Below are 104,966 nucleotides of genomic sequence, written 5' to 3'. Positions count from 1 at the left end.
TTGAGAGGGGAGGTGGTGTGTGGGGGGGGGGGGGGGGGGGGATAATTTTGTGGGAATACCTGGATCAGTGACGTGGCATTCCCGTCGTGCCGAGGGACCTCAAATCCCGGGATCGGTTTTGGGCCCTTCATGACAAGAAGGACATTGAGGGGCTGGAGCGTGTCCAGGGATGGGAATGGATTTGGGGAAAGGTCTGGAACACCAGGAGCAGCTGTGGGGGGAAAAAAGGAGTTTTTTTAGGGATAAACAGGCTGAGCTTAAGTGTTGTCCCTCCTTGTGTCAAATCCCACTGCAAAGCCGGGAATTTAGATTCCATTCTTCGTTCCCTTTCCCTCCAATGGAACATGGAAAGCTCCTAAATTTGGAAAACTGAGAGCCTGGATATTTCAGTGCCGTGAAAATTTTCCCTGTGGTTGGTTTCGTGCCGGAGAACCTGGAAAAGGGAATTTCAGGGGGTACAAACCTGCCCGCGGCAGCGATTAAAGGTTGTCGGTGACTCACGGATCTCCCTCCACCCACATTCCCTGATCCAAGTGCCTCGTTGCTCTTTTCCTGATTCGTGTCAGGTTTTCCTGGGTGCCAGAAATCATTTCACCTTCAGGAATGCTCTGAGGGGATCTTGGAGCTTCTTCCAGCGCCTAAAGGGGCTCCAGGAGAGCTGGAGAGGCATTTGGGACAAAGGACGAAGGGACGGGACACAGGGAATGGCTTCCTACTGGTTGGATGGGATATTGGGAAGGAATTCTTCTCTTTGAGGGGCTGGGATGGAATTCCTGGAGAAGCTGTGGATCCCTGGAAGTGTTCAAGGCCAGGTTGGATGGGGCTTGGAGCAACCTGGGATAGTGGAAGGGGGCTGGAACGGAAGGGGCTCTGATCCAATGCCTTCCAACCCAACCCATTCCATGATTTCCAGAACTTAAATGGAAGAACTTAAAGCTCCATGGAATTTTGGCTCAAGCAGGATTTAGAGCGGGAATGGAAAGGCACAAATGTCCAAGGGGACTGCAAAAACCTGGAAAACTCTGTCAAAAAACAGGGATTGGGAAGGGAAAAATGAGAGGGGAATGAGGAATCAATTACTTGGGACCGATGTAGGTAAAACATAGAATTATGGAATTGTTTCGGCTGGAAAAGAGCTTTAAGGTTGAGCCCCAGCTCTCCCAAGACCACCACTGACCCTGTCCCCAAGTGGAATTTGGATCCCTCCTGGACAGCCCTTTCCAGGAGGAATTCTCCCAAAAATATCCCACTAAACCTCTCCTGATCCCACCTGAGGTCGCTTCCACTTGTCCTATCCCTCATTCCCTTGGGAGAAAATCCCGACCTTCACCCGGCTCCAACCTCGGAGCAGAAACCTGGGGGGGGAAAAAATCCCAATAAGTGTGGAATTAATCCAAAGGGACATAAACTCGGGAGAAGAAAACTGGATGTGAAGGAGGCCGAAGATGCTCCGGGCTACGCGTGGAAGTTGCGTGCGCGGAGAGGGACGTGGAGGCTCTTTGATTGTGATTGGGGATGAAGTGCGGGCTCGGGAAAAAAACAGGGAAGTTTGGAATGGTTCTGAGGAAAAAACAGGCAGCGCTTCAGTTCTTAAATCTCTGTTTATGGAGAATGCGAAAATATTCCAGCAAAACTTAAATCCCGAGGAATGAAGGGAGATTTGGTGTCGCCTCCGTGGGTTTTTTAGGAATTGCTGTTCCTGGAAAGTTGTGGAATTAAGGAGGCCTTTGAGGAATTTGGGGTAGGAAGGGCAGGAAAAGTGAGTTATGGATTTGCCTGAAATTGTGGGAATTAGGACCAGACAGGCTTTTAAAGGAAGAGTCTTGTTTGGAGCTTCTGGAATAGTGGGTAATATTTTCTGTAGTCAGATAAATGCGTAAAAATCCCTTTTTTTTTAATCAGGAAAGTTTACAGCAGGAATTGCTGGAGCAGGAACAGGAGAGACCTTGGAGCAAGGGTCAAATCACCAAAAAACCACTTCTGTGTTTTGACAAAATCAGGTTCGGCTCCTTCACAGAACTGAGAATTCCAAGGGAAAGCTCCAGGGGATTGGGAGAGGTTCTATCGTTCATCCCAAACATCTGAGGGACAAGGGAGCAGGCAGGATGTGATCTCACAGAGATGGGCTGAGGATGCCCCAGCCCAGGTTTTTTTTGGGATTCTTCTCCATGAATGAACCTTTGTATTTTCGACAAAATTTGCATGGAAATGATTTTTTATCCCATCATTTCCATGCGAGATACCGAAGGAATGGCAGAGGAAGCAATGGGAACGGGAGGGCAGGAGAATTGGGAAAAAAAAGGACAAAAAGTGTGACCGTAGCAGGAGCTCCACATTTGGAAAAATTCCAAGTAGAACTTGGGCACGAGGAGAACATTTGGGAAGATGCTGATGGAACATTTGAGCTGGCTAGGGATTGGGATCTCCTCCCAGGGGAAAAGGGACCAGGGGAAACTCCAGCCATGCCAGGGGAGGTTTCGGCTGGAAAATTTTGGGAAAATTCCCCCCGTAAAGGGCCTGGCACAGAGAAACTCAGGAATATTTTTGGCTGGGAATGATAATGAGATTCCCTAAAATGGATAAATGGATTCCCTAACGCAGAATCCATTTGAGGTAGGAGCCATTTGATGCAGGAGATCAGAAGAAGTCCAGTTAAAAATCCCGGGATGGCGAAATAGGAATGACAAAGGGTGTGGGATCTCACCTTGTCTTCTTCTAAATCAGAGGGAGAAGCTCCAGTTGAGCTTCCAACCCTTTAATCCGCCAAAACATATTTCCAAGGAATGCTTTTTTTCCTCTATTCCTCGACTTAAATGGAAACTCTTCCAACCTGCTCCGTGTGTTGCGCTTATTCCTTTCCCAGTTTTAGGTTTGCTTCCCCTTGACAAATTTCCTTTTATCCTGAAAAAGGCCTTGAACTGCTCCAAAGGCCGAAAATACTCGGAGCAGATTTGGGTTTCTTCCCACATCTGACTCAGGAACTCTTCTGTCAGCTGGAGGAGGGGGAAGAATTATTTAAAATATTCAACCCTTCACGAGCAACGCTCCAAGAGCATTTTTGATGCAGCCGGAATAAGATTTGGGTTTTGGAGCTCTCTCGGTATTGATTTGTTGCTTCAATTTGTTCGTTGTGCAGGGAGGGAGGACAACGTTTTATAAAAAGATTTCTGAGCACACCCAGCGATGGCTGGACCATCACGGAGTTGCTTTGGCTGTTCATGGTTAATTTGATTTCTATTTAAAGCCAGCAGGGATTTATTTTGTCGCGTTTCAAAGGAGAGAAAAAAGGGAGGTGTGGGCGGATCTCATCGGGACCCTGATTTAGGAGACGTCTCCTCCTTCCCCACCTCAAACCGGAGCTTTTTTATCCTAAATTTCTGTCTCACCCTCGCCTGGGTGCAAGTGGCATTTGTCAGCCTGAGGAGAGTAAATCACAAACATCCTTAAAAAACCCCAAAACAAACCCCAAACCTTAATGTTTAAGGAATTTTCCTGCCTGCCTCGTCATCTTCCCTCATTTTTAGCTGCACTTTTCAACCGTATCTCCCAAGAGCACGGGTCATTGACTTTGAGAGTGGCAGATGAGATTCCCGCTGGCTCCGACGTCGCTCCGAGGAATCCGTGTCCGGACAGGCGGAATTGAGCCGGGTGGGCAGCGCTGGGTGAAGAACCCAACGAAGGCATGCCTGGGGGTTGGAAACGCCCTCGGAGCACGGCAGTGTCTGGCAATTCCTACTTTTCCCTGGAAATTTGTTGCCCAGGCAGTTGGAAGAGGTATTTTTCTCTGTGTTGGAGTTGAGGTTGGACTCCCGGGATCTTGGAATGCCGCGGCATCCTGGAATCTTTGCGTCAGTTTCTGGGCAGGGATGTTGGGTGGTTCTTGATGAGTTTCTGCTCAAATGTTTGGGTTTAAAGGGTCTCAGTTGGGAAGGCCTTGAGGGCTGGGGTAGATTTGCCTTTCCCTAAAAAAATTGGAACAGGCTGGGAGAGCTGGGAATGTCCAGCCTGGAGAAGGGAAGGATCCAGGGAGACCTCAGAACCTTTCCAGTGCCTGAGAGGGCTCCAGGAGAGCTGGAGAGGAACTTGGGACAAGGGATGGAGTGACAGGACACTGGGAATGGCTTCCTACTGCCACAGGGCAGGGATAGATGGGATATTGGGAAGAAATTCTTTCTTGTGAAGGTGGGGAGGCTTGGAATGGAATTCCCAGAGAATCTGTGGCTGTCCCATTGCTGGAAGTGTCCAAGGCCAGGCTGGACAGGGCTTGGAGCAACCTGGGATAGTGGAAATTGTCCAAGGCAAGGAGTTGGAACTGGACAGTCTTGAAGGTCCTTTCCAACCCAACCCATTCCAGAATTTTGTCCTGCTGGTGCCACTTTGGAAGGAGGATCCTGCCGGATAACGAGACCTCGGAGCTGTGGCCGTTGTGCGGCCGAGTTCCAACTGGCTGCGGACCTTCTCCATGGACGCTCAGCATGCTTGGAGAACATCCCAAACATCCCAAGTGGCTCGAAGTTGCAGATAAACAGCTTTTTGGGCAGTTTGTGGTGGGAAACGTTCCCGGCGAGCTCACTCGGGTGAGTCGCCCGCGTCGCCCGAAACCCGTCCCCGCGCCAGACAGGCCGAGCGAGTCCCGGAGGCTCCAACAACGCCCCATCCATGCCCAAACCACCACTGCCATCCCCCAAATGTTGGGACGAGATCGTTTATCCCGGGAGGCAGCCGGTGTGGTTCCTTCCAGTGTCTGGGGGATGATTTCCCTAATTTTCCTGCTGCTCCAAGGGTTTAATCAGCCAGCAAATTGCAGGCCTGGCTGATTCCCGCCTTATCTCCCGGCCTTGCTGCTCGGGTTCAAGGGCCCTGCTTGGCTTTGTCGTTTCGGGATGAGCTCCCAAACTTCTTTGAGGGAGGAATTAGTGGGATTAAAGGCTTTGGGCACACAGGACCTGCTGGTTTGAGCAGCTTCTCCAGGAGAGCAAACTTTGTTTAACCACAGGAAGCATTTCAGGTTCTTTGAATCTTTCCAGGTGAGGAGGAGCCTTTCCATGAAAAGCCCCCCCCCCAGTGACTCAGCCACATCCAGCTCGAACCCTCGGGAATCGCGTTAAATCCGCCAAATTCCCCTGTCATCCGTAAAAATTCCATGACGTAGCATCCCTTTAACCTGGTTACCTGCTTTTCCTGTGGTCTTTCAAAGGGATCCCTGCGTTTCCTCTGCCCTATTTTCCCTCAGCAGCTCCGGAGCGAGGGTGACACGGATAAGAAGGGAAATTTTCTGCTCTCCCACGGGGCCGGGAGCCTGATTTGCTCATGGAAGGCATCGCTGGGATAATCAAACCTTCCAGCTGCTTTGTTCCAGGCACCTATTATTGGAAAAGGAGGCTGCTGTGAACTCTCACAAAGTGTTTGGAAGGCTGGAATTCAAAGGGAAGCAGGTTCAGGAGGAGGATTTGGTCACCCCACCCTTTTGGAGAGGGTGTGGGCGTTGGGATTTGGGTCATTTGTTCTTCCTGCGTAACAAAACCAGATCCTAATTGCTACAAGTTCTTGTTATTATGCCAAAATTACCGTGACAGGTAAACCATTCCTAGTGTTGTCATTCCAAAAATGAGAACACAAAATGTGAATTGTTTTCCTGATGATAATTCCCTGTTTTTCCAGTCCTCAGCTCCAGAGCTTCCAGGATGTGGGTGATGGGTGGGCTGGATGAAACTCTTCCCGTTCTGTGGTGGTTTCTCTCCTGTTCTGTTCTCCAGAGTGGTGGAGTTGGGCCTCCTGGTCCAAGAAATCTTTGGAAATGGCTCTCTAGGATATGGTGGAATTTTGGGGGTGGTCTAGGGCAGGACTCTACAATCCTTGCGGAATAGCTGGGGTTATTCCATGATTTTGATTCTGTGTCTTTGAGAATCTTTCTGTGATTCTCACCCTTTGTTTTGGGGTGCCAGGGGTTGGAAAAACTTGGGAATACGGGGAAGGAATAATTTTACTCTTAAAATCAAATTACTGGCCTTAAAGCAGGGAATAATTCCATTTTGGATGGAGTGTGGGTGATGGAAATGGGCTCTTTGCTGCAGAGTAGCCCCAGCACCATCAGAATTCCTAAAAATGCTTTATTTTAAGGATCCTCTTCACGAGCACCCAAGACCACCCTGACATCCATTCCAAAATATTCTTCCTTGGGAAGACTGAGTTCCTGGCACTTCAACCTCCCCAAACTGGTTTAAAACTCTGCTTTGAGCCCTGAAGACTGGGAAAATCCTTATTTAAATATTCCTTATGCAGAGTGCAGCGCCTGACTCGACTGGTGCCGCAGGTATTCCCTTGTTTTACAGCCTGATTATCCCACAGCAGTTTCTCCTACGTTTTCAGCTCCCGTCTGCAGCTCCAACCACAAATCCCAAAGTTTTGAGTCAGCTCCTCATCCCAGCTGCCTCCGGAGCGCTTCTCTCCCACACGCACCCGGCTCCTCTTCCCTTGGCTTCCCCACTTGCCAGCCCAGCAATCATTCCCTGCTCTGGTGGTGGAAAAATAGGGATTAATCATCCTGACGGCTCCGTGATGACTTCCAGGGCACCTGATTTAAACGGGATGAGACAAAATCTTATTTATCATGTCTGCCCTCGCCAGTCACCTGCCCTTCCTCCTTTCCTTTGCTGTTTGTGTAAGGCAGGCTTGGATCTGTCGGAGCAAATCCAGGAGATGCTCCAAGGGCTGGAGAGAGGCTGGGAGGGCTGGGAATGTCCAGCCTGGAGAAGGCTCCAAGGAGACCATAGAGCCCCTTCCAGTGCCTAAAGGGACTCCAGGAGAGCCTTTGGAGAAGGGATGGAGGGACAGGACACTGGGAATGGCTTCCCACTGACAGAAGGCAGGGATGGATGGGATACTGGGAAAGAATTTCTGGCTCTGAGGGTGGTGAGGCCTGGAATGGAATTCCAAGACAATCCTGAAATTCCAGGAATTCCATCCCTGGAAGTGTCCAAGGCCAAGCTGGAGCAACCTGGGATAGAGGAAAGTCCACCATCCCATGGGATAAGATTCTGGGAATCTGGGGAAGACTTCCATGCCCACGGGGGTGGGACTGGATGATCCTGAAGGTCCCTTCCCACCCAAACCATCCCATAATATTTGTTTTCTGGAGGTATCTGGCTCAGCTGTGCTAGAGCAAGATGTTAAAAATCCCAACCAATTATTCAGTTTTCTTCAACTCCTCACCATTCCTGGGTTCCATCTTCCTGAAAACCTTGTTCATCCTTATTTTTTTATTATTTTGGAAGGACTTTTTCCTTTTCCTCATCTTTCCCCTTCCAAGGCCTTCAACCACAGCATTCTACTCATGCCTTGGATCTTCTCCTACCTGTGGAATACGCGGCCGCTAAACCAGGATTTTCCCGGCTATCCCAAACTTTTTACAGGCTTGGAAGGTCTGAGAAATTTATTGAGAAGCCTTGTGGGATTCGCTGGAAAATTTGCCCCCTCCTGCCTTCCTATCTCACGTTTTCCTTCTGCTCCATTTCTCCTCGCTTGCTTTTTTCACACCTTCCGCATCCTCCTTCACGGCTCCGGCAGAAACTCCTTCATCCCCGCGAGGAGAGACTCGGAATTCTGTCGGAAAGCTGCAGAAGCACGAAATTATCCCTTCTGGCTGCTTTTCACAGAGCTCCTGGAGCCCGGTGGAGCCGCAGGGATGTGCGAATTCCATCCACAGGAGTTTCACGGAGTTGCTCCTCATTTTCTCTCAATTTTTTGGGATCAACCTTTGAGTTTCCTCCTCCTCCCACCAGTTTTTGGTCATTCCCTGTTGGAATTGTCTCGTATCAGGTGTTTGATACGGTCTCTTAGAATGATGGAATTGTTGGGAGTTGAGATTTCCATGCTGAAGGAGTCCAACCATTCCTTCAGCACTCCCAAGGCCACCACTGGCCATGTCCCCAAGCGCCACATCCACAGAGATGTTAAATCCCTCCACAGATGGGGATTCCACCTCTGTGCCCGGATTGGACAGCCTGAATATTCCCAACATCCAGCCTAAACCTCCCCTGGCACAGATTGAGGCCATTTCCTCTCCTCCTTCTTCCCTGGGAGCAGATCCCAACCCCCACCTGGCTCCAACATCCCGTCAGCATCTTCCCAACTGTTTTCCTCGTGCTCAAGCTCTGCCTTTCCCTTGGAATTTCTCCAACTGTCGAGCTCCTGCTACAGTCACACTTTTTTGTCTTTCTTTTTTTTTTTTTTTTTCCCCCATTCTCCTGTCCTCCCACTCCCATCACTCCTGCTGCCATTCCTTCAGTATCTTGCAGGGAAAAGATGTTTTCATACTCCGGGATCTCGTGGAGTCTTTGATGCTCGGATATGCAAATTTATTTGCATTTCCTTTGTGCTGCTGGTACCTTGCTGTGTCTTTCAGGTGCTGGATTGTTGATCCAGCTCCACTGTATCCCGGTGGGAATTAACCCTCATGCTGGGAGACTACTGGTAGCTGTTAATCCATGGGAAAAAAAAAAAAAAAACCAAAGCAAAAACTGCATTAATTCCTGGCAATTTTAGCACAGAGTTTTTTGGCTGCTGTGAGTCGTGAACAAGAGGCTGGAGGGAAAATTTGGGGTGTGGAATTTGGAAGAAATGCAGGGAAAAGAGAAGATGTGGCAAGGATGTACCGTGATCTTCCTTCTGCTGGAGCAAAACGGGTCCCGCTTGTGTCAAATCGGGAGGAAATGATAAAATTTTCCGTTGGTTTCAGCGGCATTCCTTGGGAAGAATTTGGGAGTTTTGTGGGTGGTTTGAGGCGCTGTCCCTGCTGGATGAGGATCCCTTAAAGTAAGGATTGGAGGGCTCTATCTCAGCTGCAATTCATGGAATCATGGAATGGTTTGGGTTTAAAGATCCCATTACAAATCTATGCTGAGTACATCCCATTACAAAAAAAAAAAAAAATCTTTGCTGAGCAGCCATTTCCCCAGCTACCGGGAAAGTGACTCCTATCCACGGATATCTATCCCGTTTTCCTCGAGGAAAAATACAACACAACCCCTCCGTGGAGGAACTTAAAATTTGAGGGTGTTTTGGAGGAAGGAGAAGTCTGGAGCAGCCAGGTCGTTCAGCTCCTTGTATCCAAGTTTTATTATGGATACGGCACGTTTCCTTCCAATGGCGATCCATGCCGTGCAGCCAATGGGCTGGCTGGGAAGCCAAAATAAACAGCGTGGAGTAGGAGGAGGAATTTTGACGTGTCAGGGAACAAAATCAGGGGTAGGTTGGTGTGGAGTTGATTCGAGCCTCAAATGGGAGGAATTTAACCCGGAATTCTTGCACGGAATCTGACGATGAATTCCTTTTTTGTTTCTGGAGTGTCGCTGGGCAGCGTTGTCCTGCCCTGCCATGGATTGCTCCATTTTTGGAGTCTGTGGGAAAGGGTTGGGTGGGAAGGTGGGAGGGTCGGTCCAGTGTGGAAGGTTGGGAATGATCATTCTGGAAGGTGAGGAATGATCGGATGTGGAAAGTGAGGAACAATCTGTTGGGGAAGGTTGGGAATAGTCATTGTGGAAGGCAGGGAATGGTCCAGTGTGGAAGGTGAGGAACAATCCAGTGAGGAAGGTGAGGAGGGATCCAGTGAGGAAGGTGAGGGATGATCCAGTGAGGAAGGAGAGGAATGATCCCGGGAGGAAGGGGAGGAATGATCCAGCGAGGAAGATGAGGAGTGTCCAGTGAGGAAGATGAGGAGTGTCCGGTGAGGAAGGTGAGGAGTGATCCAGTGAGGAAGGTGAGGAATGATCCAGTGAGGAAGGTGAGGAAGGGTCCTGTGTAGAAGGTGAGGAAGGGTCTGGTGTGGAAGATGAGGAGCAATCCCAGGAGGAAGGTGGGAACTGATCCTGCATGGAAGGTGAGGAAGAGTCTGGTGTGGAAGATGAGGAAAGCTCCAATGCGGAAGGTGAGGAGCAATCCTCTGTGAAAAGTGAGGAACAATCCCATGTGGAAGGTGGTGACCGATCCTGCATGGAGGGTGATGAAGGCTCCTGTGGGGATTGATCTGGTGTGGAAGGTGAGGAAGAGTCTGGTTTGAAAGAGGAAGAAGAGTGAGGTGTGTGAGGTGAGGAGGGGTTCAGTGGGGAACGCGAGGAAAGGCTCAGTGAGGAAGACGAGGAACAATGCCATGTGGAAGGTGAGGAAGGCTCCAGTGTGGAGGGTGAGGAGCAATCCCATACGGAAGGTGGGGATGGATTTTATGTGGAAGATGAGGAACAAGCCCATGTGGAAGGTGAGGAAAAGTCTAGTTTGAAAGGGGGAAAATGTTTAATGTGTGACGTGAGGAGGAGCCCAGTGTGGAAGGTGAGGAAGGGTTCAGTGAGGAAGATGAGGAACAATCCCTTGTTTGTGGCATTGGTGAGGAATGGTCCTCTGTGGAAGCTGAGGAACAATCCTGTACGGAAGGTGAGGAAGAGGCTGGTGTGGAAGATGAGGAAAGCTCCGATATGGAAGGTGAAGAGCAATCCCGTATGGAAAGTGGGGATGGATTTTATGTGGAAGGTGAGGAATAATCCCATTGGAAGGTGGGGATGGATTTTATGTGAAAAGTGAGGAATAATCCCATGTGGAAGGTGCGGAATAATCCCATGTTGAAGATGGGGACAGATTTTATGTGAAAGGTGAGGAATAATCCTTTGTGGAAAGTGTGGAATGGTCCAGTGTGGAAGATGGGGACAGATTTTATGTGAAAGGTGAGGAATAATCCCATTGGAAGGTGGGGATGGATTTTATGTGAAAAGTGAGGAATAATCCCATTGGAAGGTGAGGAATAATCACATTGGAAGGAAAAATGTTTGGTGTGTGACGTGAGGAGGAGCCCAGTGTGGAAGGTGAGGAAGGGTGGGGAAGATGAGGAACAATCCCTTGTTTGTGGCATTGGTGAGGAATGGTCCTCTGTGGAAGCTGAGGAACAATCCTGTACGGAAGGTGAGGAAGAGGCTGGTGTGGAAGATGAGGAAAGCTCCGATACGGGAGGTGAAGAGCAATCCCATATGGAAAGTGGGGACGGATTTTATGTGGAAGGTGAGGAATAATCCCATTGGAAGGTGGGGATGGATTTTATGTGAAAGGTGAGGAATAATCCCATTGGAAGGTGAGGAACAATCCCATGTGGAAGATGGGGACAGATTTTATGTGAAAGGTGAGGAATAATCCCCTTGGAAGGTGCGGAATGATCCAGTGAGTGTGGAAGATGGGGACAGATTTTATGTGAAAGGGACAGATTTTATGTGAAAGGTGAGGAATAATCCCATTGGAAGGTGGGGATGGATTTTATGTGAAAAGTGAGGAATAATCCCATGTGGAAGGTGAGGAATAATCCCATGTTGAAGATGGGGAGAGATTTTATGTGAAAGGTGAGGAATAATCCCATTGGAAGGCGGGGATGGATTTTATGTGGAAAGTGAGGAATAATCCCATGTGGAAGGTGCGGAATAATCCCATGTTGAAGATGGGGACAGATTTTATGTGAAAGGTGAGGAATAATCCTTTGTGGAAAGTGTGGAATGGTCCCATGTGGAAGATGGGGACAGATTTTATGTGAAAGGTGAGGAATAATCCCATTGGAAGGTGGGGATGGATTTTATGTGAAAAGTGAGGAATAATCCCATGTGGAAGGTGAGGAATAATCCCATGTTGAAGATGGGGAGAGATTTTATGTGAAAGGTGAGGAATAATCCTTTGTGAAGGTGAGGAATAACCCCATGTGGAAGATGGGGACAGATTTTATTTGAAAGGTGAGGAATAATCCCATGTGGAAGATGAGGAATAATCCCATGTGGAAAGTGAGGAATAACCCCATGTGGAAGATGGGGACAGATTTTATTTGAAAGGTGAGGAATAATCCCATTGGAAGATGGGGACGGATTTTATGTGAAAGATGAGGAATAATCCCATGTGGCAGGTGAGGAACAATCCCATGTGGCAGGTGAGGAACAGTCCAGTTTGGAAGGTGAGGAATAGCCTGCTCTGGAAGACAACCCAAAGAACCATTTTGGGTGGGCAGGAAGGGCCCCGAGCCCGTGATCCCACAATCTCCTGGTGTTCCCTGGCCCCCACAAGCCGCGTGCGCTGCTCGCTCTGTGCCAACCCTGAGCCAGACCTCCCCGGTGCCGCTACAGCAGGACTGGAACTCACAACCAAAACCTGGTTTTATCCTCCCGGTCCTCAGGTCCGTCCCAAATCCCACGGCGGATGCTGAGGAGCGCTCTGGCTCCCGGCAATTAAACCCCGCTAACGATGGAATCGCTCGTTCCGTCCCTCGTGATTGCAGAGGGACGCTCCTGGCGCAGCCTCTTAACGAGCGCCTTCCAACACGGCTCTGCAGCACTGAAAGGAAAAAAAAAATAATAAAGTAAAATATGCATATTTTAAGGAGACAGATTGCTGCCTTCATCTGGCTCCCTGATTAGATGCCAGGGCGGCACCGTGCGACAGGGATTCCATTCTTTCCCTTCCCTCCCGTCTTTCTTTTCCCTCTTTTATTGAAATATTGTTGCACTGGGTGGTTTTTGATTCTCTGGAAGGATTCACTGCTGGGGGCAGGTCCCACTTTGCTGCCTGAACTTGTGAAAACCTTGAAGCCTCCAGGCCCAAAGGTGACCTGCAGAGCTCTGCAGGATTTTTTTGGGAAGCAGGAACACGGCGGTGACAGCGCCGTTGGCTCCGGGTAAATGCAGATTTAAAGCACAACTTGGGCTTGTTTTGCCCGTGCTGCTCTTCATCGAAATCTGAATTTTAGTTTTCAAAGGTTTCCAAGCAACCGTGTGTGGTTGGCTTTGGCACGATCCCAGCATCCTCTCTCTTCCTTTGGGATGGCGCCAGCCAGGAAGCTTCCTGCTGGCTTGGGCTGGTGGGAGACGGCCACCAGTGTCCTCTGCTCTGGGAACCCGCTGGCTGCCGCTGCCAGGCCATGGAGCTGGGGCAGTCATTCCCTGGAATTGCAGATTCCGAGGGTCTGAGGCCTTCCTCTTGGGCAGAATCCCCCTGATCTTGAGGATTATAGGAAATTGGATCCCACCATTCTCCACTCACGGATAGCTGGTGTTAACTTCTGGGGTGTCCAGCACTGGAGGGTTGTGAAGTTGCTGGAGCAGGTCCAGAGGAGGCCCCGGACCTGATCCAAGTGCTGGAGCCAGGCTGGGAGAGCTGGGAATGTCCAGCCTGGAGAAGGGAAGGATCCAGGGAAACCTTGGAGCTCCTTCCAGTGCCTGAAGGTGCTATAGGAAAGCTGGAGAGGGACTTGGGACAAGGGGTGGGCTGACAGAACACAGGGAATGGCTTTAGACTGGCAGAGGGAATTTGGGATATTGAGAAGGAATTCTTCCCCGTGAGGGTGGTGAGGGGCTGGAATGGAATTCCCACAGAAGCTGTGGCTGCCCCATCCCTGGAATTGTCGAAGGCCAGGCTGGACGGGGCTTGGAGCAACCTGAGATGCTGAAAAGTGTCCCTGCCTATGACAGGGGGGAGGAATGAGAGGAGCTGTAAGATCCATTTCAACCCAAACCATTCCACAATTCCATAACGAAATAGGATTTGGCCGGTGTCCACCGTGGCGTTTAATGCTGTAAAAATCATTTGCTCTGCCGCGACCTTTTCTGTGATGCTCTGATGGGTTTTTTTTTTCCCGTTTGCTGCACATGCTGGGAATAAAATCCAATCCCATTTATTCCACTGCGTCTCCACAGCCCAAATCTTGGAGTGCTGATGTTTTAATCCCATATTTTAACACGTTGCTCCCTTTCCATTCCCCCTGGCCTGTTGCAAATCCAACCTTAAGGAATGAAGCTGCAGAACAAGACTCCTCCATTTTTTTGGGATTTTTTTTTCCCTCATGTGGGTGGTGAGGGGTTGGGATGGAATTCCCAGAGAAGCTGTGGCTGTCCCTGGATCCCTGGAAGTGTCCATGGCCAGGTTGGATGGGGCTTGGAGCATCCTGGGATGGTGGAGCGAGGTTGGAATGAGATGATCTTGAAGGTCTTTTCCAACCCAAAGCATTCCATGATTCCATTTCAAATTGTAACAGCAGCATTTCTCTGAGGGCTCCTATTGAAATTGGTACCTTTTTGAAGGAATTTAATTAAATTCTAATTTATAAGAATTTTAATTAGTAGAAGGGAGGAGAATCCAAGTGACATTTCCTGTTGAGGAATAATGCCAAACTTCCTCTTAACCAAAATATTGCTGCTGTTCTTGCTGAGCGTGGAATTATTTTGGTTGGAAAAGACCTCCAAGGTCATAAATTCCAACTATTAACAACAGAGAGCCATCCTTTCAGCTGGAAAGTCAGCACAGGTTTTTAGGTGATATTTAAGGTGAGCAAACAAACCAGAGAGATTTGGTTGGAAACCCAAGGCAAGAATCCTTTTCCTGAACCTCCGGGATTCCAGGCGGCCCCGAAAGGATGGATCTGTCCTAATGTGGTGCTTTAACGGATTACTCGGAGATCATTAAAATCACTCTGCAGCGGCTTTGATCAGCCCTAACGTTTTTTGGGATGGCAGCTGTGTCCTAAAAGTCTGGCGGAGCAAGGGATCCCGGCTGACTCCCGATGGATTGGGAATTTCTCTCCATGCCCGGTGAATTTTTGCACACACAGACCTTGATGAGTCGTGATGGCTTCCTTAGCTCCGGAGCAGCTAACGAGCAACCAGTATGGCAGGCTTGGAGCAAGTCATGGAATGGTGGAATGATGGAATCATGGGATGGTTTGGGTTAGGAAGGATCTTAAGGATCATCCAGTCCCACCCCTCTACAATTTACAGGGACACCTTCCACTATCCCAAGTTGCTCCAAGCCCTGTCCAACTTGGCCTTGGACACTTCCAGGGATGGGGCAGCCACAGCTTTTCTTGGAATTCCATTCCAGTGCCTCACCACCCTCACAGGGTGGAATTCCTTCCCAATATTCCATATAAACCCACTCTCTGTCCTTTTAAAGCCCGCCCTTGTCCTGGCATTCCCAACCCTTATGTCCAGAAGCTGCATCTGCATTTTCCAGGGATGGAAACAACTTCCCCCTACCTCCTTTTGAAGAGGTCCAGGACCAAACTGGACCTTTAATTTTATTAAACGGAATTAGCGGAGTAAAGCCCTAATTAAGAAGGGTTTAACAATAATCTCTCGGAATGAGCAAAGTCGTGGTATCCTGCCTGTGGACTGGGCCATGCTCCACTCCCTGGGTTTTTTTGGGAATGTTTTGTAATATAGCTTTTGTAACAGAGTTTTGTGGCTCTTTCTGACTAAGAATTTATTTACAAAACTGTCCTTCCCAAGGGATGACCGGGAAAAGAGGTCATGGAGCGTGGTGGAGTCACCACCTATGGCCTTTTAGTTTAATGCGTCCTAAATATTTCATTTTGACTCTTCCAAGTCGTTTTGTTTTGTTTTGTTTTGTTTGGGTTTTTTTGTTTTTTTTTCTGGTGCAGGTGAAGCAAATCATGTTTTGCTTAACTGAAATTCCCACCTTTGCCCAGAAAAACTCCGGGAAGCGGTCAGAGGATTTCAAAAGGCAGTGTGACAAGATATTATTGTTGTAGAGGGAATGGGGTCCCAGCAGGAAATCCATGAATGTCAACTTTAGCATTTTGACTGCTCTTCCTACGCTTTCCCGGAATCCGCCAGGCGAGTGGGTTTTCCTGCCCCGCCAACCTTTAGGGATGAATATTCCTTTTATTACTCCTCCTTTCTCTCCCTGTGATGTACCAGCCATGGGATGATGTCACGGGAGCCGAAGTATGGCCGGGGAACAAGTAAATGTTGTGAGGACTGGGACAGAGGTGGGTGTTTTCCCGGGAAGGCTCAAAGCACTGGAAAAGTGCCAGCAGCCTCCCTTCCTGGGATTGAGGCTGCTCTTGTAGGGTTGGAAATTCCAGGAGAGCTCAACCTCTTGTGGTATTGGGAATTCAGCAGGAGCTCAACCTCTTGTGGGGTTGGGAATTCCAGAGGAGCTCAACCTCTTGTGGGATTCAGAATTCATCAGGAGCTCAACCTCTTGTGGGCTTGGGAATTCCGGAAAGAGCTCGATTTTTTGTGGGGTTGGAAATTCAGGGGGAGCTCAACCTCTTGTGGGGTTGGGAATTCCAGAGGAGCTCAAGCCCTTTCCAGGAGGAATATTCCCTAAAATCCAACCTAAACCTTCCCTGGAGCAGCTTGAGGCCGTTTCCTCTCATCCTCTCCCTTGTTTCCTGGGACCAGATCCTGACCGCCACCTGGATCCACCCTGGGATCCTTTTGATCCAGTTTTTCTCCAGGATGGGCCTCTCAAGCTCCCTCATCCTTTCCTGGTTCTCCAGACCCTTCCCAGCTCCATTCCCTTCTCTAGGCACACTCCATCCCTCCAGGTTGCTCTTCCAACATGATTGACATATTCCCAATTAGCATCCAATTCTTTTTTTAGGCCCAGTTCTCCCCCCAGAATTCCAGTCCAACATTTTGGATGGAGCTTCTGATGAGCAGGAAGGGTTAATCCATGAGATCTCCATGGACATGTTGTCCTAGGCGTGCAGGAAAGAGACAAAAAAATTCCCTTTTCTAGAAGGACAAACATGAATCACTTTGTGTTCCTTTGTGAGTAATCCTGCAAATCCGCGGCGCCCGGCAGGAATTCTGCCACATCCCACCCCATCCGTGCTTCCATGGAGTAGCATCTCCCAGCTGGGTGAACCGGAGTTGAAGATAAAATTTAGAACAAGTGATAAAAGTCCCTCTTGGGCTTTCTAAAAATACAGCGCCCCTCTTGTCATCGGCATCGCAGTTTTCCCGAGGAGCCAACAGGAACATTTTTCCCTGAGGGAAACAGGATTTGTCATCCGCAAGCTGTCGCGGATCCCGTGACCTGCTGGCTCGGGAAGAACCCTTGGGAATGTGGTCCCAAACGTGAGGAGGAGTGGGTGGCTTTTGAGGTGTTTGGAGCTGGGACATCTTCGAGGTCTTTTCCAACCGGAATTATTCTGCGGATGATGGGACAGGACACGGGGAATGGTTTCAGACCTTTAGAGATGAGCTGGGAAGGAATTCCACCCTGTGAGGCCCTGGGATGGAATTCCCAGAGAAGCTGTGGATGCCCCATCCCTGGAATTGTCCAGGGCCAGGTTGGATGGGGCTTGGAGCAACCTGGGATAGTGGAAGGTGTCCCTGCCCATGGCAGGGGTGGTGGAATTCCATGATCTTGAAGGTCCCTTCCAACCCAATTCCATGATTTTATTGTGATTCCATGCTTTCAGTGTCTCCGGTTGTAAAAGCAAAACTCTCCGTATTTGTGGAAACATTTTTTTCCTCCCTGGTGGCTCCTGGTGACAATATTTGGAATTCTGTGGAATCACTCTGGATAAAACTTGGTTCCCCACGTCCCCTTCTCTCAGCCCTTTTCCATCCAAGTTCAACCTTGGAAAATAATTCCTTAAAGACAAAACCTGCCTGAGGGAAGAGATTTTTCCAGGCTTTCTTTGTCCTGAGGTCAATCCCTCAATTTGCCAAGTTGGAAGGAGGGAGAAATCCTCCAGAAAAACCTCTCCACCTCTTGGATGGCTCAGGTCTCATCCCTGGCTTTGCTAAACCCTTCTGTAGCACAGACTGGGTTTAGTCCATTGGTTTTAAGGACTAAACCCCATTTTTGGGAATTTACTGGGTGTTATTTCTGTGGCACTTGATGGTGGTAGTGGAAAGGGATGGGATGGGAATGGGATGGAACAGATTCCCTAACTTAATGATGCAGATATCCCAGATTCTGGGTGAAATTTACTGTCAGGAGCAGACCTCGTGGGACCTCGAAATCTGGTCTCGGATTTTCCTAACTCCGTGAATTTCCTAAATTTGCTCCAGGTTTTGTCGTTCTACACCTGTTACAGGTGTCCCATGGTACACAACAATTCCCATGGTACACCACAATTCCTAGGGTCTGGATCTGGTTGATCTCATAGGGCCCTTCCAGCTCAGGATATTCCATGATTCCACGATTCCCTACCATATCCCATTATCCTTGTTGCCGGTGAAATTCCTGGAAATCCTGGAATCAGGGAATTCCTGGAAATTCCTGGAATCATGGAATCATGGTTGGAAAAGCCCGCTAAGGCCACGGAGCCCAACCATTAACCCAGCACTGCCAATCCCACACTAAACCAAATCCCTACATCTCAAATGTCATGGAGCATCTCTTGGATCAGGGGTTGATTTTTGGCCGGTGTCACCTTCCAACCTTCGTTCCTGGCCTAAAATGATGGAAAAGCTGGTCAGGGATCAAAGGATGTGGAGGTTTTGCTGGACGAGCAGGTTTTGGGTCTTGTTCCATTATTTTGGTGAGACTTTTGGGTAAATATTGCATTGGTTGGATTTTTGAGCCACTTAAAAGATGACATTTGTTCCAAATTCTTGTTTTGTCCCAAATATGAGTTTTGGACATGGATTCGGTTGCAAGACCACACAAAATTCCTTTGAATCCCTTTTTTTTTTTTTTAACCAGCGTCACAATGATGTCACCTCAGGGTGCTCAGGCTCAGCTGGGAAGCTGCAAGAAGGAAAACACAAGGAATTTGGAGGCACCAGCCTGGTTCTGGTGGAGCTGGGTGTAATTCCCCCTCCCTGGGGGAATTCCCCCTCCTCTGTGTTTAAACAAAGGTCTGAATTTGTTGCTCTCAGAATAAAGAGGCGGTGCCGAGCAACAGCTGTAACTTTATCCCTGATGTTCCCAAGATCCCGCTGTCCCTTTCTCCAACTTCCCAGTTGACGGACAAATGAGCCCATCCCGTTTAAATCATAGACGTGGTGATGATTAACAGGGATCAGCAACAGGAGGGACGAGACAAAAGGCCCTCCTGAATATTTGATTCCTCATCCTCTCAACATTTCAGTTGTTCCAGGTGAAAGGTTAAGTGGGGATGGGGAAAAAAAAAGGGAATTTGGGCTGAGGGTCTGCAGAAAAGTTAAAATTTAGGGCTCCGCTCTCGCTTGAGGAATCAAAATTTATCCCAGGTCTGGGTTGGAGAAATGGAAGTTTAAAGTTGTGAACCTCTCCGAGATTGCCTCACCCCCTTGGAATGGCTCATCCCGGGATGTGGCGGGCGGAACAAGGCGGGCATTGAGGGAGTGGGTGCTCGGCCAGATGTTTTCAGGGAGTTTCACAATAGTCCTTTCATTTCCTGGGCCCGAGTTCCGACCGGAATCCGGCATGAGGAGGGAGGATCGTGGTGGTTGATGGAGCTGCCGGGTGGGAGGCTCCTGATGGGAGTGAAAATCCCAGGACAGGATAAAAGAGGGGTCTTTGAACTGTTGGGAATTCTGTAGAAGAGGGAATTAATATCGTCAATCTGTTGGATTCCCTAAAAAACGGGATATCTAGTCCTGACTTCTTTTATCTTTGGGTGACTGGGGGAAGTGTTCTGTGGGTTGGATTTCTGAAGCCCTTCAAAAGGTGATATTTGCCCTAGGTGTTCTTTTTGTCCCCAATCTGGTCTCGCATTTTCCTAACTCCATGAATTTCCTGAATTTCCTAAATTTTCAGGGAGTTTCACAATAGTCCTTTCATTTCCTGGGCTCAAGTACCAATCGGAATCCGGGGCAAGGAGGGAGGATTGTGGTGGTTGATGGAGCTAAATGGGAGGCTCCTGATGGGAGTGAAAATCCCAGGACAGGATAAAAGAGGGGTCTTTGAACTGTTGGGAATTCTGTGGAAGAGAAAATTAACATCCTCAGTCTGTTGGATTCCCTAAAAAATTGGATATCTAGTCCTGACTTCTTTTATCTTTGGGTGACTGGGGGAAGTGTTCTGTGGGTTGGATTTCTGAAGCCCTTCGAAAGGTGACATTTGCCCAAGGTGTTCGTTTTGTCCTCAGTCTGGTCTCGCATTTTCCTAACTCCATGAATTTCCTGAATTTCCTAAATTTTCTGGAAGTTTCACAATAGTCCTTTCACTTCTTGGGCCTGAGTTCTGACTGGAATCCGGGGCAAGAAGGGAGGATTGTGGTGGTTGATGGAGCTGGATGGGAGGCTCCTGATGGGAGTGAAAATTGCAGGACTGGATAAAAGAGGGGTCTTTGAACTGTTGGGAATTCTGTGGAAGAGAAAATTAACATCCTCAGTCTGTTGGATTCCCTAAAAAATTGGATATCTAGTCCTGACTTCTTTTATCTTTGGGTGACTGGGGGAAGTGTTCTGTGGGTTGGATTTCTGAAGCCCTTCGAAAGGTGACATTTGCCCAAGGTGTTCGTTTTGTCCCAAATCTGGTCTCGCATTTTCCTAACTCCATGAATTTCCTGAATTTCCTAAATTTTCAGGGAGTTTCACAATAGTCCTTTCACTTCTTGGGCCTGAGTTCTGACTGGAATCCAGGGCAAGGAGGGAGGAACGTGGTGGTTGATGGAGCTAAATGGGAGGCTCCTGATGGGAGTGAAAATCCCAGGACAGGATAAAAGAGGGGTCTTTGAACTGTTGGGAATTCTGTGGAAGAGAAAATTAACATCCTCAGTCTGTTGGATTCTCAAAAAAAAGGGAATCTAGTCCTGACTTCCTTTATCTTTGGGGGACTTGGGGGGGAAATGTTCCGTGGCCTTTCAAAAGGTGACATTTGCCCAAGGTGTTAGTTTTGTCCCAAATCTGGTCTCGCATTTTCTTAACTCCATGAATTTCCTAGTTTTGCTCCAGGTTTTTGTCATTCTGCAGTTGTTACAGGTGTCCTGTGTGACGCAACAATACCCACGGACCACCACAATTCCTGGGGGTTGGATCTGGTTGATCTTTAAGGTCTATTCCAAACCCAACCATTCCATGGTTCCTTCCAATATTCCTCCCAAATTCCTTTCTTGAAGGTCCCTCTAGAAGTTGTTCCAGATGCTTTGGAGCTCAAGGTGTGAATCCTTTTCTGTTATTCATCCACGGAGAAAGTGTTGGAAGGTCCACGAATAATTTGGAGAGCTAATGGCATCTCCATCCTTGGAGATTCCGGAATCCAACCGGACAAAATCCTGATCCATCCGCTCTGGATGGGCCTTCCATGAGCAGAGAGGTTGGATTAGGTGATCTCCAGAGGTGCCTGCAAGCCTCAGGTGTTCTCTCATTCCATGCAAAAAAACTCTTTTAGGATGCAGGACTCCATTTTTGGGGGGTGTGGGAGCTTTTCCAACTCATCCTTCCCAGGCAGGAGCTTTCCCGCTGTGTTTTTTAGGGAATTTCCGGGTGGATCCACTGAGAGGAATCCTCTGGAGCTGATTTTTGTGCAGAGGATTGGGGTTGAATTGTGGTTTTGAGCTGAAGTGGAGATAAATCAGATTCCAGAGAAATATGTTTGTATTGGATGTTCGCACCGTAAACGACCTGGACAAGGATTAATTGCCTTTTTCTGAGGGAATTTTTAGGGATTTGTCTGGATAGAGGATGGTAACAACCGTGGGAAGGCTGGATCTGCTCCAATTATGGAAAAGTTGGGTGATTAAGGAGCAGGATGTTTGTGGATTCAGCAGGATGATGCTCCAGTGAATCCAGAGGGACTCAAAACTTCCCAGGCTGGGAGTCGGGAATGTCACAAGAATGAGCAGGAGATGAGTTTGGAACAACAGAGAACCCTGGCACAGTTTTCCCAGAAAATCCTTGATTGCTCCATGCCTGGAAGTGTTCAAAGCCGGGTTGGACGGGGCTTGGAGCAACCTGGGATAGTGGAAAGTGCCCCTGCCCATGGAATTGGAATATTTGAAGGGCCCATCCAACCCGAAACATTCCATAATCCTATGAAACAGCTCTGCTGCTGCCACAGCCGGGAAAGTACGGATCTGTTCCGGCCCGGCGAGGGTGTCTCCCATCTTCACCAATAAACGACTGAATCGCATGATTTGGACGTGTCAGAACTCTTCAGCTGTGCTGCTGGAATTGCTGCCTTGCAATTCCTTGATTTTATTTCTTGTTTCCATTTCTGTGGAGAACGGTTGGAGAGGCCCACGTGGATCCTCGAGTTAATGGTTTCCAGAATTAATCGGGACAGAGGTGACCCTGAGGATCCGCGTGAGCCGCAGAGAGCTGGAAAAATATTTGGTTTATCTTGGATATTGGGGAGGGATTTTTCCATGTATGGTGAGGGGCTGGAATGGAATTCCCAGAGAATCTGTGGCTGTCCCATCCCTGGAATTGTCCAAGGCCAGGTTGGACAGGGCTTGGAGCAACCTGGGATAGTGGAAAGTGTGGAAAAATGTCAGGAGGTGGAACTGGATGATGCCACGGATCCAAACCATCCTGGGATTCTGGGTTTTTTTCCCCCACCATTCCTTACAGGAATGTCCTTTATAGGGAAAGCAGTTCTGATTATCTGCAGGAGCGGAAGTGTGGGTGCACAATTCCCCTTTTAAAATTGGATATAAATTGGAAATGGAGTTTTATTGCACTCTCCAAGAACTACTTTGTAACTTCCTAGTGTGAGATGAAGAGCTCTCCCGGCTAATATCCAATAATATCCAATAAAATGGGAAGCTGTCAAGGTTAAAGGAAATAATTGTAATTAAAGGCTGCCCTTAAAAATGAAGTTGGCTTTAAAATAAGAAAATTTATGCTGCTCTCAGATATCGAACAGCCAGAACAGAGTTCAAGGCTCTGCTCATTGGTTTCTTCCACATTTTTCATTATAACTTCAGGAAGAGAATTTTCACCATTGCTTAATCATTTTATCCCTAATTATTCCATAAATAAATTAAAAGCTGCCAAAAAAAAAAAAAAAAAAAAAAGAAGTCCAAACCGCCTAATTGACAAAAATCTAAATTTGAGTCTCACAGTGCTTTGACAGTCTCACATCAACTTTTTTTTCCCCCATTCTGACACCTTTTAATTTTCTTTTCTGAGAGATTTTTAATCCTTGCGCAGCGGCAGGGAATGGATTGTCCTAAATTTCCACACATCCCAGAGGCAGGTGAGGAAGAGGAAGCTTTTATTCCACACAGAGGATGAAAGACAGCCCTCATTTTCCCCTCTGGAGCTGCAGCTCCGAAATTTCCAGCACTTTAGGAATGTCTGGGGTAATTTGAAGTTCACAATAAAATCGTGCTTGATTATTTGAGTTTTCCTCTCGGATCCCAACCCCATTTCCTGTTAATTCCACGCAGCTCCCTCACCAGTCACGGCGAGGGGTAAAGCAGGGGAATTGTTTATGAATTCATAACTTAACAGGGAAATAAACAGCGATTTATCCACCAGAGCCACGCTCCGGAGAATTATGGATACAGATAACAAAGCACGGGGGGAAGCTTGGGATAGTGACATGAGGGGCTTGAAAAATAACAGATATGATTTAGACCCAAGTACGGTTTTTTCTGTGGAATTTCAAGCTCACAAAACACACCCCAAACAGGATTTGAAGTTTCAAAACCTCAGTGCAGAGCAGGAATCTGAAGGGCTTTTTTTATTTGCATCACCTGATAGTGGAGCCTCCTGAAATTATCTCGGAATTTCAATATATCCTCGGTTTTGAAGATAAAATTCTTATTTTAGAACCTGAGGGCACTTCTGAAGCACGTGACGGCGCCTCCGATGGGTTTGTTGATCAAAAAAGTTGCGGCGTCGCGGAAGGAGAAGTGCGGAGGATTTTAGGGAATAACAAAACATCAAAGCAGTCGCTGCGGGAGAGCGGGATGAATCATTAGGAGCTGGGATTGATTTCTGACAGCAGAGAGATCGTGTCAAAAATGCCTAAAATCTGGATGGATAGAGGTTGTTTTTTGAGGGCCAACCCTGGTGTTTTCGTGTATTGTCAAAATTGATTTTTTGGAGGGGGCTGATTTCTGGGAGAAGAGAATCCGAAGTTGTTCGGGAAGAATGGGTGGGGTTGTGTCACATCACATTTGGAATTAACATGGAATTAGGAAATGGTTTGGTGGGAAGGGACCTTCAAGGTCATCCCAGTCCAACCCCTGATGTGGGCAGGGACACTTTCCACCATCCCAGGTTGCTCCAGCCTGGCTTTGGACACTTCCAGGGATGGGGCAGCCACAAATTCTCTGGGAATTCCATCCCAGCCCCTCACCACCCTCCCAGGGAAGAATTCCTTCCCAAATCCCATCCATCCCTCTCCTCTGGCAGTGGGAAGCCATTCCCTGTGTCCTGGCCCTCCATCCCACACTCAAATTCCCTCTCCATCTCTCCTGGAGCCCCTTTAGCCACTGGAAGGGGTCCAAGGTCTCCCTGGATCCTTCCTCGACATTCCCAATTCTCCAGGGCCGTCCAGTGAGTCACTCAGCCTTGTCTTGATCAGTATCTTAATTTGAGGTGATTTGCTTCTAAAACGACAAAAATTTATCCCCAAAAAACCCATCTGAGTATTTTTCTGAGGCGTGCTCAGCTCCGAGCGGGAATGTGACTCCGACAATAAAATAATCGCTCAAAGGCAGGCGGTGTTGTGAGTTCCTAATGAAATGCATGCTGGAGCTGCGGGTGGTAAAGCTGGAATATCATAGTCTGCCTCAGGAATTATCCAGATTTTTTATTCATAACGTTCAAAGAGCTGCAGTGGAAGGAAGTTGGTGTTAACTGGATGTGGAATTCCAGGTGCGGAGCTCAGCACTCACACCTCAGATGTGGTAGAGGAGTTGCTCTGAAGAACTTGGGATTTGGATAAAAAGGGTCAAAAAACTGGGGATAAACTAAATAAAATTATTGATTAGTTGTAGTTATTGTGTTGTCTGGGATTCTTCCCTCTAAATCTACCTGAAGGAATTAATATTCTTCTAATTGGAATGGCCTGATCAGTGAGAATTCTGTACTAAAGGGGGATGGAAGGGTGGATTCCGTGGCTGTACAGGTGTGGAAATGAAAAAACACCTGGAGTTCACCCAGGCTCGTGGTAAAGCCTTGGATGGACGCCCAGAGCGAGACCTGGATTTGGCTGCAAAACTCATCCCATTTCCAAATATATTGGCTTCACCATCACAACTGCTACCATCCAAAATCCATAATTCCATGATAAGAACATCCAGTGAGACAACAGTTTCTAGACAGAGCTTCATGAAAGTGCTGAAACTGCTTTTCCCCAGATCCTCATTTGCTGAAACAAGCGCCTTAACGGAGTTTTTCCCCCCGCAGACTTCCCGGTGTCAGTTCTCCTATGGATCCCTGGCAGGGATGTCTTGTATAAATAGACTTTGACTGGTTGTTACTGGAGCTCCCAGTTCCCACGCTGATTCTTATCAAAGCAGATTAGTTCCCAGCCAAAGCCGGGTTTTTCTTTCTTTCCAGGGATTTATCGCATCCAAACAAGGCCGCGGCCTGGCGGAAGTAGCCACGTTTTTTGTGTCCTCAGAATTCCTGAGCCTCTAGAAAATGGGATGGGGCTGTTTTGTCCCTCCCTGCCCCTTTGGGAAGCAGGACCTGGATCCTGTCTGGTACACTCAACTAATCTGCATTGGTTAGTTCTCAGCCAAAGCCAGTTTTTTCTTTCTTTCCAGGGATTTATTGCATCCAAACGAGGCCGCGGCCTAGCGGAAGTGGCCACATTTGTGTCCTCAGAACTCTAGAGCCTCTAGAAAAGTGGGATGGGACTGTTTATCACATCCAAACAAGGCCGCGGCCTAGCGGAAGTGGCCATGTTTGTGCCTCAGAACTCTAGAGCCTCTAGAAAAATGGGATGGGACTGTTTTATCCTTCCCTGTGTCTTCAGGAAGCTGGACCTGGATCTTGTCTGGTGCACTGATTCTAACCAATGCAGATTCATTCCCTGCCAGAGCTGGGTTTTTCTTTCTTTCCAGGGATTTGTTGCATCCAAACAAGGCCCGGGCCTAGTGGAGGTTGGGAAGTACCTCCTAACTTGAGGGACTTCCTAACTTGAAAATAGGATGGGGCTGTTTTATCCCTCCTTGTGTCTTCAGCAAGCAGGACCTGGATCCTGTGTGGTGCACTGATTCTTATCAATGCAGATCAATTCCCAATCAAAGCCAGGTTATTCTTTCTGTCCAGGGATTTATCATATCCAAACAAGGCCGCAGCCCAGTGAAAGTTATGAGGTCCTGAGCCTCTTGAAAATGGGATGGGGCTGTTTTATCCCTCTTTGAGAAGCAGGACCTGGATCCTGTGTGGTGCATTGATTCTTATCAATGCAGATTAGTTCCCAGCCAGAGCCAGGTTTTTCTTTCTTTTGAGGGATTTATCGCATCCAAACAAGGCCTCAGCCTGGCGGAAGTAGCTGCATTTGTGTTCTTAGAACACCTGAGCCTCTTGAAGATGGCATGGGGCTGTTTAATTCCTCCCTGTGTTTTCAGGAAGGCTGGAAGCAGGACCTGGCTCCTGTCTGGCAGCTTTGGATAATCACCTCCTGCACGGGGAGGGGGTGAGGTTTCACTCCAGTGCTCCCATTCATTCTCCCAGCCTTTGGATTGCGTTGAGCAGGCCCGATGGCATCAGGTTGTTTATTTTTCCTGGAGTGCTTGGCTCCATCCCGGCACAATGGGATCCAACCGGCTCCTCCACGGATCACCTCTTTGAGAGGCGCCCGCCGGGCTCTGCGGGAAGCTAAACCCGGAGTCGAGTTCATTTAAGGATTAAGTGTTTGCAAAATTCCTGTAATTGCCCGGCCAGACCAAAGCCAGGGAATTAAACCAGGATAACACAACCCTCCCGTGGATATTTGAAGCCCTGATAGCATCAGGACCCAGGGAACGCCACAACTTGTGGTTGGAAGAGCCATTAAGGAGATTTTCCTGCTTTTCCAGTTGTCAACCTCTCTCTTTGAAGCCAAGAGCCCCCAGTTTGGCCAAGAAAAGTCCTGTCTTTGGGAAATCTCCTTCCTTGTCTGGCCGAGGGTCTGAGTTGCTTCCTGGATTTTTTTTTAATGGGAGGGGAATTGTCTCACCTCTAAATTTGATGTTTTTAGTTATTCTACAGGAGATGGTGTTAAATAATTCTGGGAAACAAAACTGGGTGGGAAGTGGGTCGGGACCGTGGCTGGAGCTGGTTTTTCCCCTCTTTAAGTCATCCAGGGAAAGTGGGGCTTCCTTAGGATGTAGAAATGCAGGGGGGGAAAGCCATGGAATGGTTTGGGTTGGAAAAGGATCCTCAAGACCATCTCAAACCACTCCCATTCCATGGGCAGGGACACCTTCCACTATCCCAGGCTTCTCCAGCCTGACCTTGGACACTTCCAGGGATAGGGCATCCACAGTTTCTCTGGAAATTCCTCCAAAACCAGATTTCTTCCAACTCTTTATCCTCCTCCTTTTTCCCACTCATCCCTGCCTAATTCCCGCTGCTAAACTGGAAATAAAATTCTGGAAACGGCTAAAACTCCCCCGTGGAGAGCACAACCCCTGTGGAATCAGGGAATTACGCATTTTTTGCATAATAAAAAAACTCGAGATCCACTCGCTGACGCCGCCGTGGGTGTTGATAAAAGCTCGTTTTCCTCGGGGGCGATGCCATCCGCGGATGCAGTTTTCCCTCGGAAATTCCGCGGGGAACGACGCTCGGCAGCCACCGGGGCCTGAAGTAACGTCATGGAAATGAAGAAAATCGTCTCCCCTTGGGTGGCCAAGCACTTTCTGACCTCTCCCGATTCCAGTTCTGCTCTGTAAATATTACAGGATATTTTTATTATTTTTTAAGCGGTTTGAGTTCCAACAGGAAGTGAAGTGGTTCCAGGACAAAATCCCTTTTAGGGGTGTGGATTTAGGCATCCACCACCCTCCCAGGGAAGAATTCCTTCCCAATATCCCGCCTATCCCTGCCCTCTTGTTGAAGCACGCCATTTCCTGTGTCCTATCGACTTTTCCAAAGTGAATTCCCCTCTCTGGCTTGCTTAGATCCCATTTAGTCACCAGAAAGATTTATTAGGAAATTTATTTATCAGGAGTTATCAGGGAAAAACTCACAGGCTTGGTTTCCAGAAAATATTTCCAGGCTTTTGAGGAAAAATCCTCATCTCCAAAAAGTATATCAGATCTGTGAGAAGAATTTTTATTGCCTTCATTAAAACCATTGCAGGAATGTTTTGGAAGCAATTCCAATCCTTCCCTTGATCCACCAAGCCTGAGCTGGACTGGGAAAACTCGTTCCACCAGTTGAGATTTGCCAAGTGGAGGAATCTCCACATTCCCTGTGTCGCTCACATCAAAAAATTTGCCTGTTTTTCCCGCTTTTGTGGGTTTTCCTATTAATCCATGATTTCTGGTGGGCTTCTCTGGGGAGAAATTGCACATTTCTCACTGGGAATGGCTGTCCCTGGGGAGTTTTTTGGATCTCCCTGCCCCAAATCCATGCTCGGTGCCTGGGATTTGATAGCAGGGCTCGCTAACAGCAAATTATCTTTCCTGGCGATCAAGTATGAAACGCTCGGAGCGATCGAAATTAATGGATGGGATGGGATGAAATTAATGGGATGGGATGAAGGTCAGGAGGATTCAGGTGCAGACTCAGCTCTTGCTTAAGTATTTTAGGCCACGCTTAAGTGGGTTGACACCGTGACCCTGCGCTTTGAGGCGTTGGGTGATGGTGGAAATTCAACTCCAGGCTTTGATTTGTCGCCGTCGCCGCTCTCGCATTTCCTTCTGGAATTCCAATCTTTGAGATTGAGAGCGGAATTTTGGGCAATTCTTTACAATTTGGAGCAGAATTTTTAGCATTCCGCCCCTCTGCTGGAATTCCCGCCTGGAATTCTGCATCCAGCTCTGGGGTCCGATATCAGGAGGATGTGGAGCTGCTGGAGCAGATCCAGAGGTCAAGGAGTCACTCCAAAGGCTGGACCCAGGCTGGGAGAGCTGGGAATGTCCAGCCTGGAGAAGGGAAGGATCCAAGGAAGTCTCAGAGCCCCTTCCAGTGCCTAAAGGGGCACCAGGAGAGCTGGAGAGGGACTGGGGACAAGGGATAGAGGGAATGGGGAGAACACAAGGAATGGCTTCCCACTGCCAGAGGGATAGATGGGATATTGGGAAGGAATTCTTCTCTGTGAGAGTGGGAATACCACTGGAATAGAATTCCCAGAGAAGCTGGGAAGTGTCCCTGGAAGTGTCCAAGGCCAGAACAAAAACCCTGGGCCAGACCCCCACCAAAACCCTGCAAAAATCCAGTTCTTTTTGCGGGATTTCTGCAGGATTTTTGTGGAGTTTTAATCGGGACATTTTCCCAAGCAACATTCTCCCATCTTCAATCCAGCTGACAAATCCCGAATTCCCTGACATCCCTGTAATTAGCTGCAAACAGCTGACTTGGAGCCGGACAAAAACCTGCTAAATTTGCCGCGTTCTGTGCCGTTATTTCGAGTTATTCATCTCGAAGGACCGTCCTTCACCCCGGAAGCTCAAGGCGCCAGAAAAGATTCCACACTCCTGGAGAAGCAGGATCAGCACTCGGCAATTTCCTGGCTTTTTATCCCGGCTCTCCATCCACGGGATCCAAATCTCTCCCTGTTTGTTGCTCCTGGGTGCTGCGGGATGAATTTCCTGGAGGAATTTGGCTTCTCAGGAGGGATTTGAGTGCAAGGGGCCAAATTCTCCTGGGAAAAGAGCAGATTCCTGTTTATCCCAGCCCCCCTGTTCCCACTGGGAATTACTGGAGGTGCTGCATCGTTTCCACGATCTATTTGCATGCCCAAAGCTGTGGCTCGGTATTAGATTTTATGGGATTAGTGATTGTCCTTCATCTCATTTTTACGGATAACTGGGATGAGGTTATGTCATTACCACCCCCCCTTTCCGTATGGATGAAGAGGGGGATGTGGTAGGATCGTGGAATTGTGGAATTTGGGTTGGAAGGGATGTAAAGGATCATGGAATTCCAACCCCCAATCTTCCACTATCCCAGGTTGCTCCAAACTCGCCTTGGACACTTCCAAAGATGGGGCAGCCACAGATTCTCTGGGAATTCCATCCCAGCCCCTTAAAGGGAAGAATTCCATCCCAATATCCCACCTATCCCTGCCTTCTGGCAGTGAGAAGCCATTCCCTGTGTCCTGTCCCTCCATTCCTCATCCTAAGTCCCTCTCCAGCTCTCCTGGAGCCCCTTCAGGCACTGGAAGGCGCTCTGAAGTTTCCTTGGATCCTTCTCTTCTCCAGGATGAGAAAGAATCCCATTCCATTCCACCCCATCCTATCCCAGTCTTTTTTTCCTCTTGCTTCCTCTAAGTGTTTTAGGAATGACCAAAAAGGAGCAAATTCCAGGTATTTTCCATCCCCATTCCTTTTAGGCCTCTCCTTTTATTTCTTTTTTTCCATCTATTTTTTGTGTCTCCTGATAAATTTCCATCCTGATTTTCCTGCTGGTTGCCCTTTCCTCAGGATTCCTCTCCTCATCCCCACACCTCAGTTTGGGAGCTGTCAAAACCCAGTGTAAAATTCCCTATTTTGGCAAATTGATGGAGGGAATTTGGATTACAAATTCCAGGGAAAAATGTGGATCAGGGCCTTCCAAACCCTCTGGTGGTCTCTTAATGATCTTGCGGAATTCCCGCCTCTCCAGCTCCTCCCGTTTGGATTCTCTTAAATCATTTAAAAGAAATAAAAAGTAAAAAAAAATTAAAATAAAATAAAGAGAAGAGCACAAGCTCTCCACATTCCTGCCAAGTAGGTCAGGCTTTTCCCAGTTGGATGGTTGGGGAAGCGGAGACATTATTCGGAGTGACTTTTTCCAAGGTTTTTTTTTGATGAGTTGAAGACAACTGGAACCACAAAAGCGCTTGCAAGTGTTGCTCCAAGACTGGAATTTCAGGGAATAGTAAAACCATCCCAATTAAACAGGGGCCAGATTAAAATAAATATTGGTGAAATCCAGGAAAACAAGTGATGCATTCCTGGGTTTTTCCGTGGGGGGAAAAGCTGCAGTATTGAGACAACACAGCCTGAAAGAAAGGAAGAGAAAAATGGGACAGAGATCCCTCCGGGCATTTTAAGCTGTGGAAAATGCCACCACAAGCTTTTCCCGGAGGAAAAGCTGGAATGGTTGAGCTGCCGCTGTTGGATTGGGGGTTTTTTATGCCTAGAAATACAGCAAGGAAGGAATGTCTGGACATGGAATCTCCAGGATATGGAATATCAGTGCGGTGTCACCACCTCCATCAGATGAGGTTGGGAACATCCAACCTGGAGAAGGGAAGAGACCTTGGAGCTCCTTCCGGTGCCTGAAGGGCCTCCAGGAGAGCTGGAGAGGGATTTGGGATGGAGGGACAGGGCACAGGGAATGGCTTCCCACTGGGAAAGGGGAGATTTGGGATAAGGGATATTGGGGAGGAATTCTTCTCCGTGAGGGTGGTGCGGCCCTGGAATGGAATTCCCAGAGAATCTGTGGCTGCTCCATCCCTGGAAGTGTCCAAGGCGAGGTTGGACGGGGCTCAGAGCAACCTGGGATCTTGGAAGATGTCCCTGCCCTGGAGAACAAGCGGATCTTGAAGGTCCCTTCCCACCCAAACCATTCCATGGTTCTGTGACCAAATTTAATCCAGGAGTCCGGATTAATAAACTGATTTATTAATTTCTTAATTGCTCTGCTTTCCAGAGCAATTCTTCTGGAATTGTGCATGGGTAATCATGGAATGGTTTGGGTGGGAATGGACCTTAAATCCCATCCAATTCCACCCTTTTCCATGGGCAGGGACACCTTCCACTGTCCCTGATCACTCCAAGCCCTGTCCAGCCTGGCCTTGGACACTTCCAGGGATCCCGGGGCAGCCACAGCTTCTCTGGGAATTCCATTCCAGCACTTCCCCACCCTCACCAAACACATTTTCCTTCTATCTCCTCAGAATCTTCCCTTTTTTTAGCAGAAATCCATAAGTCTTGTGTCTAATCCAGGCCCGTATCGACTCCCTGGAATTTCTCTGCCTGGAAGGAATAAAAAAAAAAGCCTCTTTCAGGAAATAATTCATTTATGCCACGGCTCCTTCCAGCCGAGAGAATCCTTAAACTCCCAATCCCTCCCCTGCCGTAATTTTAATTTCGTATTAAACCACTCTGGATAAATTGTCGCTCCGAAAATTTTTTAGGCAGAAAGACACATCGGGAAGAAGAATACGGAGCATTAAAAATGGATTACATGGTGTCACTTCTGGACTCCTTGCCTGAGCTATTAAATATTTAGGATTTGAATCCCAGATTTCACCTTGATTTCTCCACGGCTCTGAGGCTTTCCAGGTCTTTTCCAAACTGCTTTTTCCTGGGGAAAACGGGATTTTACCTTGTGTGGAGTTCACCTTGTGGCTTGGCAGGGGAATTTCTGCTTGTGTAAAATCTTTTTTTCCCAATTTTTTTAAATTTTTGAGCCTTTTCTCCGTTGCTTTCCCCAGCCATCTGCTGCAGCTGCGAGTTCAGAACCGAAGTGCATCAAGGTCAAATTTCCCTTTTTTTTTTTCCCCTTTTATTTTTTTTTTTTTCCTGAAAAAAGGCAGATCTGATGCTGGTCTGGTCTTAAACATCAGGATTAGGGAATAACTCCTGGTGTGGGAAGATTGGAAACTTTCTGAGGGGGGGGAAAAAAAAGGGAACAAAACCAGAAAACCCCAAATAACACCACAAAAAAAAAAAAAAATCAATGCCCTGTTTCCCATCTCCCAACTAATTAAACTCTTCTGAAAAAAAAAAAAAAAAGCCGGAAAAAAATCTTCTCTGTGGTTCCTTTCTGTTGCAAAATCCCGGGGGAGGCCGGATCGGGGAGGGCAGCGCCGTCACCCACACGGCTCCGGAGGGGAGGGCTCTCTGCCAGGCCCTCTGGAGACTCCATCTCCTCGGGAAAGGCGTGCGGAGGCTCGCTCGCGGATTTGGGAATCGCCCCCCAAATTAGACCCTTCGGGGTGGATGCGGCGTCCGCGGAGAGAGGAGGGAGAAGGAGGCCCCGGAGTGTCCTGAGGAGCCCCGGAGGGATGGTGGGAGATGGCAGATGAAGGAATGATGGGATCGCTCCGTGGAAGGAGGTGGGCGTCGGGCTCGGCGGCACCGGGAGCGGGTTTGGCGCGGTTGTTTTTGGCGGATTTTGGGATTTTCTCCCGCTTCCCTCAGCTGGGTTACGCTTCGGAAGGAGAAAACTCGGGTACTAAAAGGAGGAAGGGTGGAATTGTTGAGTGGTTTGGGTTGGAAGGGAGTTAAAAACTCATTAAATTCCATCCCCCTGCCACTTCCAACCTTCCAAAATCCCACGTTGCTCCAAGCCTCATCCAAACTGGCCTTGAACACTTCCAGGGATGAATTCCCTGGGAATCACATTCCAGGGCTTTCCCACTCTCCCAGGGAAGAATTTCCTCCCTAATTTCCCACTCAAACCCGTCTTCCCGGGCTTCACGCTGTCCCAAAAGCTCCTCGGTGCCACCCTGCAGGTGTGTGGGGCTGTAATTCCCAAACTTCCCTCTTTGAAGCTGGGATCAGCCTCAGGGAGAGCGGGAATGACGGAAGGAGGGGACATCCAGAGTCTCTTTTCCTGGGCAGGTGGAACAGTTTTGACAGCAGGGGCTCCTGGGCCGAGCTTCGCCTCCATCCTGAAATTCCTTCAGAGCACAATTTTCCTGCTGTTTTTGGTGCTGGTTGTCCATTTTCCATGATTTTTTCCCTTGGTGTTTTGATTAGGATCACGGTTCAAGGGAATTGGTGCTTAAAGCCAGGCAGGAGAATGTCAAATATTCCCTCGTATTTAATGCTTCCCATTAAACCCTCGCGCTCGCCTGGTTAGCTCCCGAATACACCCAGGACCGACGGATTTTGGGAATGGTTAAGGATTACTGTGAGCAAAACACTCCCTGGAAAAGGGACAGCTTTATCCAAGCCCATTTCCATGCAGATTGATGATGGAAAAGGGCTTGGAGAAACACTGAAGGCTCTGTTCCCATCCCGGCGGATGCGGTCAAGGGCCGCGATCCGTACGGAATTATCCTGGAGGCAACGGGGTCCTCTGGAAAAGGATACAAAACTCCAACAGCCCAGAGCTGCCCCAAGTCCTTTCATTGCTAAATCTGCTCTACCCTAATTTATGCTAATGAGGGGAGCTCTCATCCCGTCTCCGAGCTCTTCCATGGCGTGTGTCACCATCTGGAATGCTCTGCTCGGGATTGGGAATGTTTTCCTGGTGAGCTGGGACCAGGGGAATGAGCTGGGGGGGATTTTTTTTGTGCTGTTAATTTGAGAGTCGACGGCTTTTTTTGTGCTCTAATCAAGAGGGTTTTGATGCCGTAATTAAAAACGCGGAGTTAATGGGTGTTCCGCGGGATGTAAATTCGCCGGGAAAATCCGGAGTCGAGAGAACTTCGGAGACCAAAGCGCTTTTTGTCTATTGTAATTAGGGGTGTGGTGCTTAAGGAATATTAATTAGCCCCACGGGGGAGGTTGAGGAGCCAGAAAAATGCTGCCTCCGCCCCTAATTCCCGGTGGGAGTTCAGGAGCTGCCGGATGAGCCAAGCCTGGGAGATGGCGAGGAGCAGGGAGACTTGGGAAGGGAAGGAAAGGGTATCCCCATCCTCCTCCCCCTTAAAAACAAACAAACAAAGGGGATAAAACCCAAACAAATCCAATTTCGGGAGCTGGGTGCGACTTTCTGTGGGAGCTGAGTTTGCCGAAGGAATTTAAATCCGCGGTTCCCCCGGGAATTGCGGTCGTCGGTTTCATTGGAATGGCAAATTTGGGATGATTTGTAGCTGGGAGAGCTGGAGAGGGACTTGGGACAAAGGATGGAGGGACAGGACACGGGGAATGGCTTCCCACTGGGAAAGGGGAGATTTGGATGGGATGTTGGAAAATGGCGGCAGACGGTCAAGTTTAGGTGAATTTTTTTTGGGAGAGCTGGAGAGGGACTTGGGACAAAGGATGGAGGGACAGGACACGGGGAATGGCTTCCCACTGGGAAAGGGGAGATTTGGGTGGGATGTTGGAAAACGGTCAAGTTTAGGTGAATTTTTTAAAAAGTCGGATAATTTGCAGCAAATAAATCATAGATTGGGCCAGGTTGGGACCTCAAAAGATCCAAGGTTTTATGGGAATGGAGCAACTGTAGGAAAAGCTCTTCAGACCAGAGTCTTGGAAATTAAAGAAACCAGAAAATCTGAATAAAAGCTGATTTTTACACCAATAAAAAGGGCAAGAAGAAAGATCCAGGTGATTGTCCTGGCAAACTGGGGGATTTTTCTGGGAGGAAAAAATGTGTTGGATGGTTGGAAAATATTCATAAGGAGAGGAAAACAGGCTGGGAGAGCTGGGAATGCCCAGGCTGGAGAAGGGAAGGATCCAGGGAGGCCTTGGAGCCTCTTCCAGTGCCTAAAGGAGCTCCAGGAGAGCTGGAGAGGGATTTTGGATAAGGGATGGAGGGACAGGACACAGGGAATTATTTCTCACTGCCAGAAAAGAGGGATATTTAGAATATTTGGAAGGAATTCTCTGTGCAGCGGGGCTGGGAATAAAATTCCCTTTTTTTCCCAAGCTTTCCATTAGCAACTTCTAAAAGGGAATAAACCCTTTCCTCGGAAAAGCTGTGGATATTTCTCTTTTTACCTTAAAGCTAGTCCAGGGAATTCCCAAATCCTACACTCTCCGAAAGGTCGGAATAAGAGATGAGTTTGTTGATCGTGGCACACAGATCCTGGTTTTGGGGTTTTTTTTTAAGGAAATACTCATTTCATTGGCAGCTGCTCCCTGTTTTCCTCAGGGATCTGATTATCCCAGTTTTTCCTCCTGCACCGTCTCTGGAGCCAGTGGGGAGCCATGGAAGGGGACAGGGCACAGGAGATGTCCCTGATGTCACCACCGTGTCCTCCCTCTGCTTCCCGGCCCGGATCCAAATTTGGCTCCGACATCTCCTTGATCTCCTAAGATTTCAGGAGGAAAACCTCAGGTTTGGGATTGAAACCTCAGGTTTGGGATTGAAACCTCCGGTTTGGGGTCAAAACTTCGGGTTTGGGATCAAAACCTCAGGGTTCAGGTTCAGAGCCTGTACCACTTGGACTCGAGTTTATTTATGGAATTTCCACCTCCAGGGATGGTGATTCCCATTCCAAGGTCTTTCCATAAACACCTCTAGGAATGGTGATTCCCATTCCAAGGTCTTTCCATAAATACTTCCAGGGATGGTCATTCCCATTCCAAGGTTTTTCCACAAACACCTCCAGGGATGGTGATTTCCATTCCAAGGTCTAATCCCGCTTTCTGTGAGGAAATTCCAGACAATCTCCAGCCTTATCCAGGTTTAGGGCAGAGGTTGGATGTGTCCCTAAGGGATGTGGCAAAAATGGGGAAACCCCGGTGATGGGGTGGTCGGTGATTATTGGAAGTGTTTGGGAATCACTTGGCTTCGCATTCCAATGGGGAAAATTTCCCTGGGAGCCTCCAGGGCTGTAGGAATTGGTGGAAAACATGGAATCCCATGGAATCAAGGGTGGCATTAACGAGCCTAATCCCATTAATGACGAGGAAAAAAACCCCAGGAATTGGTTCCTGGAACTGGCACTGAGGATTCCACGTGTTCTCCAAGGGATCAGCCTTGGGATCACAACGAGGAGGGAAAAAAACCCCAGGAATTGGTTCCTGGAAGCGGCACTGAGGATTCCGCGTGTTCTCCCTTTGGGGAAAGATCATGGGATCAGCCTTGGGATCACGGGAATAAACGATCCCACTGATCCCATCTGGGCTCCAAGTCCTGTGCAACACCTTGGGCACTTCCAGGGATCCAGGGACAGCCACGACTTCTCTGGGAATTCCATCCCAGCCCCTCACCACTCTCACAGCCAAGAATTTCTTCCCAATATCCCACCCAAATTTCCACTTTTCCACTGGGAATCCATTCCCTGTGGCCTCTCATTCCATCCCTTGTCCCAAATCCCTCTCCAGCTCTCCTGGAGCCGCTTTAGGCTTTGGAAGGGGCTCGATTTTTTTTTTTTTTTTCCTCCAGTAGTGTAGCAAAAACTTCATCAAATCATGAAATTTCCTGGAAATTTCATGGAAAAACTTCATCAAATGCTCAGACCTGAGATTTGGGTTGTCAGGGAAAATTCCTATCCCAGGTTGCTCCAACCTGGCCTTGGACAGGGGTGGGGCAGCCACAAATTCTCTGGGAATTCCATCCCAGCCCCTCACCACTCTCACAGCCAGGAAATCCTTCCCAATATCCCATCTATCCCTGCCCTCTGGCAGTGGGAAGCCATTCCCTGTATCCCTGTCCCTCCATCCCTTGTCCCAAGTCCCTCTCCAGCTCTCCTGGAGCCCCTTCAGGCACTGGAAGGGGCTCTGAGGTTTCCCTGGATCCTTCTCTTCTCCAGGCTGGACATTCCCAGCTCTCCCAGCCGGGCTCCAAGCCTTGGAGCATCTCCATGGCCTCCTCTGGACCTTCTCCAACATCTCCACATCCTTCTGCTTTCACACCCCAGAGCTGGATGCAGAATTCCAGGTGGGAATTCCAGCAGAGAGGCAGAATTCCCCCCTTTTCCCCGCTTTTCCATCCCCATTTCAGCCACAGGAGAAACGGGATGGGATAAAATGGGATCGGGATCACCCCACCCCACCCCCTCTCTGCTTTCCAAGTATTTCCCTGCCTGACTCAACTAATAAACATCCAGGATTTATGATAATTAATTCCCAACACGCCCTGGAGTTGCGCAGGTGCCCGGAGCGTCGTTCCCTGGGCACTGGGAATTAATTTGGGAGGATTTATTCCATGCCTGGGCTTGACACGGAAGCACTCCGCTCTTCGGCACATTCCCGGGCTTTTCCTGGAATGCTGAGCCACGGAAAGCGGAGCGAAAAGGGAAGTGATTTGCATGTGGCTGCCTAATGAAGCTGTGGAAAATTAGGGATTAAACAGCACTGGGAAAGCTGGAAGTTTACCAGGGATGAGAGTTCCCATGATCCAAAGGTTTCAGGAATTGTTCCCTGGGAGAGGGGATCCCCCTCAAGGGGTTCCAGGAGAGCTGGAAAGGGATTTTGGAAAAGGGATGGAGGGACAGGACACACGGAATGGTTTAAACTCACAGATGGAATTTGGGATATTGGGAAGGAATTCTTCCCCGGGAGGGTGGTGACGGGCTGGGATGGAATTCCCAGGGAATTCCATAGCTGCCCCATCCCTGGAAGTGTCCAAGGCCCGGTTGGACTGGGCTTGGAGCAACCTGGGATAACGGGAAGTATCCCTGCCCATGGAAAAAGGTGGGATCGGATCATCTTCCAAGGTCTCTCCATGATTCCCTAAACTTCACCTCCTGGCTGCAGATTTCACAAATATCCCAAAAAATGATGGTTCTGGCTGAAAAAATACTCAGGGAAATGCCCATGAAATGGGGGGAAACAAGGAAAGGATGTGAACTTCCTAGGATTTCTTAGCCAGAGCCTGGAAAAATCCTGCGGGGAAAGGTGCCACTGGGAAATCTTTTCATCTGAGGGAGAAATCTAGGACTTGGAGTGCCAGAGTTCAGGATTTCTGCTGGGAAAATCCTTAGGAAATGGAGCTGCCAGCCCGGTTCCCTTCTCCGCCATGCCATTCCACATGTCTTCATTCCATGTTCCCTCTTTTTTCCTATTTCCTTCTTTGTCCAGGATTTTTCTTTGCTTAACATCCTTTATTCCCTGTCTTGTATCCAAAAAAAAATCGACTTGGGATGATGCAGGATCTTTTTAGGAACTTTAAAAGTAATTTTGGGTCCAGCTTCCAGGTGGGAATTCCAGGCTCACCTGCGTGGCACAGCCCTTGCTGTTAGGATTTGGGATTCTCCTGATAAAATACCGGAATTTAATGGGGCCGTGAAGATTCCAGCTTGATTTTTCCAGCTTGTTTTCCCGTCATTCCAACAGCAAAGTTGGATTGATGTCGGATCAATCTCGGATGCGCATCCCTTGGGATGCAACCTGAGGAAAACCCGCAAGGGAGGTGCAGGAGGAGCTTGGGAATGACTCAGGAAAAGCTGCAATGGATGGAGGGAAGGAGGAGCTGGCCAACCTCCCCTCCATGTTCTCCAAGATCCCGATGAAAACACCGTAGCGTTTTCCAGATGGATCCAGGGATGGAGCGCAGCCACTCCGTCTATCCCTGGAAAAACAAAAAAAAACCCGGAATTTGTCCACAGCTTGTTCAGCTCCTTATCCCAATCCCTGGAAAAACAAAAAAAAAAAACCCCGGAATTCATCCACAGCTTGTTCAGCTCCTTATCCCGAGCCAAAAAAAACCCCTCGGGGTCACTTCTCCCGTTTTGTTGGCGAGCTGGGAATGTCGGGAAGAGTTTTTGGGGGATTGGAGGAGCGCCTGGCGTTCCTGCACATGCCCACCGCAGGAGGTTGGGGAGTATCCTGGAGAAAAATCAGGAATCCGAGCGGAATCGGCGCTATCAGAGCCCTCGATCTGGCTCGTTTGAGGAAAATGGGTTATTAAGTGGATTTCGGTAATTAAAAGCCGTTACCAATTAAGAGCTGATAACGAGTCCTGCCACGGGGCCCGGCCTTGCCGGAACAAATCCGGGCCCACCAAGGACGATGGAGACGTCGGCTTGGGGCCTTTTTAGAGCATCAAAGCTCAGGTTTAGGATCAAAACCTCAAATTTCAGGAGCAAAACCTCAGGTTTGGGATCAAAATCTCTGGTTTAGGATCCAAACTGCAGCTCTGGGGTCAAAACCTCAGTCTTGGGATCAAAAGTTAAGACTTAGGATCAAAACCTCTGATTTTAGGAGCAAAACCTCAGGTTTAGCATCCAAACCTCAGGTTTGGGATCAAAACCTCAGACTTAGGATCAAAACCTCAAATTTCAGGAACAAAGCATAAGATTTCTGGAGCAAAACCTCAGGTTTTGGATCAAAACCTCAGGTTTGGGATCAAAACTTAAAATTTAGCATCAAACCCTCTGATTTTAGGATCAAAACCTCAGACTTAGGATCAAAACCTCAAATTTCAGGAACAAAGCCTAAGATTTCTGGAGAAAAACCTCAGGTTTGGGATCAGAACCACAGGATTAGGATCCAAACCCCAGATATAAGGATCAAAACCTCAGGTTTGGGATTAAAAACTCAGGTGTTGGATCAAAACCTCAAATTTGAGATCAAAACCTTCAGGTTTAGGATCCAAATCTCTCATTTAGGATCAAAACCTTCCGTTTGGGATCCAAACCTCAATTTTAGGATGAAAACCTCAGATTTTAGGGTCCAAACCTCAGATTTAGGATGAAAACCTCTGACTTTAGGATCAAAACCTCAAGTCTGGGATCAAAGCTTCGGGTTTAGTATCCAAACCTCAGGTTTAGGATCAAAACATTCAGTTTGGGATCCAAACCTCAGGTTTAGGATCAAAACATTCAGTTTGGGATCCAAACCTTAGGTTTAGGATCAAAACATTCAGCTTGGGATCCAAACCTCAGGTTTAGGATGAAAACCTCAGATTTGGGGTGGAAACCCCAGGATTAAGATCCAAACCTCAGATTTTACGATCCAAACCTCAGGTTTAGGATGAAAACCTCCAATTTTAGGATCAAACCCTCAGGTTTGGGATCAAACCCCTGGCTTTTAGGGTTCAAACCTCAATTTTTAAATTCCAGAAGCCTTTTCCTTCCATCCATAACACGGAATCAAGACTTGAGAGCGCTTTGGCATTTTTTTTTTCCGTTTATCGCCAACGCAATTCCACACGAGCTGATTCCGATCCCGCTATGGAAAAAGCACGGATATTATCCAAAAAAAAAACCCAAAAAGCTTTTCTTGGGCTCCCAGCAGGAGCAAGGAATTACCCCAGGAGCTGCCACAGGGAAGGAGGAGCCGCTGCCACTCCAGGCCCGGAGCAGCCGCTGCGGTAATTTTGGGGGCGGCGCCGACGGAACCATCGGATTTTGCTCCGGGAATGTTTTTCTCCGAAGGTGCCCAGCAGCAGGCAGAGCCTGGAATAGCTTGGGATGAATGGAAAATCCAGGAGGTCGGAGGCCTCTGTGATTTTTTTTTCCCATTATCTTTTGTGTTTAATCCCAAATTAACAAACGCGGCTCTTTTATTCCCGCGTGGCTCTCCCGGAATTTTGGGGGAGGAGAAGGAACAGGAACAAAAGCCCTGAGCCATGGATATAATTTTGGAAGCAGCATGGAGCTGTTGATAAACCTGGTTGTGGCCAGCCCACTTCCAAACCCTGGAAAATCGGGATTTAATGGGGGGTTTCTGCACTTTTTCCTGATCTGAGTCCGCCGGAGGGTTGGGATCCTCGGAATTTTCAAGCTTTAATTGTTTGATGGGTGCCATCGATCCTGTGGAATGGGCTGGACACAAAATCTCCATCAATGGGATCAACAGCCAGGATTGAGGGAGCGGCTCCCAGGAAACCCCGAGGTGGCTGCAGCCAATTCCTTGGATTTTGGGATGTGGCGGATGCAGGAGGTTTAAGGGGAGTGGCACACCTGGGCCTCTCCTCCTGCGGTTCTCCAGAGGATCCCTTCGGCTCCGGAATGTTTTGTCGTTGTTGCTGCACGGCTGGAGAATTCCATTTCAACAAAAAAAAAGGGATTTCAGCATCCCCAAACTCTCTCTGGAACAAGGATGTGGAAAAGCCCTCCTGCTGCTTTCCTTCCTGGATCCAGGCTGGGGGATGAAGGAATGGAGAGCAGTTCCAAGGAGAAGGAATTCTGGGTGTTGGTGGGTGAAAAACGGGACATGCCCCATCGGTGTGCTCTCACATCCCAGAAATTCCCAGTGTCCCGGGCTCATTCCGTGATGGGGAAGCAGGAAAGGGGGGAATTCTGCCCCTTAGCCCCACTCAGGTGAGATCCTACCTGGAATTCTGCACCCAGCTCCAGGATCCAACATCATGAGGACATGGAGCTGCTGCAGCAGATCCAAAGGAGTCCACGGAGATGCTCCAAGGGTTGGAGAAAGGCTGAGAGAGCTGGGAATGTCCAGCCTGGAGAAGAGAATGATCCAGGGAAACCTCGGACCCCTTCCAGTGCCTGAAGGAGCTCAAGGAGAGGGACGAGAAGGGAAGGATCCAGGGAAACCTCAAAGCCCCTTCCAGTGCCTGAAGGAGCTCCAGGAGAGGGACTTGGGACTAGGGATGGAGGGACAGGACACAGGGAATGGCTTCCCACTGCCAGAGGGCAGGGATAGGTGGGATTTTGGGAAGGAATTCTTCCCTGTGGGGGTGGTGAATGGTTGGAATGGAATTCCCAGAGAAGCTGTGGCTGCCCCTGGATCCCTGGAATTATCCAAGGTCAGGTTGGACAGAGCTTGGAGCACCCTGGGATACTGGAAGGTATCCCTGCCCATGGAAAAGGGATGGAATTCCATGATCCTTAATGCCCCTTCCCACCCAAACCATTCCATGGCTCCCTGTGATGACCAGGATGGATTTATTCCACTTTCCTTGGCTGTTGTTCCCAAGTCTCCCCAGTTTTCCTGTTGGCCAACCCAGCACCACCAGAGAAGGGAGGAGAAATCTGGGGGTGAAGCCAAATTTTTCCAGACTGGAGACAGCAGAGGAACAGCTCTAAATCCTCCAAAATCCTCCATTATTTAAATTTTCCTCCAAAATCCTGTGGAATTCCTGCCCACAAAACCCTCAGAAAAATGGGAATGAAACCACGCCAGGGGAGCAGGAACTTGATGGGTCCAGCTTCCAAGGGCTGGACAATTGGGAAGCCTTCCCAATGGATTTTTCCTGCTTTTTTGCTGTACTGGAGCAGGCTCTGAGAGCAGAACCACGTATGGATAACTGTGAATAGCAGAGATCCCGAAAAAAATAATTATGGAAAGGCCGGATTGCTGGGATTTCTCCCGGCTTCTGTGAGGAGCGTCCATGACCGGGCTCTGGGCACGGCTCTGGTGGTGGAGCCGAGGCTCCGGCCCAGATGGTGCCTCCTGATCATTCCCGGAATGTCATCCCAAACCGTCGGGTAACTGGGAGTGGGGGAGAGCCTCTCCCAGATGGATCCGCCGCGGATTCTGAGAGGGCACGGCGTTAACGCCGGCGCTTGACGAGCACTTCCAGCCCGGAGAGGAGGCTGGGAACGGATCCAAGTGTCCTCTCCACCTAAAGGGGCGGTGGGGAAGGGAAAACCAGGATTTTCCATGGAAGGGATTCCATGGCTGCAGCATGGAGGGGTCTCCCATTGGTGGTTTTCCATGGTTTTGGCCAGCAGGAATGGTGGGGAGACATCCATCCTTGGAATATGGATGCTGAATGGGAGAATTCCAAGTTTCCTGTGCTTGGGGGAGGAAGGGAACGTGGCTCAGGTCACCTCCAAACCCGTCCTAAAATATTTGGGACACACTTATAAAAACAGGGAAAAACGGTGTTGGAGAACTGCAGTTTCCCATCTCCCACCTGGAATATGGACTGAAACCTTGGAAAAGGGAGGAGGGGGTGTTCTGGATCTTGTGGTTTGGGGCTTTTTTGGGAAAGATTCCCAAAAAACTCCTAAATTCCTTCCCCTTTTCCCACTCCCATTGGAATGCTGAGTTTTCCTTTTCTCCTGTGCATAGGAAGCTCCTCTAGCCCAAATATCCAAGATTTTTTGTGGAAAATCATCCTTCCTCATCCTCGCTGCCCATCCAGGCCAAGTTTTGAGGAGTATCCAATGGGTGTGAGCCTCTGGAATCTGCTCCTCCTGCCAGAGGAGCCTCTGGAAGCAGCAGATGCTCCCGCACCTGCCAAGTCACTCTTGGCAGTTTGGGATGAGGTTTTGCTCTTTGGGAATTCCTTCGGCAAAGTTCCTCCCAAGGAGTGGCAGAACGTGGAAGCGTTTGGGTTCCTCGCGTGATTTCGGTGCCAGAGGAGCATTTTTAGGTGGAATGTTCGTTCCTGAATTCCCTGATTTGGTTCCCAAAGAGGAATATCCGTGTTTTAATCCATGGATTGGGGGGAAAAAACCCAAATCTGGCATTCCGGGTTTGGTTTTTTGTTTTGTTTTGTTTTTTGGGTTTTTTTTTTTTAAAGTTTCAAGGATATTTAGGCCTAGTTTGGAATTTTCCCTGGAGTTTATGAGCTGGGTTTGGATTAGTCCTGGATTTGGTGTGTTTGAATTCCCTTTGAAACTTCGGAATGAAGTCACTGTTCCCTGTGGGAACCCTCCGAGCTCCAGGGAAAGTTTTTTAGAGGGATTTTTCTGCAGCATCCAGAGGGACCTGGATCCACTGGGATCCACTGGAATGTGAGCACGGATCCATTGGCAGCTCTGGATGCAAACTCCGGATGCTCCAAGCGTGGTTTAACAGCAGCAAAAAATTACGGAATGGTTCGGGTGGGAAGGGACCTTCAAGATCATGGAATTCCATGGGCAGGATGGAATGCTTCCACTATTCCAGGATGCTCCAATTCCTGGCCTTGGACAATTCCAGGGATGGGGCAGCCACAGATTCTCTGGGAATTCCATCCCAGCCCCTCACCACCCTCACAGGGAACATTTCCTTCCCAATATCCCAAATTCCTTCTGTGAGTTTAAACCATTCCCTGTATCCCTGTCCCTCCATCCCTTGTCCCAAATCCCTCTCCAGCTCTCCTGGAGCCCCTTCAGGCACTGGAAAGGGCTCTGAGGTTTTCCTGGGTCCTTCCCTTCTCCAGGCGGGACATTCCCAGCTCTCCCAGGCTCTCTCCAGCCCTCGGAGCATCTCCATGACCTCCTCTGTATTTGCTCCAACCACTCCACATCCCTCTGCTCTTAGATCCCAGAGCTGGATGCAGAATTCCAGGCGGGATCTCACCAAGGGGCAAAATTCCCCCCCTTTTCCCACTTCCCACGCCACCAGCAGGAAGCTGCGGATCAATATTTCTCCGGGATGAGGGGAAGGTTTGGGAAAAGGGGAAAAGCTGGGCAGCATCCCACTTTTCCACCTCCCTTCCCCTCTTCCTGGCAGCCGGGACGACAGATTCCACACCAACTGTGCCGAGCCCTCGGATCGCGGATCCCGGGCACGAGTCACGCTATCGGAGCGGTTTTTATCCGCAGAACATATGGCCCCGTTTCCTTGCGGATAACAAGTGCTTCCCTCCATTTTCCCTCTGCTTTTCATCCCCTCTTATGTCCCGAGGAACAATCCCAGCTCTTTTTTTCTGGATTTGGGAGCGGGACAGGGAGTAGGGAAGCAGCGCAAACTCCGACTCCGTCATTTTCCTCCTACGAAGGATTGAAGGATTTGGCGGCTCCGCTCAGCAGGGAGTGGGGGGGAAGTTCTTTTCCCAAATGGGATTTGCTGTCTGGGGCGCCTGTCTTGGAGCTTGGAATGTTTTCCAGTCTTATCTCCCAGTCCTAAAAATATCCCGGCGGGAAGAGGGGGAGAAGCTGCTTCCATGTTTTTCTCCCTCTCGGAGAAGGAGCGGGGAGGTCATCGGATATTTAGGAGGTGACCTCTGGAAAGCCATCTCATTTTTCACCTTCTAATTGCTCCCATCATCCCAGGGATGGTTTTGTTGTTTTTTTTTTAGGGATCGAATTCCACAGGGAGTTGACGCCCTGGGGAAACAAGGATCCCTTGTTTTCATCCCAAATCCTCCTCCTCCTCCTCCCGGATTCCTCCCTCATCCCGATCCCAGCCGTGCTGAGGGAATCAAATGACGACAGGTGGCCTCGGAATCACCTGCTCCCCGCCAGCTGCCGCTTCCCGAGGACAAGGAAAAGCCATTCCAAAGTCCCAGATCAGGATTTCCAAGGAATTCGACCCCCCCCCCCTCCCGGGAGGAGCTGTGCCCGATGTTTGCCGTGGCTCTGGCAAAGGAGGGAGGAGGAGGAGGAATATTTTTCTCCCCGGCTCAGATTTGCTGTTTGTAGTTCTCTGCTGTTTTCCCGACCTCATTCCATGAATATTTTGGAGTTCAGAAAGCACGGGATGTGCTCTCGAGCTTCGTTTTTCTTCCGCTCGGGGCTGGGCTTAGCAAGGAAAACAAAACTTATTCCAAGTTTTTCCTCGGTGCTGCTTTTCCCTTAGGCTTGTTGTGGATTATTCCTTGTTTTTTTGCTGTTATTGAATATTCCCTTTTTCCTCCCAGTGGCAAATCTCGGGAAAGGCAGACTTGGAACTGGGATTTAAAGTTATTCCATTCTAGGATTTAATTTAAGGATGCGTATTTAGAGTTTATTTTCCCCAAATTAAATCCATAAAATATTGACCTCCCATGCTCTGGCACCTCTTGAATTCTGCCCCCCCCCCCAAAAAAAAAAAAAAAGTGAATTTTTACTGTTTTGTTGGAATTTTTGTCCTTTTCCTGATGTTTTCCAACCTCTGTGACTTTGGGGATCCCACTTTTCCAATCTTTACTTGCACTTGGGCTTTTCCTCCGTCCAGGCTCCACCTTTTAAAGTTTAAAGCTTTAAATTGATTCTTTTTCCCTCGGGATTGGCACAAACGGAAAATTTTTAATGGAAATGAAGTTTTCCCTGAGGAGTTAAAAAACAGGAGTTCAAGGAAAGGGTGTTTTGGACATGTGGTGAGGAGGGTTGGGATTCAGCAGCTGCCGCCGGAATTTTTCCCTGCTCCTCTCCCTCTCTGCCTCCCCCCAGCTGCCACTGCCCCAAAAAGCCAAATTTGGCCTTTTTTCCCTTAAAAAACCTGCATCCTTAGGGGAAAATCAGGGATATCAATCATGGAATGGTTTGGGAAGGGAAAATCCCATCCAGTTCCCTGGACACCTTCCACTATGCCAGGTTGCTCCAACATGACTTTGGATAATTCCAGGGATGGGGCAGGCACGGCTTTTTGGGGAATTCCATTCCAGGCCCTCGCCACCCTCCCAGCCAAGGATTCCTTCCCAGTATTCCATCTTTCCCTGCCCTATGGCAGTGGGAAGCCACTCCCTGTGTCCTGGTGATCCAAGAGGGCAAAAATTGGGAATTACAAAAAAAAAAATCAAAACCGGTTTAGCTGAGCCAGGGTGATTCCTGAATCCCTCTCACAATGCAGCAGCAAAACCACCAGGAATTCTGGGAAAATAACGAAAAATAACCTCCTTTCCAGTATTTTTATGGAATTTTCTGGCCAGGAGATTTTGTGGTATTGGATTTCCGGCCCCTAACATTTTTCTTTACACGGAATATGAAATGGCGACACCTGAGATTGGCAGAATTCCTTTTTTTGCAGGAATTTTAAGGGCGGGGAGAAAATTTCTTCCCTCAGTCTTGATCATTCCAGGTTTTTCTTGGATTGGTGCAGGCTGTTGCTTGCTCCCAGGTTTTTGGCTCAGAGTTCAAAGCATTCCTCTCAATATTCCCAATTTCCAAAGAGCTTATTCCCATTAATTGCCTTTTCCTTGGAAAATCCCGATTGGAAAAGCAAAATGAGAATAATTTATTACAGATTTTTAGGAAGTGTTTGAGTCGGTGTTGGCAAGTCCCACTCGGATAATCGTCACTCTGATTTCTGGAAAGTTCAAGAATGAGGATTTGGGATTTGGGAGTGAATTTTAGCTGGTCTGAGGAGTGGGATTTCATGGAATGCCACCATCCAAAATGATCCATCCTCAAGGTGGGAATCGTCTGCTCCAGCTTCACCCAACCCCCCTTCTGGTCCCACCTTGGAGGTTGGAAAACCGGCTCTTCCCATCCCAAAATTGCCCCACAAACCCTGGGAACATGGCTTTTCCAAGAGGACAAGTCAAGGGAAGGTGGAATTTGGATCCATCGGTTTGGATCTGGTTTGGATTTGGTTTGGATGGAAACCAATGAGAACCTAAAGGTTTGTTAAAAAACAAGGATAATGGATCACAAATCTCTCCTGGGATAATGGATCTTCTGGGGCATCTTCAGTTCATGAAGCTTCTTATCAATTAAAACACTCTGAGGTTTTTTTTGGGAATGCTGTCCCAGAACCTTGGATAAGATGTTGGATGGGCATCCTGCCCCCTGCCAGCCCCTTCCCTGGGATCTCCTTGGATTTGGTTTGGATGGAAACCAATGAGAACCTAAAGGTTTGTTAAAAAACAAGGATAATGGATCACAAATTTCTCCTGGGATAATGGATCTTCTGAGCTCCTCTTTCCATCCCATCCCATCCCATCCCATCCCATCACATCCCATGGTGGCCTCCAGCTCCTCTCCCACCATTTTGGGATGAGAAATGACTCTTCCAGCTCAATCCAGGTCCCGTTTCCTCTCCCGCCTCTCGGCAAAAAGAATTCCCATCCTTCTGTCCTCACTTGCCCTCTTCCCTTTAAACCCAAACTTTTCCAGGGCTGATATCCCCAAGCCCTTGACCTCTCCGAGGTTTAATAAGGTGAGAGGCTAAAAAAGTGATTAATTGGCGTCGGGAGAGATATCGGATCACAAAAGCCTCCGGATAAAATTCCAGAGCTCCTTTGAGAGGCTCGAGGTCATCCCGGCGATTTCGCTGCTTTCATGCAGATCCTCCATTCATCCCAGGCTCTTTGCCTTATCAGCTCTCCGGCAGCTTCCTAAATTCCTTTTTTTTTTTCTCCCTGGAGTTTAAAGGAGATGCCAGAGCTGTGAAGTTCAGATCGGGAGCGTCGGAAAGCGGCCACACGCGCTCCGATAAGACGGAAAAAAAATCCGTCTATTCCCTTTTCTGAAGCTGCTCTTTGAAGCCTCCAGGGATTTTTTTTTTTTTGGGAGTCTTATCCCTGTGTCCTCTAGGCCAGAAGGGATGGGACGATGCCAAAGTCACGGATGCAAAACGGGATGTTGGGAGATCGGAGGGGTAGGAATGCTTTTCGCCGCTGCGTTCCATTCTCCACGGCAAAAATTCCTCCGAAAAAGGGGGGAAATTTCCTCTGAAAAAAGGGAAGGGTGACCCTTCCCTGCTCCTGGGGATTTCCTGACCTTGGAATACCCCGTTTAAAAGCTCTTGTCCTCCTTGAACTCATCTAATTCTCCTTTGAACCTATTTATGGGATTTGGCTGCGTTGCCGAATTCCACGGCTTAATTAGGAGCTACGGAAAGTCATTTCCTGGAGTTGTCTTTTAAACTCTGGAGCAACCAATTAAAGGAGGGGGGGAAAGTGTGGAATCATTCCCTGCTCCTCTTCTCCTCGGTGCTTTTCAGGAATAACAGGGAAATTGGGTTTTCACACTTTTGACGTAGTCTTTGGTTGTTTTTAAGGCTTCTTTGGGAATTCTTTTCTCAGATTGTGATTTGTGGAACTTCCCAGATAAGTTGTGGATGTCCCATCTCTGGAAGTGTCCAAGGGCAAGTTGGAAAAAGATTGGAGCAACCTGGGATAGTGGAAAATGTCCCTGCCCATGGAATGGGGTTGAGCGAGATGGCCTTGAAGGTCCCTTCCAACCCGCACCATTCCATGGTGTGTGGGGCTCAATCTCATCCCAGATCAGGGATTTTGATTCCCAGTGGAATCAGGGCATTTGCAGCAGGGATGGGATTTGGGGTTTCATAGAACGTCACTATTTTGGAGCCTTTGGATGGTGCTTGATCCAACGTGGGGAACATTAGATTCCCTCTTGGATTCCATCTCCTGATTCTCCGGCAGAATCAGCTGATGGAAATGCTCATTTTCCATGGGTTTCCTCACTCGGGGAAGTCGTAATTCCATGAATTCCATTTGTAGCCACCCTCAGTCGCTTGAGCACCAAAGCTCAAGCCAGGCCTCTGCAATTCCCAGATCCACTGGAATGTCAATATTTAAAATTATCCAGATATTTACTCCTTCAGGAAGGAGCTGGCAGGAGCTGCAATTCCCAGCTGGCAGAGAAATCCGGGAGCTTCTTCCCTATGCAAAAAATTCCTCCTCCGCGGTTTGGCTCCCAAAAGTGCTGAGGAAGAGCTTGGCCAGCTGGGAGCATGCCGGGAGCTTTCCCAGAGCACATTCCAAGCCGTGGCACATCCCAGGACACGTTATCCCGGTTTATCTGGGTCCGGGAATTACTCCAGGGGTGTCATTTGGGTTGCAAATCATTCCCGAGTTGCAAATCCCGGAGTTGCATCTCTGGAAAATCAAAGGGGGAAGTTGAGTTCCGACGCTGCCGGACGCATCGGGCCGCGCTATCCCTGCATTCTGCCTCTTCCAGAGCAGCTGGATGAACAGGAATGTCCCACTCTGGTGGTCTGTGGATAAATAAATGATCCTCAGGTTCCTACCACTCCTACCACTGATAAATTCCCTTGGGACAATTATATATCCAATGGTTTTCCAATCGTCGCGGTCAGCGGCGAAGGGAATGGTTGGGATGGTGCAGGGCGGAACAAAAGGTCTTGAGATGCCTTCAAACCCCCCCATGGAGCAGGAAAAAGGATCCTCAAAGTCCTTGGAATGGTGGTGGAAAGGGAAAGGGCCCGCTCATGTCAAGGTTGGGAATTTGAAACTAAAAATGGAGAGATTGGGAAGGAATTTGGTTATGGTGACAGTTGGTGAGGGCCTGGAATGGAATTCCCAGAAAAGCTGTGGCTGCCCCATCCCTGGAAGTGTCCAAATCCAGGTTGGATCAGCCTGGGATGGGGGAAGGTGTCACCACTTGCATCCAGGTGAGCTTTAAGGTCCTTTCCCGCCCAAACCATTCCATAGTTCCATGAAACGCAACGGTTCAATGGTGTTAAATTGGGAATCGTTATTCCCAGGATTCTCCCATCAGGAAGGAATTCCTCCCCGTGAGATCCTGGAATGGAATTCCCAGAGAAGCTGTGGCTGCCCCAAGGAGATGGGGCAGCTCTAATTAAAGACAATTTTCCCTTAATTAATGATTCCCCCTCCTTTTTTAAGCACCTTGACATCTCCATCCTTGGAATTCCTCCCATCTCTGCATTCCCAGCCCCCGATTTTTTTCCCATCCCAGCTCTCGCAGGAGCTGGATCAGCTCCCGGATTTCCACCCAGTCCTTTATGGATTTATTTCACTGCTCAGGGATCGATCCGACGCCTGTTCCCGGGAGTCGCCGGCCGGGAATCTGCTGAGCAAGGCAGGGACAAAGCTCTTCGTCATCATCAACACCCAGAGGAGGATTTTTCTGTTGGATCAGCCTTTGGAAATGCTTTTCCCAACAAAAAAAAAAATCCTTCTGGTGTTGATGTTTCGGAGGAACCGGCCACAATTTGTAGGATAATGGGGTTTTTTTGAATTTTCATGGTAATGAGGTCATTAAAGTCTCGTAGGATCATGGGAACATCAAATGAGTTGGGTTGGGAAGGACTTTTGGAGGTCATCAAGCCCAGCCTTCCACTGGAGCGGGTTGCTCCAATCCCACTCCAAGCTGGATTTAAGCTGGGTTTTAAGGAGCTGGATTTAAGCTGTGTTTTAAGGAGCTGGATTTAAGCTGGGTTTTAAGGAGCTGGATTTAAGCTGGGTTTTAAGGAGCTGGAATTGGGGTCACTGAGGTTAATTTGGCCTCAGAGCCAATTGGGGCCTGACCCCTCCCTCGGTGTCACCTCGGTGTCACTCCTGGCACCGGGATTAACTCCGTGCGCCGACGTGGCTTAGGACAAGCTTAAAATTCCCAGAGTTCCACACCTCAGATTATTTGGAATGTATTGATCTCTGCATCCCAGGGGGAAAAACAGCTGAAAAAGCGTTTTTTGGGATCACAGAGAAACGGGATCAGATTTCTGCATTGATTCCTGGGATTTTGGTTGGAAAGGAGCAGCTCCAAGCCAAGGCCTGGGGGGAAGAAGTTGGAGGAGTTGTTTTAAATTCCTGAACCATCCAAAAGGAAGGAAGTTAAGTTCAGGCAGGATCAGCTTCACCCAGAGTTGAGGCTTCAAGTTGTCAGAGGAACAGGGAGGAGAGGGAAGGACTTGGAATTAAAAATGGAGAGGTTTAGTTTGGAATTTTGGAAGGAATTCTTCCCTGGGATGGTGCTGAGGCGCTGGAATGGAATTCCCAGATAATCTGTGGCTGCTCCATCCCTGGAATTGTCCAAGGCCAGGTTGGACAGGGCTTAGACCAACCTCGGATAGTGGAAGGTGTCACTGCCAATGGAATTCCATGATCTTTAGTCCCCTTCCAAACCATTCCATGATCCTCCCGACCATCCCATGATATTCCTGCTGACGTCTCCTCTTCACCGCGGCCGCCCTTGAACCTTCTCCCGACGTTGCCCAGGCAGTCACATCCCTTCTCCATCAAAGCAGCGCCGCGTGAGCACCCGGATCCGACGGCTCCTGCCTCCCGGAGCTGGACTTTTCCCTCTTTTTATTTAATTGGAAAGGAGCGAGCAGCGGCCGGGGCCGATCGATGACGGATTTGCTTTGATGGAGGAGTTGGTTTTTCCCCGAGGCGGATTTGGGGTTGGCGCTCTGCCTTGTCAGCGCTTTTCCCCCACTGGGATTGCCATGGATTCAGGATGGAGCAGAGGGCTCGGGTTTCTCCCGCTGTCCTGGAATAGCTTTTTCCAGCAGGGAATGCTGGATTCTTTTCTGGATTCTTCCAAACCGCACAGCTCCCGGTGTTTGAGTTGTTATGGATCAAGGCCAGGAGCTGCTGGAGTATCCACCTGGGTCCTGAGCTCTGATTTTGCTGGACATTCCCTCCTGTCCTCAGGGATTGATAAAAAAATAAAAAAACGGGATTTGACCTGGCTGTGTGTGGCCACATCCCAGAAATTCCCAGTGGGCAGCAGGAAAGGAGGGAATTCTGCCCCTTTGCCCTGCTCAGGTGAGGCCCCACCTGGAATCTTCTTCCAACTCCAGGACCCAGCATCAGGAGGATGTGGAGATGTTGGAGCAGATCCAGAGGAGGCCACGGAGATGCTCCAAGGCTTGGAGCCAGGCTGGGAGAGGTGGGAATGTCCAGCCTGGAAAAGGGAAAGATCCAGGGAGACCTCAGAGCCCCTTCCAGTGCCTGAAGGGGCTCCAGGCAAGCTGGAGAGGGACTTGGGACAAGGGATGGAGGGACAGGACACCAGGAATGGCTTTCCAGTGGAAAAGTAGAAATTTAGGTGCGATATTGGGAAGGAATTCCTGGCTGTGAGAGTGGTGAGAGGCTGGGATGGACTTCCCAGAGAATCTGTGGTTGCCCCATCCCTGGAATTGTCCAAGGTCAGGAACTGGAGCAACCTGGAATAGTGGAAGGTGTCCCAGCTCATGGAAAGGCACTGGAAGAAGATGACCCTCAAAGGTCCCTTCCCACATGGAAAAATTCCATGATTTTCCATGATAATCGCCATTACTGATCCATGGTGGACCTGGAGTCATGCTACCACTTGGAATTTTGGGGATAGGACACTCAACTTCCCAAAATCCCACGGCCAGAGATAGGACCACAGTGATTCCATGGCAAAACCACAGGAGCACTTTTCCCATTTTCCATGGAGTGGCTGAGGATCCATCCCTCTCCCGGCCCTCATTCCATGATTTTTTCCCCATTTAAAAACTCACTTCCGGCTTTTCCAAGGTCTGGCATCAAGGAATTGTGGTTTTCTTCCCATATTTTGAGTCAAATATTCCTGAAAAATAAGTAATAAATAAAATCATGGGTGTAATAATTAAAGGAATATTAATGAAGTCGATAATAAATAAAATAATGGGGATAATGAATAAAATAAAGGGTGCAATAATGAACATTAATTAATTAATCAATAATAAATAAAATAACAGGCAGGAGTTGGAACAGATGAGCTTTAAAAGCTCCTTTCACCCCAACCCATTTAATAATTCCATTATTAATTTAAAATTTTATGAAGCTTTGCAGGAGGTTTTAATTAATTTTAAGCAGGGATAGAAGATGAGAAACAAGATGGGAAATTGGGAAATAAGATGGGAAATGAGATGGGAATTGTCCTCTCCTGGGAATTTTGCACTGATGGGGGGATTTGGCTTCTTGGACGTTGGGAAATCTTGGATATTTTGGTTTGTGATTCCAAAGGGATCACCTGGAAGTGGGAATTTGGGGAGCAGAGCCCCCCAACTGCTGCGGAGCCACTTCCGAGGTCTCCAAAATCTTGCTGGGAATCAGGAATTCAAATTGCTCCTCATAAAAACATGGAATGCTTTAGGTCAGAAGGGACCTTCAGGATCATCCTGCTCCCTTCCATTGCCACGCCCCAGCCCCTCAATATCCTGGGAATCCCAAATCTTCCCCGGGCTGGGACAGACCAGGTGCCGTTGGCCACCTTGGCCGGTTCTTTGCCCAATCCCAATTCTCCAAAGCCGGAAGTGGCTTCCAGTTTCGGTTCCTGGCCGGATCGGATCCGAGTTTTGCGGAATGAGACGAGCCACGATTTAGGACCGACTCTCCTCCAACTGCTTTTAGTCTCTGTTCTGCACGGAAAAGCTTAATTATGGATTTTCCTCTTATTTCCGAGAGAAGCTGGACACGTTTTCCTCCTTTAAGGGGGTTTGATCCAAGCTGGGATCCCACACCCTGAAAATCCCACTCTTTTTTTCCATCCAGGGGTGTTTAAATCCCGTTGGAAAATGGAGCAGCTGAGGGCTCGGGACCAGGCTGACACCTGGGACCCCCTCCAGGGACTTTTTTTCCTGCAAATTGGGCGTTTCTGAAGAGCCTCCAGGGGTTCATTCCCAGGAAAAGGCGTCGGGATGCGATCCATGTGATCCATCATTGTCTGACTCCCTGGATGTGTCAGGTTTAAGTGGCACCTTCCTTGATAAGCCTCACTTAGCTTTTTATTCCTCCTCATCTATTTCTAGACGTTCCTTAAAAGCCTTGGAAATGCAGACGAGGATAAATCCCAAATAGCTTAATTTAATTCCTTTTTTATATATATATATATAAAAACCCACACAAAAGAGGATTTTGAATAAAGACACGGATCCCAGAACTTCTCAGGTACCCTCTGGATTATCCAGAGGTGATGAATGCAGTGTTTGGGGCAATCTGAAAAATCGGTGGAATTCTCAGTTTCTTGGGATTACAACTTCTCTTAATCCTCTTTGGAATTTCTAAGCTCCCATTTGCTGCTGGATGATCCCAAAAATCCCTTTTGTTGTGTTCCTGAGTGAGAGGGGGTCAGGGCAATTCCAGGAAAACACGGATGGGAGGAAAGGATGGAGAGCAGCCCTGGGGAGAAGGGATTTGGGGGTGTGGGTGGGTGAGAAGCCCCACATGACGCATCCATGTGCTCTGGTCCTGGAAATTCCCGATGTTCTGGGTACATCCCACAGCGTGGGCAGCAGGAAATGGGGAATTCTGCTCTCTGCCCCGCTCAGGTGAGATCCCACCTGGAATTCTGCACCCAGCTCCAGGATTCAACAGCTGGAATTGCTGGAGCAGATCCAGAGGAGGCCATGGAGTGGGTCCAAGGGCTGGAGCCAGGCTGGGAGAGCTGGGAATGTCCAGCCTGGAGAAGGGAAAGATCCAGGGAAACCTCAGAGCCCCTTCCAGTGCCTGAAGGGGCTCCAGGAGAGCGGGAGAGGGACTTGGGACAAGGGATGGAGGGACAGGACACAGGGAATGGCTTCCCACAGCCAGAGGGCAGGAAGGAATTCCTGGTTGGGAGGGTGGTGAGGGGCTGGGATGGAATTCCCAGAGAAGTCGTGGTTGCCCCTGAATCCGTGGAATTGTCCAAGGCCAGGTTGGCCAGGGCTTGGAGCACCCTGGGAGGGGGGAAGGTGTCCCTTGCCCATGGGACCATCCCATCCCATCCCATCCCATCCCATCCCATCCCATCCCATCCCATCCCATCCATGATTCCATCCCATTCCATCCCTTCCCACGGAGCCCAGGACACGCTGGGCCTGTTCAGCCCTCACCATCTCCATCCCCGCCACCATCAGGTTTCGGTGGTTGTCACCCAGCCCAGCTGTGCTGGGGCCGGTGGTTTTGGGATGGTGCCGGAGGTGGATCCCACGGAGCCGACGCCTTTTCCTGCTGTCGAAATCGGGACAGAGGGAAGGAGCTTTGGGATCTCTGGAGTGCCGGGGAGCTGCGCTGCTCCAGCTGGGCCGGGGGAGGTCAAATCCACAAATTTTGGAGTTTTTGTGGGAAATGCTGCCGGGTTTGGTGGTGTGGGTGGCAGCGCCGGTCATGCAGGAGAAGTTCACCTCCAGGTTGGTGATTCCAGTCCTTCCAGTCCTTCCCATTCCCTGATGGAATGTGCTTTGATCCCCGGCTCTGGACCTTCAAGGGTTAGGGGTGGATGCCGTGATCCCGGGTGGACATTGGGGTGCTCCAACCCGGGCATGTGTTTTGCAGACTTGCTGGATTTCCCTGGGAGCTGGAAATCAGGGATTGGTTGGAAACTCTTTGGAAAAATCCTCTGTTTTGTGTAAATAATTCTGCGGGACTCGATGGGGGTAGCAGAAAGAGTTGTGAGGTCGCTCTTCATCCCGCGCTCGCTTTGATCGCGCTCGCATTGATCACGGAACCATTGGATGGTTGGGTTGGGAGGGATCTTGGTTGAATTTCCTCTCTTTCCTGTTTTTTTTTTCCAGGCTGGAATGGGTGGGAATCATCAAGCCTTGGACATGGGAGACTTTATAGGGGTGGAAAGAGAAGTTGTCAAATTGCTCTTCTCCACCCCATGAGCACCGAGTCACGGAATCATTGGGTGGTTGGGGTTGGGAGGAACCTTGTTTGATGCTTCCCCTCTCTCCCTGTTCTTTTCCAGGCTGGAATGGGTGGGAATCATCGAGTCTTGGATATGGGAGATTTGATGGGGTTGGAAGGAAGAGTTGAGAAGTCGCTCTTCTCCATCCCGCGCTCACATCAAATCACGGAATCATTGGATGATTGGGGTTGGGAGGGACCTTGTTTGATGCTTTCCCTCCCTCCCTGTTCTTTTCCACACTGGAATGCGTGGGAATCATCGAGTCTTGGACACGAGAGACTCGATGGGGGTGGAAGGCAGAGTTGAGAAGTCGCTCTTCTCCATCCTGCGCTAGCGGCAAATGATGGAATCATCGGGTGGTTGGGGTTGGGAGGGACCTTGGTTGATGCTTCCCCTCTCTCCCTGTTCTTTTCCAGGCTGGAATGGGTGGGAATCATCGAGTCTTGGATATGGGAGACTCAATGTGGGTGGAAGGAAGAGTTGAGAAGGCGCTCTTCTCCATCCTGCGCTCACATCAAATCACAGAATCATTGGATGATTGGGGTTGGGAGGGACCTTGGTTGATGCTTCCCCTCTCCCTGTTCTTTTCCACGCTGGAATGGGTAGGAATGCTCGAGTCTTGGATATGGGAGACTCAATGTGGGTGGAAGGAAGAGTTGAGAAGGCGCTCTTCTCCATCCTGCGCTCACATCAAATCACAGAATCATTGGATGATTGGGGTTGGGAGGGACCTTGGTTGATGCTTCCCCTCTCCCTGTTCTTTTCCACGCTGGAATGGGTAGGAATGCTCGAGTCTTGGATATGGGAGACTCAATGTGGGTGGAAGGAAGAGTTGAGAAGGCGCTCTTCTCCATCCTGCGCTCACATCAAATCACAGAATCATTGGATGATTGGGGTTGGGAGGGACCTTGGTTGATGCTTCCCCTCTCCCTGTTCTTTTCCACGCTGGAATGGGTAGGAATGCTCGAGTCTTGGATATGGGAGACTCGATGGAGGGGGAAGGCAGAGTTGAGAAGTCGCTCTTCTCCACCCCGCGCTCATGCCAAATCACAGAATCGTCAGGTTGGGCGACCTCCCAAGATCGCCGGGTTGACGTTTCCCTTCTCTCCTTGTCCTTTCCCAGGCTGGAATGGGTGTGAATCATTGAGTCTTGGATATGGGAGACTCGATGGGGGTGGAAGGCAGAGTTGAGAAGTCGCTCTTCTCCACCCCGCGCTCATGCCAAATCACAGAATCGTCAGGTTGGGCGACCTCCCAAGATCGCCGGGTTGACGTTTCCCTTCTCTCCTTGTCCTTTCCCAGGCTGGAATGGGTGGAAATCATCGAGCCTCGGACCCGGGAGCGCATGTACGCCAACCTCATCACGGGGGAGTGCGTGTGGGACCCGCCCGCCGGGGTGCGGATCAAGCGCACCAATGAGAACCAGTGGTGGGAGCTCTTCGACCCCAACACCTCCCGCTTCTACTACTACAATGCCACCACGCAGAGGACGGTGTGGCACCGTCCCCAGAACTGCGACATCATCCCGCTGGCCAAGCTGCAGACGCTGAAGCAGAACACGGAGTCGCCGCGGGCTTCCACGGAAAACAGCCCCGGCAGGAGCAGCAATGTCAGCAGGGAGGGAAGCACCAGCTCGTCCTTGGAGCAGGAGCTGGAGGGCAACGAGAAGGTGCAGGAGCAGCGCTCGAGCCGCCAGTCCAGCCAGTATTCCGTGGTGAAGGAGGAAACGGAAAGGTAAAGGTGGGATTGGGGGGAAAATCGGGAATTCCCAATCCTGGTGGTCTCCAGGAGAGATCCTGCAGGTCTTGGGAAAAGGTGGTTTGTGGATGGTTCCTCCTGCTCGAGGCTTGGTGGGTCTCCACCGAGTTGGATCATCCATAAAACAAGCAGGAAGAGGGAAAAACATCAGGAAGAGGTGTTTCTCCACCTTAGGGATATTTTAGATGTTCCCTGCGGGAAGGTTCCCTAAAGGAATAATTTCTCATCCTTTTGAAATTCGTTTTTAGGATTGGAAATTCGGGTTTAGAGCTCGGTGTGGTTTTAAATGCTTTCCCTGGATAAGATCTCCCTGAGGAGTGGGGATGATTCACGGTCCAACCAGGGCTTGTCCCACAGGTCTGGGGAGCTCCTGGCAGGGATAATTTCCCTCGGGAAGGAGAAGGGAGTCAGTGCTCCATTCCCAAGGACAGCATTCGGAGATGTTCGTGTCACTCCTTCATTGTGGTTTCACCTTTTATGGATTAAAAGCTGCAAATCACGGAATCATGGAATGGTTTGGGTTGGAAAGGAGCTTTAAAATCCATCTTTTTTCACCTCCTACCATGAGCAGGGACGCCTCCCACCATCCCAGCCTGACTTGGGACAATTCCAGGGACGGAGCAGCCACAGCTTTTCTGGGAGACCTGAGGCGGGTCATTAATTAATGTGTTTGTCTTCTCTTAATTGATGCTTTTGACCACGTTAAGGACCCAGCCAGGTTGAGGAGACCAATCCGAGGCGGAATTCCCGTTCCCAGCTCCTGCTGCCAGAAACTGTGGCTGGATGGGAACAGGAATTCCCGGCTTGGCAAGTGCTTTCATGTGGGACATCAGAGGCGGCCTCGGCTCCGCACCTCGGGGGTGGTTCCACCTTCCCGAGGTCCCGGGAGAGGCTCTGATGGAATCTCTGAGCCTGGGAATGGGGGGTCCTCCTGGGGCAGAGGGATTTTGGGCAGGGAGAGGGGTTTGGGGTCTTTCACTGCTGGCAGATTGGAATCATGGAGTCATGGAATTACAGAATCATGGAATGGTTTGGGTGGGAAGAGGCCTGAAAGATCATGGAATTTCAGCCTTTTCCATGGGCAGGGACACCTTCCACTATCCCAGGTTGTTCCAAGCACCATCCAACCCAGCCTGGGACATTTCCAGAGATCCAGGAACAGCCACAGCTTCTGTGGGAATTCCATCCCAGCCCCTCACTACCCTCCCAACCAGGAATTCCTTCCCAAATCCCATCTATCCCTGCCCTGTGGGAGTGGGAAGCCATTCCTTGTGTCCTGTCCCTACATCCCTTTGTCCCCAGTCCCTCTCCAGCTCTCCTGGAGCGCTTCAGGCACTGGAAGTGGCTCTGAGGTCTCCCTGGATCCTTCCCTTCTCCAGGCTGGGCATTCCCAGCTCTCCCAGCCTGGCTCCAGAGCAGAGGGGCTCCAGCCCTTGGAGCATCTCCGTGGCCTCCTCTGGAATTGCTCCAACATCTCCACATCCTTTTGTTGTTGGATCCTGGAGCTAGACATAAAATTCCAGGTGGGATCTCACCTGAGCAGGTCAGAAGGCAGAATTCCCCTTTTCCTGGTGGGGAATGAGGCCAGGAGATGTTGATGGAGCAGGATCCTATTCCCAAAGTGGCGTGAGGGGTTAACAAGGATCGGGGTATGGATTTTAAATTCCCTGGGTTTTGCTGCAAGAACAGGGGTGGGATCAGCAGGAAAGGATCATTCCTGAGGTGGAATCAGGAATTTCCTGAGGAAAGGATCATTCCTGAGGTGAAATCAGGAATTTCCTCTGGAAAGGATCATTCCCAAAGTGGGATCAGGAGTTTCCTGAGGAAAGGATCATTCCCAAGGTAGAATGCAGGAGTTTCCTGGGAAAAGGATCATTCCTGAGGTGGAATCAGGAATTTCCTCTGGAAAGGATCATTCCCAAGGTGGGATCAGCAGCTCTCTGGGGGGATTCCCACATGGGATCCAATTCCCACATCGGACCCAGCATGGACACTCCAGGTCACTAATTCCTTGGTGTCCTCCACCCACACGTTCCCTGTTCCCATTATGGGATGCAAATCTGCTGGATCAGCTTGGAGGAGAGCCAGATTCTCAAATAAAAATATTTAATCCTTGGAAATCTCCTGGAAAAGAAGGAATTCAGCCCTGGGCTGGGTTTGGCCAATGGGAGGTTGTGTGTCCTCGAATATCCAGGAATTCCAGGTCTTGGCCTTTCCAGGGTCTGGGATTGAGCAGATCCTGGGTCTTGCAGCTTTAAAAATTCATTAAAAATTTTTAAAAATTTAGATGCCACTAGAGGGAGCAGAAATTCCTGCTGACTGGATCCCAGTTCCGAAGTCACCAGGATATCAGAGATAAAGCACAGCATTTAAATCTTCCTGGATTAAGTGTGGCTGAGCTGGAATATCCAAGGGGAATTCTCTCACAACCCAATCCCTGGAATGTGCCCGCCACAGCTCTCTGGGATCAAAAACTTCCTCCCTTACAGGCAGCAGCCATTTCCTGACTCCAAAAGATCCCAAAAAAGCAAATTTGTGCAATAAAAGATGCCTCAAATCTCTACAATACCCAATTTGAGCGTCCCACAATTTTTTCCTTGGAATTCTCTCAGTTTATTTCCTTTCCCGGGAGGCGCTGGGAAGAACCTGCCGTGCTGGGGTTCGGAAAACAGGTGGATCAATGGCATAAATCTCTGCTGCCTGAGGGTTTTCCAGGTCCCTGCAGGGATTCCCAGCCTTCCTCCAAGACGAGAAGGAAGAGAAACCCAGGACATGGAGTTGCTCCGGAAAACCGCTCGGAAGGACGGAGGCATGGAGAGGATCCTCAAGGTCTTCCTTCCCAATGACCTGCCTCCAGCAGGAGCCTCAGGCTTGGAATTCCGGGCTTTTCTTCATCCAAATGTTGGATTTTCACAGCTGGGTGATGTCTCCTGGTGTGAGGAGCCAGGAGGAACTTGGGAGAACTGGGAATGTTCATCTGGAGAAGGATCCAGGGAGAGCTCAGAGCCCTTCCAGTGCCTGAAGGGGCTCCAGGAGAGCTGGAGAGGGACTTGGGATGAGGGATGGAAGAACAGGACACAGGGAATGGCTTTCCACTGCCAGAGGGCAGGGATAGATGGGATATTGGGAAGGAATTCTTCCCTGTGAAGATGGTGAGAGTCTGGGATGGAATTCCCAGAGAATCTGCGGCTGCCCCTGGATCCCTGGAAGTGTCCAAGGCCAGCTTGGAACAACCTGGGATAGGGATTTTTCGTTCCAACCAAAACCATGGGTTTGGGCATTTGATGAAGTTTTTCTGTGAAATTTCCATGAAATTTCCATGATTTGATGAAGTTTTTCTTCCACTAAGGAGCAAAAAAAAAAAAAAAAAAAAATTTTTTAAGCTAGGTTTCATCCCATGAAATCTTATTTAAATGTTTCTGGCTAAGCTCAGCTCATCTGGTTGGAAAAGGGAATTTGGGATCAATGGGAAAGTTTTTATTGGAATTCACACCCGGGGCCTCCCTTAAAATTTAGGATTTAGGAACCAGAGCATCTCCAGGTTTGGCTGGAGGTGAATCCAGCTCTGGAAGGGACTGTTGGAGGCAATTCTCGGAATTCTTGCAGTTCAGCTTCTTTTTTTTAGCTCCCTTTTTTTGCTGCTGTGGCAAGAAATCCCTGCTTTTTCCATTGTCCCACTGGGACAGCTTTCCCAAAACTTGGCCTTGGACACTTCCAGGGATGGGGCTTTGCTGGAATTCTTTGGTAAGATCTCCCAGCATTTCCAAATTTATCCAAAGATTTGATTTTCCCCCCATGGGAGGTTTTCCTACTCTAAAATTCCTTTGAGCTTCAACTTCCTTTCCCCTTCTCCAGCACTGGGGGTGCTCCAGCAGTGCCGGGTCTCATCCCACCCATCCGGCTGAGCTTTCCATGGAATTGTTGAAGTCGGAAACGACTTCCAAGATCCTCAAATCCATTTTCCAGGCTCCTTCCTTAATCCAATTCCTCGCCGCGATCCTTGAGTTTATTGAGACCGTGAAGCTCCCAGGGCATGGAAACATCCGAGGAAATATTTGGGGATAACCAAGTGGAAAACACATTCCCGGCATAACCCAAACAAGACTGAGCTCCCCTTCCTCATTCCATCCTCAAATACTTCCCAAAAAAAAAAAAAATTTCTCATATCCGGCATTTCTTGCTCCGAGTTGGGATGGAAATTGGGGGCTGAAGCTTTTTAATATCCTTTCCTTGAATTCCCCGCTTCCCGTTGCGAAACGCGGCCCCGGATTAGGTGGATATTTGCCTAATTCCTCCGAGCGCTTGCGTCGGCGGCCGGCCCCAAAATTCCGGTTGCATAATTCCAAAAGAAAACCATCTTTGAAGTTTTATTGGAAGCGGGGGCTGTAATTAAGAGTATGAAGGGCAGCGATTAAAGCCGAGGATTTGGAGCTGGGATTTCATTTCTATTCCTGGCTTTTGCCATGGAGCTGAGCTATTCCAGGCCGCTCACTTTCCCTGATTTTCCAAAGGCTGGGGAATGGTGCCGTTTCCTGTTCTAGGCAGGAGGGGAAAAAAAAAAACCTGCTGGATTTATTGATTTTTTTTAAAAATATTTTGTTAGGTTTTGTTGTTGTGCCAGAGGTTCCCAGGATAAATTTCGGTCCGTGCTGGAGGCTTCCTAAGCTGTGGTTTAGGGAAAATTAATTTTATTGATGTAAAAGCATCTTGGTTAATTGAAAATCACCTTTATTAGTGGAAAATCACATTGATTACTAGAAAATCACCTTAATTATTGGAAAATCACTCCTATTTGTGGAAAACTACATTTTTCATTGGAAAATCACACTTATTAATGAAAAATTATCTTGATTACTGAAAAACCACCTTAATTATTGGAAAACCATCTTTATTAGTGGAAAATCACCTTAATTATTGGAAAATCCCATTTATTAATGGAAAATCCCTTTTTTTTTAATTGGAAAACCACCTTTATTATTGGAAAATCACATTTATTAATGGAAAATCACTTTTTTTTTAATTGGAAAACCACCTTTATTATTGGAAAATCACCCTTATTAGTGGAAAATCACCTTTTTCATTGGAAATCACACTTGTTAATGAAAAATCATCTTGATTACTGGAAAATCACCTTTATTCCTGGAAAACCACCTTCATAAATGTCCCTGAAAGGCTTTGGATGTATCTCTCATCCAGCCAGGGACATGATTTCATGGATAAAAACCGGATTGTCCGGATTGGATTGTGCCGGTTGGGGTTCATTCCCAATGTTTGGCTCCTCCCAGGCCGATCCTGGCTCCTCTCCCAATCCTTATCAATAATCTGGATATCCTTATCAATAATCTGCGGAGCCACCCCCGGCTCCAGACAAGCTGGAGGGCAGGGCTGGAGCTCCAGGGATTCTATGGATCGAGGACAGATTGGGAAGAACTTCCTGAAGCTCAGCAAGGCCAGGTGTAGCCACGGGATGGACAAACCAGTGGCTGCTCAAGGATTCGGGAATGCTGGGAAGTGTTATCCCCAGGGCAGGTGAGGAAGGGAAGTTGGGAAAACCTTGGAATGCCCAGCAAAGATTTAAGCCTCGCTTGACCACAACTGGGCAACCTTTGAGTTATCCAAAATGTGGAAAAACCTGGGAGAATCCAGTGGGGAATCACCAGGATGGAGCACAGGGTGTGTGAGGAGAAAATGAGGGAGCTGGGCTGGCTTTGCATGGAGAAGGATTTTGGAGAGACCTCAGGACGCTTTTCCAAAACCAAATCTGGGTTTCCAAACCGGTTGGGTTTTTGGTTGGAGCTGGTTTTGCTTCCTGTGATCAGCTCCGTGCGATTTTATCCATTGGGATTTCTGGGATGCAGTCCAGTGCCTGTAGCCCCGTGCTTGTGGAAGCCCTTGACGCCCACTTTGGGAATTCGTTTGGGTTGAGTTTTCCAGATTATCCCGGTTGTTCCGGGTTGGCCAAGGCCAGGTTGGGTGGGAATGTCTGGCTTGAGGACACAAACTGGGCCAAGGTGGAAATTGCAGGAAAGATCATGGACATGGAATGGTTTGGGTCCTCAAAACCATCCAGTTCCGGCCCCCTTCCATGGGCAGGGCCACCTTCCACTATCCCAGGTTGCTCCAAGCCCCATCCAACCCAGCCTGGAATATTCCAGGGATGGAGCATCCACAGATCCTCCCGTCTTTCACCACCCTCATTGTAAAATTCCTCCTTTAATCCTTTTTTTGCTTGTTAGTCAAACAAAATCCATAAGGATTTGGCTTAAAAACCTTGGAAAAACAGCTGGCCAAGGGTAGGGGCCACGCTCCGTCGCATCCCTGCCCGCGGGAAGCCGGATGGCCGGAATCCAGCACTGCTGCTGTTTAAATATTAACCAGGAATCAACTGGGAATCCTGCCCCCAGCTCTCGGGCCAATTCCAGAGGCTGCTCATTAACGTGGAACCTCAGCTGGTGGTTTTTAATGATTCCCAAAACCTCAGCTCATCCCGGAAAAGCAAGCAGGGCTGGCTTGGCCATCCCCGGGAATGTGCAACCACAGCTCCATCCGTCCGCGGATCCCTGCGGAGATTCCCTGCCTGGCTCCCCCCAGTCGGAATCTTTGGGATGGATTCGCTCATCCATCAACTCCGTCTGCACGGAAACCTCGTCGGAGATGGACGGGAAGAGGCCTGGAGCTCGTTTGGACAGGGATAATTAACGCTGGTGGGAAATGGAACAGCGGGAGAAAGGATGGATGGAAACCAAGCCATGGCTCTGATGGATTGGGAAGATCTTGGAAGCAACAACTCCGAAAAACTCCAAGAAAAATCCGCCCATTTTTGTGCTCAGCCAAAATAAAGGATGGAGGAGCATGTGGAGCTTGATCCGGGCAGCTGGAACACAACCCTGGGATCCAGAGGAGTGGGAATTCCGTCCTGGAGGGGTGTGGACCTTGCTGATGGCAGTGGGAGGAGCTGTTGGTCCATCCCACGTGGGGAATTCCAGTGTCCGTTGGGTTTGGCGATCCCGTTTTGGCCATGACCAGGTTCCAGTGGACTTTTTAGAGGGAAAGACCAACATTCCCACCAGACTTTCCCAGGGATGCTGCTGTATGGGATGGGGGTGGGAGATCCCCAGGGAAGGACCTTGAACAGCTCCAGAACTCTCCTGGAATCACGGAATGGTTTGGGTTGGAAGGGACCTTAAAGCTCATCCAGTTCCTGGGCAGGGACACCTTCCCCTATCCCAGGTTGCTCCAACCTGGCCTTGGACACTTCCAGGGATGGGATCCATCTGGATTCCGTCATGGATGTGGGGATCCATCTGGATTCTGCCATGGAATTGGGGTCCATCTGGATTCCACCATGGATGTGGGGATCCGTCTGCATTCTGTCATGGAATTGGGATCCATCTGGATTCCACCACGGAATTGGGAATCCATCTAAATTCCACCATGGATTCGGGTACAGCACTGGGATCAGAGGTGATGCCTTTCTCCCAGGAATCCTGGAGGAGGAGGAGGAGGGGGAGGAGGAGGAGGAGGAGATTCCACCACGGAATTGGGAATCCATCTAAATTCCACCATGGATTCGGGTACAGCACTGGGATCAGAGGTGATGCCTTTCTCCCAGGAATCCTGGAGGAGGAGGAGGAGGAGGAGGAGGAGGAGGGGGAGGAGGGGGTGGAATTCCATTCACACGCACTGGCGAGGAAAAAGGGATTAAGCAATTCCTCACAGCCGTAATTCCAGGGCTAAATCCCATTAAGATCAGCTTTGACAGAAGCTTAATTTTATTGCCTCTTGCTCCACTAAAATTTTGGAGCTTTATCCTATTAGGAAGATTTGTTTCTTTTCCCTCTTTTTTTCCTCCCGAAACCAACATCGGATCTGAATTTTATTAACAGGGGAGTATTAACAAGGAAACATGGGGGAATTTTAGGGGTGGTTTTTTTTTGGAATAAAGTTATTTCTCCAGACATTTTCTGGATAAATATTTGCTCTGTGTTTTCCAAACGGGACCAATTCTGAGCACATTCCCGCTGGGAAGGGTTGTTAAGGCAAAAATAAACATTTTCATGTGTTCACTGGCAGCGGGGATGGAAAATATTGGAAAGACAATGATCAACACCTGGTTTTTGGGAAGTGTTGGAGGGTCTTGGCATGGATTCATGGCCTTTGGAATAGTGTGGAGCCAAAAATATGGATCAAGAGTGGGTCTGATTCTACAGGAGCGGCTTTAAGTCCTTGAATCCCACAAAATCCTTCTTGGACTCCAACTCTGAATTCCCAAGTCTTCATTGAAACACACCAAGTCCAAAAATTTGGAAAAAAAGTCCACAAAGTTTGGAAATTACACCCCAGACTTCCAGATGGGGTTTTTTCCAAGTGTGGTGTCTCTTGGAGTGGGTTGGTGGTGTCACCTTCTCCATCTTCTGGGAACGAGAGCTCTGCAGGCTCAGATTTAGATGAAAATGTGGCAAAAATGGGGTTTTTTGGGGATTTTCCTCTTCCCATGTTGTCTCTGACCATCCGAGGTTGTTGAAGAGCGGGAGTGGCACTCAGAAAGGGTGGGATAAAGCCAGGAAATGTTTGGGATCTGCTCAGATGTTTTAAGGGAAAATTTGGTCTTGGAAGGGTTGGGCATGAACCTGGAGACCACGGCCAGGGGTGGCTTGGTCATCATCCGGCCAACAACTCAAAATAAAAAATCAATGACTCCAAGCTCCAGCAGGTCCCGGGAGCAGATCCCGGACAGGTGGATCCCATCCTGATGGGATTCATCTCCATTAATCCTAGAGGAGACGTTGATGTATCCTTTGGTAACTCCTCGTCCGCCATTCCTGTTTTCCAGTTCGTCGCCTTCCGGAGTGTTCGAGAAGGAATACGACATTTATCGGGATTACAGCTCGGAAGGACAACTCCTGCACTACAGGTAGCCGGAATTTCCATCCGGGATCGGGGTTGGGGTGGGTGGGGCAGTGAATGTCACTGATGTTTTATTCCCAAAGGATTTCCCAATCCTTCTCCTCATCCCTTCCCTTCATGTGTTGCCTTCAGGTCTTTGTGGAACTCCAAAAGTCCTCAAGGAAATCAAAAAGTCCTCACTGAACCCCAAAAGTCCTTCTTGAACCCTGCCAGGTCCATTTTGGACCCAAAATCCTCACTGAACACCCAAAATTCTCATTGAACCCCACCACATTGTTCTTGAGCCCCAAAATCTTCATTGAACCCCAAAATTCCTTCTTGAATCCCAAAACCTCACTGAATCCCAAATATCCTCATTGAACCCCAAAATTCCTTCTTGAACTTAAAACCCTCACGGAACCCCCAAAATCCTCACTGATCCCCAAAATTCCTTCTTGAACCCCAAAACCTCACTGAACCCCAAACATCCACATTGAACCCCACCAAGCCCTTCTTGAGCTCCAAAAATCCTCACTGAACCCCCAAAAATCCTTCTTGAACTCCCCCAAGTCCTTGTTAGACCCCTCCAAGTCCTTCTCAAGTCCCCAAGTCCTCACTGAACCCCAAAAGTCCCCACTGGATCCCACCAGGTCCTTGTCAAACCCCAGAAATCCAAGACGAGGATAAAACCGGATTTTGGGGATTTCTGGAGTCACTCCCTGCCTGGTCGCTCCGGGTTTTGATGAAACCCCAAATTCCTGGATTTTTTCAGGAGCTGGGGATGAGTGGAGGCATCTCCAGCTTTTCCTTTTGCTTTCCATGTTGGAAATGGTGACCGGGAAGGCCGCGATGCTCCTCATCCCTTTTCCTGGCACGTTTCCAGCTGTTCCAAGCTGGTCTCCATCACATTCCATCCCATCTTTCCCTGGAATTCACTGCCACCAAGTGACCTCCTGGGAAGTGTCGGAATTAATTGCCACTTAAGGAAGAGAGGGAAAAAAATTCCAAGCTTTCCAGGAGGGAAAACCAGCAGGGCAGTGGGATCGGGGTTTTTATCCTCACCGCCCTCCATGAATCCATGGACAACCTGATCCCATCCATGAGCTGGACGGATGCAATTCCCAGGAAGGGTGGGAAGGAGTGAGAATTGGAGATGTTTGGTTGGAAACAGGGATTGGCAGCGGGAGCCAAGCCAGAATCTGTCGGGATTTCTCGGTGACGGGGACAACGCGGATTTGGGCTGGTGGCAATTAAAAGCTTCGATGTCACCGCATTCATGAGCTGTCGGCATCAGCTGTGCCACGGGAGACGCCTCCGTCTTCCCAATCCCATAAAAACCCACGGAGCAGCCCTGGCAGCCCTTCCCCCAACCCGCTGACAGCCAAGGAGCTAATTAGCAGCTTTGCTTAATTAGCTGTGAGTGGACGTTCTTTGGATTAACCCCATGAGTGCCACAAAATGGAATGGGAGCTTGTGATGAATTCCTGTTAATGGGATTAATTGGGGGGGGGGGGGGGATTAATCATGGAATCGTGGAATGGGTTTGGGTTTGGGTGGAACCTCAGAGATCGTCCAGTCCCACCCAAACCACTCCAAGGGCAGGGACACCTTCCAGTATTCCAGGTTTCTCCAAGCCCTGTCCAACCTGGCCTGAGGCACTTTCTGGGATGGAAGAGCAGTGGTGCTCCAGGACTTTTGGACAGGGATTGGGAAGTCTCGGGTTGTCCCAACATGGAGGTGATGAATCTGGAGCGGGATGGAACCCAACCAGAACTTCCAAGATCCATCATGGAGTGTGGTGAGCCCTCAAACACTTCCAGTGGAGCTGCCACAGCTCCCTGGCTTCCAAACCCCCTTCGTGAAATGATCCTAGAGGTTCCAGGATCAGCTGGAAAATCAGGTCTGCAAGCCAAGAGCCTTCCCAGGTCTTTCCAATCCTCTTCTCCTCGAGTCTGGCATTAATTCCAGAGGTTTTCCTCTGGAAAATGGCAGAGGGACACAGGATTGAGTCCCACAGCTCATCCGTGGTTCTCTGGTGGGTGGGAAAGCGTGGTGAGACCCGGGTCATGGTTCCTCTGGCTGGGAATCCCCTCTGGCCGGGAAAGGAGAAGCTGGAGAACTCCCAGGTGTTGGGACAAAGTGTGGGATCAAGGTGGCTTGTGGAGAGAAGCCGGATCTTGACTGAGAAATCCCGAGGGATTCAGCTGGGGATCCTCACCCATGGAGTCATCACCACCTGCTGGTGGATCACCCCAGGAGCTGCAGCAACATCCTTGGGAGCAAGGAAGGATTTTTCCGCTTCCTTGGAGCTCCCGGCCAACAATTCCTACGGGAGATTTTTCCAATGTAACAAAGATTAATGGGTGTCATTCAGAGGATGACGTTGTGCTCCGTCCACCTGGAATCCCAAATCCCATCATTCCCAATCCTTGCCCTTAACCCTTTCCCTCTTCATTCCCTCTGGATTTGTGGTTCTCAGAGCTGCTTCATGTCCTTGTTCCATTCAGGGAGCTGAACTCTTTGCTAATCCAAAATCAATCAATCAATCTTCCCATTGGGAAATCTGCTTATTTGTCAGAGAAATCCCAAATTTCTGTCTTCATCCCATGGTGGAATTGGCCAATTAATGGATGGAAGGTCCAAGGCTGCTCAGACTGGATTTTAGACCAAAAATCTTCAACATTAAAGAACTTCTTCTCCCTTTCTCCTCCTGGCAGCAGGGATGGCACCAAACTTCTCCAAAGCTGTGGGGAATCCGTCATTCCAGGCTTTGGAGCTGGAGGAGGTGCCCTGTTGTGTTCCAGTTCTTTGTGGAGAGTTGGGATATCCAATCCATGAGCAGGAGAATCCTGGAATTCTTCTGTGGGTGTTCTAGGAGAGCCGAATGGCGGCTGCTTCACCTGCTCAGGATCCTTGGCTTGGTCTTCCTCCATTTCTCCTGGACTTCCACACCCAGGAATGTTTGAAGAGGTCTTCAATCTTTTTGTGGTCAGCAGGAATCACTTCACTGCAAAGAAATTGGGGGAATGAGGAGGGAACTGGGGTTGGCTCCCAAAAATCCTGTCACCACCTTTCGGAGCTCCACGTGGAGGCACCTGAGGTGGTTTCGGAGGTGGGTTGGTGTCTGGCAGGGTTTAGGAGGTGGTCGTGGTCATGGGGCCACCTCTGTTTTGGGATACAGACATAATTTGCCAAAAATTTTCCAGCTGTTTTCACCTCTTGGCTCCCACAGGAGTTTTTGGATTCATCCTCCATGGTTGGAGGTTCAGTGTCCAAATGGTTCAGTGTCCAAATCCTGCCCTGGCCATGTTCAGCCCTTCTCCATCTGGATTTGTTGTCCTAGTGCCACGTGGATTCAGGGAACAGCTGTAATTTGGCAGAGTTGTGCAAATCCAGGCCCAAAATTCAGGAAGAGACTTGCAGGAGCTATGAAGAAACCCGGGAAGGAGGTGAGGAACCACAACGCCAGATTTTGAGCACGGTTCCAACTGCAAGTTCATAAATGTGACCATTCCTGGTTTTTAGAGTTCACTTCATTCCCTGCTTCCCTTGGAAGTGAGGAAGAGGAGCAGAACCGACACCAGTGATTCCCTGGGGAGCCATGAGGTGAAAATCCCATCTTTTGGAAAGAAAGGGATGAGGGTTGATCGTTGCTCTTGGTGGTATCAGAGTGGTGGGACCTCCTGGGCTGGGCTTTCTGCCCAAACCTGACACTTCCAGGATGGAGCAGCCACAGCTTTTCTGTTTCCATTCCAGCCCCTCACAGGGAAGAATTCCTTCCCAAAATCCCCCTTATCCCTCTGGAAGTGGGAAACCATTCCCTGTATCCCGTCAGGCTGGAGACACCAAGAGGAGGAAAAGCTTTGGCGTAGGGAATGTGTTCCGGAGGATGCAAAATCCATTCAGAATGGGCAAGAGCTAAAAAAAAAAAATCACCATTTTTGGAACTCTTTGTCGCACTCCCGGAGCCAGCGGGAGCAGATTCCCTATTGATCGGCTATTTCGGGAAATGTCACTTCTGGTCTCTTTGTTCTTCCCAGCTGATTCCTCAGAAGGATAAAGGCTCCTCTGTGCTCCTTTCCCAGCATTCCCTCCTCCCTCTCCAATCTGGAAAGATCTCCTCTTGTTTTCGGTGACATTTGGATTTCGGGAACGAAGCTATTTTTGGGGGATTGCTTTCATTGGGATGAGCAGCCCCGATTGGCTCCCGGGAATTTGGCGGCCGTGTTGTCCGTGCCCGGCTCGGTTGTTTGGGTCTTGTGCTTCCTCCTGGTGGGTTCCTGATGGGATTGATCCCGGAGGAACTCACTGGAGAACCCCCTCCCTGGACCTTCAGCAAGGTCAACTTGACCTTCAGCCAGGGGACTCATCAGGAGTGATCATCCAACTTCATTTTGGTGTTTCCTCACCATCAACATCCCATAAAATCCTTTGGCTATGGATTCGTGGCCTCCAACGTCCCGACCTGACCATCCCACCCAAACAGCTGCCGGAAAATGGCAAAAATTCATCCTCCCGGCCCTGCTTCTCCTGAAATAAAAGTGGGAATGGGATGGCGAGGGATGGGATGGGTCGTTGTCTCCCCGTGGCCTTGACCAGCTTCCGTGGATGTTAATTAGTGCCGATGCCACCGGAGCAGCAGAACATCGGAGATGTTTCGCGGAGAGATTTGGTGTTGAGGGCTTGGAGCTGAAGGTGATCCCATAGCGCCATCCGGAGACAGGGATTGGACAATCCCTGAGAGTTTTGGAGAAATAATAGGATTTTAATTTTTTTATTTTTTAATGGTATTTTGGTGGGTATAATCCTTTGGGAATATTTTAGCTGGAGAACGGAATTGTGTGCGGAGGAGCTTCAGGAGGTTGTGGGCATCCAGCAAACCAAGGTTTGATGTCACAGACTTTGGGCTTCAACATTCCCATCGCTCCAAAATTCCCACTGAAAGACCAAACTGGATTTTCCTCTTCGTGGATATCCCATGGATTGTGTTGTATCTGTCAAATCATCCTGGGAAAACTCGATCCTGGTACTCACCTTCTTCCCAAATATCCATTTTATTGCCCGAATTATGCAAATTTCTCCTTGGTCATTCCGGTTTTTCTAGGAATCAGCTTCAACCAATCAAAAGGCTTCCTAAAAAATGAACTCCAAGGAGGGACTGACGCTTCCAAAAGATGGGAAGAGGGACTGGAAGTGTGGAAGAAGGGTTGGAGAGGCCATGGCAGGGTTGGAGAACCCCAAATCCCACAAAAACTGAGAAATTCCTGCTTGAGCAGGAATTTAAAATTCGAAATTTTAAAATGTAGAATTTAAAATTCCAGTCCAAGCCCTGGGATATTTATATATATGGAATTACACAGAATTCCATGTCAATTTTTGGGAACAGCACTGCTTGCAAGTGAAGAACAGCAAAACCTTAAGGATGGAGGATTTCAGGATTTCATCCTACAGCTTCATTTAATTATAAATTAACATAAAATACAAGTTTTTGCATGATTATAGAGGCTGGATTCCTGTCCTGAGGACGTTTTCCCAGCTGGAAAATTTCGGATGGATCACGGGAGGCTCCAGATGGAAGCCTGGACGTCTTCAGGCTCTGCTGCTCACCTTTCCCTGATTTTTTTCACGGAGATTTTCGTGCTGCCGGAGCGGCGCCGGGCACCGTGCCAGGCACAGGGAGGGTTTTTTCCGCCACCGGCTCATCCCTGACCCCGGAATTCCCAGCGGGATGCGCTCGGAGCAGGCGGTGCCCAGCTGGGAGGGAAGAGGGGCCGGGCTGCTTCCCTCATTCCCATCCCAGTTTAGCCCTGGAAAAGGGAATTTGGAGCTCAGGTGGAAGGCAGAGGGAGAAGATGCTCCCAAATCCCAGAGCCGGGGGAGGAAGGTGAGGAAGAGAGAGGATTTTTGGGATTTTGGGAATTTGGGATGGCACAAGGAGCTGGGATGGTGGGGGGTGCCCAGGGATCTTTTGCTTTTCCCGGACAATCCGGCTGTGTTCTGATATTTGAATTATTCAAATCAGGTTTTTTTCCCCTTTTCCCAGGGAGGGGAAAATCCACTTAATCCCAGCTCTAAATTTTAATTTTCACTTGCAAAGTCTAAACACTGGGGCAGGGGAAGGAATCTTGGAAAAATGCATGGTTTGGGTCGGTTTTGGAAATATTCGTGTTTTTAAAACCTCACGTTGCAGCCTCATTCCATCAAAAACCAAATAATTTTGGTTTAAAATAATGAAATATTATTTTAAAATAATTCTGCTTAAACTCAGCTGTGATTTATTCCCTCAGTCCCACCATGAGGGGAGCTGGCCCTTAGCCCCATGAAAAGCATCAGGAATGTAAAAAATCCATAATTTTGGTTATTTTCGTGGGATTTTAAGGAATTTTGAGCTGTGCATGGTCGTAATTCTTGCTGGAATGAATAATGATATGCAAATTAGGGGGGGGTTTACCTGCAGGTGTGGGGTCTCTCCAGAAAAAAACAACGGGAAGCAAAGGAATTCCCGGATGAGTGATCCAGGTTTCTCCTCTCCCCTCCATCGCTGACTTCCCAAAGGTTGGAAGAAGATCAAGGAGGAGGCGTTGGAGCAGGGAAGGAAATTTTGGAGAACATGGAAAAATCCTGCCCTAAACCAGAGGGAAATTATGTGGGAATCACACAAATTTCCAAAGAAATGGATTTCTCGGATAGGAGATGCAGAGGGATTCGGGAAGCGGTTTTGTCATGGAAATGTACAGAATAGAAAAAATCTTCCCCACGTGGAGAAAACAGCAGGGAGAACCCGGTGCCAAGCCAGAAATAACAGGAATACTTGGAATTTCTGCCGGATGCCCCGTGCCAGCATCCCTTGAATTTCTTGGAGCGGCCGCGCCGCTCGTGGGCAGCGATTTCAGCCCAAAAATCGCCTTTTTGGGATTCCTTTTACCGGCAGAAAAATCCATTTATTCCGTGGGGTTTTTTTTTTGGGGGGGGGGGGGGCACTAACCATAATCCACGGAGCTTTCTGGAATATTGCTCATTGTTATTTAATATTTGGGATTGAAAGCTCGGCCCGGACGAGGTGATTTGGCAATTTGACGGAAGCGCCGCTGCTCCGTTGGGGATTTTTCTTGGGATCCGCTGCTGCCAGATGCCGCGGGCTGGAATATTAATGCCAGCTGCAAAGCTGGGAATTAAGCGGCGGTTTCACCTGGTTTGAGTGAAAACACCTGGATTTAGGAGGGATTTGGGTTCGGGTGGGCGTGGGGAAAATGTGGAAACGTGGATTTCTGCAGGGAACTTCCGGATCATCTCATTCCAACCCTTTTCCATGGGTAGGGACAGCTTCCACTAACTCAGGTTGCTCCAAGCCCTGTCCAACGTGGGCTTGGACACTTCCAGGGATGGGGCAGCCATGGATTCCCTGGGAATTCCAGTCCAGTTCCACTGGGAATCCTCTGTGGCTTTTCTGTTTTCTTTCCTCACGATTTTTGGGATCTGTGTATAAAAGTCAGGTTATTCATGAGGATTAAAGACCTCCAGCTCTTCCAGAAGAAACATGGAGCCATCCAAGAGTTTTGTGTGTGGCTTGAGCAGGAAAAGCAGATTTTTCAGGAGCAGAAGCAAGGTGGGAAGGGGCTTGGAGCAACCTGGGGTAGTGGAAGGTGTCCCAGCCCATGGCAGGAACTGGATGAGCTTTAGGCCGAAAACATTCCATGAATCCATGATTTTGTGGTCATGGATGGAATTTTGAGGGTCTGGAAGGGCAGCATAAGAGGTTGAGATCCATCAAACCAAGGTGGAGGAACCCAAACTCCTCCAGGTTTTCAGCAGCAAGAAGTTGGCAGGAGGCTCAAGTCCCCAGGAGCTCCAAAGGCACTTCCAAAGGTGGAAAAGGAAGGAATAAATTCTTCCCAAACCCCTTGGAGCGAGGACAAAGCCGTGGACAAACAAGGAGAGACCGTGGAGCCTCCTGCAGGGAATTGTTTGTGGCTTTTTGTGGGAATTTTTCCCTCAAAACTCAGCGATTGAACTCACTCCACCTTTTCCTGGGGGACAGAAGGGACAAATGGCTGGGAATAAACGAGAACTGGAGAGGGATGAAGTGGGAGAGCAGACGGTGCCTCCGGCATCTTCTGTTCCAGCGTGGGATTGGTGACAGGATGTGCTTCCCTGTGCCTTGGGAACAGCAAATTCCAGCTCGGATCCCTCCTGTGAGCTGGGCAGCTCCATAAAATCCTTCTTTGCACTTCCTCCTGACTGTCCCAAGGACTTGGAACGGGGAGAGAGGAGAGGAAAATCCACTGTGCCAGGGAAGAATTCCTTATGGGAGAATTTCTTCCCAATATCCAATCCCATGGGCAGGGACGCCTTCCACTATCCCAAGTTGCTCCAAGCCCTGTCCAGCCTGGCCTTGGACACTTCCAGGGATGGAGCAGCCACAGCTTCTCTGGGAATTCCATTCCAGAGACTCCCCATCCTCACAGCCAAGAATTCCTTCCCGTTATCCCATCCAACCCTGCCCTCTCGCAGTGAGAAGCCATTCCCTATATCCTGTCCCTCCATGCCTTGTCCAATATCCAACCCCATCCAATCCCTCCCATCTCCATCTCTCGAGCTCTTGGGAATATTCATCCTCCAGGCTCTGTGGTAGTTTGGGAGGTTTGGGACCAACAATCCCAAACTTTTGTGGAATTCTGACCCTCACCGTGATGTTTCTCCCCGCAGGACCTCATCCCTCCGATGGAACGCCGGCACCAAGGAGCGGATGTTGATCAAGGTGACGGATCGGGAGCCCAGCTTCCTCCTCCACCAAGGCAACGGCTACGCCCCGGAAAACCAAGCTGGCTCCCGCTCCCGCCGGCCCTCGGGCGGCCAGCAGTCGCCCAACCTCCAAACCTTCTCCTCGGACACCGACAACTCCGTCTTCTTCCCGGAGAGGAAGCAGTCGCCCTTCCTGAAGAGGGCCGAGCACGTGGGCAGCTGCTCGCCGCTGCTGGGCCGGGGCGATTCCTTCTGCTCGCCGCTCCAAGCCCAGCACCGCAAACATTCCAGCGAATCCCAGCCCTCGTCGCCCCGCTACGCCTACGAGCCCCCGCTCTACGAGGAGCCCCCCATGGAATACCAGGCTCCCATCTACGACGAGCCGCCCGTGGACATGCAGTACGAAGCCAGCGGGAGCTACAAGGCCGGATCGCCGCAGAAATCGCCCATCCGCAAGCCTCACCCTTTCCTCCAGTCGCCCAAGCAAGGCTCCAACTCGCCCTACCAGCAGTTGGTGCTCACCAAGCAGAAGTGTCCCGACCGCTTCATGAGCCTGGAATACAGCCCGGCCGGCAAGGAGTACGTCCGGCAGTTGGTCTACGTGGAGCAGTCGGGCTCCAGCCCCAAGATGAAGACGGGCTTGAGGCACAAATATTCCCCCAACCCCATCGGCGGCTCCTACTCGCTGCAGCACAGCCCCTGCCTGGTGCGGGACCAACGCCTGGAGATCAAATCGGGCGACTACAGCAGCATGGAGGGACCCGACTTCTGCCCCGGCCCCACCGGGGCCCAGGTGGCCCAGGGCGAGGACTCCATGTCGTGGTCCAGCCAGCAGGACACCTTGTCCTCCACCGGTTACTCGCCCTCCACCAGGAAGAGGAAAAGCCGGAAGCCTTCGGTGAACCACGACGCCAACGCCTCCTCCACGGACGGCTCAGGGGAGCGGGAGGTGTTGGGCGAGCTGGGTGAGGAACGAGCCACGCCGGGGCCCAACAGGTCGCCGATGAACCGGACGGAGAGCAAGGCGGCCGAGGCGGAGGCGGCGCGGGGCTTCCCGGAGCCGTTCCTGGCACAGGCGCGCCTGGCGTGGGAAGCGCAGCAGGCTCACTACCACATGAAGCAACGGAGCAGCTGGGATTCCCAAAAGGACGGTTCGGGCTACGAGAGCGACGGGGCCCTCCCGCTGCCCATGCCGGGCCCGGTGGTGCGAGCCTTCAGCGAGGACGAGGCGTTGGCGCAGCAGGAGAACAAGCACTGGAAGAGGAACACCTTCGAGAAGCTGGGCTTCCCCCAGATCCTGCTGGAGAAGAGCGTCTCCGTCCAGACCAACCTGGCGTCCCCCGAGCCCTACCTGCATCCATCTCAGGTAAGGCCCTTGGGAAGGTTCTCGGTTTTGGGGGTCTTCACCACATGGCCAATCCTTGTTGAAGGTCCTTCTCCTCCAGTGTAGATCCAGTGGTATGTCCCTTGGGGTGATCCCAACCAGGATTGGGCACGGGCATCTCTGTGCCATGGCGGCCTCAGCTCTGTGCCGTGGCTTCTCCTGCCTCGATGTGGGGCAGATCCTGGATCCAAGCAGCTCCCAGGAGGTTCCTGAGTGCTCATCCCTGGCTGATCCCTCAGAGAAGTTGCTCCTTGCCAAGGTGGTCCCTCAAAGAAGTTGCTCCTTGCCAAGGTGGTCCCTCAAATTTGGTTCTTACCAAGGCGGTCCCTCAAAGTTGGTCCCTGCCAAGGTGGTCCCTCAAAGAAGTTGATCCTTGCCAAGAGGATCCCTCAAAGAAGTTGATCCTTAGCAAGGTGGTCCCTCAAACAAGTTGGTCTTTGCCAAGGTGATCCCTCAAACAAATTGATCCTTGCCAAGGTGGTTCCTCAAAGATGTTGGTCGTTGGCAAGGCGGTCCCTCAAAGATGCTGGTCCTTGCCAAGGGGATCCCTCAAAGAAGTTGGTCGTTAGCAAGGCGGTCCCTCAAACAAGTTGGTCGTTGCCAAAGTGATCCCTCAAAGTTGATCCTTGCCAAGAGGATCCCTCAGAGAAGTTGGTCCTTAGCAAGGTGGTCCCTCAAGGTTGATCCTTGCCAAGAGGATCCCTCAGAGAAGTTGGTCCTTAGCAAGGCGGTCCCTCAAAGATGTTGGTCCTTGCCAAGGTGGTCTTTCAAAACCTGGGAATGAAAGAGCCACCAGTTTTCCAGGATTTGTTTCCCAGGGTTGTGGGCTGCCTGTTCCCTCCCTGGAGATCCCTCCAGCCCCAAACTCCCATTCCAGAGGAGACCCTGAGGGTCTCACCTGGAATTGCTGGAGCTGGAGCATCCCAGATGCCCAGATTCCGGCCCACCAGATGTTGCCCTGGTTTTTGGATTTCCTCCATCAGCTTCTGGATGTCATCCATCAGTCCCTTCCCCTCCAGGGAAAGGCTGTCAGGGCTTCCAAAAAACAGGTGATGATGCCACGTGTGGGGATAAATCCCACCTGGAAAACTTCCTGGAAGATGGAATTTGGTGTCAGCAGGAAGGAGGCCCTGGACATCGACCTGGCAAACAGCAAATCATCTGGAAAATTCCTTTTTTGTCCATGGAAATGTGTAATGAAATGGGTGGAGTGTTGCATCCAAAGGCATCAGAAGAAGATTCCTGAAGCACAAGGACTCCGCGCTGCACGAGGAGGTCCAAACCCACAGCTGGAGGGCTCCGGATCCGCTTTGGATCTTCACACCAGGAGAAAAAGCTGCCACCATTGGTGATCCTACACCTTCTTCACAGAGCTTGGGACGTGGTGGGAATCTTCTCCACTCCGCAGAGGTTTCTGTCCTGATGGTCCCATCTGTCATCCTCGATCTCAGGGACACCAAGCTGGTGGGACAGTGGCACCGGTTTCCCAGAGAAGCTGTGGCTGCCCCATCCCTGAAAGTGTCCAAGGCCAGGTTGGACGGTGTTTGGAGCAACCTGGGATGGTGGAAGGTGTCCCTGGCCATTGGAACGGGATGATCTTGAAGGTCCCTTCCATGGTCATGGCTGTGGTTGTCACCAGTGGAGTGTCCCCACACTGAAGTGCATCCAAGCCACATCCACATGGCTCCAGGACCTTCTCCCTTGAGGATTCCCTAATTCCTGAGGTGACACCATCGTCACCCCATGGGACAGGCAGGAGGTCACAGCCATTTGAAGTTGATACCTCATGGTTTATTCCCTTCTTGTAGGCCAGGGCATCCCCCAAGTTCATTTAGGTGCTAATTAGAGCTATTTAGCCCTGAAGTTAATTTCCTATTGGCTCTGGCAGAAGAGGATCCATCACATTTCACTTCCAGGGTCACTCCCTGGCCTGACCATGCTCTCCTTGGCTGGAGAAGGTTGATGTCCTCAACCAGTGTGGTCATTTTCTTCTCCCTGGGTGTTCTTGGTGGCTCTGGTCCAGCCCATGGACCAATTTTTGGAAGATCCAGGTCCCCAGCAGCTGCCGGGTGCGAGACCTTCGAGCATCTCCTGCATCACCCAGGAAACCCCATGGGCCTTCAGCTGACCAGGCTGGAGGACACAGAAGGACCTTTGGGGTGGAGTGGCCTCCACAGGGACAGCAGGGCTGCGTCCCTTGAGGGATGAAGCTCCCGTGTCCCCATCCCGTGTCCCCATCCCATGTCCCTGCCATCGTCACCGTCGTCAAGATGGGAGTGGAGCGATGTCGATGGAAAGATCTCGACACTGGAACAGGACGAGTTGCTGAAGAGAAAAGAAACTTCACTTGTTTGAAGAAGTAGAAGCTCGGTCACCCAACAGCAGGTCTGGTGGCTCTTTGGGTGGCTTCCTTGTCCCCTCCTAGATTTTCCATCTTCTGGGTCTTTCCACCTTCTGCTTTTCTTCTGTTCCTCCTCTGAAGCCCAGCCCCAAATCCGTGGCAGCACTGGAGTCACCTTGCCCACAGGCCCTGCTCAGGGCCACCACTGCTCCTCCACATGAGGTGGGGACAGCGGTGTCACCTCTGATGGTGTGGCATGTCCTTCCCTGCCATGGGTCACGTCCCCAGGGCTCCCAAACCCAGGTGGTGCTGGCCTGGATGTTGCAGAAGAGATGATGAAGCCACCTTGGCTGGCTGCAGGACCAGAGAATTGTCCAATTGTCCATCCCAATTGTCCCTTGTTGGCCTCCTCCATGCTGGTCACCAGCTGTTGAGGTGTCCCTCCACCTCCTGGGGTGACATCCACAAGCTGTGCTGGTTCCAGTAGGAGCACACTGCTCCACAGGGCTCCTCTGGGTCCTTCCCAGCTGGATGCTCTGCAGAGGTCAAGGTTAAATCCTGAGCATCTCCTGTCCCTCAGGATGTTCCAGAAGGGCCATCCATGTTGTTCATGGCTTGGAGGAGCCACCAGCCTCCTCCTGTGGCTGCAGGAGAACCACCCCAGAAGGTGATTTTGGGTAGAAGGGGTTTCCTGGGGGGCTGTTAAAGGTGGGTGTGTCCCCCAGTGTCCCCAAAGGATGGGTGGAACCCAAAGCCACTCGCTCTTTGTTTCCCCCACATTGCCACCAACTTCTTCTGTCCGTGGTCCACTGACCAAGTGTGGAGAGAGTCCAGCCTGTCACTTGTCCCCAGCAGTCCCCTCCCTCCTGATGCCAATCGGTGCCACAGCCCACCTTGGCTGCTGGCACTGGGTCAGCTCCACTTGGCCATGATGGGATTGAGGAGAAGCTCCTTGGAGAGGACGAGGCTTATGGGAAGACCTCTGAATGCTGCAATGGTTGGTTGGTTGGTTGGTTGGTTTACTGATTAATTGATTTGTTGGTTGATTGGTTGGTTGGTTTATTGATTGGTTGGTTGGTTGGTTGGTTTGTCAGATCAATTCATTGGTTGGTTGGCTGGTTTCTCTATCAGCTTATTGGCCAGCAGTCCCCTCCCTCCTGATGCCAATCGGTGCCACAGCCCACCTTGGCTGCTGGCACTGGGTCAGCTCCACTTGGCCATGATGGGATTGAGGAGAAGCTCCTTGGAGAGGACGAGGCTTATGGGAAGACCTCTGAATGCTGCAATGGTTGGTTGGTTGGTTGGTTGGTTTACTGATTGATTGGTTGGTTAGTTGGTTGATTTGTCAGATCAATTCATTGGTTTGTTGGCTGGTTTCTCTATCAGCTTGTTGGCTGATTTATTGTTTCGATGATTGGTTGATGGATTTTTTTTTTGGTGGTTGGTTGGTTGGTTCATTGTTTTATTGGTTGGTTCATTTGTTTGTTGGCTGGTCAGTTGGCTTGTTGATTGGTTTGATGGATCAATTCGTTGGTTGGTTGGTCTGTTGGTTTCTCCACTGGTCAGTTGGTTGATTGGTTTGTCAGATCAATTCAGTGATTGATTGATTGATTGATTGATTGGTTTGTTTGTTGGATCGATTCATTGGTTGGTTGGTTAATTGGTTTGTTGGTTGGTTGACTTGTCTGATGGTTTCTCCACTTGTCAGTTGGTTTATTGATCAGCTTGTTGGCTGATTTATTGTTTGGATGATTGGTTGGTTGGTTGATTGATTGATTGATTGATTGATTTTTTGGTGGGTAGTTGGTTGGTTCATTGTTTGATTGGTTGGTTCATTCGTTTGTTGGCTGGTCAGTTGGTTTGTTGATTGGTTGATTGATTGGTTTGGTGGATCAATTCATTGGTTGGTTGATTCAACCATTCATGCATTGGTTGGTTGGTCTGTTGGTTTCTCCACTGGTGGTCAGTTGGTTGATCAGTTTGTTGGCTGATTTATTTGTTGGATGATTGGTTGATTGGTTGGTTCATTGCTTGGTTGATTGATCAATTTTTTGGTTGCTTGATGGCTTTATTGGTTGATTGGTTGGTTGGTTCATTGCTTTCTTCATCAGTTGCCTTATTGGTTGGTTTGTTGGTCTGTTGATTTCTTGGTTGGTTCATTGGTTGATTGATCAGTTTATTGATCCATTTGTTGCTTGGTTAATTGATTGGTTTACTGGCTGGTTGTTTCATTGATCCATTTGTTGATTGATCAGTTTGTTGGTTGGTTTATTGGTTTGTTGGTTGGTTGATAAGTTTTTTGATCTGTTGGTTGATGGATTGTTTGCTTGATTAATTAATTGATAGATTTGTTGGTTGATTCATTGGTTAGTTCCTTGATCCGCTTGTTGGTTGCTTGACTGGTTTATTGGTTGGTTTGTTGATTGATCAGTTCATTGGTTGGTTGGTTGACTGATTGGTTCAGTGGTTGTTTCATTGATTGGTTTGTTCATTGATCCATTGGTTGGCTGGTTGATTCATTGATTGATCTGTTGGTTGGCTGACTGATTGGCTTACTGGCTGTTTCATTGGTTGGTTTGTTTGTTGATTGATCAGTTGGCTGGTTGGTTGGTTGGTTGATTGATAGATTGGTTTACTCGCTGTTTCATTGGTTGGTTGGTTGGTTAATTTATCATTTGGTTGGTTGGTTGGTTGGTCTGTTGATTGATCAGTTGGTTGGTTGGTTGGTTTGTTGATTGATCTGTTGGTTGGTTGACTGATTGGCTTACTGGCTGTTTCATTGGTTGGTTTGTTTGTTGATTGATCAGCTGGTTGGTTGGTTGGTGGATTGGTTCGTTGATTGATCATTTGGTTGGTTGGTTGGTTTGTTGATTGATCAGTTGGTTGGTTGGTTGATTGATAGATTGGTTTACTCGCTGTTTCATTGGTTGGTTCATTGGTGGATTGGTTCGTTGATTGATCATTTGGTTGGTTGGTTGATTGAGCCATTGTTTGGTTGGTTCATTGGCTTATTGGCTGGTCGGTTTTTTGATCTGTTGCTCTATCGATCGATCGATCAATCGATCCATCAGCACTCCAACCCCACCAGCACCTCTGACCTGTCCCTCCTGTCGTCCCCCAGTCCGAGGACCTCGGCGCCTGCGCGCAGTTCGAGAGCAGCCGGCAGACGCGGAACATGATGCCGAGCGCCAGCTGCGTCTTCCCCACCTTCAACCTGCGCAAGCCCTCCTCGGAGACGGACATTGAGAACTGGGCCTCCAAGCACTTCAACAAGCACACCCAAGGGCTCTTCCGCCGGAAGGTCTCCATCGCCAACATGCTGGCCTGGAGCAGCGAATCCATCAAGAAACCCATGATCATGACCAACGACCGCAACGTCAAGAAGGAGGCGTGCGAGATCTTCAAGCTCATCCAGATGTACATGGGCGACCGGCGGGCCAAGACGGACCAGCTCAACGTGGCCTTGGAGATCGCCACCAAAGGTTGGAGCATGCAGGGGCTGCGAGACGAGCTCTACATCCAGCTGTGCCGGCAGACCACCGAGAACTTCCGTTACGAGAGCCTGGCCCGCGGCTGGGAGCTCATGGCCATTTGTTTGGCCTTTTTCCCACCCACTCCCAAATTCCATTCCTACCTTGAAGGATACATTTACCGGCACATGGATCCGGTGAATGACACCAAAGGTAAGTGAGGAACCGCGGCCCGGTGGTTGTCCTCGATGCCTGGAAGCGTTCCAGGCCAGGTTGGATGGGGATTGGAGCTATCTAGGATAGTGGAAGGTGTCCCTAGATGGATTTTGTGGTCACTTCCAGGCCAAACCATTCCCTGATTCCATGTCCCAACCCGCTGATTTGGTTCCTTTCCTCTTGGCTGAGTCTCCTCATGGAAAGGTGGATGAGGAACTCATCCAAGACCCCTCCTCAAGGTGCACCCGGTGCTGTGGGAGCTTTCCCACCCTTCTCCTTCCCAGAATCCAACAGGAACTGAGCTTTGACACCTTTGCAGTGGGATCATCCTCATCTCTGCTCCTGGAACTTCTCCCATCCCCAGAAGTTCCATCCAACCCAACCTTCAGAGGTCCAGCCCAAACCATTCCATGATTCCATGTCCCAACCCATGGATTTGGTTCCTTTCCTCTTGGCTGAGTCTCCTCATGGAAAGGTGGATGAGGAACATCCAAAACATCTCCGGGAGGTCCACCCAGTGCTGTGGGGCCTTTCCCACCCTTCTTCCCGGAAATCCAACAGGAGATCCAAGAGGAAATGAGCTTTGACACCTTTGTGGGATCAGTGTCACCTCCACTCCTGGAACTTCTCCCATTCCCTGAAGTTCCTTCCAACCCAAACCATTCCATGGTTTCACCATCTCTCCCACCTCCAGATGTTTCCTCTCTAGTAGCTTTGGATCCAAAATTCCAGGATTCCATGGTTTCCATCATTCCCACCTCCAGATGTTTCCTCTCTAGTAGCTTTGGTTCCAAAATTCCCGGATTCCATAGTTTCCACCATTCCCACCCCCAGATGTTTCCTCTCAGTAGGTTTGGATCCAAAATTCCATGATTCCATAGTTTCCATCATTCCCACCTCCAGATGTTTCCTCTCTAGTAGCGTTGGTTCCAAAATTCCCGGATTCCATAGTTTCCATCATTCCCCCCTCCAGATGTTTCTTCTCGAGTAGCTTTGGATCCAAAATTCCAGGATTCCATGGTTTCACCATCATTCCCGCCTCCAGATGTTTCCTCTCTAGTAGCGTTGGTTCCAAAATTCCCGGATTCCATAGTTTCCATCATTCCCCCCTCCAGATGTTTCTTCTCGAGTAGCTTTGGATCCAAAATTCCAGGATTCCATGGTTTCACCATCATTCCCGCCTCCAGATGTTTCCTCTCTAGTAGCGTTGGTTCCAAAATTCCCGGATTCCATAGTTTCCATCATTCCCCCCTCCAGATGTTTCTTCTCGAGTAGCTTTGGATCCAAAATTCCAGGATTCCATGGTTTCACCATCATTCCCGCCTCCAGATGTTTCCTCTCTAGGAGCTTTGGTTCCAAAATTCCATTATTCCATTGTTTCCATCATTCCCACCTCCAGATGGTTCCTCTCTAGTAGCTTTGATTCCAAAATTCCCAGATTCCATGGTTTCCACCATTCCCACCCCCAGATGTTACCTCTCTAGTAGCTTTCGTTCCAAAATTCCATTATTCCATTGTTTCCATCATTCCCACCTCCAGATGGTTCCTCTCTAGTAGCTTTGATTCCAAAATTCCCAGATTCCATGGTTTCCACCATTCCCACCCCCAGATGTTACCTCTCTAGTAGCTTTCGTTCCAAAATTCCATTATTCCATGGTTTCACCATCATTCCCACCTCCAGATGTTTCCTCTCTAGTAGCTTTGGATCCAAAATTCCAGGATTCCATGGTTTCCACCATTCCCACCCCCAGATGTTTCCTCTCTAGTAGCTTTGGATCCAAAATTCCCGGATTCCATGGTTTCACCATCATTCCCACCCCCAGATGTTTCTTCTCTAGTAGCTTTGGATCCAAAATTCCATTATTCCATGGTTTCACCATCATTCCCACCTCCAGATGTTTCCTCTCTAGTAGCTTTGGATCCCAAAAAGACCCCAATGTTGGGATGGAACCCAGAACATTCCCATCTCCTGAGGTTTTAGGTCATGGCCAGAGAAGGAGACAGAAATGTGAGAAATCTGGGAATTTCAGGAGATCCTCTCCAGCCTTGGGATTGGTTGTCCCAAATCCTTCACCATCGGGACGTCCCCGTGAGTTGATGCCGCCTCCAAGTGGGTCGCGGATGTGGTGGGATTGGGAATCCAGGAGGATTCAGGATTTTGGATCCCAAATTTCTCCCGGGGTTCCGAGGTGTCCTTCAACCCCCGGGGGACACCAGGAGATGATCCCACCCCAGGCGGCCACGGAAGGTGGAGACGACCCCGTGGGATCCCTGGGAATGTCGGGATGGGTTGGGTTGGTCCCACCAGAGGTGTCAAACTCATTTCCCACCAAAGGAGAGGCTCCGCCCCCAACGCCCCCGCAGCCAATCAGAGCCCTTCGCCGGGAATTCCCGAATCCCACCCTCGTTCCGAGTTTTCCGTGGTGTTTCCAGGAATTTCGTTGTCTTTGTGTTGAGTTTCGTTGTCAATGTTGATTTGTTTTCATTTGCGTTTTCGATTCCATCTCATTTCATTCAATTTGCATTTTCATTGCCATTTTAATTGGGTTTTATTTCCGTTTTCATTTCTTTTCTTTTCTTTTCTTTTCCGTTTTAAATCTCATTTTTATTTTAATTTTGTTTTTCTTCATTTAATTTCATTTTTACTTAATTTTTCTATTCTAAATTTATATTTTCATTTATATTTTCTTTATTTTTATTTTCACTTTCTTTGTTTTCCATTTTAATTAACTAAAATTAATTAATTAATTAATTTTATTTTAATTCATTAATTTTAATTAATTAATATTAATTAAATTTAATTAATTAATTTCCATTGTACTTTTACTTTGCGTCTTTATTTTCTCTTAATTATTAATTTTCACCTTTATTTCAAGCTTCATTTTCTTTAATTATTAACACCAATTTTATTTTTGTTTTCGTTTTTATTTCTTTTCCATTAAATTTTTAAACTTTTCTTGATTTTTTAATCTTTACTTAATTTTCATTTCCTTTCAATTTTTATTTCCATTTTATTTCTTCCTTTTCCTTTCAGTTTTGCCTTTAATTTCAATTTTTTTCTTTTCATTTAATTTTAAATTTTTTTCCATTTAATGTTCCTTGAATTTTTCCTTTAATTTAATTTTGGGTTTTTTTAAATTTTAATTTTCATTTAATGTCAATGTTTTATTTTAAGTTTGAACTTCAATTGCTAGTTTTAATTAATTTCAAATTTTCTGTTATTTTATTTCAGTTTTATATTTTAATTTCATTTTATTACAATTTTATCGTCATTTCAATTTTGATTTCAGTTTTAATTTCAATTTGTTTTCAAATTTAATTGTCAATTTTTTATTTTAATTTCAATTTTCATTTTAATTTCAAATTTCATTTAATTTTAAATTTTGTTCTAATTTCAACTTTATTTAATTTTTTTAATTTTAATTTCACGTCAATTTTTTTTGCGTCAAATCCCATTTCATTGCAAATTTTAATTCCAATTTTAATTCCATTTCAATTTTTATTTTTTTATTTCAATTTGCATTTAGTTTCCAATTTCCACTTCAATTTTTAATTCCACTTCAAAACTTCCCTCTCAATTTCCATCTCGTTTCCAATTTTAATTTCCATTTCAATTTTATTTCTATTTCGAATTTTTTCTATTTTAATTTCAATTATAATTTCAATTTTAATTTAATTTTTTGTTTTAATTTTAAGTTAAATTTTTTAAATTTTAATTTAAATTTTCATTTAATTTTTTACTTTTAATTTTATTTTTTTAAATTTTAATATTAAGTTAAATTTTTTAAATTTCTATTTAAATTTTCATTTAATTTTTTACTTTTAACAGTAATCCTAATTTTAGATTTAATCCATTTTTTTATTTTAATTTCAATTGAATTTTTAAAATTTTATTTTTTAATATTTTTATTTTTAATTTCGATTTTAATTTCTTTTCCCCATTCCCATCCCACCCCCGCTGTCGCTCCCGCGGGAATTCCCACTGCTCTGCCCCAGTCTCGCGGCACCTGCGGCACCTCCTGGCAAGGACCAATCAGAAGAAACCCAAATTGCGCAAGAAACCCAAGCCCCAGAGCGAGGAGATCCCGGGTAGGGGGCTCGTTAATTAATGGGGTAATTAATAGCGGCCAGGTACACTTGGCGTCCTGTAGGTAGTAATGTTATTATTAATAATATTACTAGTATTAGTACTAATATTGGTGTTAGTAGTGATATTATAAGTCTATTAATTGGGGTAATTAATAGCGGCCAGGTACACTTGGCGTCCTGTAGGTAGTAATGTTATTATTAATAATATAAGCAGTATTAGCGTTAGTATTAATATTAGCATTACTAGTATTAGTACTAGTAATAATATTGGTATTAGTAGTGATCATATTAGTCTATTAATTGGGGTAATTAATAGCGGCCAGATAGGCTTGGCATCCTGTAGGTAATAATGTTATTATTAATAATAGTAGTAGTATTAGTGTTGGTATTAATATTAGCATTACTAGCATTAATATTAGTATTAGTATTAATATTAGTGTTAGTAGTGATATTATAAGTCTATTAATTGGGGTAATTAATAGGGGCCAGATAGACTTGGTGTCCTGTAGGTAATAATGTTATTATTAATAATATTAGTAGTATTAGTGTTGGTATTAATATTAGCATTAGTAGTATTAGTATTGGTATTAGTATTATTATATTGATTGGGTTAATTAATAGGGGTCAGATAGAGTTGGTGTCATGTAGGTAATATTATTATTAATAATATTAGCAGTATTAGTGTTGGTATTAATATTAGCATTAGTATTATTAGTATTTGTGTTAGTGGTAATATTATTATTCTATTAATTGGGGTAATTAATAGGGGTGAGATAAAGTTGGTGTCAAGTAGGTATTAATATTATTATTAATAATAGTAGTATTAGTAGTATTATTGTTGGTATTAATATTAGCATCATTAGTATTGATATTTGCACTAATATAATTATTATATTAATTGGGGTAATTAATAAGGCTCAGGTAGAGCTGGTGTCCTGTAGTAATAATATTAATATTAGTGGTATTAGTGGTATTAGTGCTAGTAGTATTAGCATTGGTATTAATATTAGCATTAGTATTATTAGTGTTGGTATCAGTAGTAATAATATTATTCTATTAATTGTGGTGAGATAAAGTTGGTGTCGCATAGGTAATAATATTATTAATAATAATATTAGTAGAATTAATAGTGTTAGTGTTGGTATTGATATTAGCATTAGTATTATTAGTATTGATATTAGCAGCAATATAATTATTATTCTATTAATTGGGGTAATTGATAGGGCTCAGATAGACTTAGTGTCATGTAGGTAATAATATCAATATTATCAATATTAGTAGTATTAGTGTTGGTATTATATTAGTGTTAGTATTATTAGTATTGCTATTAGTAATAATATAATTATTGTTCTATTAATTGGGGTAATTAATAGGGGTCAGAGAGAGTTGGTGCAATTTATGTAATAATAATATTAATGTTAGTAGTGTTAGTGTTGGTACTGATATTAGTGTTGGTATTATTAGTATTGGTATTAGTAGTAATATTGTTATTATATTAATTGGGGTAGTTATTAGGGCTCAGATAAACTTGGTGTTGTGTAGATAATAATATTATTAATAATATTAGTAGTATTAGTGTGGGTATTAATATTAGCATTAGAATTATTGGCATTGGTATTAGTAGTAATATAATTATTATTCTATTAATTGAGGTAATTAATAGGGGTCAGACAGAGTTGGTGTCACTTATGTAATATTATTATTAATATTAGTAGTATTAGTACTATTAGTGTTAGTAGTATTAGTGCTGGCATTAATATTAGCATTAGTATTATTAGTATTGGTATCAGTAGTAATATTATTATTATATTAATTGGGGTAATTAATAAGGGTCAGAGTTGGTGTTGCATAGGTAATAATATTATTATTAATAATATTATTAGTATTAATGTTGGTATTAATACTAGCATTAATGTTATTAGTATTGATATTAGTAGTAATATTATAATAATAATTGGGGTAATTAATAGGGTGTAATTTATATAATAATATTAGTAGTGATAGTAGCATTAATATAATTAGTGTTAGTACTCATATTAATATTGGTAGTACTATTAGTAATAATATTAATATGATAATATTAATTGGGGTAATTAATGGGGTGAGATAGAATTGGTGTAATTTCTACAATAATACTCTTATTAATATTAGTGCTAATATAATTAGTGTTAATATGAATATTAATCTTGGTACTATTTTTTGTATTAGCAGTAGAGTTAGAATTACTATTAATATCATTATCATATTAATTGGTGTAATTAATAGGTGTCAAAGTTGTTGTAAATTATGTAGTAATAATATTATTTATATTATTAATATTAATAATAAGTATTATTTGTAGTATTAGCACAATATGAAAAATAAATTGTAAGATGGATATTAACATTAATATTAACAAACATTAATATTAATAAATATTGCATTAATCATTACTCTTAGTTTTAATATTAGTATTAATACAGGTATAAATATTGTACTAATATTACTATTATTTAAAGAATCATTAAAATTATCATCCATTAATATGGATGTTAATAGTAATAGTAATAATAAATAGCAATATTAATACATAATGCAATAATTATATTCTTATTTATGTTATAAATATTGGTATTATTAGTATAATTAATATTAATAGTATTATTAGCATTAGGATAATATTACTGTTCTATTAATAATAAATAGCAATATTAATACATAATGCAATAATTATATTCTTATTTATGTTATAAATATTGGTATTATTAGTATAATTAATATTAATAGTATTATTAGCATTAGGATAATATTACTGTTCTATTAATAACAAATAGCAATATGGATGTTACTATTAATGTATATTTCTAATAATTAATTAATACATGGAATACATACTATTATAACATATAATATTATTAAAAATATATAATATATAGTTTTATAAAATATTAATTCTAATGATATGCCAAATTATAAATTATATAATTGATATGTATATTAATCTTCAATCTAATAATATATCCATAATTATAAATCTTATATAGTTTGATAAATATAGCATTAAATACAGTTTTTAAATTAAATATTAATTATCTTATAAAACATTAATTTTCTTATTAATTAATAAATACCTATTATTTAATATGCAGATTATAACACATTATGATGTAATTATATACAATACAATATCTAAAATTACAATCATTATTTAATAAAATAAGTAATTATAACACTTAATAAAATATTATATTGCTTTATTAACAATAATAATAACATTTATAATTCTAATAATTATTAAGTTATTAATTATTTTGTATATAATTTTATCTTTAACATTAGATATATCATTATTACATTATTAGTATTATGTGTACTATAATTAATAATATGCATAATTATCAATAACTAATAATTACTACATTAATTATATATTGATGAATAAAATATTTTTCTATATTACTACATAAAATATTATTCCTAAATTAATAATTTAATATTACTAATTAAAAAATAATTAATTTTATTACTATATCTAGCACTTAAGGTAATTAATATAATAATGAAATCGTTTAATTCATATAATTAATATTATAATTTAATTGTCATCATTTATTCAATGAACAGAATTAATTTAATTGAGAAAATCCCCCAAAATTATTTATAACATGGATTATTAATTATCATATTTATAATGGTAATAATTATTAAAAGTTATTAATAATGATGAATGTATAACTTTACCATTAAATATATAGATATTTATTATTAATATTTATTAATATGTACAATATTTATGAAACTATTAATTTAATGTAGATAATCAAGGAAATTACATTTAATTAAATGTTTATTAATAGTATTAATAATCAATAAAGTTTAAATTATTATTTAATAATATTACTTTATTATAATACTCTAATATAATAGAAATCATAGAATTAATAGAATTTGAATAATTGAATTATATAATTAATATAATTTAATTAATGAATTGAATTGAATATTGTCATTAATTCAATTAATTAGTACAAATAATTTGATTGAGACGATCCCCTCGGAATCTCCGCTGGGATCGAGTGGAATTCGGGATCCACCAGGAGGAACCTCCAGGGGACACCAGGGAAGGGCCTGGGGGGCTCCAGGAGGGGCTGGTCCTTCAAAAACCGGGATCGGATCCCACCGGATCCCACCACGTCCCACCAGATCCCACCAAGTCCCACCAGATCCCACCAGATCCCACCACATCCCACAAAGTCCCACCGGATCCCACCAAGTCCCACCAGATCCCACCAGATCCCACCAAGTCCCACCAGATCCCACCAGATCCCACAAAGTCCCACCAGATCCCACCACATCCCACCAGATCCCACCACATCCCACCAGATCCCACAAAGTCCCACCAGATCCCACCACATCCCACAAAGTCCCACCAGATCCCCCCAGATCCCACAAATTCCCACCAGATCCCACAAAGTCCCACCAAGTCCCACCAGATCCCACCAACCCCACCCCCCGGAGCTCCTTGATCCCCCTTCTCCCGGGCTGCATCCCGAAGTCCAGCCCGCTCTCCTGGCGGGGCGTTGGTTGGGATGTTCCTCACAGGTCCCTTCCCACCCCAACCATTCCATCATCGGAATCCACGGTTTGAGGCCACCCGCTGGCGGATGTCCAGAAGGTTCCGCCAGATCTCCAGAGCTCCTTCTGGGATGGTCCAGAAAGTTCCATCCATTCCCCAGGGCTGTTGGGACGGTCCAGAAGGTTCCACCAGATCCCTAGAGCTCCTCCTGGGATAGTCCAGAAGGTTCCACCAGGTGTCCAGAGCTCCTTCTGGGATGGTCCAGAAGGGTCCACCAGGTCTGCAGGGTTGTTGGATGTCCAGAAGGTTCCGCCAGATCCCCAGAGCTCCTTCTGGGATAGTCCAGAAGGGTCCACCAGGTCTGCAGGGTTGTTGGATGTCCAGAAGGTCTCACCAGGTCCCAGAGCTTTTCCTGGGATGAGCCAGAACATCCCACCAGATCTCCACCTGGGATGGTCCAGAAGGTTCCACCAGATCCCCAGAGCTTCTTCTGGGATAGTCCAGAAGGTCCCACCAGGTCTCCAGGGCTTCCTCTGGGATGGTTCAGGAGGTTGAAGGTTCCACCAGGTCCCTAAGGCTCTGGGAATGATCCAGAAGGTTCCATTAGTTCCCCAGGGTTGTTGGGATGGTCCAGAAGGTCCCGCCAGGTCCTAGAGCTTTTCCTGGGATGGGCCAGAACTTCCCAACAGGTCTCCACCTGGGATAGTCCAGAAGGTTCCACCAGGTGTCCAGAGCTCCTTCTGGAATAGTCCAGAAGGTCCCACCAGGTGTCCAGGGTTTCCTCTGGAATGGTTCAGGAGGTTGAAGGTTCCACCAGGTCTCCAAGACTCTGGGAATGATCCAGAAGGTTCCACTGGGTCCCCAGGGTTGTTGGGATGGTCCAGAAGGGTCCACCAGGTCTGCAGGGTTGTTGGATGTCCAGAAGGTCTCGCCAGGTCCCAGAGCTTTTCCTGGGATGAGCCAGAACATCCCACCAGATCTCCACCTGGGATGGTCCAGAAGGTTCCACCAGGTCTGCAGGGCTGTTGGATGTCCAGAAGGTTCCACCAGGTCTCGAGAGCTTCTTCTGGGATAGCCCAGAAGGTCCCAGAGCTTTTCCTGGGATGAGCCAGAACATCCCACCAGGTCTCCACCTGGGATGGTCCAGAAGGTCCCACCAGGTCTCCAGGGCTAGTTCTGGGATGGTCCAGAAGGTTGAAGGTTCCACCAGGTCCCAAGGCTCTGGGAATGATCCAGAAGCCCCCACCAGGTCCTCAGGGTTGTTGGGATGGTCCAGAAGGATCCACGAGGTCCCAGAGCTTCTTCTAGGATCATCCAGAATGTCCTGCCAGGTCTCCAGGGCTTCCTCTGGGATGGTCCAGAAGGTTCCACCAGGTCCCCGGGGCTGTTGGGATGATCCAGTAGGTGCCACCAGGTCTCCAGGGCATCTTCTGGAATGTTCCAGAAGGTCCCATCAAGCCTGCAGGGTTGTTGGGATAGGTGTCATCTCCTCACTGAAGGACATCAGGAAGAGGGAATGGGATGAAGATGGAAGTGGTGGGATCTGGAGAAGACAGACGGGATGGGAGTGGTGACCATGGCAGCGGTGGCCCCCAAAAGCCACCCCAGATGGAGCCACCACGGAGCTCCACATTTGGTGGTTCCTCCAAGGTTCTTGTGAGGTTTGAGGTCCTCCTCAAGCCCCCCATGAGTGGCAACAAGGATGGAGATGGAGCAGCACCGTGGGGACGGGAAAGGGATGGGAAAGGACCTCTTCCAGGTCCTGGAGGTGACATCCCACCGTCCTGGAGGTGACATCCCACCACCCAGCGTGTCTTCTCTTGCAGGGGTGGCCATCAGCACTTACGCCAAGTACTGCTACAACAAACTCCAGAAGGCGGCGCTGACCGGGGCCAAGAAGGTACCAGAAAATGGGGTGGGCTTGGGAAGGGGTGGACGAGGAGGTCACCTCCCACCGGGGTCATCCCGGAGCTCCTGGGATTCAGGAAGGGGCTGGAGGAGGGAGGGAGGTGGTGGTGGGTGGTGATTGTGGTGAGGAGAACTTCTGGAGACCAGGAGATCTTCTGGAGAGCGTCTGGGGATCATCTAAGGACCTTCTAGAGAACTTCTGGGAACCTTCTGGAACATTTCTGGAGAACTTCTTGTAGGGAGCTTCTGGGAAGCTTTTGAGGATCTTCTGAAGAACTTCTGAGATCCTTCTGGGAACCTTCTGGAAAGCTTGACAGGATCTTCTGGGCACCTCTTAAAATCTGTCTGGGGATCTTCTGGAGACCTTCTGAGAACTTTCTGAAGACTTCTGGAGATCTTCTGGAAATTTTCTGGAGAGTTTCTGATAATCTTGTGAAGACCTTTCGAGGACCTTCTGGGAACCTTCTGGAACCTTCGCTGGGTCTTCAGAAGACATTCCAGAGACCATCTGGAGATCTTCAGACCTGAAAACCTTGCAAGGAGGACATTCTGGGAATTTTCTAAGGAACTTCTAGAGAACTTCGGGGATTCTTCTGGAGACCTTCTGAAGACTTTCTGGAGACCTTTTAAGGACCTTCTGAAGACATGCTGGTGACTGAGGATCTTCTGGAGATCTTCTGGAAACTTTCTGGAGATCATCTGGGAATTCTTTGAAGATCTTGTAGGGATCTTCTGGGAACCTTTTAAGGATCTTCAGGAGAACTGAGACTTCTAGAGACCTTCTGAAGACTTTCTGGAAACCTTCTGGAGACCTTTTGGGGATTTTCTGGGGACTTTCTGAAGACATTGCAGAGACAAACAGGTGATCTTCAAGAGACCTTCTGCAAACTCTCTGGAAACCTCCTGGGAGCTGTCCAAGGAACTTCTGGAGACCTTCTGGAAACTCTCTGGAGACCTTCTGAAAACCTTATAGGGAGGGACCTTCTGGGAACTTTCTAAGGAACTCCTGAAGACCTTCTGGAAGCCCAGTGCCAATGTTCAGCTTTCCAGAAGCATCCCAGAGTTGTGGCTCTTTCTCCTGGCAAAATCCATCAGTGGAGATCCTCCAGCGTGGCCATGGTCCCACCAAGCTCCATAGGGTTGGATCCACTTCTGAATCTGGATGGATGGATGGATGGATCCATGGATGGATCCATGGATGGATCCATGGATGGATCCATGGATGGATCCATGGATGGATCCATGGATGGATCCATGGATGGATCCATGGATGGATCCATGGATGGATTGATGGATGGTTGGACGGATGGTTGGACGGATGGATGGATGATGGATGGATGATTGATGGATGGATGGATGGATGATGGATGGTGGAACCACCTTGACCAAGTTGCCTGGAATCCATCCATGGCTCCATCACCATCCCCATGAAGATCAACCAGGGGGGTTTAGGGATTGAGCAGATCCCACCCTGGCCACCACGGAGGCCACCGGTGACCTCTGGTGTCTCCTGCAGGGCCTGAAGAAGCCAAACATCGAGGAGATCCGTCACGCCAAGAACGCCGTCTTCAACCCGTCCATGTTCGGCAGCTCCCTGCAGGACATCGTGGCCATGCAGAAGGAGCGGTACCCGGACCGGCAGCTGCCCTGGGTGCAGACCCGGCTCTCCGAGGAGGTCCTGGCACTCAACGGGGACCAGACCGAGGGCATCTTCAGGTAAAGCCACCCCTCGGTCATGGGGACACGTCAAGGTGGTGGCAAGCTGGAGGTTCTCATAAGAATTGTCTCAAAATGGGGCAAGTTCACGTTTCTGGGCGTTCTTCTCCTCTGGTGGGTGCTCCAAGGCCATGGGGGTTTCTTCATGGTGGCCACCAAAGTCATGGCAAGGCCTTGGTGGCAACATCCACTGGGTCCCTCCAACTTCTCCTTGGGGGTTTCTCCATGGTGGCCACCAGAGTGATAGCAGGGTCTTAGTGGCACCAAGCTCCCAAAACAGCTCCAAGGCCATGGTGGTTTCTCCACAGTGACCACCAAAGTCATGGCAGTGTCTTGGTGGCACCATCCAGTGGGTCCCTCCAGCTTCTCCTTGGTCCAAGACCATAGAGGTTTCTCCACAGTGGCCACCAGTCATGGTGGGGTTTTGGTGGCACCAAGCTCCCAAGATGGCTGCAGGGCCAGGGAGGTTTCTCCATGTTGACCACAAGTCATGGTGGGATCTTGGTGGCACCAACAATCTCCCAAGATGGCTCCGGGGTCATGGAGGTTTCTCCATGGTGTCCCCCAAGATGGGGTCTTGGTGGCACCAACCAGCTCCATGCCCAGCTGATGTCCCCTCCTGGTCCTCCCGGAGCACCCAAAGCTGTTGGGCTGGGAGGTCCCCATCGGTCTCTCGGCCACCGACGCTTCTTCCCCCCACAGGGTCCCCGGTGACATCGACGAGGTCAACGCCCTCAAGCTGCAGGTGGACCAATGGAAGATCCCCACCGGCTTGGAGGACCCGCACGTTCCCGGTAGGACCTCGGGGCGATGTTTGGTGGGACCAGAACCTCCATCTAGAAGATCTCACACCTTCTCCTCTTCTCCGTGTCCTCTCCAGCGTCGCTGCTGAAGCTGTGGTACCGCGAGCTGGAGGAGCCGCTGATCCCCCACGAGTTCTACGAGCAGTGCATCTCCCACTACGAGAACCCCGAGGCCGCCATCGCCGTCGTCCACTCCCTGCCCCGGATCAACAAGATGGTGCTGTGCTACCTCATCCGCTTCCTCCAGGTACAACAGCACCTTCTGCTGGCCCACCAGGTGGCCTCCAGGTCTGGTTCCTTCTCTTGAGGTGGTTTTGGGTTCTTTGAGGTCACCATGTGGTGGCCAAGAAGCAGGACTTCCACCAAATCCATCACTTCCATTTTCCTCCTCCCGTTCCATGAGTTCGTGTTCCTGGTGACTCTCCTGCTTCTGGTTTTGGGTTCTCCAAGGTCACCACGTGGTGACCCCCATCTCCCTCAAGAACCAGGAGGTCCCTGTGGTCCTTCCACCCATCTCCCATCAACCCCATCACCTTCATCTTCCTCCTCCCACCCAAGGTGTCTGTGTCCTCTTGTGTGACCTCTAGGCTTGGTTCCTTCTCTTGAGGTGGTTTTGGATTCTCCAACTTCATCACATGTTGACCAAGAACCAGGAGTTCCACCAATCCCATCACCTCCATCTTCCTCTTCCCACCCCATAAGTTGGTATTCCTGGAGACCCTCCTGGTTCCCTCTCCTGAGGTGGTTTTGGGTTCTTCGAGGTCACCATGTGGTGGCCAAGAACCAGGAATTCCACCAATCCTATAATCTCCATATTTCTCCATCCACCCCATGATTTCATGCTCCTGGTTGATTGTCCTGGTTAATTCTCCTCAGATAGTTTTAGATTCTCCAGCTTCACCATGTTGGTGGCCAAGAACTAGAAGTTCCACTAATCCCATCGTCTCCATCTTCCTCCTCCCACCCCATGAGTTCATGCTCCTCATTGACCCTCCTGGTTCCTTCTCCTGAGGTGGTTTTGGCTTCTCCAAGGTCACCATGTGGTGTCCAAGAACTGGAAGTTCCACCAACCCCATCATCTCCATCTTTCTCCTCCCATTCCATGAGTTGGTGCCCCTGGTGACCTCCTGGTTCCTTCTCCTGAGGTGGTTTTGGCTTCTCCAAGGTCACCACGAGAAGAACCGAGAGTTCCACCAATCCCATCACTTCCATCTCCCTTCTATCACTCCATGAGTTTGTGCCCCTGGTTGACCCTCCTGCTTCCTTCTCCTGAGGTGGTTTTGGCTTCTCCAAGGTCACCACCTGGTGAAGAACCAAGCCCACATGGTCCTTCCACCCATCTCCCACCAACCCCTTGACCTCCACTTTTCTCCTCCCACCACCCCTAGGTCTTCGTGCAGCCGGCCAACGTGGCCGTCACCAAGATGGACGTCAATAACCTGGCCATGGTGATGGCCCCCAACTGCCTGCGCTGCCAATCGGACGACCCGCGGATCATCTTCGAGAACACGCGCAAGGAGATGTCCTTCATCCGTGTCCTCATCCAGCACCTGGACACCAGCTTCATGGAGGGCGTCCTATAGCGGCTGCCACCGCGCTGTCCCCACCCCGCCACCGGCCCCCTGTCCCCTCCGAGGGTCAAAGTCCCCAGGTGGTGGCACCGATCTCCACCAAGAAACAGGAGATCCATGAGGTTCTCCACCGTGTGGTGAGCGCCATCTCCGCCAAGAACCGGGAGGTCTGTGAGGTTCTCCAAATTCACCGTGTGGTGAGCTCCATCTCCACCAAGAACTGGGAGGTCTGTGAGGTTCTTCACCATGTGGTGAGCGCCATCTCCACCAAGAACCGGGAGGTCTGTGAGGTTCTCCAAATTCACCATGTGGTGAGCTCCATCTCCACCAAGAACCAGGAGGTCTGTGAGGTTCTTCACCATGTGGTGAGCGCCATCTCCACCAAGAACCGGGAGGTCTGTGAGGTTCTCCAAATTCACCATGTGGTGAGCTCCATCTCCACCAAGAACTGGGAAGTCTTTGAGGTTCTTCACCATGTGGTGAGCGTCATCTTACCAAGAACCAGGAGGTCTGTGAGGTTCTCCACCACATGGTGAGCTCCATCTCCACCTAGAACCAGGAGTTCCATGCGATTCTTCACCATGTGGTGAGCTCCATCTCCAAGAACCGGGAAGTCTGTGAGGTTCTCCAAATTCACCACGTGGTGAGCTCCATCTCCAAGAACCGGGAAGTCTGTGAGGTTCTCCACCACCTGGTGAGCTCCATCTCCAAGAACCGGGAAGTCTGTGAGGTTCTCCACCACCTGGTGAGCTCCATCTCCAAGAACCGGGAAGTCTGTGAGGTTCTCCACCACCTGGTGAGCTCCATCTCCAAGAACCGGGAAGTCTGTGAGGTTCTCCACCACATGGGGAGCTCCATCTCCACCTAGAACCAGGAGTTCTATGCGATTCTTCACCATGTGGTGAGCTCCATCTCCACCAAAAACCAGGAGTTCCGTGAGGTTCTCCAAATTCACCACGTGGTGAGCTCCATCATCAACAAGAACCGGGAGGTCTATGAGGTTCTCCAAATTCACCACGTGGTGAGCTCCATCATCAACAAGAACCGGGAGGTCTATGAGGTTCTCCAAATTCACCACGTGGCGAGCTCCATCTCCACCTAGAACCAGGAGTTCCATGAGATTCTTCCCCACGTGGTGAGCTCCATCTCCACCAAGAACCAGGAGTTCCATGAGGTTCTCCAACTTCACCACATGTGAGCTCCATCTCCAGCTGGACCTCATGGACGGAGGGTATCCAGGGATTGTCTCCGTCCTTTCCCGCCCGGACAAGGAGAAGTCCTTGAGGTCCATCCCGACCTTCTGGCTGTGTCACTGCCTGGTTCTTCGCTGCGGGAATCACGAGGAACATCCTGGATCTGTGGGGTCTCCATGGGGTTGGGAAGGTGGGAGAAGTTCACCTGGACACCAGGGGACTACAGTGACATTTCTCCACCACAGGGAAAAGACCTGGGAGGTCCCCATGGGACTGGTGGCCCTGGGGGGGGGTTGTGTCACCATGTCACCATGTCCATCCTGTCCCACACACATTGGCACCACCAGGACCTGTCTCGGAACCCACCGGGTCTGTTGGACCTGTCCCAGGACCTCCCATCTGCTCCTGGTTCTTCTGGGCCCATCTTGGGGTCCATCATCTCCTCCTGGCCCTCCTGAGCCCATCATGGGGTCCATCATCTCCTATTGGTCCTACAGGACCCATCTTGGGGTCCACCATCAACTCCTGGAGCCATTTTGGGGTCCATCATCTCTTCCTGGTCCTCCTCGGGCCATACTGGGGTCCACCATCAACTCCTGGAGCCATTTTGGGGTCCATCATCTCTTCCTGGTCCTCCTCGGGTCATACTGGGGTCCACCATCAGCTCCTGGAGCCATTTTGGGGTCCATCATCTCTTCCTGGTCCTCCTCGGGCCATGCTGGGGTCCACCATCAACTCCTGGAGCCATTTTGGGGTCCATCCTCTCCTCCTTGCCCTCCTGGGCCCATCTTGGGGTCCACCATCAACTCCTGGAGCCATTTTGGGGTCCGTCATCTCCTCCTCATCCTCCTGGACCCATCTTGGCCCTCATCACCTCCCCCAGCTTCTGCTGGACCTGTTTTGGTGCCCTTTCCCTCCTCCTCCTGGACCCATCCTGGTGTTCATCTTCTCCTGGCCCTCCAGGTCTCACCTTGGTGTCCATCTCCTCCTGCTCCTGCTGGACCCATCCCGGTGTCCCCAGTGTCCTCCAGGACCCATCTTGGTGTCCCCAATCTCCTCCTGGACCCACCTTGGTGGCCCCCATCGCCTCCAGGTCCAACCCTGGTGCCCCCAAATCTCCACCTGGTCCTGCCCAACCCACCTGGGCACCATCATCTGCTCCAGATCCCACCTGAGCACCCCCCAAATCCCTCCAGGTCCTCCTGGTCCCCCCAGATCTCCATCAGGTCCCGTCCTGGTGACCCCAACCAAACTTGGTGCCTCCACCTCTTCCAGGTTTCACCTTGGTGACCCCAAATCTCTTCCAGGTCCTGCGGGTCCCACCTTGGTGCTCCCATCACCTCCAGGACCCATCTTGGTGACCCCAAATCTTCTCCAGGTCACATCTTGGTGCCCTCAATCTTCTTCAGGACCAACCTTGGTGCCCCCAGTCTTCTTCAGGACACCATCATCTGCTCCAGGCCCACCTGGGCACCCCCCAGCTTCCACCAGGTCCTCCAGGACCCACCTTGGTGCCCCCCAGTCTCCAGCAGGTCCCACCTTGGTGCCCCAACCTCTTCCAGGTCCGCCAGATCCCACCTGGGCAACCCCAAATCTCCACCAAGTCCCACCTTGGTGCCCTCCAGCTTCCAGCAGGACCTCCTTGGTGCCCCCACCACTTCCAGGTCCCACCTTGGTGACCCCCAATTTCCAGCAGGTCCCAACTTGGTGACCCCAAATCTCCTCCAGGTCCCACCTTGGTGACCTCAAATCTCCTCCAGGTTCCATCTTGGTGACCCCAAATCTCCTCCAGGTCCCACCTTGGTGACCATAAGTCTTCTCCAGGTTCCACCCTGGTGACCCCAATCTCCAGCGGGTCCCTCCTTGGTGCCCCCACCACTTCCAGGTCCCACCTTGGTGCTCCCAAATCTCCTCCAGGTCCTCCACATCCCACCCTGATGGATCCCAACCTCTTCCAGGTCCCACCTTGGTGACCCCCAATCTCCTCCATGTCCCACCTTGGTGACCCCAAATCTCCTCCAGGTCCCACCTTGGTGACCCCAATCTCCAGCGGGTCCCACCTTGGGGCCCCCCACCACTTCCAGGTCCCACCTTGGTGACCCCTAATCTCCAGCAGGTCCCACCTTGGTGACCCCAATCTCCAGCGGGTCCCACCTTGGTGCCCCCCACCACTTCCAGGTCCCACCTTGGTGACCCCAAATCTCCAGCAGGTTCCATCTTGGTGACCCTAAATCTTCTCCAGGTTCCACCCTGGTGACCCCAATCTCCAGCGGGTCCCTCCTTGGTGCCCCCACCACTTCCAGGTCCCACCTTGGTGCTCCCAAATCTCCTCCAGGTCCTCCACATCCCACCCTGATGGATCCCAACCTCTTCCAGGTCCCACCTTGGTGACCCCCAATTTCCAGCAGGTCCCAACTTGGTGACCCCAAATCTCCTCCAGGTCCCACCTTGGTGACCTCAAATCTCCTCCAGGTTCCATCTTGGTGACCCTAAATCTTCTCCAGGTTCCACCCTGGTGACCCCAATCTCCAGCGGGTCCCTCCTTGGTGCCCCCACCACTTCCAGGTCCCACCTTGGTGCTCCCAAATCTCCTCCAGGTCCTCCACATCCCACCCTGATGGATCCCAACCTCTTCCAGGTCCCCCCTTGGTGACCCCCAATTTCCAGCAGGTCCCAACTTGGTGACCCCAAATCTCCTCCAGGTCCCACCTTGGTGACCCCAATCTCCAGCGGGTCCCACCTTGGTGCCCCCCACCACTTCCAGGTCCCACCTTGGTGACCCCAAATCTCCAGCAGGTTCCATCTTGGTGACCCTAAATCTTCTCCAGGTCCCATCTTGGTGACCCCACCTCTTCAGCAGGTCCCATCTTGGTGACCCCAAGGTCCCACCCTTGGTGTCCCCAAATCTCCTCCAGGTCCTCCATGTCCCACCCTGATGGACCACAACCTCTTCCAGGTCCCACCTTGGTGACCCCAGATCTCCTCCAGGTCCCACCTTGGTGACTCCAAATCTGCTCCAGGTCCCACCTTGGTGACCCCAAACCTCCAGCAGGTTCCATTTTTGTGACCCCAAATCTCCTCCAGTTTCTACCTTGGTGACCCCAGATCTCCTCCAGGTCCCACCCTGGTGACCCCCAATGTCCATCAGGTCCCCCAAAATGAAGAGGTCCCCACAATGGGGGGTTCCTCAAGATCTTGAGATGGTCCTCGAGGCAGGGATGGGGTCCCCAAAATGGCAGGGGGTCCATGGAGGGGTCCCCAAAACCCTGGGAGGGTCCCCAAGGCCTCAGGGGTCCCCAAAGTGGAGAAGGTCCCCAGAAATGGGGGGGATCCCATGGGTGGGATGTCCCCAAAATGGGGGGGTCACCAAGATGGGGACGGGGTCACCTAAATGGGGGGTCCCATGGAGGGGTCCTCAAAATGGGGGGTCCCCAAGGGATGAGTGGTCCCCAAAGTGGAGAAGGTCCCCAAAATGGGAGGGTCACCAAGGTCGGGACAGTCCCCAAAATGGGGGGGTCTTATGGAAGGGGTCCTCAAAATGGGGGTCCCCAAACTGGAGAAGGCCCCAAAATGGGGGAGTCCCATGGGTGGGAGGTCCCCGAAATGGGGGGGTCATCAAGGTGGAGAAGGTCCCCAAAATGAGGGGGGGTCCCATAGAGAGGTCCCATGGGTGATGTTCCCAAAATAGGGACAGTCCCCAAAATGGGGGGTCCCATGGAGGGGGTCCCCAAAGTGGAGGTCCCCGAAATGGGAGGGGTCACCAAGGTGGGGACAGTCCCCAAATTGGGGGGGTCCCATGGAGGGGGTCCTCAAAATGGGGATGGTCCCCAAATTGGGGGGTCCCATGGGGGGTCCCAAAAGTGGAGAAGGTCCCCAAAATGGGGGGGGTCCCTTTGAAGGTCCCCAAAATGGGGGGGTTCCTTTGAAGGTCCCCAAAATGGGGGGGGTCACCAAGGTGGGGATGGTCCCCAAAGTGAAGAAGGTCCCCAAAAAGTTGAGGGGGCGGTCCCATAGGTAGGAGATCGTCAAAATGGGGTCACCAAGGTGGGGATGGTCCCCAAAGTGAAGAAGGTCCCCAAAAAGTTGAGGGGGCGGTCCCATAGGTAGGAGATCGTCAAAATGGGGTCACCAAGGTGGGGATGGTCCCCAAAGTGAAGAAGGTCCCCAAAAAGTTGAGGGGGCGGTCCCATAGGTAGGAGATCGTCAAAATGGGGTCACCAAGGTGGGGATGGTCCCCAAAGTGAAGAAGGTCCCCAAAAAGTTGAGGGGGCGGTCCCATAGGTAGGAGATCGTCAAAATGGGGTCACCAAGGTGGGGATGGTCCCCAGAATGGGGGGGGGTCCCATGGAGGGGACCCCCAAAATGGGGATGGTCCCCAAAATGGCCTCCCAAGGCCTGGGGAGGTCCCAAAAGTGGAGAAGGTGCCCAAAATGGGGATGGTCCCCAAAATGGGGGTCCTCTGGGTGATGTCCCCAAATTCGGGTGGGGGTCCCCAAATCGGGGTGCGGGGGGTCCCCAAACTGGGGGTGGTGGGGACAACCCAGCGCTACCTCCCAGCTCTGCTCACTGCCAGGGGACCCCCCCCTTTTCCTCGGCGTCCGCTTCATTAAGTTTTAATTAATTAATTCTTAATTAATTCCTGGGGCTCATTCATTAATTTTTAAATCATTTCCCCCCCCCTTCCCTTTTTTTTTTTTTTAAGCCTCGAGGTTTTTATTTATTATTATTATTATTAAAAAAAAATATGGAAAAAAAAAATATTAAAGGGACAGACCCGGCCCTCGCTCCCTCCCCGGGGTTTTCCCAGGATTCCCCCGGTCCCGGGAATTCCCTCGGGAATTCCTTCGGGAATTTTCCTCCCCTCCCCCGCCCCCCCCAAGAGGGGAGGTTCAATTTTGGGGTCCCCCCGAAAAGGGGCCGCCGAATTCTGTATTTGGGGGGGGGGGGGGGCTCCGGCTCCCCTCCCCCCCGCGTGTGAATAAAGCTCCGTATGGAAAGCGCTGCTGGTTCCTGGTGCCTTTGGAGCGGGACAAGGCGGGGATTTGGGATGGGAGGTGACAATTTGGGATTCTGTCCCCAAATGTCCCCAAGGCCGTGTTCCTCCGGTTCCCCCCGCTGCCCGTTCCCGCCCGGAGTCTTTTTATTGCCGCACCGACCTCGAAGGTGCTCCCCGCATTCCGGTCCCCCATGCCGCTACTTCCGGTCGCCGCTGTCGCGACAGGGCGCGGCCTCGCGGGGTCGCCGCTCGCTGTCGCGACAAAGAAGCCGCGAATGTTTTTATTCCCTGGATCAGCAGGGCCAGTGGGGGCTCTTTACAGGGGAATCTATAGGGGAAAGCCCCAAAAGGCCCCCGAGCCCCCCTAAAATCCCACAGGGAACCCCAAACCAGCCCAGGGAGCCTCCCCGTCCCCAGCGCCCCAAAACCAGCCCAGAGACTTCCCCGGGATCCCCAAAGCCACCGCAGGGACGCCATTGCCAACCACTCCCCGCCAGTTCCCGGGGTTCCCCTCAGGAATTCTCCCCTCACGAATTCCCGCCGCGGGCCCTCAGGAGGACCGGGCTGGGTTTGCGCCGCCGCTCCCGCAGGAATTCCGCTTCCCAGCGATTCGGCAGCGCCCTCAGCTCCCGGTGCCGCTCTGTGGCCGCTCTGGTCCCGGGATCGGGATCGGGATAGGGATAGGGATCGGGATCGGGACCGGGACCGGGACCGGGAATCGAGGGGAGCGCGGGGGGAAACCCGGGGCTGCCTCAGAGCGAACCTCCCGCTCTGACCGCGCGCTAGCCAATAGGAAGGCAGGGATTCGTGATCGACAGCGAAACAAGCCAATGAACATTAGAGTACCGCAAAGCGTCCGCCCACACACCAACAACCAAGGAAAAGCTACTATGAACTTTGACAGACAGCTGACAAAACCAATAGCATCGCGAGGCTCCGCCCCTAGGGCGGATCTCCCTCGCTGATAGGCGGACGCAGCGCGCAGACCCGGAGGTGGAGCTTCCGTACGGGCACGGGCGGGTGGGGGCTGCGGGCAGGCGGTGAGTGGGGGACGCCATGTTGGGGGGGGC

The 104,966-nt window shown here is 49.0% G+C and overlaps 2 protein-coding genes across 2 annotated transcripts; both read left to right on the top strand.

Moving 5' to 3' along the window:
- Positions 1–32,786: 32,786 nt before the first annotated feature.
- Positions 32,787–97,726, top strand: ARHGAP39 (Rho GTPase activating protein 39). The gene is made up of 11 exons (XM_041407978.1): positions 32,787–32,865; positions 57,571–58,002; positions 66,860–66,940; positions 75,619–77,020; positions 82,501–83,062; positions 87,062–87,154; positions 93,536–93,609; positions 95,134–95,333; positions 96,036–96,127; positions 96,214–96,383; positions 97,525–97,726. Exons 1-11 carry the CDS (start codon positions 32,825–32,827, stop codon positions 97,717–97,719), a joined length of 3,342 nt encoding a protein of 1,113 aa, XP_041263912.1. The 5' UTR covers positions 32,787–32,824; the 3' UTR covers positions 97,720–97,726.
- A 1,070-nt stretch (positions 97,727–98,796) lies between these two features.
- LOC121337710 (vegetative cell wall protein gp1-like) lies at positions 98,797–101,518 on the top strand. The gene is made up of 2 exons (XM_041407977.1): positions 98,797–100,571; positions 101,473–101,518. Exons 1-2 carry the CDS (start codon positions 99,616–99,618, stop codon positions 101,516–101,518), a joined length of 1,002 nt encoding a protein of 333 aa, XP_041263911.1. The 5' UTR covers positions 98,797–99,615.
- The last annotated feature ends 3,448 nt before the right edge of the window (positions 101,519–104,966 follow it).

This window comes from Onychostruthus taczanowskii, unplaced genomic scaffold, assembly GCF_017590055.1.
Source record: "Onychostruthus taczanowskii isolate IOZ18803 unplaced genomic scaffold, ASM1759005v1 scaffold280, whole genome shotgun sequence".
Lineage (NCBI taxonomy): Eukaryota > Metazoa > Chordata > Aves > Passeriformes > Passeridae > Onychostruthus > Onychostruthus taczanowskii.
Note: the sequence above shows the minus strand (reverse complement) of the source record. Positions and strands in the feature narration are given on the sequence as shown.

Coding starts and splice junctions, on each gene's coding strand:
- LOC121337710 (XM_041407977.1), top strand. CDS start 99,616: ATGCTGGGGTCCACCATCAACTCCTGGAGCCATTTTGGGGTCCATCCT. Junction 100,572..101,472: donor CCACCACTTCCAGGTCCCAC/CTTGGTGACCCC, acceptor TCCAGGTCCCAC/CTTGGTGCTCCCAAATCTCC.
- ARHGAP39 (XM_041407978.1), top strand. CDS start 32,825: ATGGCAGATGAAGGAATGATGGGATCGCTCCGTGGAAGGAG. Junction 66,941..75,618: donor GGACAACTCCTGCACTACAG/GTAGCCGGAATT, acceptor TTCTCCCCGCAG/GACCTCATCCCTCCGATGGA. Junction 93,610..95,133: donor CGCTGACCGGGGCCAAGAAG/GTACCAGAAAAT, acceptor TGTCTCCTGCAG/GGCCTGAAGAAGCCAAACAT.